Source organism: Zalophus californianus, chromosome 6, assembly GCF_009762305.2.
Source record: "Zalophus californianus isolate mZalCal1 chromosome 6, mZalCal1.pri.v2, whole genome shotgun sequence".
NCBI classification, from domain to species: Eukaryota; Metazoa; Chordata; class Mammalia; order Carnivora; family Otariidae; genus Zalophus; species Zalophus californianus.
In genome coordinates, this window is record NC_045600.1 from 15,377,491 (window position 1) to 15,521,669 (window position 144,179).

Genomic DNA, 144,179 nt, shown 5'->3' on the forward strand with positions numbered 1-144,179 from the left:
AAGAAGAGAATTATTTTCTATTTTCTACTGAAATACTAGCACCAATAGATTAGTACAAGTCTTCTAGCCATAATAACAGATCTAATTAAAGAAAATAATTTGTGAATAATCATCTCTGTAAATTGAATAGAAAGTGACCACATGTTTTCTAGAAAACATCACTTGCATATTGTCTGTTAGACTACACAGGCTTCAAATAAACTTGTAAAAATCATCATCTCACATCATGTCCTCACACTTAGTAACAATGTGTTGTTATGTGCCCATAGATTTCTTTTCTATAATGGATAATGTATCGGATTTACTTAGACAGGCTCTAATTTTTCCTGCACTTGATTTGAGAAATAGATGGCTAAAAGGAGCATATATCCTGCTACCACACTCAAAACAATTTCCCAGTTCTTAAGATTCATGAGGCTGAGCTTCGAGGAGTCTATTGTTGATTTCAGGAATCCCCTGTGAACTATTTCAAGGTTGAAATTAATTATCTTTCACCACTCATAATGTGGTAAGGAAGAAAATGTAGATAAGACCAACTGTGAGATTGATATATATGTAGCATGATATGTCTGCATTGTTGCAAAAGTCATGTGTTGTTGAAGCCGGCATCTATCTTGCCAGTCCAGATGCAAGAACCAACCCTACCTAGAGGGGCGCCTGGGTGGCTCAGGGTCCTGGGATGGAGCTCCGCATCAGGTTCCCTGCTTAGTGGGGAGTTTGCTTCTTGCTCTCCCTCTACACTTCCCCCCGCTCGTGCTCTCTCTCTCTTCCTCTCTCTCGCTCACTCTCTCTCTCAAATAAATAAATAAAATCTTAAAGAAAAAGAATGAACCCTAGAGGTTATACCACCTGTGGGCATGGCAGGGCCCGCTAGGCAGCCTGTAGGAATGCAACCCCATTAACTTACAAGTAGTTAATCAGCACTACCTTAAATATATAATTACTAAATTTACCAAATGAAATCTCTAACAGAAGGAATAAAGATGTTTTTCAGAATCTAAGTCTCCTGAGATGGAAAGGACCTTCAGGGGGCCAGATGAAGCAAGATCAGAGCACCTGTTAACAAGACCTCATGGGCCTCCACTCAGTAGTGTCCACCTTTGGGGCCCCTGGGTGGCTCAGTGGGTTAAGCATCTGCCTTCAGTTCAGGTCATGATCTCAGGGTTCTGGGACTGAGTCCCATGTTGGGATCCTTGCTCAGTGGGGAGTCTGCTTCTCTCTCTCCCTCTCCCCCTGCCCACCACTCACACTCTCTCTCTCAAATAATAAATAAGATCTTAAAAAAAAACAAAACAGAGCGCCTGGGTGTCTCAGTTGGTTAAGTGACTGCCTTCGGCTCAGGTCATGATCCCGGAGTCCTGGGATCGAGTCCCACATCGGGCTCCTGGCTGAGCGGGGAGCCTGCTTCTCCCTCTCACTCCCTCCCCTCTCATGCTGTTTCTTTCTCTCTCTCTCTCTATAAATAAATAAATAAATAAATAAATAAATAAATAAAATCTTTAAAAACAAAAACAAAACAAAACAGTGTCCACCTTCTCAGGAGACCTCTGCTAGCATGATCTCATAGGCCTCCACTCAATGATACCCACTTCCTCAAAGACCCCTGCCCCAAATTTTACCCTTCAGAGCCCTCACTTGCCAGCCATTGGGGAGCTCAGGACTCTAGAGTATTAGCTCCCCATTCTTCTGGGTGGTGCCACACTAATAAATACCCTACCTTTCTTCACTGCAAAACTCAGTGACAGTTTTAATTGGCTTGCTGCACATTAGATGGACAAACCCTTGTTTAATTTGGTTATAAAGTATCATATTAAACATTTAAATATCAGAAAAAAAAAGAAGTCAGGTAGTGGTTACTTTGGGGGAGGGGCCGGGTAATGACTGGAAAAGGGCATGAGGGAGACTTCTGAGAATTTGTCATATTCTGGTTTTGCTCTGAGTGTTCATTCCATGAACGTGTTCAGTTTGTAGACATTCATCAAGCTGTACACTTAGGACATGTGCATTTTTCTGCATGTATGTTATATTGCAATTACAAAGTTAGAAAGTAGAATCAAAGGCTCTGTGGGATGAGCTATAAAGAATCTTGACAGCCAACCATCATCTAAATTACCTGCAGATGGAGCATATAGACCTTCTTAAGAACTGATAAGATTTTACTTCTTTTCTCACATATAAAAAGAAATTCATAGAAACCAAAGCAAACAATAAATAATATAAACAATATGAAAATGAATTCGCCAAAAATGAAAGTTTGCCATATGAAAAAACAAATATCCTAGGAACCTGGAAGAAGTAAATACAAATCATCCCTTGAGGAAAGTTCTCTCAACCTAGGCTTCAAAGAATTCTCTCAGAAGGAATGGATGGTTGCCAGAAGGGAGGGGGCACGAGGGTGAGCCAGCTGGGTGAAGCGGAGTGGGAGACACAGGCTTCTAGTTAAGGAATGAATAAGTCACGGGGATAAAAGATACAGCATAGGGAATATAGTTGATGATACTGTAATGGTGTTGTATGGGGACAGGGCAGCTACACTTGCGGTGAGCATAGAATAAGGTATAGAGTTATCGAATCACTATGTTGTCCACTGGAAACTAATGGAACATCGTGTGTCAACTATATCTCAATAGAAAATATTAAATAAAAAAAAAATCCTCACAGAGTTCTAACAAATATGAGTTCATTAAAACACACACACACACACACACACACACACACACACACAAATTAACCACTGTAAGATTCATCAAAAAATGAGGAAGATGAGTAGCAGATCCACAAGAGCTTTAGAATAAAATTAATAGATATACAACACAAAACAAGTATGTTTAATAAGAAATAAAGGAGGGGCGCCTGGGTGGCTCAGTTGATCAAGCGTCTGCCTTGGGCTCAGGTCATCATCCCAGGGTCCTGGGATCGAGCCCTGCTCAGCGGGGAGCCTGCTTCTCCCTCTGCCTCTGATCCTCCCCCACCCCTCTCGTACTCTCTCTCTCCCTCAAATAAATACATAAAATCTTTTTTTAAAAATAAGAAATAAAGGAAGGAATTTAAACTCATTGAAGAGAAAACTAGCATACTGCAAGATAGATCTAAGGAAATCATACAAAATTATCAGGGTGTTAAAGAGATGGGAAAAAAAACAAAGAGCCATGGAGGATAAAGCGAAAAGGTCCGCATATGTTTAATTAGAGTTCCATAAGAGACAGAAGAGAGAAAATAGGGAATGTTTGCAAAGATAATGACTGACAGCTGTCTAGCATAGATGATGAAGGACATGGAATCCTCAGATTTATGAAACCCAGCAAATCCCAAATAGGATTAAAAACAAAGATGGAAATCTACATTCACTTAGACACACTGCAATGAATCTGCTGATCCAAGACTAAGAAAAAAAAGGGCCAGAGAGAAAAAATGGAGTACCTACAAAGAATGAACTGTAGAGTGACAAAGGACTTCACAGAAGTAATAACAGAGACCAAGAGACAGTGGGTTGATATTTCCAAATGGCTATGAAAATTTATGTCATCCTATAATTATATACCCAATGGAATTAAATGTCAAAACCAAAGCAAAATTAAGGACAGTTTAAGATAAACTACCACTGAGAAAACTGACCCCCCAAATCCTCATAAAAGGGACCTCTAAAGGATAAAAGTGAAGGTAGAAAATGACACTAGAAAAAAGTCTGAGATGCACAAAGGGTTGAATAAGCTACGGAGGATGGAACTCTGCTCCGATGGCTACACAGGGTCCCACCTATCACTAGGCTCACGTGTCTGGGAAGAACACAATTCAACCATGAAAATATCCTTCCTTGGGACCAGGACTGAGAGGTCAAGGCAGGGGTCGGGGGTGGGGCGGCAGTGGGTGCCCCTTCCTCCTCTATTCATCTTAATAAGTATGCATCTTTTCTTTTAAGGAAGAAAAAAGGATGGATAAAAGGGAAACATAATTTTAGGAGGATTTATAAAGTTCTCAATGGAATGAATTTCTTTCTCTGTAAAAACATTTCCCGCCTTGACTAAAACCATCACAAGATCAAATAGTTTGATGAAGCAGATACAGAGTGTCCTCTCTTGGATAACAGAAGCAGTGGTAATGAGGCTGTCGTTATGCGTGTGGCTCTGGAGCCTTTTTGAAAGACTCTCACAGCCTTTGGGGGGTTTGTGACCCTGGTGCTTCTTCTCTAAGTTTCAGTCTTCACAGGTAAATTTAACACTCACTTTAGAGAGTTATCGTGACAACAAAGTGAGAACACACATAATGTTCACGGCACATGGGAGGCCTTCACTATGTATTGGATGAGAGTACTGTTCTAATGACACACTGCTAGTCTGCAGGTATCCTTTGATATCCCCTACATGTCCTGAGAGGAGATCACATTTGGTCATCTACCCAGAACATAGTGGAGACCCCAGGGGCACTCAGAGTGTAATTTGTACAGCAACATCTCACATATGATACCAAGCTCTGCAGATAATAGTTGTTGAATTAATTTGTGTGAATCTGAGATTTTTTTTGCTTTTGAGATTTTAATGGAATACACAGTTCTTATTATTCATACCTCTTTTCAGATATCATTTTTACTACTTTAACAAAATTTTGACAAAATTGTTTTTAGAACCAGTGTTGAGAAATTTGGATAAGTTTCTAATTTTGACTTGAATTTTTACCAAATGCCAAAAGAAGATAATCCCCAGTGTATTAAAATATATCTATTATTAACCAGGTCCTCGAATAGTACAAATCATTGATGACAATGTTTTCCTAGAGGTTATAGGAAACATTTACTTCCCTTCATTGATCGGTTTAATAGCTGCTTATTAAGACTACTATGTGCCAGATACTGATAGCCACTTTTTAAGTAAGAATTATGACTTAATACTTATTAATACTGGAAATCCTATTTCCAAATTTCACATTACTTCTGATGACATAAAAAGTATCATGAGACCATCGTACCAACCAGGAAATGGCACAGGATGACTTTACAGTTGGGAGCTGGTAGATTTCTTCACAAAAAATTCAGTTTGCCAATATGAGGTTTCCTGAAAAGGGAACGGAGCATAAAAATTCCTCTTTTGCATATCGGTAGTTTTACCTAACTCTTTCTAAATATCATTTTTGACATCCTTTTACCACTGCTCAGAGAAGAGGAAACCATGTGTCAGTCTCATTTCTTTCTCTCTTACAAAGTTCTGCTTCATTGCATTCATATAGCCTAAACTCGATAAAAGGTTGTGAACATTACTGACAATCATGCCAAAGTATGTCATCTACATAAAAATCTTATTTTATTGTTTAATCATACACTTACCCATGTTTCTTGGGGGTGACGATCTTGTCCACTGCGGAGCTGGATAAATCTGCTTGCACCGAGATGAGAAACTAACCCTAGTGAGGGGACGGGAAATTGCACTCATGTTTCATCACAAAACAATGAGGAAGTGACCTCTTAATGAGGATTTACATTATCCAAATTTGAACAAAAGAAGTCTCCTAAATGTTTTAAAAGATGTTTTTGTTTATTTGTTACTGTAGTATAATTGTTATGATTCACTTTCCTCTTTGCATCTTAATCACAATGTATACTGATATTATATGTGTTTATTTAATAGAATATGTACTAGAATTTCATGTAATCACTCGCTCACTCATTCATTTATTCTGTCTATACATATATCTATTATACTCTTAAGGCATTGTTCAGGGATTGATGCAGGATCTGGCTATGGTGCACAAGGACCTCATCACCCGTTGAAAGAAAGACATGTTCAGTCACAACCATAATACAAGGGCAAAAATGGATAAGTACTCAAAGAGACGTCCAAAAAAAGAAAGAAAGAAAGAAGAAAAAAAGAAAGGATGAATCACTGGATGTATGACGTGGGAGCAGATGGTCTACATGGATTCAGCTGGATGAACTTCCTGGGAAGAATGGATGTTGGGTGTGTAATGAGCATGTTTCCTTGCCTAATGGTGGCAACATTGTGAAGCCTGCCTGCTTGCCTGCCTGCCTTGCCTGCCTCCCTCCCTCCTTCCCTCGCTTCTTCCCTCGCTCCTTCCCTCCCTCCTTCCTTCCTTCCTTCCTTCCTTCCTTCCTTCCTTCCTTCCTTCCTTCCTTCCTTCCTTCCTTCCTTTCTTTCTTTCTTTCTTTCTTTCTTTCTTTCTTTCTTTCTTTCTTTCTTTCTTTCTTTCTTTCTTTTTTTCTTTCTTTCTCTCTTTCTTCTTTCTTTCTTTCTCTCTCTCTCTCTCTCTCTCTCTCTCTCTCTCTCTCTCTTTCTTTCTTCTTTCCTTCCTTCTTTCTCTCTTTCTCTCTGGACCAACAGGACTAGCTACAGAGTATTTCTTTGTAGACCATTTTCTCCTTTCATTACTCTCTCAGAATAGAGAGCAGGGATTGCTAAAAACCATGCTACAACCTAGTTGACCTAACTGGCTTAGGCAAATCAATTCTTTGAAACTTGAAAATTTATTTGAGAAAGACAGAATTGTTTTAATGAAAACTCATTTAGTACTTTAACATGCGGACAGTTGCTGCCAAATCTACAAATGGTTTAATATAAGGTGAAATTAACTCCCAGAACTTTTGAGATATAAAAAAGTCAGAGACGTCACATTTGAACCTGGCCCTTGTAAACTTTTATTACAAAGGAAGGGGAAACATTATAAGGACAGGATTAATGTGGGGTGGATAAATTTGACTTAAATTTAAAAACTGTAATCAGGACAATCTGAGTCTGTTTTTGTGAACAGACATCAGAGGATGTTGCTGGTATGGTTTCTTGTTTTTTTTTTAATTTCCACACAGAAGCAGAAAAGATGGTCTTGTGATAGAACCAAGACTTTTAATCTTAGAGTTATTCAGGACATAACAGGAATATAACAGATTTTCTCTACTTCCTTTGTGGGTTTCTCAAGAAGAATAACAAAAGTAACTCACATTTATAAAGTACATGAGAGTTTGCAAAGTAATTTAGCATACAGTAACTTAAAAACTTAGAATACTTCATATTTTTATTGAAATAATGAAAATTTAAGTATAATGTGGAAAATTAATAATAAAGCCCTTAAGACTTTACAAAACTGAAAGTAATGATATCATTTTCCTTGTGACTCTAATCTAAAATTCTCATTTTTCCTTGGTTTTACACATCCACTTATCTGTGGCTTCTGGGCGTTGCTATTTCATGACTCTCACAATCTCTTATTTTGCCTAAATAGACTAGATTTCTGCTCTTAGGGGAAAGGTATATTCATATTTACATCAAAATATTTGTGTCTTTTGCTCTTCAGGAAAAAGAAAGGATATAGTTACAAGATAGAAGAAACACAATCAAACTTTCACTTCTGATTAAATAGGAGAAAACCTGTGTAGTCACCTATACTAAAACTTGGCCAATTCTATACAGTAAGACATTTAACAACCTATAGTAAATTTTTTAAAAAAGATTTTATTTATTTATTGGAGAAAGAGAGAGAACGAGTGTGTGGGGGGAGGGGCAGAGGGAGAGGGAGAAGCAGATCCCCGCTGAGCAGGGACCTCCTGAGATCCCAGGACCACGGGATCATGCCCCAAACCCAAGGCAGACGCTTAACCGACTGAGCCACCCAGGCGCTCCAGTAAGTTTGCTTCTCTTGTAGTCCAGAATATATGGCAATACTGTATTTTCAACCACAGGGCTACCTACCAAACAGTTGGAAATTTCAGGGCATTGAGTCTCTGTGACATTTTTAACAGCTCCACGGTGAGAAAGAGCCACTTAGCAGTTATTCAGAAGACTACCTGAAGGGGCTGGTGTTGCTAATGTGCTGGCTGTTTGCTCTTCTGAGGCCAGCAGTAGCCAGCAGCAGGGCACTTGGTCCCCCCATGGAGGAAAGGGGAAGAGAATGTGGTTCTGCCTGGTTCCACTTCTCCATGAGGCAGGCAGTGCAAGAGCCTAATCTGCCGATGAATGATCCTCTGTGAGGCTACAGGGCCTGTTCGGTGCAGTTTCACGAGCAGCTAGCAGACATGGCAGGGGATGTTCTGAAACACTGACCTGTTTCCTTTTCCCACCCCCACCCAATGCAATTAGCTATTTTGCGTGTCTTGCATCAGAAGAGGAATTCTTGGCAGAAAAGTGGATGGGTAGATGGGAGGGAGAAGACAATGCTAGGGTTTGAGATTCAAAAAATTTCTGTGGCATAGGAGAGTGGAAATTACTGAAGCACAGTCTGCTAGGGAGAGTACCTGTAGAGACAAAGCAGAGCTTCCCTCCCCCAAGAGCAGAAAAAGGGTTTTCCTGCCTGGTGGGGGTGGGACTCAGGGTTGCAAGAGAGGAAGTTATGAGAGCTCAGATGTGGCATCTGAGACGGGGACTTGGCATCCTGACTGCTTGCACCCCACTGCCCAGCAAGCCCTGCGGTGAGGTGGGGAGGCAGTTACTCCAGATGAGGCGTCTGATCTGGGGAGGAGGGTGGACCTGTGGCTCAGGTCCAGGGTGAAGTCTAGGCGGTAAGACTCAAGGGTGTGTGTGGGAGAGGCCAGAGACAGCCTCAGCAAGATGCCCCGTGCCCCTAGCACAGGGGGAGTAGAATCATTTCTGGAAGGTCACAGAGGGCACACAGAAGCGATGGAAGGCCTCAGCCTGTGTCACGGTGCTGCCAGTGGCCCAGCATGTCACACGAGCTGCCTTGTAGCTGTCGATGAGGAACAAGTTGGGTGAGTCCTCTAGGGGCTAACTACTGAAGACCAGATGGGAATGAGGGCATCTCAGGAGAGGCCAGCATTGATAGAAGGTCACCTTGAGATCCAAGGGTTGAGCTACAATCCTCTAGCATTGACAACATGAAAACTCCCTGGATCTTCCCCCCCCATTTTATTTATGTATTTATTTTGAAATATTTTTACCTCTTGCCCCTAGATTATGCATTTACGTTTTATTTTTTTCAAGTTTATTTTATTTTTTAGTAATTTCTACACCCAACATGGGTCTTAAATTCACAACCCTGAGATGAAGAATCCCACATGCTCTTCCAACTGAGCCAGCCAGGTACCTGGCTATTTTCATTTTCTTTTATTTATTTTTCTTTTCTTTTTTTAAAAATTTAAATTCAATTAGCCAACATATAGTACATCATTAGTTTCAGATGTAGAGTTCAATAGTTCATCAGTTGGATCTAATACCCAGTGCTCATCACATCACATGTCCTCCTTAATGCCCATCACCCAGTTGCCCCATTCCCCCACCCACCACCCCTCCAGCAGCCCTCAGTTTGTTTCCTATGGTTAAGAGTCTCTCGTGGTTTGTCTCCCCCTTTGATGACTTCCCATTCAGTTTTCCATCTGTTACCCTATGATCCTCTGCACTGCTTCTTATAGTCCACATATGAGTGAAACCATATGATAATTGTTTTTCTCTGATTGACTTGTTTCACTCAGCATAATACCCTCCAGTTTCATCCGTGTCATTGTAAATGGTAACTATTCATCCTTTCTGAGGGCTGAGTAATATTCCATTGTATATATAAACCACATCTTCTTTATCCATTCGTGTGTTGATAGACGCCTGAGCTCTTTCCACAGTTTGGCTATTGTGGACGTTGCTGCTATAAACATTGGGGTGCAGGTGCCCCTTCGGATCCCTACATTTGTATCTTTGAAAACTCCTTGGATCTTAGCTGGCATTGTGGGCTGAATTATACCCCTCCACCCCTCTGCCAAAACTCATAGGCTGAAGTCGTAACCCTTAGTACCTCAGAACTGGACTGTATTTGGAGATGGGGCCTTTATTTATTTATTTATTTCTTAAATATTTTATTTATTTATTTGACAGAGAGAGAGAGACAGCGAGAGAGGAAACACAAGCAGGAGCTTGTGGGAGGAGAGGAAAAAGGAGGCCTCCCGCTGAGCAGGGAGCCCAATGAGGGGCTCGATCCCAGGACCCCGGGATCATGACCTGAGTCGAAGGCAGACGCCTAACGACTGAGCCACTCAGGCGCCCTGAGATGGGGCCTTTAAAGAGGCGATTAAGTTAAAATGAAGTGCCCTAATCCAACATGACCAGTGTCCTTATCAGAAGAGGAGATTTGGACACACAGAGACACCAGGGATACATGGGCACTCGGGAAAGACCACGTGAAGAGAAGCTGGTCACCCGTGACCCACAGAGAGAAGCCTCTGAAGAAGCTCAACCTGTCAACACTTTGATCTTAGACTACACAGCCTCCAGAACTGTGAGAAAATGAATTTCTGTTGTTTAAGCCACCAGTCTGGGGTACTTTGTTGTGGCAGCCCTAGCAGGCTAATGCAGGCAGAACCCAGAGGAAGGTGAGGTTGGACCCCGAATGAACTGCGATTAAGTTTCCACCAGCTTGGCGATGAGAGATTCAAACACCATTTTAGCTGGGTTACAGAAAGATAAAGAATGTTCTATTTCTTGCATCTGTGGTTCTGGCCTGAGACTGGAATCATTTACATCCATGATTCTCCAGGTGTGGGTCTCCAATTAGCAGCATCGATGTCACGTGACTCATGTCATGTTTGAGAGCTACAGTTACCCATCCCTCCCCAGGCGTAGGGTGTCAGAAGCTCAGGTGGGAGTCCGGCGATGTGTGTGTTCTAACAAACGCTCTGAGTAGTTCTGATGCTCCCAAGTTTGAGAACAACTGGTGTCGGGGATGGGTGCTTGGGTAAGAGACGGTGAGGGGGAGAACAGAACTCCTGAAAAGAGAGGAGTGAGGAAACCCCCTTTTTTTGAATTCTTGCCTTTGGTTGCTTTTCCCACTGTCCCTTCATCAGTGATTCAATTCCATTTTGCACCATTTTACCATTAGTTTATTTGGCTCCAGATTTTTCAAAAACTTGAGCTAATAACAGCCTGTCATTTCAGACTTGTAAATGCTTTTGACTTCAACGTCAAGTCAGATCACCTTAAGTATAGTAACAGTTAAAAAGGAGATATGTTATCAAACTAGACTAGAGGTTTTAATATGCTAGATACCTTTTTAGAAGATCTAATATGTATTGCTTGATGTCTGTAAATTACATAAATAACTTTTAATGGCCTTTATTATGTCCACGAATGTTAAGAAGGATATTAACTCCAAATTGTTTCCTCTGATGTACTGTAGGTGTACAGACTGCTGATTAACAACTTTTAAAGTCAGGATAATAAATGGACATCTTTGTCATCCATGTGGAAGTATCTGTTCTGTTGGGTGTGCGTATGGTAAGGATAGCCAACTAACAGTTTAAGATTTAAGATCCAAGAAGTATTTCACGAATCCAGGTTTAACCAAGGCAAGTATATTATGATAACTGAGGAGTTTCAGTGCAAAGGATAGGGCAGAGAAGTACAGATGATTGGCAAAAAATTGGGTCAGCGGGGGCAGAGGGGCTAGGGACAGACAGGAGAGAGGGTATAGAGCCAGCTTGACTCGTGTGGGCTCTGTGGTATCAGGACTGGTGAAGACAGGTTCTGTTACCCACAGCTGTGGCTAATAAAAAAATCCATAGAATGGGCAGAGCAGAGATTATAGTGAAAATCCAAGAATGATAGAAATACCTGCAATTTTAGGGGCATCTGTTTGGTGCAGTTGATTAAGCGTCTGACTCTTGGTTTTGGCTCAGGTTGTAATCTCAGGGTTGTGAGATCGAGCCCTGCATGGAGCTCCATGCTCAGCACGGTGTCTGCTTAAGATTCTCTCTTCTTCTGCCCCTCCTCACCCCATGCTTGCTCTAAAATAAAAAAATAAATCTTTTAAAAAAAGAAATATCCACAATTTTATAGAAAATAATGTTAGTCTTTATTCTCCCTGGTGCTTTTTTAGAGGATGCTAAAATATCTTTGCAAATGTGCAATAATTGAGCTAATTACTTATGGTGGTTTATAATACTAACTTCTTTAAATTAATTCACCAAATATTAGTTACTGCAATATTTAATACTGTGTTGTATGAGTGGTTCCCTGAAATGTGTCATGAATATGTGTAGCGATTTTAAAATATGTTCACACATTCCTTGGCACTCTTCCTTTGAAGAGGTAAAGCCTTATTTCCCACCCCTTGAGTGTGGGCTAGACTTGGCAACTCCTAGTGAATAGAATAAAGCAGAAGTGATGGTGTGCTATTTTGGAGGCTAGGTCAGAAAGATCCTGTGACTTCCTCCTCACTCTCTCTCTTTGGTCTGAGGGAAGCCAGCTGCTGTGCCATGAGGAAAGGTCCATATGGTGAGTCTCTGAGTGCGCCATCTTGGAAGTGGATCGTCAAGACTTCAGATGATTACTGTTCCTTCTAACATCATTACTGTGACCCCATGACAAATCCTGAGCTAGAACCAGCCAACTAAAGTGCTCCTGAATTCCTGACTCACAGAAACTGAGAGACACTAAATATTTGTTGTTTTAAGCTACTGATTTTCAGATAATTTGTTACACAGCAACAGGTAACTAATTCAGTATAGATAGTGTTGAGTCCATCTGAATGTTGTGACATGGAGAATGGGTGCCAGTAGTCCAATGTAGGAGGAAATTATGAAATCAGGATCAATTCAGGCAAGTGTCAATATTCAAGAAATTTTCTCTTTTTACAACCTGAATACTCTGTTAACTCTCTGGGTTTATGACATGTTTTAAGTCATTTGAAACAGAAGTTTCTAATAATCATGGTTACTTATTGATGATTAAAAAAATTGTATGTTAAAAAAAGAAATTTCGATTCCGTGGTTTGGGCATGCAAGAAGTGTAGATGGTAGGTGTTTTAGTCAGTTCAGGCTGCTGTGACAAAATACCATATACTAGGAGGCTTAAACTGATTTTTTCATAGCTCAGGAGGCTGGGAGTCCAAGAGCAAGATGTCTGCTATTCAGTTTCTGGTAGGGGCTCTTTTTCTGTTTTGTAGACAACTGCCTTCTTGCTCTGTCTTTACCAGGTGGGGTGGGAATAGAAGGGTGGGGGGAGAGAGAGAGAGAGAGAGAGAGAGAGAGAGAGAGAGAGAGAGAGGGCTTGTGTGCATGCAAGTGCACTGGCATGAGCACTCTAGTGTCTCTTCTTTTTTTAATTTTTTATTGTTATGTTAATCACCATACATTACATCATTAGTTTTTGATGTCGTGTTCCATGATTCATTGTTTGTGCATAACACCCAGTGCTCCACGCAGAACGTGCCCTCTTTAATACCCATCACCAGGCTAACCCATCCCCCACCCCCCTTCCCTCCAGAACCCTCAGTTTGTTTTTCAGAGTCCATCGTCTCTCATGGTTGGTCTCCCCCTCCGATCCCCCCCCTTCATTCTTCCCCTCCTGCTATCTTCTTCTTCCTCTTTTTTTTTCTTAACATATATTGCACTATTTGTTTCAGAGGTACAGATCTGTGATTCAACAGTCTTGCACAATTCACAGCACTCACCATAGCACATACCCTCCCCAATGTCTATGACCCAACCACTCCATCCCTCCCACCCCCCACCACTCCAGCCATCCTCAGTTTGTTTCCTGAGATTAAGAATTCCTCATATCAGTGAGGTCATGTGATACATGTCTTTCTCTGATTGACTTATTTCACTCAGCATAACACCCTCCAGTTCCATCCACATCGTTGCAAATGGCAAGATCTCATTCCTTTTGATGGCTGCGTAATATTCCATTGTGTATATATACCACATCTTCTTTATCCATTCATCTGTCGATGGACATCTTGGCTCTTTCCACAGTTTGGCTATTGTGGACATTGCTGCTATAAACATTGGGGTGCACATAGCCCTTCGGATCCCTACATTTGTATCTTTGTGGTAAATACCCAGTAGTGCAATTGCTGGATCGTATGGTAGCTCTATTTTCAACTGTTTGAGGAACCTCCATACTGTTTTCCAGAGTGGTTGCACCAACTTGCGTTCCCACCAAAAGTGTAGGAGGGTTCCCCTTTCTCCACATCCCCGCCAACATCTGTTGTTTCCTGACTTGTTAATTTTAGCCATTCTGTCTAGTGTCTCTTCTTATTAGGACACTAATCTTATTGTATCAGGGCTCTACTCTTATGATCACATTTAACCTTAATTACCTCTTGATAGGCCCTATCTCTAACTAAAGTCACCACGGGCGCCTGGGGCTTCAACATATGAATTTTGGGGGAAACAATTCAGTCCATAGTATTAGGCAATAAAGTCTGAGATGGGAGTGGGAAAGCATGTTGTTGTCCAAATTCTCCTTTCCTGATGTTGGGGAGTGGGGCAGTAAGGAGTAGTGTTTGGAACTCAAACAGCATTTGAGGCTTCTGTGGGGCTTCCATTATCCAAAACTGTTGGTGTCAAAATCAATTAAGCAAAATGGGGAGCCAAGGCTGCTGAAGTAGCCTCTAAGTTGAGGTGGAAGGCCAAAGAACACTATTGACAGCTGGAGTATGGAGCCAGGGATCTAAAATTTAGGGAGCAAGATCAGAGAGCAGGAAGACAGAACGAATGCTGCAGGTAGATCATGCAAATAGGCATGAGTACAAATGATGGGCTTATGTTTGCTGCAGGCTGGTGCATGGGAGGACTGGCTGGCACTATGGTCTGTTTCTACCCACACTGAACATTTCTGATACCAAATACGTGTGATTTCCCCTTATACCAACAAACAATTGTCCAACACTCCAGACACCAGCTACATGTCCTACAATGTAATTCGATTTTGTTACTAATTTCCTGGAGCTAGAATTAGATCCCACAAGTTAAGGGTTCAGTTCCACAAGACCACCCCCACTTCAGATGCCAGTAAAAGTCCTGGGCCTCCACTACTTCTGACCAACCAGCAATAAATGGGGGTTCTTACAATCCCTTCCTCAGATTTGATAATTGCCTGGAATGGCTCCCCAAACTCAGGAAAGCATTTTACTCACATTTATCAGTTTCTTATGAGGGATATTTATATAAAAGATTATGTAAGGATTTTTCAATGGGTACAGATGAATGGCCAGATGAAAAGGTACCTAGGGGAAGTCTAGAAGTGTCCTGAGCTCAGGAGATTTTGTCCTGTGGAATTGGGCACTCCACTTTCCCAGTATGTGGTTGTATTTACTAACCCAGAAGTTCTCCAAACCTCATAGTTTATGTTTTTTTTTTAATGGAGATTTCATTACATAGGTATAATGATTAAATAAATCATTGGCCAATTGGTGATTAACTCAATCTCCATCCCCTCTCCCCTTCCAGGAGGTCAGGAAGTTGGACTAAAAGTTCCTTCCTCCTGCTATCCAAATGTGATCTCTTGAAGATTCTGTGGCTAATGCATTTTAACAGCATCTTAAACACATGGGCTGAATCCCCCAGGATGGAGTTTGGGCAGCGGGTTAAAGAGGTACTATTTTGAACCTTCAGATTAAGTATTCTTTCAGCAAATCTTTCCACAAATATTTATCAACAATTATTAGGTGTCTATTATGAACAAACACAGTCTGTGCCATAGCATAACACTCTGTTGCTGTAATAGAAATTATAATGAATCACACATAGAGCTTAACCTTTGTCCAACCTTAGAGTCTTATAAAGAAGATGCATGAGAGATTAGAGGCAGGGATGTTTGCTTTAAACAGATAAATCAAGGGAAACAAAGAGGTAGCATTCAGATGTATCTTTAAAAACAAGACTTTAGACATTTAGATATGGAAGAAAAGATATTTCCAAACCACAACAGCATGAGGTAAATCATACAAAAGAGCACCTGTCAGGTGTGTCCTGGGAAGAGCAAGTGATCACTTTTAACACAGTCTATAAGAAGAAAGGGGGAACTATTTTTTCCTCCTTCCAGTCTTATGTGACTTTTTGTGCACAGTTGTGAATTCTCAAAACATACAGTTTTCCTTTGGATACCAAAGTATACATTTATGTTTTATGAAGAAAATTCTAAATTCTCCTAATGACTTTGGTTGTAAGTTTATTGATCAGAGATCAACCATATACTCGATAGGGTGTTATTGTTGAGCAATGGGGTGATACTTACCCATGGTTAGAGGCAGTATGGGCTGAATTGTGTCCCCCTCAAATTCATGTATTGAAGCCCCAACACCCAGTGCCTCAGAATGTGACTGTATTTGCAGACAGGGCCTTTAAAGAGGTGATTAAGTTACAATAAAAGTGTTAGCATGGGCCCTCGTCCAATCTGACTGGTATCCTTATAAGAAGAGATTTGGGCCCATAAAGAGACACCATTGACTTGCAAGCACAGAAGAAAGATCATGTGAGGATACAGAGAGATGTAGCCACCTGCATCCCAAGGAGAGAAGCCTCAGAAGAAACCAAATCTCCTGTCACCTTGATCTTGAACCTGAGAACTGTGAGAAAGTAAATTTCTGTTGTTTAAACCACCGTTTTGTTGTATTTTGTTATGGTGGCTCTAGCAGAGTGGATATTCTTCAGCCTCATCGTTAGCCACAGAGGTAGACATTTACTGAGTGTGCCTAGCCCAGGACCCAGCATCCACTAGATCTGGTCTGTCCAATACAGGAGCTGCTGACCACATGTGGCTGTTGTGCACTTGAAATGTAGCTAATACAAACCGAGATGTGCTGTACATGCAAAATACACTCTAGGTTTTTGAAGACTTAGTATGAAAAAAGAACACAAAATATTTTATTAATATATTTTATATTGATTACATATTGGGTCATACATGGGTATTTGGGAATAAATAAAACACACCATTAAAACTGATCTCATCTGCTTTTTAAAAAAATGTGTACTAGAAAATTTCAAATTACACATATGCTTTGCCTTATATTTGTTGGACAGCATTGCACTAGATGTTTAAAAAAATCTTTTGAGTGGTGGAAACCTCTTGCACTCTCATTTTTTTCATGCTTAGGATTTGGGATTAGGTGGATTCTAAAATTCTTCCCCTGGCAGCAGTGAAGAAAAAGGTATTGACAATCCAAAGAAGAACAGACATATCAAGGGTGAAACATAGGAGGAGAGCAAAACTTCCTGGAGTTCTCTTATTTGAGCAAATTCACACAGTCACAATGACCAAGGGAAGGACGAGAGGTGGCAACGATAGTGTTTTTTTTTTTTTTTTTAAGATTTTATTTATTCATCTGAGAGACAGAATGAGATAGAGTACATGAGACGGGGGAGTGGGAGAGGGAGAAGCAGACTCTCGCCAAGCAGGGAGCCAGACGCAGGACTCGATCCCGGGACTCCAGGATCATGACCTGAGCCGAAGGCAGCCGCCCAACCAGGCGCCCCGGCAAAGACGGTGTTTTAAAGCCGGGGAAGGGGGGTGGGGGTGCAGGGGGGCGATGGGGAATGCAGACACAGAGGCTGAGAATTCTTTTGGATGATTGCCGTTACTCTGGATCGCAACCTGGTATACTGGTCATGGTTCTTTGCTGAGGGCAACAGCGCCACCTGTGGCTAACTTGGGAAGAAAACGAATGACTTAGAAATCAGGATAGGGCGCAGAATTGCTGCTGAAGCTGTGGAACCAGGCTTGTGAAACGGGCCAGAACCAGAGGACCAGAAAGACAGTCCAGGTCACCCTGCCTGAGCCATAGGTTAGGATGGCACTTCTGACCCTGCTATTGCAGGCGCTCGGGACTCCTCTGATGGAGCCTCTGTACCTGCTCCTCCTCTGGACTCTGACATGGCTCCAGGGTGCTTTCTTGGCTGTCCATACATCTAGTTACCCTTACACGATCAAAGTCTCAGGTTCAAGGAACTGGCTGAGGGAGGCTGGTCGCTGCCAGAGCCCTCGCTGCTGGAGGCAGGAAGAGGTATAATCTGATTCCTTTATTCCTGAAGGACTGGAATCCGCCTTCTACCAAGACTCGCCCTGGGGAATCAGCCACACGGGGCATGGGTTTGAATGACTGTAGATAACAAAAACGGAAAACAATTTCAGATTAGTATGAAGACAGGAACAGTCTTTACCACCCAGAATTGTCTTAGTTTTGTGGAGAGTGGTAAAGTAGGCTGGGACTTCAGGGCTGATTCTAACTGCCGTACCACATTGTTCTCTGCTATAGCAGTTTTTATCTGAGTTCTACTTAAGAAAATGTTTAGTAAGCAATATATAATTTATTCCATTATGTGGGTTCTGTCCTCTGAACTATTGTTATTGTCTTTATATAAAGTCCTGAATTAAAAGAATTCCTACACATATTTTAGAAGTTACTGAACAGAATGACATTATTAATAATTGCAATCAAGCCATGTACGTCAAAGTAAAAAAAAAATCAGATAAATAGCAGATGTTACAGGATAGTTCATGAAAAGAATATATTTTATATTCTTTTATGGCCCAGGAGATTCTACTTTAAGAAATGTTTCTACTTTCTTTTGTAAATAATCCATTTTCCTTATCCCTTATATTCAGTGATTTGTTATTATTTAAAAAAATATTTAAAGGTTTTATTTATTTGAGAGAGTGTGCACTTGAGCACACAAGTCGGGGGGAGGGGCAGAGGAAGAGGGAGAAGCAGACTTCCCGTTGAGCAGGGAGCCTGACCCCAATGGGGCTCCATAGATCCTAGGACCCTGAGATCATGACCTGAGCTGGAGGCAGATGCTTAACTGACTGTCCCATATTCAGTGATTTTTTTAAAATTAAACTTATTTTTTTGTATTGAGGTATTAAATCATATTTAGACCCCCAAGTTACACAGGAATTTATCCATGTTTTGTATTGGAAAATGTAAGGTTTCATATTTTACATTTAGAGCTCTATCCATTTGCAGTTTACGTGTGAAGCATAGATCTAAAATTTGATCTTTTTCCAAATACTTATCCAGATGTCTCCGTATGTTTTAAAAGTTCCATACTCACCCCAGTAATTTGAGACACCATTTTCACAGTGATTTTTTTTTTTTTTTTTTTTTTTAAGTTCAAGTCAACTAATACGTATTGAGTACCTACTGTGGTTTGGACACTGCATTTAGGAAGTACAAAGAGGATAAAGACTTGGCCTCTGCCCTTGAATCTGAGGGCTGGATTCAGATTTCTAAAAGTAGAGCCATTTTCTAGAGACAACAGACTAAAATCAGACTTTATTAGTAATTTTTCATTAAAAGGCAAGATCTCTCATCTTAAGAGACCAACTGATTTTAATCACACTTTTCACTTTGGAAAAATGAGAAATTTGTGGTGGCTGAAGTGCAGTCGTGATACTCCAAAACACTGTTCCTTTAAGACAAAGACGGTCTTTACTTTTAAATCTCATCTGAAATTTGAGAACTGAGAGGCACTCATTTTCTTGTTTATCTCATGCCCCAAACCACAGGAGCAAGGGAAGCTGAACACATGATTGTCTGATAACTGCTATTTTCATTTATCTCACCTCTTGAGCAAATCTGACTCCTGTGTCCAGCCATCCATGGATCTCTCTTCCTCCTTATATTTAATTGCCTTTTTATTAGAAACTTTTCTAATGGTTTCCTGAACATAGATTAGAAATTTGAAACAAGAGATATTTTCTGTGTAAGGAATTACTTTGGTATATGAACTAATAAGAACTAGTAATATGTCCTAGGGATAACACTTTTTCTGTTAAATACTCTGTGTTTCCTCTTCTACAGAGACCACAAAGTATACAAATATTTGTGGGGTGCCTTTCAAATACTGGTGCAATGGTGTGTTACAGGATGATGTACGCTGGGTACTGGTTTCAACTTCTCAATTAATTTCTTGTGTATGGTATTTTCTTCTATTTTCACCCTGGTTTTCCTTCTAGTTGCATTATTATGCATATGTTATATACACATCACAGATACAAAAATCTCAGAATTGGTAGGGAGCTTAGCATTCCTTTATCATCTATGGCTTGCATCCACTGGTGCTCAAATTCTGGCTTAAAATATTGTATTAGAACGGATAGATCAGAGTGAGTTCTGGGAAGGTAAATCTATGGAACCTGCATAGTTCCTGACTTGTATCATAGAATGGTGGTGGTAAAGAAGGTAGAGTTCAGACATGTGCTGTACTGGAAAAAGAAGAAATGGAAGAAAAAGTGGCCCATATATAGGGATATAACTTATCATCCAAGACAGAACCATTTTGAGGGTGAAAGGGGCACTATTAATAATTATACTAGAACAATAGACATAAGCTGGGATTGTTCTTGGTAAACCAAAATAGATCTACAGTAATTTAAGAGGAGAAAAAGCAAGCGTAGCTATTGTTCATTAAGAACGAAGGGATAGCAGAAGGGCCTGACAACTTGGTTTTTGGGACTGCACAGATACTTTTCTTCCTAGTATGATTGTGATCCTGAAACTTAAGTCTAGGTCTGTAGTTATGGGGCAAAACAATCTGACTCCAGATAGGGCCCTGAAGATAAAGACTTGTGTGTCCTATATAGCCTTTCGGTCTTCTCTTTGACATTTTGGGGTCTCTAGGGCTTGTGAAGACACTGAAAACCAATTCCATGGGTCTACAAAGGGAGATTTTGGGATCAGAAATGCTTTCTCGGCAGCCACACTCTCTTCAGTTTTCTCTGATACCAAGAAAATCAGAAATCTCAGATTGACGCTGAATGTGGCAAAATCCCATGACATAACTTCCCTACCAGTTTAGGGTTATCTGCCTGGAACCACGTCAACCGGCAACGTAGGGTAGTTGATGAAGCTGAAAGCTAAATACACATAGCGGTTACCAGAATGGAGAACCTTGACAGTTAACGTTTGCCAAGTGTGTAATGCGTTCAGCTCAGATTTACTGAGGGCCTATTACCCTGTATTTCATTTAATCACATGTCCCCCGTGGCTGCTCTTGTTTCATCGTACACAAAAGGAAACTCAGGCTCAGAAAACTAAGTGGCTCAACTAGGGCCACACCTGAACTGGGACCTAGTTACGGGCTGCAAGTTGGGTATTTTTTCTTGCTTTGCCACAGACCCACAGGTGGCAGATGCGCCCTCAGACGGTGAGTTCCCTAGGCGGCCTTGGACATCCCCTGCGCTAACGTGTTCCAGCAGATGAGGCCGGAAGAGAAGCAGTGAACTGAGTACACTTGAAGGCCCCATCCCAACAAGGTCACGACCAGAAAAGGCTCGCTGGGCTACTCCACAACACTACTGCGGCTGCGTAGGCGACCTGTGGCCCTCACTCAAGATGGCGGCTTCGGCGTCAGCGGCCTTCTGCCCTTCCCCATCATGGCGGCGGCCGGACCCGCCTCCCTGGGCGCGGGAGTCATGTGACCCACACAATGGCCGAGCGCCTACTCCAGGCTTCCCGGCAACGCCGAGTGAAAGCCATGACGGCCGCCGCAGGTTCGGCGGGCCGCGCCGCGGTGTCCCTACTGCTGTGCGCGCTGCTGGTACCCGGCGGCGCGTACGTGCTGGACGACTCCGACGGGCTGGGCCGGGAGTTCGATGGCATCGGCGCTGTCAGCGGCGGCGGGGTAAGCAGCGGGTGGTGGGATGCGCGGGCGTGGCCAGGGGGGCGCCCCACAAGCCCCCGCGGCGCAGCCCAGCGTTTCGACTCATTCCAGTCCCCGCCCGGCTCTCGGCGGGCGCTCCTGGGCCAGAGGTCTGGGCTCCTACAGGGTTGGAAGCGGCTCTTGCTCGTTTAGATGAACATATAGAGGCAATTAGTTTCAAAAAAAGAGGATGCGGAGGTCCACCGAGTAAGTGACAGGTGTAGATAGTGACGAGGCTGGGGCTGGTACTCTCATCCCGGGCGACGAAGCCTGGGCTCTCTTTGCCGCAGAGAGGGCATTCCTGAGGGTCGCTCCAGAAATGGTCAGGGAGCCGGGGAGCATATCTCTTCCCAAGGGGATGCCCCATTGAGGGTCGGGGAGTCGGAAGCCCTGGACCACAAGTGTAGGGTGCGATTGGCTATAACTTCAGAGGGGCCAGTGCACAATACGTTTTGTTTGGAGGCGCGACAGGTGCCTCAAGGCCTCTGTAGGGAGGTAAGAGGTCAGTCTGGGACTTTTTTGTTTGTTTGTTTTTAATGGCATGCTATGCTAGTATTAACTGGTAGTCTAGGTTGTTTACTCTTGGGGGGCTGTGTTTCTTGGGAGTCATCAAGGCCCAAGGTGGGGTAAGTGGCCCACCGGAAAGGTCAGTGCCTCTGTAACTCTTTGGTGGCCATTTTTGTGTACAGGGAGGGGGAAACATTGGATCAACATCCAAGGTGGTTCGCCACCTTTAGGGTGTGTAAGAATCACCTGGTATGCTTGTTTAAATGCACTCCCCATTTTGACTGTAGTTCTGGATTGGGGCCTGAGAATCTGCATTTTACCAAGTACACCAATTGATTCTCATAGTGAGTAGTGAGAAACCTTTTTCTTTTAAGTAAACTTAATTTTAGAATAGTTTTAGATATACAGAAGAGTTTCCAAGAGAATACAGAGTTCTCATACACCCTGCAGCCATTTTTCAGTTATCAGCATCCTACATTGGTATGGTACATTTGTCACAATCAGTATTGATAACTTATGAAAATCCATACTTCATATTTCCTTAGTAGTTAGTTACCTAATGCCCATTTTCTGTTCCAGGATCCCATCCAGAATACTAACTGCATTTAACTGGCATGCCTTAGTCCTCTCTTGGCTGTGACAGTTGGGATGAATGAGTTCATTTTCCTGGACATTCCTTAAGATTTACGTGAAGGGAGACAGGAGGGCCATTCCAGCTTTGTGTAAAATTGTGTGGGCACAGCTGGTAATTGTCTGAATTTCCTGATCATGCTGACATGTGGCCTCTAGACCTGGGAGTTTGGTTTAGTAGCATGATTCTTCTTGGCTCTAACAAAATTTACTTGCTTCTGTCACATGCCCTCTGTAACCTTTTTCCTGTCTTTGTGTTATCCCCTTCCATTTCACCCCAAATCACAACTAGAGTTAATTTTATTTGATGTTAAGGCCTAACTCTTCAATGGGTTGTTTGTTGGGTTGAGTCAGATGGAGCTTGTATATTTAGATGCATTTCAGAACTAGCTTGACTGCTTGCTTGCTGAATGGATGTTTTGTGCTGATCTCAGCCTACTGATAGCCGGTGTTGTGGCTGGACTGGCCCTTATGGTTCTTGTTATGGTTGTAAGATGTTCTCAGCAATAACCATCAAGAAACTTAAAAAAAAAAAAGGTTTATTATTCACAGATCCTGGCAAGCACATGGCACACTTGGGACCACACAGTAAGGTTGTGGGGGGCCGGGGGAGAAGAGGGGAAAAGAGAGGGAGAGCACTGGAGCTTGAGTGTTCTGTCCTGCTTTTATTGAGGGCTCACTCATTGGTGAATTTAAAACTTAAGAGGGGGAATTTAAAGTGCAGGAAGAGAAAAATCAAGCAGCCTCTGTGGCCAGTTACTGAAATCAACCAAGGTCTTTAAAACAAAGAAGGCTGGAGTCCCAGCTGGGGGAGCCTGGCTCTTTATCTAGATCAGCAGTGTGATTCTTTGAAACAGCCATCTTTGAAGTGGATACCTCTTTGAAGAGGATACCCTCAGGCACTTGCATTACAAAAAAGAAAAAAAACTGTCACGGTTTATACTACAGTCCACCTTGATACTGAGGCATCAGTCAGTGGTGACCCTGGATACCTGCTAGGTTAAAAGTCAGGGATAGGGCATGTTGTAACCCAGAAAATACACATCTAAGTAGGATTATATAGCACTTCTATAATAATTATACAGACAGTAGTCTGCAGTCTAGTCCGTAGCCATTGTCCCAAGCTTAAAGGGACATGAAACCAGGTCAGTGATCCTAGGACTCAGGAATATGTTCAAAGATTTGGGTAATATTGTGAAATACTTAAACATCTTTGGCCATCTCATGATGTAGGTCTGATCAAATAGGCTTTTTTTTTTTTTAAAGATTTTATTTATTTATTTGACAGAGAGAGACACTGTGAGAGAGGGAACACAAGCAGAGGGAGGGGAAGAAGGAGAAGCTGGCTTCCTGCGGAGCAGGGAGCCTGATGCGGGGCTCAGTCCTAGGACCCTGGGCTCATGACCTGAGCTGAAGGCAGACGCTTAATGACTGAGCCACCCAGGCTTTTCTAAGTGTGCTTTGCCGGATTTTTTTTTCATAAGGAATCTCAGATTGGACTCTAAAAGTCTCTCAGGGCTGGGCAGTCAAGCCAAGGACTTGCCTTCATACTTCACCTATAATACCTATAGACTTGAGTGAATGCCTCTCTTCTCAAGGTCCCCCAAATATCCTGATATTTTTGGGCTTCACAATACGTGGTTTCCATTATTCACCTGGTAAGGCTGCTGGGAACACTTAAAGGCTTAAAAATAGCCATGTTAAATACCTATGGGAGTTCATTACCATGCAATTGGCAAGGAACTTTGGTTATTTCTGTGACATATAACATTCTAAGATAATAAGTAGAATTATAAGTGACAGCATCATATCAGGACATAGCAGATGTCTAGGAATTTCATATGATTTCTGGAACATTTATATCAGTCAAACATATCCATACAAATTTAATCTAAAGAGTGTTTCTCATTACTTATTTGACAATGCTTTCCATGTAGTTTAACATATCAAATAAGCCTAATTAGTTTAACATCTCTCTTTTAATAAGGAGAAAGAACAAATCATTTGAGATGTTCCAGGGACCCTGTGGAAAATCCCAAAGTTAGTTCAAGGTTTAAAAAGGCTTCATTTAGAATTTGATTCTGGAAAATTTGTCAGAAATATCAAAAGGTTTTGAAACCCTTGATTACACTGGATCATAGATTGCTCTGAAATACTAGTTATCCATTTAAAAAACTTTCACCAAAATTACAATTAAAGACTTCATAGGCAAATACAGAAAGCTACATAGTTTATTAAAAAAAAAAAAAACACAAAAACTTTAGCTCTTTAAATAGAGAAGACTTGTTTTCTTAAGTAATCAAAGACATGATAAAAGACAACTTGAGATACTGGAAGTTATTTTGATAAAATACAGAATTTTTATTTCCTAGGCAGATTACTTAAAAGGTAAATGAAAACCTTGCACAGTCTTATCAAGAACAGACCAGTAATCCAAGAAAACTATCCTTTTAGCAGCTGAAATAAAATTAAGCTTTAGTTTTCAGAAGTACACTATTAAAGCTTATTTTAAAAATATAATAAATTATTTCATTTTTAGCCAGCTTGTCTACACAAGATAAAATTCTCACTCCCTCTCTTTCTTTCTTTCTTTCTTTCTTTCTTTCTTTCTTTCTTTCTTTCTTTCTTTCTTTCTTTCTTTCTTTCTCGTACTTTCTATATCCATTTAGTTTGTCTACTTTAGGACAAAATTACTTTCATTTGCCTTAACAAAAATGCATATCCATACCTTCTACCATAGCTAAACTACATCCTACTTTCCTTGCCTAGGTTGTTTCTCTTATTTCTTGTACTTTTAATTACATATATTGTTAGAATTCTTGACTCTTAGAAACCTTAATTTCTAGTGAAAACTAGTGAGTAAGCAGTTGTGAGCTGTTTACTAGCACTCTGTATATTGGCAAATTTATGAATACATTTCATAATTTCTAGAGGCATATGCCTTTTTTAATTAATTAATTAATTAATTTTTATTATGTTATGTTAGTCACCATACAGTACCTCATTGGTTTTTGATGTAGTGTTCCATGATTCATTGTTTGTGTATAACACCCAGTGCTCCATGCAATACGTGCATAGTAAGTTTTTCAATATAGCACAGGACATGTTTACCAACAGATCCAGACATCTTTAGCTTCTCTGTTACAGGAAACCAAAAGTAGATAAACCTGTGTTCAGTAATGTTTCAATATTTAATATTTAGCAATGATCTATATATTTAATGAATTTCCATCATTGAACTTGGCAAAACCCTAAGGTTTCAAGTTACCAAAAAGATTTGGGTAGCGTTTTAAGTACATATACCATAAAACATAATTATTGTTGAAAAGTGGATGCCTTGGCAATCAAAGCTTAAGTCAGACATTTGCATTACAAAAAGAAAAAACCAATCACTGTGGCTTACACTAGAATGGATGACCTGGTCTTTAGCTGATCTCTCCAACTTTGTGTGGGGGGATAGGGGGGTGTTGGAGTGGGGAGAGACAAACCTTTTGCTTAACCCAACTTATTCTTCTTGATTTTTATGTTTTTATTTTCTGATGTTGCAACCTTCCTCACAGGTGCTGGAGCATATTTCAGAGTAACCTGGACTAATGGGTCAATGTGTGTGTTTTTTACTACAGTCATTCTTCTTTTCATTTTTGTGGTTTAGGCCTACAATAGCCAGTATTTCATTAAATGAGGACCCATCTGTCCTAGTATCTTTACTTGTGGCATTAAATCCAGTTTTTGAACTTGCTGAAAAATGGAAGTCTTCGTTATTTATATTTATTAACTCAGTTTAAGATTATTAAAATGAGAAGAATATTGCATAACTCAGAGTAGGATACTCTATACGATAGTGTCCCTGTGTATAGTGCGTTTCTCATCTTAGAAGCTTAATATTAATCAAAGGAAAATGGTTGCAACACTACATTTGCACATCACTGTAGATTTCTATGTGGGGTCCCTGGTATGTAGCACAGTTTATGGCAGTAGCATTTGGAATGTTCTCACTTGGTCTTCCAATCTGATAGGGAAGGCAGTATGGGGCAGTAGTTAAGAATGTGGGTTTAAGAGCAGATTGTCAGGGGTCCATTCTGGGCCTTGCCATTCCTTGTACAGCCATGGACAGGTTACTTAACCTCCCAGTGTCTCAGTTTCTTTTCTGGGGAGACCTTGAAACCTGGAGGGAGCATCATGAGGATAGATGTAAAGTGCCTAGGATGGCATCTGGCACATGATTATTTTGGTTGATATCATCCTGTTTCATTGATTAGGAAGGAGGAAGTTACATGAAAAATGTATTTGGGTATAAAATATCTGCCATTTATTGATAACTTACTGTGTGTCAGCTCTTGTGCTAAGGCTTCTTCCTGGGCTGGTTGGAAACAGCCCCAGGCCTTTTTCAAGGAGTGTGACTGTAATTTGTTATTCCTTGATGGTGCATTTCAACATTTGGCTGTACTACTCTGAACTATTGCCATTGACTAATGCTTTTGTACTGAGAATGACATAGGCTTGCAATAGCATAGTGATGTGGTGTGTTTGCTTAAAGTTGGCACTTTCTGTATTAAGGATAGGATTGCATAGACGCAAAGTAACCCCCAAACAGCCAAACACGCTGTTCTAATGACATAATTCAGGGTCAAAAGAATTGTTTCCCTTTGATCAAGAATGGGTTATTGTGTATATACAGTGTTCATTCACTTAAGGAGTGCCTACTTTAATATTTGAGCCTCCGCCAGTCTGTAAGCTCTTTGGGAACAGTGACTGTGTTTCTAAAAACAATTTGTATAATGCCTGTCATTTATTGAGAGCTTACTGTGTGCCAGCTACTGCGCTGTGTCCTTTACATACATCTTATTTTGGCCTTAGAACAGCTGAAGGAGTTCTAAGGAGTAAGATAGCCTACTTTACAACAGATTGCCCTTGGTCACATAGCTTGTAAATGATGCAATCAGGCTGTAGGCTCCTTCTGACTCAAAGCCTCCTATATTATGTTGCCTGTGCCAGTGCAACAAACAATACCATAAAAGATATTAAATGTTTACTAAATAAGAATAAATGGGGATATGAACTTGAGTAAGACAGTCCCTGTCCTCAAGGAACTCAGAGGTGAGACAGAGAAAGAAGTATGGCAGTGAGGAGGGTGCAGGGTTAGAAGAGTTACAGTAGAGATGTAGACCCGAAGCCAGAGGAATCCACAGGACTACATCAAACTACTACTACCTACATCAAACCAGTGGGCGGAGAGGAAGGGGTCCTTCGCTAAAGAGGGTGCATTGAACTTGGCCAAATGAGGGTGTGGAATGCATTCCAGACAGAAGAAAGAAAAAGTAGTTAGATATATCAAGATAGAAGGCTCGAGAGTGGTACTGGGTAAAGTGTCAGAGTTAGGATCCAAATAGTTAAAGAGATTTGGGTATAAAACTGAGGATTTGAACTTTGTCCTGAAAGCTCTTGGCAGAGGGGAGGTCTTGGCAGGTTTAAACAGAGTACTTTCATGGTTGTGTTTTGGGAAGATTAATGTGGCAAGTAGTGTGGAGGATAGAATCTATTCTAACAATTGAGGGGGGCCTGGATGAAGGAAGTAGGGTTGAAGTGAGGGGATGGATTTGAGAGATACTAAGGAGGTCTTGGTGACTAAAGATGGATGGGAATTGGTGAAAGGGTAACCCTAAATTTATGGTTTAGGCAGATGTCCTTTACTAAGATAACAAGTAAAGGAGAAAGAACAGACTTAGGAAAAAGTGCCACGTTTGATTGGGGATGCGTTGAACTTGAAGGGATGAGAGGGTAGCTCCATGGGTCTGTGTCTCGGTGGCAGGGCCTGGGAAGGTTGTGGGTGTGAGGGAGATAGATGTAAGGGTGCCCCTAGAACGTCAGTGGAAGCATAAATGAGAGTATGAAACAGAACACTGAGCCCCATAAAAGTCAAGTATCTTGCCCTTGGTGTCAGTTTTTTGAGCCTAAGGCCTGTCTGGCTTCCAAGCCCAGGGGCGTGCCACTGTTTCATGTTAAAACCTATTTCTTGTATTCCCCTTGTGTATATTGCTCCCCAGAAGATACATTATTGGTCCACGCTTGGTTTTGTGATTTCTTTGTTGAAGCAGTTATTGGCCATGGGTTAGTTGTGATCAAGTGTTGGTCTCTGCACCCTCCACCTCTCTCTTTCCATGCATTCTGACGCCAATCTTGTGTGAGGTCTCCTTAGTACAGTTTGGCCTGGGGATCATTGTATGGTCATGCCTAATAGTAACAGCACTTATAAATCTCTAGTAAAGAAGCGGGGGAGTAGTGCTTCCTTTCAGCATTGCTGCTTGTAATAATTTCTTGCAAGACGTTGAAGGAGAAAATTACCTGATATTTATCCTTTCCATCCTGGCCTCCCAATGTTGTAGTTGACAAACGGTCTTAAGATAGAGAACATAAGCTCATTTCTTCTAATAACCACTCTCTGAGTTAAGGTCCTCAAGACAAGTCTGTTATCATGCTGTTCATCAATAGACTTTGTTAGCTTACCTCCCAGCCAACCCTCATCTCAGTAGAAGAGAAAACTGCTGTGGCTTACAACCTGAGTTTTAGCTATTGGATAAACAACAGCCCTATTTGCTCAAAGATGGGTAAAATATAGGCAGGTAAACAAATAACCTGGGAAATGACTTTCCACCACTCAGTGTTTGCCCTGGCTGAACATGGGCCTGCTGGGTGGTGTGCATCAGCACTATGAAAACATGTTCATGATTGGATTTGATTTATTCATACTTTTGAACTTTTTTTTTTTTTTTAGGCAACCTCCCGACTTCTAGTAAATTATCCAGAGCCCTATCGTTCTCAAATATTGGATTATCTCTTTAAGGTAATGAGAAAATAATTACTTAATGGCATCTGTGGTATTTTTGAAGCTATGGTGAATTTTAGCGGTAGAATTGATCACCTTCACAATTTTAGCTTTAAAAAAGAATGGCAAATTACTTTTGGAATAAGTTGCTATTTATTTGAAATTGGTTTTCTCATCTGTAATTGTCTTAATGTGCTTTGCCCTTCATGCCGTGAATCACAGTGTTAATACTCCTACTTCCTTCCCCAGCCAAACTTCGGTGCCTCTTTGCATATTCTAAAAGTCGAAATAGGTGGTGATGGGCAGACAACAGGTAGGAGATTTGGGAAATGGGATTGATTTCCTTCAACGTTTTAATCTATACTTAAACTTAGGGGCTGTGAATCAGAATATAAATGATACCAACATTTTTGATGTTGATTATTGCTTATAGATTATATCTTATTGTTCCTTTTTTATTCTATTAAAAATATATCAAAATACTCATTTTTTCTCATAAAAATAGCATTTGGACTTTAGATTGCTTATAAAGTTGGATTAATCAGTAGTAAACAAACCCACAGTTTTTTTAGAAAAACTATATTCACTAAGAGCATAGAGACAGTTTGAAATTTTTATTGAGAAGTTCAAAAAAGAAAACTCTTAATGTGGAAAACATGTAAAATGTTATAATGTTATTAGCTTTAAATAAAATAGTGTGGCAAACATATAAGTCATCAGCATTTTAGAGGTACAGCTTTTTTCTCTTTTAAAAACAAAATTATTTTTAACCATTAAATTTTCAATCTTCATTATCACCCTTTTGATTGGCTTTGTGTAGTCCATGTAGTCAATTAATGTACAGGAAGAAGAAAATTCTCTCAGTGATGATGCAGCTTATTATTTACAGGCCAGCTTCCATTATAGTGAACTTTATAGTATCGTCTGTATGCGCGTGTTCCTGTTGGTGACTTGGGAGTAATTTTTGTTAAAGAGATATGTCTGTGTGGTCATATTAGTGTTTAATATTGAAAGAAAAAAGAATGAAAATCAAAAACAAAAGAAACCTGTGTAACACAAACTTCCTCCAAGCTACCATAATAGGACATGTATTTTATTGTCCACTCCTTTTATACAGAATTGGTAATGGTTGGCCATCTCCATTTGCTGAAGTGAAATTAGAGGTAGAGATACAGAAATGGGTAATTCTTGTGAATCTGATGTTTATCTTTAAGAAGAAAAGGGCAAGGCCCCTCTCCTTGTGAGGCCCCTCTTAACATGGGCAGATGTTTGTGAAATGTGGTAGCATATGAGGACTGATATCAGCTACCAACCTTGTCACACCATGGAGGTTAGGATAGAATTTTCTTATAGAGCGGTATGCAGATATATACTCTTTCCTTTTTTCTCTCCAAGCTCTGTTGTCTTGGTGTAACAGGGGCATGTTATAGGCTCAAGGCCTGGGGTATGAGAATGGGGCTTAGGAGCCCGGAGATTCACATCTAGGATTGAGAAGCCAGAAGTTGAGGTGATCTGAACTCATGTGTTGAATGTGGTGATTTGAAAACCCCAGAAAGACCAGACCAAAGCCTGGGAGAATGTAGTCCTAGGACTTTTCAATTACGTGACTTGATAACACCTCTCAATGCTGCTTATAATAGAAAGATGTGGTTTTGTTTTTCAAGACCTTTATGATAGTTAGAGTAATGAAAAAACATGAAATAATACGCTTTGATCATCCATCCTCAAGTTATATAAGATCATTCTTATTTGTCCCACATCAGGATTGGAACCAGAAAATGTCTTCTCTGAAATGTGTATATGTATAGGGGAGAGTGACCCTATGAAACACCATTAATGGGTGGTTTCCTTTCTCTTTTGCTCTCTCCCATGCAGATGGTACCGAACCCTCCCACATGCACTATGCATTAGATGAGAATTATTTCCGAGGATATGAGTGGTGGTTAATGAAGGAAGCTAAGAAGCGGAACCCTAATATTATACTCATGGGTAAGAAGTGAAGTTTGCCATGCTTTTGCAGTCTGTTTAACTTTCAAATTCTGAATTCTGTATGTGGAGTCACTATTAATACTGAAGTACTAATAATGTTAATACTACCATTATCCTACTAGCAGCAAAGCATGTGACAGGTTTGATCCTTTCTTTGCCCTTAGGTATTATTTCTGCTCTTTATATGTAATGCCTCTGGAGTGAGGCATTACTCTTCCCATTTTACAGAAGCAGTAGAGGCTTAGGTTATGCCACTGACTTAAGGCCAGGTATTTAGTAGATGGTAAAATCAGATATAGAACCTAATTCCATTCTGGTTGTTTTTGTGATTGCCAAACTCTTATCTTCAACAAAATTTGCAAGAGATTCCAGAAATGTTTGGAGCAGTAAAAAAAAAAAAAAAAGCATCATTGACTTCAGCTCATACTCACCCATTGGGCTGCTTTCAAGGTCAGTTCTCATTTAAATGTAGAAAATCTGGCACGCTGAACCATGTTCTAACAAAGACTTACACATGCTGGGCCTTTAGAATGTATTTGGCATTTCATCGTTCTAAAATGTTCCAGTATTTTAATGTCACATTTCTTATGGGATACACACTGAGGCATTCCTCCTGAGCTTAGAAAAATAAGCGTTTTGTTCTTTTGTTCATTTTGATTTTTTTCAGTGGTGAACTAGATTGGTGATATATATTAACAGTTGAGGAACTTAACTGTTGAGCTTATTTTGATGTATTAATAACAGAATTAGGATTTAGAATTGTAATTAGTGCTTCTCTACTATTCTCATTTTCTTACTTGAAAACAATAATTAAGGTGCTGGAAGGATGTGGGTTATTTGATCTAAATCATACCACAAAGAAATATTTTCCTCTTGAGTCGTTGGCATTTATACTGATATGATGACAAACTAGTTTTGCTGAATTTGATTATCTGACTAATTAGTATTTTAAGGAGCCTTAAGTTTTAAGAAGTTGTCCTAGTGAATGAGGAATTTGTATTATACTTAACCTGTAGGAATGATTAGGCATAAGCCTTTCAGAATTCTTTGATTTGACTTCAGAGGAAAGAAATTGAATATTAAATATCCCTATAGCAGGTGGTGGGCATATTGAGTTAAATTGTATGTTCATTTCTTTCTATTGGTTAGTATCTTTGAGGGGGTGTTTTTATTTCTTTTTCTTGAAAGAGCATTTGGAATTATGGAAGCTGATTCTAGGGATCAGTAAGGAGTTGCTGAGTTCATAAACTGGAAGGGATTTTGAGAATTTGTGCACAGTATATAATCTTTAGGAAGATCCGTATTGGCTTTTTGCTTCGCCTGTGTTCTTGTTTTTTTTTGCCTTGTTTCATATGTTGCCAGCATGGGTATACCCACTCTACCTTTACCTTTTCCTTTCTGCAGGCTTGCCGTGGTCGTTCCCTGGATGGCTGGGAAAAGGTTTCAACTGGCCTTATGTGAATCTTCAGCTGACTGCCTATTATGTCATCACCTGGATTGTGGGCGCCAAGCATTATCATGATTTGGATATTGATTATATTGGGGTTAGTAATATATTTAAAACTTGATTAACTTTTGGACATTTATTTGTAATTTCTTAAAGTAATTTGATTCTGTGGCATTTTGTTGACTAACCATTTTGTGTCATGAGACTGATTTGTTCTATTGGCATCTGATAACAAATTAACTACATGTGACCTTTTATTCCTCCTCTTTGCCCATCCAAATTCTAACCCCTTTTGAAAACTATCAAGTGTATAATACCTTCTCTGAACTACCTTTTTTTTTTTTAATTTTGATTTTGGTATCACCCAGCTCACATTCTCCTTCTTAAGAGCTTTCCCTAGTTTCTCTAGTCATGCAAGAATATTATATTTACCAGACAGTTTAATGATTAATTTCATTTTGCTCTATGAATCTTCTGTTGTCCTAAACCAGGGGGTGGCACACTTTTTCTTAGTGTTGTCAGAGAGTAAATATTTTAGGTTTTGTGGGTCAAAAGGCAGTATTAAGGATATTATGTAGGTAATTATATAGCCATTTAAAATGTAACCGTTTAAAACTGCAAAAACCATTTCTGGCTCTCAGGTTGTAAAAAATACAAATGGTGGGTGGGCTGGATTTGGCAGGCTGGCTAAAATCTGCCTACCCTTATCTTAAACTGTTATTTAACACCTTTTAATGATTGAAAAAAATGTAAAGATAATGTCTTTCCAACTGGTCTGTTGGTGGGCCGAAGGCATCGTACCTCACAGAGCCTCACATATACACAGTGGTCTCCATACATGTTTGCTTATTAATATGCCATCTGTCAAAACTGATTTTAAAAGCGTTCATGCAATTGGCAAGCAAGTATTGAGCTCCTACGATGTTGCAGGCACTGTGACTGTTATGTTCTAGGGATACTAAGATGAATAAGCTCTTAAGGAGGTTAGTGAGAGAGATAGAAACTGGGACAGATAAATTGTACTATCACACGAGGAGAGAGGACATGAGGGTGGGCCAAGGGCTGTAGGGAGCCAGAAGCAAGAATATACTTGTGTTTTGTTATCTTTCTCCAAATCATAATTGAAAATTAGTTTGTATTTGAGAACTTTCAAATGTCAGGGTATTTTTAACCTGTAGTGAAACTAAATGTAGGTTTGGATCTAAATAGCATTTTATTATGGTGAAGTCACACTTAGAAAATGTTTCTGGTAAAGAACGGGTAATTCACATCTCTTTTAAACTCACAGGCTGTGGTGAGGAGCTTCTTTGATAAGAAGTACTTTCCTGTATCACAAGAGTAAAATGAATTATAGTGCCTAGACTCTAGGCCATCTCAGTTATTAACAGTTTTCTCAGCTGCAAAATAAATGTCATGGAAATTCTCTTTCAATTCTAAAACCTCATCCTGCCTGATTCTAAACCAATGAGAGCTGTGCGTCTTCCTCTTACCTACCCTCATTAAGAATTTGCCTTTGTAATGTAGCACATCATGTGGGCTAAAAAAAATTACTTCTACAGTGTGCTTATTAATACTTGGCTCTAGGTGTGCGGGTAAGATCTTATAAGAGTTATTACAACACTCCCCATGTCTGCTAGGTCTCCAGGGCCTAATAGAGTCCTGGCACACATTACATTGTCAATGTTTGTTGAGTGATTGAATGGATATTTCAGTTTTAGAAATCCTTGGAATGGGGCGCTTGGGTGGTTCGTCAGTTAAGCGTCCGACTCTTGATTTCAGCTCACGTCGTGATCTCAGGGTCCTGGGACTGAGCCCCATGTCGGGCTCCATGCTCAGCGGGGAGTCTGCTTGAGATTCTCTCCATCCCCCTCTTCCTCTGCTTGCCCTCTCTCTCTTTCTCTAAAATAAAAATAAAATAAAAAAAAAATCACTGGAATAAGTGACTAAAAATACCCACCAAATATTGAAGGTTTTGAAAGATAATATTTTAATTTTAAAAAGTTATGTTGTCTTCTAAATATCTTTAAATTCAAGAACAGGACATTTCATAAAGTAAGAAACATTGCTTTTTAGATGATATGAAGGATGATGAGAACAGTGGCATCTTAATGGGAATGTCTACTTTCTGACCTTTAACTTTCAATTCAGAGTGTTTGACTTTCTGTTTTGCAGATTTGGAACGAGAGGTCATTTGACATCAATTATATCAAGGTCTGTATGACTTGAAAATCTTTTTATCTTAAAGTTTTTAGTAAGTGATTCCCTTATGGTTCCATGGAAATTAGTAGTAAGAACACTGTTTTTTACAGTACAGATATTTGTTTGCTAGTTGTGACATAAAATTCAAGCAAAAGCTTAATCATATTTAAATTCCTGATTAAAGCATAGGTAATTCCTTGTGAACCACAAATTTCCTTTGTCTGAAGACTTGTGTCGAATTTCCCTATTTTGAAATTCATTATTTGTGGAATTATGATAATTATAAAAACAACTGCATCACGTTAGGCTTTTAGGACTTAAAGAAATGTAGCTTTTTTTTTTTCGTTGTCAGCTGAGAAAAGGAGGCAAACCTAAAAAAGAACAAAGACCTTTATTTGGGGTGTCATAATTGCAACTCAGGGAACACAGATTCTGGAGTAACAAAAAAGTGTCCTGCTCTGGTGGGGAGGGCAAGGAGTTTTTATGACAAAGAAGGAAGAGGTAATTCCATGATGTAGATAAGAGAAAAGAAAACACTGCTAATTTGGGGCTGACGGGTTGAGCCATTTCTGAAAACTCTTTCATTGATTATTTTATTGGTGCTATCACAAACAAAATTGTCCCTGGAATGTTTTAATTAAATTTACTATCCTCATATGGTCTGAATGCCAGTTGTTCTGTTGAAATATTATGAGCAATTGCTTGTAAAACTTGCCACTTCTGGCCCAGGTTAAGAGTTCATCTGTTGGAAAGGAAAATGGAGCTTGGAAATGGAGTCTCTTCTGGCCAGAAATTTTATACAGTTCCACATCTTAAATCAAAATTTCTCATATATAGTCTCACTGTTATTTTCTTTGGAATGCCTATTACATTGGAATGTTCTATATGTTTTTTTTTTAATTTAATTTTATTATGTTATGTTAATTACCATACATCACATCATTAGTTTTTGATGTAGTGTTCCATGATTCATTGTTTGTGTATAACACCCAGTGCTCCATTCAGTACGTGCCCTCTTTAATACCCATCACCAGGCTAACCCATCCTCCACCCCCCTCCCCTCAGTTTGTTTCTCAGAGTCCATAGTCTCTCATGGTTCGTCTCCCCCTCCAATCTCCCCCCCTTCATTTTTCCCTTCCTACTATCTTCTTCTTTTTTTAACATGTAATATATTATTTGTTTCAGAGGTACAGGTCTGTGATTCAACAGTCTTACACAATTTACAGCGCTCACCATAGCACATACCCTCCCCAATGTCTATCACCCAGCCACCCCATCCCTCCCACCCCCCACCACTCCGGCAACCCTCAGTTTGTTTCCTGAGATTAAGAATTCCTCATATCAGTGAGGTCATATGATACATGTCTTTCTCTGATTGACTTATTTCACTTAGCATTAGCAAATAGGTAGCAACTAACATTTGCCAAGTGTGTTTTTTGGGGTTGCTTTTCCTAGTTACTTATCTCCATTTCATTCTTACTTACTCCCTTATTAGGTAATTACTATTATTGCTGTTTTTCAGGAAAGGAAAAACTGAGAATAATAACTCCTCTGTCACTGGGAAACTCATGGCAGGTTAACTTTTCAGGTGGAGGTAGTCTCTGGTTTACTTTCCAGTTCTATTTGTCTTGTGTTTCCTCCAAAAAACATAGTTTTGTGTTAGATTTTGTGTTTCAGTTTTTAAAAAAATTTAAGTGTCTTATGTTTTTAAGCAGGTAATATCCACTAAATTTCTTTCATTTATTTATTCATTTATTCTATCAGCAAGCATTGGCTCAACACTGGGGGGTGTCAGGCATTCCATGCATGCTTAGAAGACAAGGACACAAAATACTGTTGCTGCCCAAAAGGAGTTCACATTTGAGAGCTATAGAGTCCCGGATGGACAATGAAAATATCAGTCATAATTTCTCTAGCAGAATAATGCCCATGCAGGATGGTCAGAAGGTATAGAGTTGACATGACACTTCTGTCTGGGTGGATTAGGGAATGCTATTAGAGAAGGTGACGTGTGGTTGGAATCTTCAAGGTGGGGTGGATAGGAACTCCCCTGGTTGCTAGGGCAGGGGCAGGACACTGCCAAGAAGTGATGATTGAGAGTAAAGGGATTTGGGGGAAGAGCAAGGGTGAAAGAGTAGACAAGTGGGGACTCTGAGCCTCGCGTAGGCCTCTGTGATCGCTAGGGGACCGGCACACTTTAATCTGTAGCTGTGGGGTTTGATGGGGTGACTTGCAGCCAGGTCTGTGTAAGTCAGGGTCATCTCCAGGCTGCAGGCATTATCAGTGAAGTGGTGAGAACGTGGTGGAGGGGGCGTTGTGGGGCTGTGGGAGGTGGAGCGGTGGAGCTAGTATAAGATGGAAGCATAGGGTTGTTCATGGAAAGTTGTGGCTTCTGTGAGCACAGGGCTGATGAACGCAGCAAGAGCCTAGAATGGAAGCCAGGTTCGTGCATGTGTTCTGTGTGACCCTGCAGTTGGTGGTGGCTTCATGACAGGGTCCCAATAATGAAGGTGGGGAACATTTTTATCCACCCAGATTTGACGTTTCACAGCTTACGTTTTTCCTTTTGATTATTCATGTGCCTCTCTAGTTGTGCTCATTTCATTTGAAGGAAGCATTGGAAACATTAGACTCAGGTTTCCTTTTTCTTTTAAACTAATGATCTGCAGCTATGGTGGTGGTTTATTTAATTTTTTTTTTACTATTGTGAGTCTGTTGTTGATTCCATTAAGGTCAGAGGGAGAATCCCTCTAAAGCATTTTTACCTCTTGTTTTTTTTTTTTTCTTTTTACATTCCCATGAAGTAGGTTATCTTAATGATAATGCTTTATGTTTTCCATAGGAGACACGTTTCTATTGAGAAATAATATTAATACTATTTTCCAGGATGCTGATTTTCGAAGATACTTCTGCTATTGTGGTTGTAATTCAACAGCTGAAAACTTATTTGTAAACTTTCCTGCATTCTGTTTATCTCTCCAAAAGGTGTTAAGAAGAATGCTGAACTATCAAGGTCTCAATCAAGTGAAAATCATAGCGAGTGACAATCTCTGGGAGCCCATTTCTGCTTCTATGTTGCTCGACTCTGAGCTCTTGGAGGTGATTGATGTTATAGGGTAAGGAAGGTTTTGCTTTGAAAGCTTAACAGTTTCTGATTGCTAGCTTTCAAAACCTGACTGTACCTTTGTTTTTGCTTTTCCTTCCGACTTGATTACGTTTTCAGAGGCAGCTTTCTTGTATTTACTTAACTAAAGCACGTGTAACTGATGTTTCATTCCTTTCTCTTTGAAATGTATGTGCAGTTGACCCTTGAATAGCACAGGTATGGACAGAGCCAGTCCACTCATGTGTGGAATTTTTATGATACTTTAAATGTATTTTCTCTTCCTTGTGATTTTCTTAATAACATTTTCTTTTCTTTAGCTTCCTTTATTATAAGAATACAGTATATAATACGTAGAACACATACAAAATATGTGTTAATGAACTGTTTATGTTATTGGTCTTCTGGTCAACAGGCTATTAGTAGTTAAGTTTTTGGGGAGTCCAAGCTTATATTCGGATTTTCAGATGCACATGGTTGGGGGGTGGTTTGCACGTTGTTCAAGGTTCAGCTGTACTTTGGGATCTTTCTATGACAATGAAATGTATTGGTACTTTTCAAAAACTGTGTTAATGTTTGGAGTAATGAAACATGGCTTTGTTTCAATTAAGGGACAGAGTAGTATTTAAATTTTAGAAATTACAAGAGGCAGACTTCCTGTGGTTGGGAGTTCTTCCATGAATGAACACTTATGTAAATGGCACGGCTGATCACTGACCATGGCTCTTGTCATGTTTCCTTAGCAGCCTGGCTTTGACCCTGCTCTTCAGTCCAGCTCTGCCAGTGAGCCCTCTGGGCCTTGGCCTTCCTGAGTTCCAGTAATTTTTTTTTCTGTCTTTTTAAATTTTTTCCAGTTTTATTGAGAAATAATTGATATCCATCACGGAATAAGTTTAAGGTATATGGCATGATGATTTGATTTACATATATGTGAGATATTTACCATGATTAGTTAACATCCACCATCTCCGATAGATACAGTCAGAAGGAAAAATAATTTCTCCTTACGATGAGAGCTCTTAGGATCTACTTTCTTAACAACTTTACTATGTATCACACAGAGTTAATTATAGTCATCGTGATGTACATTACATCCCTAGTACTTATTTATCTTATAACTGGAATTTTGTGCCTTTTGACCACCTTCCTCCAATTCCCCCTTCTTCTACCCCTCACTTAGCAGTATTTTTTAAAGTGAATTTGAAGTTCGTCTATTGTGATAACATATACAAACATTTGAAAAATAGAATACACATATATGTGGAATGTGTTCTTTATTCAGTGTGAAGACTACTTGATCTACATGTACCTTCTTCTTTTAAATGAAGCATCTTGAATATACGCAAAGTAGGCAGAATAATATCATGACTCTCCCTGTCCCTGTCACTCAGCCTCGATAACTATGACCCCATGGCCAGTTCTCCATCCACATACTTGTCCATTCTGTTACCCGAAACTGGGTTCGACTCTTGGTGCATGTGGAGCCAAAAGACACAACGAAGCCAAAGAATAAGAAAAGGAAGGGTTTTACTTGCAACAAGTAAAGGAGAACAACGGGAATGTTTCCCAAAGCAGGGTCTCCTCGAACAACGAACTGGGGAAATTTTAGGCGAAGGGGCTTGCGCAGTGGGGCATTCAGCATGGAACAGGGGCAGAAATCATCTTAAAGTGACAGAGTCCAAGTCATGAGGTTCAGCATCATCAGTTCCTGGTATCTGAGTGCTCAAAACGGTTCAGATCCTGCAAAGATAGCTCAAGAAGTACGTCAGGTCAGTCTTTATTTTTGAACCGGTACTGGAACATTTACCTCTGATTTATTGTCCCTGATATTATTAGGTTATCTCCTGGCTTGATCGTGGCTGTTTGTGCTTACATTTTTTGGTTCCCTTAAAATTGTCATCTACTGGGATCTATTGTTCTGCAATTTCAACATATCTCAGGAAGTTCTGCAAGAAATGTGCTTTGGGCAAGTTAGTGCCAGTCAGGCAGAGATGGTAAGATGGCTGGGGGCCCAAGATGACTTTTCTCATGTCAGGAAAGCTTGTCTTTTCTTTCTTTTTCCGGGGACCCCTAGCTCTTTCTGCTGATAGTTTCTCTTCCTCCTTCCACATTATTCTGAGGCAGATTCCATACATGACATTATTTCTTCCATAAAAATTTTACCATGCATCTTTAAAGATAAGAATTCTTTTTCTTTTTATCGTAAATAATACCATTACTACATCTAAAAATGTAAATATTATTAAATATTTGTTACTGTTATTTTATAGTTTTTTTTTTTAAATATTTTATTTATTTATTTGAGAGAGAGAGAGAGTGAGAGAGAGAGAGAGAGCATGAGAGGAGAGGGTCAGAGGGAGAAGCAGACCCCCCGCTGAGCAGGGAGCCCGATGCGGGACTCGATCCTGGGACCCCAGGATCATGACCTGAGCCGAAGGCAGTCGCTTAACCAACTGAGCCACCCAGGTGCCCCTATTTTATAGTTTTAATTGAATCTGGATCCAATTGAAATCCATACATTGTGATTGATTGATATTTAAGTCTCTTCTGATTCCTGCCCCATCTTTTTTTTTTTTTTAAGATTTTATTTATTTATTTGATAGATTGAGAGAGTACGAGCAGGGGGGAGCAGCAGGCAGAGGGAGAGGGAGAAGCACAGGGAGCCCGATGTGGGGCTCAATCCCAGGACCCTGGGATCATGACCTGAGCTGAAGGTAGACCCTTAACCAACTGAGGCACCCAGGTGCCCTGCTGCCCCATCTTTTTATTCCCTTTTATTTGTCAAAGAAACTGGATTGTTTGTCCTGTAAAGTGTCTCACAGTCTGGGGTTTTATAGTTTCATCCTTGCAGTTTGGTTTAACCTGCCCATCTTTCCTGTTTCTTGTTGGAAGTTGACAGAGGCATGATTAGGTTAGATTTAGGCTTATTTATTTATTTATTTTTGGCAAGAAAAGTAAGATGTATTTAAATACTTCATACATTGAAATTAGAATATAATTTTTTGCCTTTATTGTTAAAACTTTCATAAATAGCTCAAGTCTTGAGGGAACACAAAGTTGTATTGATTTTGAATATATTTGGCCAGGAAAAAATATTTAAATGAAGGTGTGGGTTTTGCTGTGTCTTCATGAAGAAGTTGGATATTAATTCATTGTATCTTTATTGATGTGGGCATCTAATGCTGCAAATACTCCTCTGAGCACTGCTTTAGCTCTTTTATTTTCTCATTTCATCACACTGTGGTTATTTAATGCCGGATGTATTTAAAAATTTTTCAAAAACTTTACCAGGAGTTTCTTTTTGTCTTATTATATTAGGATATATTTTTCTATCAGGATATAAGGGTTGAGTGTGTATTATCTACCTCAGTGATTGCATTGTTTAGGTATTCTGTATCCTAATTATTTTGTTCACTTGACCTATCTAGGGTTACCCAGAGTGTTAGTTTCCTCTCACTAGTGGGTTTCAGTTTCATGCAGTTTATGCTTTCGAAAGTTGCTCTGTGTTATGTGGCGGGTATTAACGTCTTATCTTCTTATCTTTGTAACTGTTGAAATTAGAAAATGTCATTCTCTGGGGTGTCTTGCTGGTTCAGGAGGAAGAACATGTAACTCTTGATCTTGGGGTCATGAGTTTGAGCCCCACGTTGGGTGTAGAGATGACAAAAATCCCCGAAAAAAAAGAAAGAAAATGTTATTCATTGCCTCATTATGCTTCTTGGTATGAATTTTGCTTTGCCTGTGACTAAGAAAGAGATCTCTGCTTTCTTTTCATTTATAATTGCCTGAACTATCTTTGCCCATACTTTCATTCTTTACCTCCTGAGATCATTTCGTTTTATGTGTGTTCCTTGCATAAAGCAGATTTAGATACTGCTTTTTTTGCTGCTCTAAAAATCTTCAGATTTTAATGCTTGGTTTAAACTCATTTATACTTAATGATATAATTGAAACCATATATACTTAATGATATAATGATATACTCTATTCTATATTGTCTTGTTATTTAATTATTTACACTATGTATATACTAATGCAAAATCTTGCTATGTGATTTGTTTTCTTTGCTCTTTTTGAAGGAGGTATCTTTTTTGTTATTTAGCAAGGTTTAATTTTTGGTTCTATTGATTGCATTTATACTGATACCTTTATACCAGTGGTTCTCAGCTGGAGATAATGTGCCTCCCAGGGAACATTTGGTAATGCCTGAAAATATTTGCGATTGGTACTGGCATGATGAGTGGAGGCCAGAGATGTTTCTAAATATCCTTCCAAGCACAGGATAACTTCCCCACAACAAAGAATTATCTGGCCAAAATGTCAATAGTGTTGAAGTTGAGAAAACGTTTATACTAATACTCTTAGTTCCTTTTCTATTTAGTTATTATGTATTGGTTTACTATAAGCAATGCAAAACTTATTTCATTACTTCCTCTTTCTCTCCTTCTCATGCTCCTACAATGGAATTTAAGTTACTGAAATTTCTTAATCTTTGTACTCTTACATGAGCTTAAGCTTCTCCTGTCTTGATTTGTCAGCTGCAAGCTGTAACCTTTAACTCCCAGAGAGTTGGCAGACTTTGTTTACATTTCATTTTCTTTCCTCCTCCTCCTATTTTGTGTCTGCTATATTAGTTATACATTATCAGAACATGTAACATTTGGGCGCCTGGGTGGCTCAGTTGGTTAAGCATCTGCCTTCAGCTACCGTCCTGGGATCAAGTCCCACATTGGGTTCCATGCTCAGCGGGGAGTCTGCTTCTCTGTCTCTCCCCTGGCTTGTGCATTCTCTCTCTCTCTCTCAAATAAACAAAATCTTAAAAAAAAAAAAAAAAGAACATGTAACATTTATGTACTAAATTACTCTTTCTTTTAGTCTAGTTCTACCATTAAGTATATGCAATGTTCACCTTCAAGTCTTTCTCTCCTTGACTCACACTTTCTTAATCCTTGAATGTCATAAAATTTACTCCATTGGTTACTTACATAAAATGTTGTAATTGAGAACTCTGATGCTAGACTTCTTTTCTTTGTTGTTTCCCCACCCTCTTGGACCTCTCACTTACCCTAACGCAGAAGAAGCTGCTGGTGGTCTACCAAAACGTATCCTATTCTTCCTGGGCCCAATGCAAGACTCTCAGCGTTCTTTGCAGTTAAGATATGACAATATGGGGCGCCTGGGTGGCTCAGTTGGTTAAGCATCTGCCATCGGCTCAGGTCATGGTCCCAGGGTCCTGGGATCGAGTCCCACATCGGGCTCCCTGCTCGGCGGGAAGCCTGCTTCTCCCTTTCCCTCTGTCTGCCACTTCTCCCTGCTTGTGCTTTCTCTGTCTCTGTCATTAAATAAAATCTTTAAAAAAAAAAGATATGACAATATGATTAAGTTTCTGGTGATGAAGTGAGAGCACAATTGATAAGTAACACCTGAGGGTTTATACTCTAGGATATTGGGTACATTCTCTTCTACCCCTTTTCCTTCCTACTGGCTGGAATCTGAGGCAACCATTTGACCAAGGAGAAGATATAAGCTCTGCTTCCACCAACCTTGACTCTCAACTTAGGATGATTAAATGGAAGAAACATAAACTCTTTTTTTTTTTAATTTATTTGACAGAGAGAGAGACACACAGCGAGAGAAGGAACACAAGCAGGGGCAGAGGGAGAGGGAGAAGCAGGCTTCCCGCCGAGCAGGGAGCCTGATGCGGGCCTTGATCCCAGGACCCTGGGATCATGACCCTAGCCGAAGGCAGACGCTTAACGACTGAGCCACCCAGGTGTCCCATAAACTCTTTTTCTTTAAGCCACTATATTCTTTGTAGTCTGAGGCCTCTAAACAGTATTTCCTATTTTTTGTGTAAACATTTTATTTTGCTCCTGGAATTCCTTATTTTTGCAGAATGGAAATAATAAAAAAAGCCTCATATTAGTCAATGAAACTGTCTCCAAGAATAGCAAATATCCTTTTGTAGATATGCTTATCTTATATTCCCGTATAAGGAATTAGTTCTGTTTCCATGGTGGGATAATTGAAACTATAACCTGGCTTCTTGGATCACTGAACTATGTCAGACATCTCCATCTCTGGCTTCCACGTGTTAGGATATCATTTAAGTTGTTTTAAATTGTTTTCGTAGACCAAAACAGAATGTGGTTTAAGCAAGATAGATGCTTATTTCTTGAGTAAAAGTACAAAACAGTATACAAGAGGATCGAGCAACTCTGTTCTACGAGGTGCTCTTCGGTCTTGTGGTTCTGCCATTCTCGAGTGTATTAGCCTTGGTTAGACTTATTTTTTTTCTTCCTTATAAATGACTTGGCACAATTCTTGTATATCCAAAGAATATTTTTCCTTAACTTTAAAGTCTAATAGTTATATACTATTTAACATTTTCAGGTGTATATTATATGCCTTTTCAGTATCTGTATTTAAATGTTTTCTTATTTCAATAAGATTTATTTAAATTTTAATTTAAGTCATTATCCTGCTCCATTACTTTGGTTTTCTTTCTAGAAGACCCAGTTGTGCATTTTGGATCTTGTTTGCATATTGCCTTTGTTCTCTATTTCTCTCAAACCATTGCTATTATTTCTGTTTGATTCTCTATACTTTTATCCTTGCTAGCCTCTATTTTCCTTATTGTGTTTTCCACAGTATCTATTCTATCTTGTGTTTCTTTTTCCTGTCTTCATTTCTAAAATGTATTTTTTATAATAATTCTGTAATTCTATCATTTTAGTTTCCTATACCTCTGTTGTCTAATAATCTCATCTCCTTAAAATTTTTTTAACGAAGTATAACATACATACATACACATACCAACATGCATACATAAAAGTATGTAAATCATAAGAATATGGCATAATGAATTGTCACAAAGTGGACATACCTTCATCACCACCACACAGGTCAGGAAATAGAAAATTATCAGTATCTGAGCAGCTGTTCCCTTGGAAATCTTTCCAATCATTTGCCCCTCCTCTGGTCCCAAAGGCAACTACTAATGTTAGCCCTAACATCATAGACTAATTTTGCCTGTTTAAAAACTTTATTTAGAGGGCATGTGATGTGATGAGCACTGGGTGTTATATGCAACTGATGAACTACTGAACTCTACATCTGAAACAAATGATGTACTATATGTTGGCTAATTGATTTTAAATAAAAAAAACTTTATTTAAATGGCATCTTAGAGGGGCACCTGGGTGTCTCAGTCAGTTGAGCATGTGCCTTCGACTCAGGTCATGATCGCAGGGTCCTGGGATGGAGCCGTGCATCAGGCTCCCTGCTTAGCGGGGAGTCTGCTTCTCTTTCTCCCTCTGCCTCTCCCCCTGGCTTGTGCTCTCTCTTGCTCACTCTCCCTCTCTCAAATAAATAAATAAAATCTTAAAAAAAAATAAATGATATCCTAGAGTATCTATTAATTTGGTCAAAATCATTTTTTTAATAATTTTTTATTGTTATGTTAATCACCCTACATTACATCATTAGTTTTTGATGTAGTGTTCCATGATTCATTGTTTGCGCATAACACCCAGTGCTCCACGCAGAATGTGCCCTCTTTAATACCCATCACCAGGCTAACCCATCCCCCCATCCTCCTCCCCTCCAGAACCCTCAGTTTGTTTTTCAGAGTCCATCGTCTCTCATGGTTGGTCTCCCCCTCCGATTTTCCACCCTTCATTCTTCCCCTCCTGCTATCTTCTTCTTTTTTTTTTTTTCTTAACATATATTGCATTATTTGTTTCAGAGGTACAGATCTGTGATTCAACAGTCTTGCACAATTCACAGCACTGACCATAGCACATACCCTCCCCAATGTCTATCACCCAGCCACCCCATCCCTCCCACCTCCCCACCACTCCAGACATCCTCAGTTTGTTTCCTGAGATTAAGAATTCCTCATATCAGTGAGGTCATATGAGACATGTCTTTCTCTGATTGACTTATTTCACTCAGCATAACACCCTCCAGTTCCATCCACGTCGTTGCAAATGGCAAGATCTCATTCCTTTTGATGGCTGCATAATATTCCATTGTGTATATATACCACAGCTTCTTTATCCATTCATCTGTCGATGGATATCTTGGCTCTTTCCACAGTTTGGCTGTTGTGGACATTGCTGCTATAAACATTGGGGTGCACGTACCCCTTCGGATCCCTACATTTGTATCTTTGTGGTAAATACCCAGTAGTGCAATTTCTGGATCGTATGGTAGCTCTATTTTCAACTGTTTGAGGAACCTCCATACTGTTTTCCAGAGTGGTTGCACCAGCTTGCATTCCCACCAACAGTGTAGGAGGGTTCCCCTTTCTCCACATCCCCGCCAACATCTGTCATTTCCTGACTTGTTAATTCTAGCCATTCTGACTGGTGTGAGGTGGTATCTCATGGAGGTTTTGATTTGGATTTCCCTGATGCCAAGCGATGTTGAGCACTTTTTCATGTGTCTGTTGGCCATTTGGATGTCTTCTTTGGAAAAATGTCTGTTCATGTCTTCTGCCCATTTCTTGATTGGATTATTTGTTCTTTGGGTGTTGAGTTTGATAAGTTCTTTATAGATTTTTGGATACTAGCCCTTTATCTGATATGTCCTTTGCAAATATTTTCTCCCATTCTGTCGGTTGTCTTTTGGTTTTGTGGACTGTTTCTTTTGCTGTGCAAAAGCTTTTTATCTTGATGAAATCCCAAGAGTTCATTTTTGCCCTGGCTTCCCTTGCCTTTGGCGATGTTTCTAGGAAGAAGTTGCTGTGGCTGAGGTCGAAGAGGTTGCTGCCTGTGTTCTCCTTTAGGATTTTGATGGACTCCTGTCTCATGTTGCGGTCTTTCAACCATTTTGAGTCTATTTTTGTGTGTGGTGTAAGGACATGGTCCAGTTTCATTCTTCTGCATGTGGCTGTCCAGGTTTCCCAACATCATTTGTTGAAGAGACTGTCTTTTTTCCATTGGACATTCTTTCCTGCTTTGTCAAAGATGAGTTGACCATAGAGTTGAGGGTCCATTTCTGGGCTCTCTATTCTGTTCCATTGATCTATGTGTCTGTTTTTGTGCCAGTACCATACTGTCTTGATGATTACAGCTTCGTAATAGAGCTGGAAGTCCGGAATTGTGATGCTGCCAGCTTTGCTTTTCTTTTTCAATATTCCTCTGGCTATTTGGGGTCTCTTCTGGTTCCATACAAATTTTAGGATTATTTGTTCCATTTCTTTGAAAAAAGGTGGATGGTATTTTGATGGGGATTGCATTGAATGTGTAGATTGCTCTAGGTAGCACTGACATCTTCACAATGTTTGTTCTTCCAATCCATGAGCATGGAACGTTTTTCCATTTCTTTGTATCTTCTTCAATTTCTTTCATGAGTATTTTACAGTTTTCTGAGTACAGATCCTTTGCCTCTTTCGTTGAATTTATTCCTAGGTATCTTATGGTTTTGGGTGCAATTGTAAATGGGATCGACTCCTTGATTTGTCTCTCTTCTGTCTTGTTGTTGGTGTATAGGAATGCCACTGATTTCTGTGCATTGATTTTATATCCTGCTACTTTACTGAATTCCTGTATGAGTTCTAGCAGTTTTGGGGTGGAGTCTTTTGGGTTTTCCACATACAGTATCATATCATCTGCAAAGAGTGAGAGTTTGACTTCCTCTTTGCCGATTTGGATGCCTTTGATTTCTTTTTGTTGTCTGATTGCTGTGGCTAGGACTTCTAATACTATGTTGAATAGCAGTGGTGAGAGTGGACATCCCTGCCGCGTTCCTGACCTTAGGGGAAAAGCTCTCAGCTTTTCCCCATTGAGAATGATATTCGCTGTAGGTTTTTCATAGATGGCTTTTATGATATTGAGGTATGTACCCTCTATCCCTATACTCTGAAGAGTTTTGATCAAGAAAGGATGCTGTACTTTGTCAAATGCTTTTTCTGCATCTATTGAGAGGATCATATGATTCTTGTTCTTTCTTTTGTTAATGTATTGTATCACGTTGATTGATTTGCGGATGTTGAACCAGCCTTGCAGTCCAGGGATAAATCCCACTTGGTCATGGTGAATAATCCTTTTAATGTACTGTTGGATCCTATTGGCTAGTATTTTGGTGACAATTTTTGCATTACAGACCAATATCCTTGGTCTGTAATTCTCCTTTTGATGGGGTCTTTGTCTGGTTTTGGGATCAAGGTAATGCTGGCCTCATAAAATGAGTTTGGAAGTTTTCCTTCCATTTCTATTTTTTGGAACAGTTTCAGGAGAATAGGTATTAATTCTTCTTTAAATGTCTGATAGAATTCCCCTGGGAAGCCATCTGGCCCTGGGCTTTTGTTTGTTGGGAGATTTTTGATGACTGCTTCAATTTCCTTAGTGGTTATTGGTCTGTTCAGGTTTTCTATTTCTTCCTGGTTCAATTTTGGTAGTTGATACATCTCTAGGAATGCACTCATTTCTTCCAGGTTATCTAATTTGCTGGCATAGTGTTGCTCATAATATGTTCTTATAATTGTCTGTATTTCTTTGGTGTTGGTTGTGATCTCTCCTCTTTCATTCATGATTTTGTTGATTTGGGTCATTTCTCTTTTCTTTTTGATAAGTCTGGCCAGGGGTTTCTCAATCTTGTTAATTCTTTCAAAGAACCAGCTCCTAGTTTCGTTGATCTGTTCTACTGTTCTTTTGGTTTCTAGTTCATTGATTTCTGCTCTGATCTTTATTATTTCTCTTCTCCTGCTGGCTTTAGGCTTTATTTGCTGTTCTTTCTCCAGCTCCTTTAGGTGTAGGGTTAGGTTGTGTATTTGAGACCTTTCTTGTTTCTTGAGAAAGGCTTGTATTGCTATATACTTTCCCCTCAGGACTGCCTTTGCTGTATCCCAAAGATTTTGAACAGTTGTGTTTTCATTTTCATTGGTTTCCATGAATTTTTTAAATTCTTTAACTTCCTGCTTGACCCATTCATTCTTTAGTAGGATGCTCTTTAGCCTCCATGTATTTGAGTTCTTTCCGACTTTCCTCTTGTGATTGAGTTCTAGTTTCAAAGCATTGTGGTCTGAAAACATGCAGGAAATAATCCCAATCTTTTAGTACCGGTTGAAACCTGATTTGTGACCTAGGATGTGATCGATTCTGGAGAATGTTCCATGGGCACTAGAGAAGAATGTGTATTCTGTTGCTTTGGGATGGAATGTTCTGAATATGCCTGTGAAGTCCATTTGGTCCAGTGTGTCATTTAAAGTCTTTATTTCCTTGTTGATCTTTTGCTTAGATGATCTGTCCATTTCAGTCAGGGGGGTGTTAAAGTCCCCCACTATTATTGTATTGTTGTCAATGTGTTTCTTTGCTTTTGTTATTAATTGCCTTATATAATTGGCTGCTTCCACGTTAGGGGCATAGATATTTACAATTGTTAGATCTTCTTGTTGGATAGACCCTTTAAGTAGGATATAGTGTCCTTCTTCATCTCTTATTACAGTCTTTGTTTTAAAATCTAATTTGTCTGATATAAGGATTACCACCCCAGCTTTCTTTTGGTGTCCATTAGCATGGTAAATGGTTTTCCACCCCCTCACTTTCAATCTGGGGGTGTCTTTGGGTCTAAAATGAGTCTCTTGCAGACAGCATATTGATGGGTCTTGTTTTTTAATCCAATCTGATAGCCTGTGTCTTTTGTTTGGGGCATTGAGCCCATTTACATTCAGGGTAACTATTGAAAGTATGAATTTAGTGCCATTGTATTGCCTGTAAGGTGACTGTTACTGTATATTGTCTGTGTTCCTTTCTGATCTATGCTGCTTTTAGGCTCTCTTTTTGCTTAGAGGACCTCTTCCAATATTTCTTGTAGGGCTGGTTTCGTGTTTGCAAATTCCTTTAGTTTTTGTTTGTCCTGGAAGCTTTTTATCTCTCCTTCTATTTTCAATGATAGCCTAGCTGGATATAGTATTCTTGGCTGCATATTTTTCTCGTTTAGTACTCTGAAGATATCATGCCAGTCCCTGCCAGGTCTCTGTGGATAGGTCTGTTGCCAATCTAATGTTTCTACCATTGTAGGTTACATATCTCTTCTCCCGAGCTGCTTTCAGAATTTTCTCTTTGCCTCTGAGACTCATAAGTTTTACTATTAGATGTCGGGGTGTTGACCTATTTTTATTGATTTTGAGAGGGGTTCTCTGTGCCTCCTGGATTTTGATGCCTGTTTCCTTCCCCACATTAGGGAAGTTCTCTGCTATTATTTGCTCCAATATACCTTCTGCCCCTCTCTCTCTTTCTTCTTCTTCTGGGATTCCAATTATTCTAATGTTGTTTCGTCTTATCGTATTGCTTATCTCTCGAATTCTGCCCTCGTGATCCTGTAGTTGTTTATCTCTCTTTTTCTCAGCCTCTTTATTTTCCATCATTTGGTCTTCTATATCGCTGATTCTCTCTTCTGCCTCATTTATCCTAGCAGTTAGTGCCCCCATTTTTGATTGCACCTCTAATAGCCTTTTTGATTTCGACTTGGTTAGATTTTAGTTCTTTTATTTCTCCAGAAAGGGTTTCTCTAATAACTTCCACACTTTTTTGAAGCCCAGCTAGTATTTTTAAAGTCATGATTCTGAACTCTAGGTCTGACATCGTACTAATGTCTATATTGAGTAGGTCCCTGGCAGACGGTACTACCTCTTGTTCTTTTTGCTGAGGTGATTTTTTTCGTTTTGTCATTTTGTCCAGAGGAGAACAGATGAATGAGAGAACAGAATGCTAACAGGTTAATAACGTCTCCAGCAAATATACTCTATACAAATCAGAAAAGACCTGAAACCAGGGGACAAGAAAGGGAAAGAAAGAAGAGAAAAAAAAAAAAGAAAAAGAAAAAGATAAAAACAAACAAAAACAGAACAAAACAAAAAAAAAAACCAGAATATGATCAAATATGATCAGGCTAGTGCGTAGATCAGTGCCACACACTAGCTTTTGGGCATATTTTGGTCTGTTAGAAGAAAGTACCTGCTAAAATTTTAAAGGAAGAAAGCCTTATATATGTATAAGATAAGGGTTGATACAATGAAGGGATGGCAGATGACTCTAAAGATGAAAATTATAAAAGATTTTATAAAAGGAATTGATAAGATAAGAAGTTGTTTTTAAAAAGAAAGAAGAAGATTTAAAAAGAAAAAGAAAAAAGAAAGGGAGAGAATGTGATCAGACAGGAGAATAGAACAAAGCCATACACTAGTGACTTAGGGTATATTTTGATCTGTTAGAAGAAATTGTATCTCAAAATTTTAAAGAGAGAACAACTTATATATATATATATATGCCAAAAATAAGGGTAACTACTATGAAGGGATAAAAATATGACTCTAAAAATGAAAAATAAAAAATGTTTTTTTTTAAAAAGGGATTGATAAGATGTTGATTGAAAAAGGGAAAAAGAAAAATTCAAAAAAAAAGTTAAAAAAATTAACTTTGAAAAACTAATGAATTATGGTAAAAAAGCCATGAATTCTATGTGCAGTATTCCCCTAGCGCTGGAGTTCTCCCATTCTCCTTGATCGGTAAACTTGGTCTTGGCTTGTGGGCTGTTCGTGCTGATCTTCTGGGGGAGGGGCCTGTTGCCGTGCTTCCCAAATGTCTTTGCCGGAGGCGGAATTGCCCCACCCTTGTCGGTCGGGGCTAAGCAAGCTGCTCGGGTTTGCTCTCAGGAGCTTTTGTTCCCTGCAAGCTCTCCGTACAGCTTTGGAGGACCAGGGTGAAAATGGTGGCCTCCCAATCTCTGCCCGGAGGAGCTGAGAACTCAGGGCCTCGCTCCTCAGTGTGCCCCCAGAGAAAAGCAGTCACTCCCGTCTCCCCGGTCTCCGGCCGCACTCCGTGCTCACCGGGCCTGTGATCGAGTGTTTCTGTGTCTGGCCCCCGACCCCGTGTGGAGTCTCCAAACCCAGCAGATCTCTGCGGTGCGCTCCCGCGCCGCTCCTCCCAGGGGAAGAAGGGGAGTCTCCCCGGCTCTGCCGCTTGTTGGGTCCCTGCTGGAGGAGCAGTGGTCCGACTGGGCCGTGGATCACAGTTTATGGCAACCCCAAGCTGAGAGCCTGCGCCTCGGCTCCGTCTCTGCAGCCGGCTTACCCGCTCCGATACCTGGGACCTCTGCCCTCTGCCGCACTCAGGCACCCCCGGTCTTTCTGTGACCCCGAGTGTCCTGAGACCACACTGTCCCGCGAGGGTTCCATCCCCTGCTTAGCCACTGGAGCGACGTCCCTCCGCGGAGCCGACTTCTAAAAGGTCCGATTTTGTGCTCCGCGGCTCTATCATTTGCCAGATGTGGCCGACGGAGGCCCCCTCCCCCGCCGTCTCTCCTCCCGAATATCGCCTCAGATTCACTTCTCTGCACGTCCCACCTTCCAGAAAGTGGTCGCTTTTCTGTTCAGAGTGTTGTTACTCTTCTTATCTTCGATCTCCTGTTGAGTTCGTAGGTGTTTAGAATGGTTTGATCCTTATTCAGTTGAATTCCTGAGACCAGACAAAATCCAGGTCTCCTACTCCTCCGCCATCTTGCTCTGCCCCCCTCAACATCATATTTTTGAGGTTAACTCATATTGCCAGGTATAGACATAGTTCATTTTAATTCCTGTTTTGCATTCAGTTGTAGGAATAAGTCACAATTTATCCATCTGTTCTTTGTTAATGGTCATGTGGATTGTTTCCAAATTCAGGTTATTGTGGTATATTGAGATTTTGTTCAGGAGTTCTTCATTTCTCTGGCTGCCCCCTCCATAGGAAGCATAGATCTCCCTGCCCCCGTCATGTTGTACTTGGCCTGCACTGTGGAAGCTCTTGTTTTGCAGTCATAGTGCCTTCTGGGGTCTGCTCCTTCTGGGCCCCATTCTCCTTACTGCCTGAATGTTGTCTCTCCCTCCCCCTGAGTGTTCCTGCCTTAATCAATGTGGATTCTCGTCAAGCAGCTTATCTCATAGTGAGGCTCTACCATTCCAGATAGGATTGTTGACTACCTATATCTGAAATTGTGAAGAGTTTAAACCTGTATTGTCCAATATGGTAGCCACTAGCCACAGTTAGCTAGGGGACACTTGAAATGTGGCTAGTCTGAATTTAGGTGTGTTGTAAGTGTAAAGTAGACACTGGATTTTAAAGGTTTGATATTTAAAAAATGTAAAATGTTATTTTTTTTATGTTAACTACATGTTGAATGATAGTATTTTGGATACACTGGGTTAAGCAAAGTATATCAGGAAAATTTCCCTTTTGCTTTGTTTAAATGCAGCTACTACAAAATTAAAAATTATACATGTACTGCTCACCTCGTATTTCTGTTGGTTTAAACTGTCAACAGTATTGTGTTTGGATCTCTTAGTTATCTGTAACTTAAAAGAGATACTTTTTCAAATTATAAAAATAATTTATGACTATAGAAAATTTGGAAAACGTAGAAACCTTGTAAAGATAGAACTTACTCAGAATCCTAACATCCGGAGATATTAGTAACACAATAGCGTATTACTTTCCAGGCTTTTACTTTTTTTTTTTTTCACGATTGATTTATTTGTTTTAGAGAAAGAGCATGGCAGGGCGGGGCAGAGGGAAAGGGAGAGAGAGTCTCCAGCTGACTCTGAGCTGAGTGCAGAGCCCCTTGTGGGGCTCGATCCCACGACCCTGAGATCGAGATCACAACCTGAGCTGAAACCAAGAGTTGCTGCTTAACTGACTGTGCCACTCAGGTGCCCCCAGGCTTTTACTTTTTTCTACAAGTATATTTTGACCAGAGATACACCAAGCATACATTTGGCTGAGTAACAATGGGATGAGTCTTAATATTAGTATGTGGCTGAATATCATGATCATAGAATGAAGTTCTGGGATATTTTAGATTCATTCTTATGAAACTAAATTGTAAAGATTTGTTAAAATTGTTGCAAAGATTAGTAACAGACTTCACATGTTGGGCACTGTAGTGCCAGAATAATAATTTCTTAACCCTGTTAGGTGCTAGCTTGCTCTTGAGGTCTCTGTAAGTGTAGTGTATGTTTACACTACTGAATCAGATGCCTGTTTTCAGCAGAGTTCAGTGATGCTGCCACATCTTGCTGGTACCTGATTTTTCTCAAATACTTCTTTTTATGTCCTCTATTGTCTGTTTCATGTTCTTTTCTTCCTCATGAAATCCTGAAATGCCAAACTGATGCTGTGCCCTAATTCATCTTCATGAGGTAAAATGAATTCCCAAATAGGACTTTTTCTTGAAAGATTCATGACCTAAATGGAATTAAATAACTACAAACCAAAAGAGGTCTTCATTTTTTAAGCATAATGAATACTGCGACAACAAACTGGAAAGGTTAGAATTATGATATAATCCAGTCCCCATTATTCTCATATTGTTATTAAATTTTCTGTAAATAATTGTTGTCCTAGAAAGTAGACACTCATGTCCCTAAAGTTACTTAGCTAACGTGCTCTCTTGTTCTTGTGTTAACTGTCCATCTATTTTCTGTTTCACATTTGAAATTTCTTAATTGTTTTTATTCAGTAATCAGTAACTTCCAAAATCATCATTAAGGCAGTATTTTACTCAGAATAATAAATATACATTTATACTTTGACTGACTTTTCTTAAATAATGGAATAAGGGAGGGGTTCTCAACCTCTGTACTTTTGATATTTTCACTGGCTAATTCTTTGTGGTGAGGACCTGCCCAGTGCATTGTAGGATGACAGTAGCAAGTCCTGCTTGGCCCTGCCTTCTCCACCAGGCAGAATCACCAGGGTTAAGAACCACCACTGCTTTGGGATGATAATTTGTAGTTTACCCAAGGAAGTTTCTTCTTTTTATTCAAGAAATAACTCTCTGGGTTTTTGTTGTTGTTGACTTTTTGTTTTTGCCTGGGGATAAGTACCCAGCTGTCTTTCTCTCTCTCTACTCAGGGGTAGGTATATAATAGACTCATTAGTCTTATTTTTGGCTTCCTTCATACTCCTTTCTTCTGTTCTGGGCTCTCAACTTCCTCTGCGAAGTCTGAATACTCTCTCCATCTCATTCATCTCCTGGAGTGTTCTAGGCTGTGGCCTCCTCTGCTATCTCTGTCTGTCAACGTGCTTCCATCCATTTTATGGTTTCTAGAAACAAATCTCCCATCCACTGGTGATCTTCCTTCCTATTCTGCGTGTGGGTATAGGCTTACAACATTTTATGGGCATCCTTAGACACAAGAGTGGGAAGCAGAAGCTTCTAGTTGGTGTGGCATCTACCCACAAGCTGCCCATTGTTTTAAAATAGAAAACACTGGTGAAGACATGTGTTTTTGTTCGCTCAACAAATAGAAATAAGTGGCGTGTTCTGCCTTTTCCCATTTCCACCCTTTCTGTTCTAGAGCTCATTATCCTGGGACCCACATAGTAAAGGATGCGAAGCTGACTAAGAAGAAGCTTTGGTCCTCTGAAGATTTTAGCACTGTAAATAGTGATGTGGGTGCAGGTTGCTTGGGCCGCATATTGAATCAGAATTATATCAACGGCTGCATGACTGCGTAAGTTATTGAAAACCTTTAAAGGTTTTTATTTCGAAAAATTTCAAAAACACAATAAGAAAAAAGTACAGTTGGCTTCCATATTCTCTGTCTAGATTTGATGATTGTAAACATTTTGCCTTATTAATAGCTTCATCTGTACCTACATCCACACCTAAGCTTATCTATTTTTTTATATTTGAATATCATCTATATTGAATAAAGTCAGGCTTATTGAGATATAATTTATTTATAGTAAAATTTATGCAGTTCTGTGATTTTTGATAAGTTAGGTATACCTTTTAATGAACAGTTATAAATTATAGATGTCATAATACTTCACCCCTAAATATTTTAGCATGTGTTTCCAAAACAAAGGATATTCTCCTACATGAGCTACTCAGGCGCCCCAGAACACAATTCTTTTTATTTCTCAGGGAAGCATTTCTTAAATGCTTTGAGAAGCTTTAACTGTAATTAGATTCAAATTTGCTTTCTAAAACAATATAAATAGAACAAAAGTAAGCCAATACTTATTTTTATGATGTTAATGTGAGCTGATATATTCTTTTTATAGCCTTTGTTCTTTTTCTTTTCTTTTTAAAAGAAAAGATGCTTATCATGGAGAGTTTGGTTCTAGTAACTTAATTTGGTGTTAAGAGTAAGGCATGCTCATGACAGAGAATTTAGTAACTGCATATAAGTACAAAGAAGGATACAAGATCACCCATATTTTTGCCAGCTAGAGGTAACCATCCTTAAATATGTTGGTGTATGTCCTCCCATTTATATTTATATGTATAAAATTTTAATGTAGAGTTAAGATCATACTATATAATGTTTAGTAAATAAGCTGCTTTTCACTTAACAGGGAATTATGAACTTTTTTTCCATATTTAAGCATGCTTCTGTTTCATAATTTTTAATGCTTATGTATATTCTGTTATGTAGAATATGGTTTCCCAAACTTGCCTTGTCTCAAGAAGCACCTGAGACAGTTGTTATATCGATTCCTAGATCTGCTGAATCATAATCTCTCCAGAAGACTTTGGAGACTCTGTTGGTGTCGTCAGTACCCCAGCTGACTCTGATGCCCCACAAGTTTGGGAAGCATTGATGTAGAAAATATACCTCATTGAATGTTCTTCTCTTCCAGAAATTGAAGTTGTTTCTATTTTAAGTTAACAGCTTTGTACACATTGAAGTGATCAGTTGTATACAGATATCTTTGTACACATCTGTAATTATTTCCTTAGGGTATATTCTTAGAAGGGGAATAAATATCTGGGTCAGAGGTATATAGATTTTTTTTAAAAGATTTTATTTATTTATCTGACAGAGAGAGAGAGAGAGGGAATGCAAGCAGGGAGAAGCAGGCAGAGGTATATAGATTTTAAAGACTTTTGTGTATATAACAAAATGCTCGTCAGGTAGTTTTTGGTTTGTACGTTGATCACTTAGCCAGAGAATATACTGTGCATCTTGTAATTCAGGGGTAAAATCATGGGAACTCTTAACGTTTTCACTGGTAGTAGGGATTTTTGAAAGTTGGACCTATTATTTCTACTTTGTGTTGACAGAATTAGAAGGCTTTGATTTCCTAAGAAAGTCATTTTATGATGAGTGAGGACTTGGTAAGAAAAAGTGAAATTCTGTGGGTAAGCCCTGGGTTTTTTATTGTTGTTATTGTTTTTTTGTTTTGTTTTGTTTTTTGTTTTTAACATTTTTATTTGTTTTTTAAGATTTTATTTATTTGTCAGAGAGAGAGAGAGAGAGAGCACAAGCAGAGGGAGCGTCAGGCAGAGGGAGAAGCAGGCTCCCTGCTGAGCAAGGAGCCCAATGCGGCACTTGATCCCAGGACCCTGGGATCATGACCTGAGCCGAAGGCAGACGCTTAACCAACTGAGCCATCTAGGCATCCCTGTTACTTTTTTTGAGCTGTGAGAAACCCAGCAGTACCAGGGGCTAGAGCTTCCCTTTTCCCCTTGGATTTTCCTGAAAATCACAGAGTCACTGTTTCAGGGTTCAGTACCAGCTGTAGAATTCTGAAAGAATGGGCCAAAATGCAGACCAGCAAGCTGACCCACTAGTCCTTGCAGATGAGACAGAATCATCGCAGTTTTAGACCCCAAACCTTGTTCTAGACACTTTACAGGCATTAGTACAGTGACTCCTCACGGCAATCACGTGAACTAGGTACAGTTACTATCCTCATTTTACAGATGAGGAAACTGAGGTCCAGAGAGGTTAAGTGGTGGAATCATGATTTGAACCCAGGCAGTCTGACTCTAAGAGTTCTCAATTGTAAAACTTTGCAGCAGCTCAGAGTCAAGTTCATAAAACTATGTCATGAAACTGGGATGTTAAGAAGGCCAGCTGTTGAAGGGAAAGCAGGTATGGATAAAGCCTTTATTTGTATTTGACTCATATCTGTGACATGTCTGGTACTGGTAGGGCATGATTCATCTTCTGGCTATCCCACCGTTCAGCAAAAATTATATACCCCATATACATTTGTGTTTTTTAATTCTGCAATTCACCATTAAAAATAACTAGATGGATCCAGCGCTGGAGTTTTCAAATGTGAATGAACTTAGGTGACTTATATTTTCTTGTTTTGGGTGGTCATTTTTTGGTCCATCACATATATTTATATAAATTCTAATAAAGTTTTTTTTTTTTACTACAGTCTTCTAGACATTTACATTTTGATCACAAGCTCTTTTGGCATTTATCTTTTATCAAACCAACCTTTTAGCACAATTGCTTGGAATTTGGTGGCTAGTTACTATGAACAGTTGCCTTACGGACGATGTGGATTGATGACTGCTCAGGAGCCATGGAGTGGGCACTATGTAGTAGAGTCTCCTATCTGGGTATCAGGTATGGTTCAGATTCCATCTCTCATGCCTCAGATTTCTCTCTAGAAGAAAAAGCAGAAAACAGAAGGGATTACACAAATGTGTGTGTGTGTGTGTGCATGTGCATGTTGTGCATGTCGTGTGTAAGTTCTAAGTTTGTGTCTCTGTTGTAAGCAAGATTTGCCATACTGTTGTATAAGAGCCTTTTGGTTTACTAGACTACTTTTTGTATTCCATTCTTGGTTATCCTAAGACCAGGCTCTTAGAAAAGAAAAGGAAAGGGAGGAGAGAGAAGGGAAAAGGATTATCATCTGGTGATGGAAACAAATACATGAAGTAGTTGATAAATGTATAATTATAAATTATAATTGCTAATAAAATGATGTATTTGTAAAGATTTATTACAATTCAAGAGTATCTAAAGTCTTAAAACTAGTCTTGGAGACATTTTATTGTTTTATATTAGTATAGTTATGTTGATGAGAATAGAGTGCTAACAAAATCAAATGAATTATTAAATGAATAAGTAAATGTAAAAGCTATGTGAGATATTGTGGCTTTATACTGTTGAGTATTGTTACAGATAATTTTAAGAAAAATGGAAAATCATGACTGTCACGCATATAAAAATGAACATATGTTAAAGATTTTATGCTACTTGTGATAAGTGGGAACCAGGCAGATGAGTCAATTCAAAGGAAAAGTCAAAACAGTATATGTTTATTTAGAATAAAAGAATTTGAGATAAATTGCAAATGGAGACAGGTTGGGTTTCCCATAGCATGGAAGAGAGGAAATCAATTAAGTCCTTACCAGATAGGAGATAATTTACACATCCATCAGTTACCTATAATTTACAGAGTTTCAAAATAGTTTAAAGACAATCAAGAGGGCTGTAGGAACAAAATTTTTGTTACACTGTCAGTTATTAGTCACAAGGGACATTGAGATCATGCGGAGATGACACTGTACCACTTTTTCATGAATAATGTAACCATACTAAAAATAAATATAATTTAAACAGAATAAAAATCCTATTGTCAAATAATATTCAAGTTCTTTCTATAATTTTTTGGTAAAAAATTAAACACGATCATTTTGTTTTAACATAATAATTACAGTCTTTTTTAAAAAAATCCATTTCTTCAAAGGCAGGATGCTTTCCTAGGAAAATTCTGAATTTGAGGTGAAGTTTTCATTTTAAACCTTTATTTTGGGAATTTTATTTTTTATTTGATGTGTTTTTCTCAGAGAGATTTGTAGTCAGGATGTTAGTCATGAAATTATGACATTATTCTAAACTCTAAATTGTACTTTCAAAAATATATTTGTATGTCCTCATTGGTTAACCACTTAAATGTTTTAATCATTGGTCCCGTGTTATCTAGGTCAACTACTCTTCTAATATTGTTGCTGTGTTTTGGTGGTAGGATGGGGACATGGAATATTGCTCAGTACATTTTCAGGGCCAGCTTTGGAGGTACCCAATAAACATATATTCTGTAAATAAAACTTGTTCGAAACCATAAAGCTTAATTTTTGAAATGCAGTATTAACTATTTTTTAGTCTTATTTTTTGCAGTTATATTAGGATGGGTTAAATAGAGAGGAGCAAAGGTTCAGAAGAGATAACTTTATCTTACTCTTGGGGAAAAAAAACCCTTAATACTCTTGAATTAATAGTGTGGTTCATTTATTTTTAGCAGTAATTCTAACTATAGTTATTCTTACTACAATTGTACCATTTAACTGAAATAATTATTCAAAAGTTGAAACACAAGGTTGGCAAGTATTTTCCTCTAAAATAGAAAATAGCTTGTTAGGTTTGATCAGACTCAAGCCAGTAGACAGCTTTATTTTTTAATTTTTTAAAGAAACCCTTCCATCACTATTTTATCGGATCTTTCTCTGCTTTTCTATAGCTCATACCACTCAGTTTACTCAACCAGGTTGGTATTACCTGAAGACAGTTGGTCACTTAGAGAAAGGAGGAAGCTACGTGGCTCTGACTGATGGCCTAGGTAACCTCACCATCATCATTGAAACTATGGTAATTCTTTGTTATTTTTTATGGAATTAACTCATTCTCTTAGTATTGGAAAAACAGTAGAAAACACAACTGAACACTTCCTTTTAAAAAAAACCCCAGCTTTACCAAAGTATAATTGACATATACAACATGTAGGGGAGGAAGAAACTTCTTCCTATACTTTCTTAGGTTCAGAAGCTGAGGCCCCAAAATTAAACTGACAAAGAATCCCAGATTCACAGGAGAAAAGAAAAGTTTATTTATAGTGTAAGCAACATGCATACATGTGGGAGATGCCCAGTGATGAGTAACTCTGAGGGGTGGTTACAGTTTGGTTTTATATGCCTAGAGTAGTAAGTAATGGAGAAAGGGGAGAAGGGCACTTAATGGAACATAAATGATTTTTTGGGAAGATAAATGGGTTTTCAGGAGAACAAACAGGAATGATAGTGACACTGTGTGTCTATACTAGAGAGTGGTCTTTCCCTCTCCTTCAGGGCTATAAAAGCCCTCTGTAGAAGGGATTTGGGGTAGGTTTTATTCCCATTTCTCCTTTCTGGGAGTAAATCCATTCTAAAGAGTAGATCCATTTGTGGCAGTCTTATTTTCCAGAACTTGCTGCTCTGAGTAAGCTAAGGAAACTCAGAGAAGACTTTTTCTTGGCATCTTTTGAATCTCAAATACCTTCAACTTTTTTTTTTTTTTAAGATTTTATTTATTTATTTGAGAGAGAGAGAGTGAGAGAGCCCAAGAGGGGGTAGGGTCAGAGGGAGAAGCAGACTCCCTGCTGAGCAGGGAGCCCGATGCGGGACTCGATCCCGGGACTCCAGGATCATGACCTGAGCCAAAAGCAGTCGCTTAACCAACTGAGCCACCCAGGCGCCCTCAAATACCTTCAACTTTAAATAATCTTTATACCAAAGTAGCCTATTTTTTTGGTGGCATGTTCTGATCCCCTTCAAACACATACTTAAAGTGCACAATTTTACAACTTTTAATAGGTAAATTCTCAATAAACCATTTTCACAATCAAGATAGTGAATGTATCTATGAGCCCCCAAAAGAACACTCATGTCCCTTGTTAAATATTCCCTCTGCCTACTCCTTCTCATATCCTGCAAGTTCCCTGATCATTATTTTTTGTCACTATGGATTAGAGTCTTGTATCCATGGAATCAGTATGGAATCATAACAATATGTACTGTTTTTTGTCTTGCTGCTTTCACTCTGGGTAATTATTTTGAGATTCCTCCATGTTGTGATATACCTACTGCTAAGTTGTATTCCATTGTAAGGACATACCATAGTTTGTTTATCTATGCACTTGTTGGTGGATGTTTGGCTTGCTTCTACTTTCTGGCTGTTACACATAAAGCTATGAACATTTGTGCACAGGTTTTATATAGGTATATATTTCTTTTCTCTTTGGTAAATACATAGGAATGGAATGGCTGGGTAATATGATATGCTTCTGTTTAGCTTTTTAGGAAGCTGCCAAACTGTTGTCCAAAGTGGCTGTGCTGTTTTAAATTTCCATCAGCAGCATAATTGGAGTTCCAGTTTTTCTTTATCATTATGAACACTTGCTGTGATCAGTTATAAAAAATTTTAGCTCTTAGTATGTATGATATAGTACTTTATTTTGGTTTTAGTTTGCATTTCCCTAATGACTGATGATGTTGAGCTTTTCATGTGCTTGGGCTTCATGTATCTTCTTTGGGGAAGTGTGTGTTAAGTCTTTTGCCTATTTTTTGTTGGCTTTTTCTTATTGTTGGATTTTGAGAGTTCTTTACATATTACATATTCTGGGTCCAAGTCCTTTACAGATATGTGCTTTGTAAAGATAATTTCCCAGTCTGTAGCTTTTCATTTTGTTAAAATGTGTCTTTGGAGGAGCAGGAGTTTTTAATTTTTATGAAGTCCAGTTTATTCATTTGTACTTTCATGGAACATGCTCTTGCTATGGTATCTTAAGAAGTTTTTGCCTGTGGGTATCCATCTGTTCTAGCATCATTTGCTGGAAAGTCTATTTTTCCCATTGCATTGCCTTTGCACTTTTGTAGAAAATCAGTTATCCATGTATATGTAGGATTATTCCTGGACTCTATTCTGTTTCTTTGACCTATTTATGTATCTTTACACCAATACTATGATTACTGTGTGCATGTGTTTATATAACAATTCCTAGAAATAGGTAGTGTTAGCCCTTCAAGTTTGTTCTTTTTCAAAGTTGTTTTGGCTCTTCTAGGTCACTTGTAGTTCCATGTAAATTTTAGAATCAGTTCGTCAGTTTCACCCCCAAAAAGAAAAGCCTGCTCAGATTTTGATTGGGATTGCCTTGCATCTGTAGATCAATTTAAGGAGAATTAATATTTGAACAACATCAAGTCTTCAGCCCTTTAACAAGACATATCCTCAGATTTATTTAGGTTTTAATTTTTCTGAATAGTATTTTATAGTTTTCAGTGTACAGGTATTTCATATCTTTTACCAAATTTTGGCTAAGTATTTCACATTTTCAATTTTATTGTAAATACTAGTTTTTAAAATTTTAATTCAAGTAGTACCTAGTATATAGTAATACAGTATAGATTTTTGTATGAAGATTTTGTTTTCTGCAACATCACGAAACTCACCTATAGTTCCAGTAGCTTTTTTTGCGGATTCCACTGGATTTTCTTTGTAAATGATTGGCAAATAGAAATAATTTTACATCCTCCCGACCAACAATTGTTATTGCCTGTACCTTTGTTATAGCCATTTTGGAGGCGTGAAGTGGGATCTTATTTCAGTTTTGATTTGCATTTTCCTAGTGACTGAGGGTGTTGGGCATCCTTCATGTGTATATTGGCCGTCTGGATTTCTTTGGAGAAATGACCCTATAGACCCTGTGCCCATTTTTAAATTGAGGTGTTTGTCTTTTTATTATTGAAATATAAGAGTTCTTCACATATTCTAGATAAAAGTCCCTTGTCAGATATAGGACTTTTCTCCCATTCTGTGGGTTGTTTTCCACTTCCTTTTTTATTTATTTTTTTTAAAGATTTTTATTTTTTTTTGACAGAGGGAGACACAGCGAGAGAGGGAACACAAGCAGGGGAGTGGGAGAGGGAGAAGCAGACTACCCACTTAGCAGGGAGCCTGATGCAGGGCTCGATCCCAGGACCCTGAGATCATGACCCAAGCCGAAGGCAGACGCTTAATGATTGAGCCACCCAGGTGCCCCTCCACTTCCTTTTTTAAAATTTAAACTTTACTTAAAAAAATTATGGTATAGTTGACATACAATATTGTATTAGTTGTTTTTCCCTTTTTAATGATGCCCTTTCATGTACAAAAAGTTCTAAATTTTGATGAAGTCGAATATATATATTTTTCTGTGTGTTTTTGTGTCATAATTAAGAGATTATGCTTAATCCAAGGTCATGAAATTTATACCTAAGCTTTCTTCTAAGAGTTTTATAGTTTTAGTTCTCACATTTAGGCCTTTGATCCATTTTATTTTTTTAATAGAGGGTTAGATATGTATCCAACTTCATCATTTACAGGCGGATATCATCTAATTGTTCCTGCACCATTTGTTGACTGTTCAGTCCTTATTGAATTGTCTTGGCTGCCTTGTTGAAAATCAATTGGCAATAAATGTGAGGGTTTTTTCTGGACTCTCAGTTCTTGCCTTGACCTATAGATCTATCCTTATGGGAGCATTATGCTGTCTTAATTACTATAGCTCTATAATATGTTTTGAAGTTAAGAAGCATGAGTCCTCCAACTTTGTTAGTTTTCAACACTGTGTGGCTCTTAGGGGTCTCTTGCATTTCCATAGAAATTTTAGGATCAGTTTGTCAATTTCTGCAATGAAGCCAGTTTGGATTTTGACAGAGATTACATTTAATCTGTAGATCATTTGGGTAGTATTGCCATTATAACAATATCAAATTTTCCAGTGCGTGAACACGGATATCTTTTCATGTATTTACATTTTTACTTGTTTTAAAGGTGTTTATAGTTTGCAGGGTATAATTCATGCACTTCTTTTTGTTAGTTATTATTTCTGAGTATTATTTTGGTATAACTGTAAGTGAATTGTGTTCTTAATATCATTTTCAGATTTTTCATTGCCAGTGTATAGAAATACAATTGATTTTTACATATTGATCTTGTATCGCACAAGTTTTCTGTACTTATTTCTTAGTTCTAATAGTTTTTTAATTGCTTCTTAGAGGATTTTCTATATACAAGATTATGTCATCTGCAAATAGAGATAGTTTGCTTCTTTCTTTTCAATCTAGGTACCTTTCATTTTTTTCCTTAATTGTCATTTAGTAATATTGAATAGAAATCATGAGAATGTACATTCTTATCCTGTACCTGATCTTAGGGGAAACACTTCCAGTCTTAAGTGTAATGTTAGCTGTGGTTTTTTGGTAAATATTTTTTACAAGGTTAAAGAACTTCTATTCCTAGTTTGTGGAGTGCTTTTATTATAAAAGGGTATTGGATTTTATCAAATCCTTTCTGGATCTATTGAGGTGATCATGTGGTTTTTGTTTTTTATTTTATTGATATGGTGTATTACACTGATGGAATTTTGTCTGCTAAACTATCTTTAATTTCTGGGATAAATTCCACTTCATCATCATGTATAATCTTCCTGTTTGTTGCTGGATTTGATTTGCTAGTATTTTGTTGAGGATTTTGTGTCCAAATTCATAAGAAATACTGGTATGTAGTTTTCTTTTCTTGTAATACCTTTGTTTTTTTATATTTTATTTTATTTTATTTAAATTCAATTAGCCAACATATAGTACGTCATTAGTTTTGATACAGTGTTCAATGATTCATTAGTTGCATATAACACCCAGCGCTCATCACATCACGTGCCCATCACCAATTACCAGTTACCCCATCCCCCTACCCACCTTCCTTTATGCAACCCTCAGTTTGTTTCCCAGAGTCAAGAGTCTCTCATGGTTTGTCTCCCTCTCTGATTTCTTCCCATTCAGTTTTCCCTCCCTTCCCCTATTGTCCTCTGCACTATTACTTGTATTCCACATATGAGTGAAACCATATGATAGTTGTCTTTCTCAGATTTCTCTGACTTAATTCACTCACTCAATAAATAAATAATAAATGAATAAATAAATAAAATAAACTCATAAACTGAGTTGGGAAATGTTCCTTCCTCTTATGTTGTTTAAGATAATTTGTGAAGGGGCACCTGGGTGGCTCAGTCATTAAGCGTCTGCCTTCGGCTCAGGTCATGATCCCAGGGTCCTGGGATTGACCCTTGCATCCGGCTCCTTGCTCTGCGGGAGGCCTGCTTCTCCCTCTCCCTCTCCCCCTGCTTCTGTTCCCTCTCTGGCTGTGTCTCTCTCTGTCAAATAAATAAATGAAATCTTAAAAAAAAAAAAAAGATAATTTGTGAAGGATTGGTATTATTCTTTATTATGTGTGGTAGAATTCATGAGGGAAGCTATCTGATTTTGCAGTTTTCCTGCAAGAAAGTTTTGGTTTACGGACTCAATCTCTTCTTATAGGTCTATTCAGGTTTTATGTTACTTTTTGAGTCAGCTTTGGTAGTTTGTTTTTCAGGGAATTGTCTCTTTTACCTATGTTACCTAATTTGTTTACGTGTGTTTGTATATAGTATTCCCTTACATATTGCCTTTTAACTTCTGTAAGGTTGGTAGAAATGTTCCTCTTTCATTCCTGATTTTAGTAGTTTGTCTTCCCTTTTTTTCTTTTAGAAAACCTAAAGGTTTGTCAATTTTGGTCATCTTTTCAAATAAACAACTTTTGTTGATCTCTGTTTTCTTCTTTATTTTGGTAATTTCCACTTTAATCTTTATTCCCTTCTGTTAACTTTGAGTTTAGTTCGCTCTTTGAAGATTGTAGGTAGAAGAAGGTTATTTTTTGAGGTATTTCTTTCTTAAAATTTTTTATTTAAATTCAATTTAGTTAAATATAGTGTATTATTAGTTTCAGGAGTAGAATTTAGTGATTTATCTGTTGCATATAACACCCAGTGCTCATTACATCAAGTGCCCTCCTAAAATGCCCATCACTCAGTTACCCTATCCCCCTCTCCCTCTGCTTGCCACTTTCCCTGCTTATGCTCTCTGTCAAATAAATAAAATCTTAAAAAAAAGAAACATTATTCCTATATAGCTCTATTCTCTTTACCCCTTTTTGTTGTTATTGTGTTTATCAAACCTCTATCTATTGTAAGCCTAACAAGACCTGTTTTAATTACAGCTTAATATATAATTTTAAGTCTTTTAAAAAATTTGAGAGAATAAAGGAGAGAAATGTATATTTATAACATTTATGTTAATCTTATTTTACCATTTTTGATTGTTTTTATTTATTCCTGTGGATTTGAGTTATTATCTGGTGACATTTCCTTATTCTAATAGTTTTTTCCTCACCTGGCTACTTTGTGCTATTATTGGCAGTTATATCACATTTCTATATTTTATAAGCCTAACAATATGATTATATACATATTATTTTATGCAGTTGCTGTTAAAAATCATTTATGGGAAGGAAGAAGAAATAGGCATTTTTACTGTCTTTTATAATTACATAATTATCTTTGTCTATACTTTTTGTTTGTGGATTTGAATTACTGGGTGTGATCATTTACTTTCAGCTTGAAATTCTTATTTTAATATTTTATGAAAGTTGTGTCTGGTATCAACACATTCTTTCAGTTTTTGTTTATGTGGAAATGTATTTTGCCTTCATTTTGTGAAAGCTAATTTTGCTGGACATAGGATTCTTGATTGACAGTGGGGTTTTTTTTTTTTGAGCATTTTGAATGTGTTACTTTTTGTTGTTTCCGATGATGAATCAACTTTTAATCTTACCGAAGGTCCCTTGTTTCTCTCTTAGTAACACCTCTGATTTAGGAACACAGGGTGATGGGTGGAGGTTAAGGACTCCAGTATTCTCAGTATTCCAAGGAGAACCCATGAATGGGAGCTGGGCAGAGCAAGGGAGCCCTCCACTCCCTTGCTGCTACTTAGCCTTGGACTCAAATATCTGAGGGGGTGGGTGGTGAGAAATGCTGAAATCCTGCTTCTCCCAGTAAGCTACTGTAGCCTTCAGCTGCGAGTTGGGAGGAGGGAGCCTATATTCTTGGCTGCACCTACTTGGCGTGCAGTTTCTTCCGCTTGGCTAAGAAAGCCAGGGGATGGATAGATTGTGGTTTAAATGCCACAAGCTCTTGCTCTTTTTACTGAGTTTTTGTACATTTTCCTGAATAAATGTTTATTTGTTGCATGGCCTTAGGATCATTGCCATTTTTAAAAAAAATTTTATTTATTTATTTATTTATTTATTTATTTATTTATTTGAGACAGAGAGAGAGGATGTTGGGGGAGGAACAGAGGGGTAGGGATAGGGATAGAGAAAGAATCTCAGGCAGACTCTTTGTTGAGCATGGAACCCAGTGTGGGGACTTGATCCAGTTGCCTAACTGACTCAGCCATCAAGGTACCCTAGGTCATTTCCATTTTTTAAAAATATTTTTCACCAGTTTTGAGGGGCACAGCTTCATGGAGCTCCTCACATTTTCATTCTGGAAGTACAACTCTGCTTTAGTTTTTTTAGATGTGGTTTCTTTTGAACATATTTAAATACCCGATTTAATGTCTTTGTCTAGTAAGTCTAATATGTGGCAAGTAATGCCTGAACTTTTTCAGACATGGTTTCTGTTGACTGCTTTTATTCCTGTGTATGGGCCACTCTCCTGTTTTTGTTGTTGTTGTTGTTGGTGGTGGTGGTGGTTTTGTTTTGCAAATCTCATAATTATTTGTTGAAAACTAGACATATTGCATAATGTATTTTGGCAGCTCTGGAGGTCAGATTTCTCCCCTGTCTAGCATTTGTGGTTGTCACTCTTTATTGTTGTTGCTATTTATTTGCTTAGTGACTTTCTTGAACAAATTCTGTACTTTGTCAGCTTTATTATATGTGGCCACTGAAGCCTCTGTTTAGTTACCTTAGTGGCCAGCTCATGACTGTACAGAGGTTTCCTTATGTCTGGAACTGGCAAGTCTCCTGGCCTTGGCCGATGGGCTGTGTCATGGGCTATGTGTCAGTGCTCAAGTAGGCCGTGTGCAACTTGGTAGTAGCTTTACTTCATGTTTGAGCAGAGCTTCAAGGTCGACCTGAATTTCCCAGTACAGCCAGCCGTCAGGCCTATTTGGGTTATCCATGTATTCTTCAGTGAACTTTGGGTTTTTGTGTCTTTTTTTTTTTTTTTTTTAGAGTGGGATCAGCGGGAATGGGACAGAGGGAGAGGGAGAATCCCAAGCAGGTGCTATACCCAGTGTGGAGCCTGATATGGGGCTCAGTCTCACAACCCTAAGATCGTGACCTGCGCTGAAATCAAGAATCAGATGCATAGCTGATTGAGCCACCCGGGTGCCCCTGGGTTTTGTGTCTTTCAAGAATTTTTTCTGTTTCATTCAAGTTGTTCCATTTCTGGACATAAAGTTATTGGTGTTATTCCCTATTATTCCGCTAATATCTATACAATTTGTACTGATGTCACCTTTCTTACTGTTGACAATGGCAAGTTGTGTTTTTCTTTCTATCCTGATTTCCTGATTAGTCTAGCTAGAAGTTTATCAATTTTATTGATCTTCTCAAAGAATCAGCTTGTGGTTTCTTGATTATTCTCTCGTTTTTCTGAGTTTTGTTTAATTGATTTCTTCTTTGATCTTTAATGTTTTCGTTCTGCTTACTTTGGTTTTAAATTAGCTCTTCTTGTCTTCCTCTCTCCAGGTGGAAGCTGAAGTCTCACATCCTTCTTCTCTAATCGGTGTTCAGTGCTATAAACTTGCTCCTAAATACTGCTTTCGTGGCATCCCACAAATCGTACATTGTATTTTTATTTTGATACAACTCAAAATTCTTTCTCATTTCCCTTTTTATTTCTATTTTTTCTTTGAGCCATGGATTATTTAGAAACTTGTTATTTAGTTTCTAAATATTTTGGAATTTTTCTAGAGGTTTTTCTATTATTTATCTCTTAATTATCTTGTGGTCAGAGGACATACATTGTGTGATTTGAATCTTTTTGAATGTATTGAAAGTTCTTTTATGGCTAAGAATATAGTGTTCCTTGGTGAATGTTGCTTGTGCACTTGAAAAGAATGTGCATCTGCTGTTGCTGGGTGAGGTGATCTATAGATGTCAATCCAGGCAAGCTATGTGGTAGCATTGCGCAAATCACCTCTATCCTTGTTGATTTTCTGTCTAATTGTACATCATTTACTGAGGATGAAGTATTGGAATCTCTAACTATAATTGTAATTTTTTTTAGTGTCCATGAAGCCTGGCCCAGAACCTTTTGCTTAAGTGCTCTGGGATCGTTGAATCCCCTGAAGTAGGGATTATGTCTCATAATTCTTTTGATCCCAGTCCATAGTAGTGACTATTCAGTAAAAAATGATGTTGTCAATGTGAGAACTGTTTGTTATATGTACTTACTGACTAGTTGAATATGAAGGTTATATTTAGATGAGATGCCTTTTCAGTGAAAACATACAAGCATTTCCATTTTATTTGATGTGTTTTACTTGGAAAAGAATTATAATATAAAAATTAATCTGTGTGCCACAAAATGACTCTGTAGTTTAGTCATGAATTCAGTTTAATTCAGTCAAAATGCCATTGAACTTTACTTTGACTAGGCAACCACAGTAGACTTTCAATGCAGGTTATATTAGGAAAAAAGTCTTTAAAAATTTGAAATAAACTCTTATTTGTCACCTAATATGTGCCATTTCTGTTAGTCTTGGGGCATTAAATGTTTAATTTTCTTTTCCTAAGGTGGCTTGTATATCATTTGGATAACTTACATGATTTTTTTTTCTCCTAGAGCCATAAACGTTCTAAGTGTATACGGCCGTTTCTGCCTTACTTCAATGTGTCACATCAGTTTGCTACCTTTGTTCTTAAAGGTTCTTTTGTAAGTAAATATGTGGGACTTTTATTTTGGTTTTGATTTGAGAAGTTATATATTTTGTCACAGGCTAGCAGTTTATAAATGAAGTCTTCTATTAGGAGCTATTAAGTATTTGCATATAAATGGATACAGGCACTGGTGTCTTCTAAGTGCTGACTGGTCTTAGTCAAACAGTACAGAAGCCACTAAGAGGCAAAACCGTGTGGCTAAAACTCTCCTGGGCTTTGAAGATCACTTAACAAAAGTCAGTTTGTAACAAAGGTGTTCTTGTTGGTAGAAGAAGCATCAGATATGTAGTCTAGGGAACTTTCAAGCATTTATCTTTTCAGTACTCTGTACAGAAAAACCAACAACATAAAAAGACACCAGATTCTTGCTGTTTCTACCTATTGTTAGTTTTGAACACAGAAAATACAGTGCCTTTTCTGACTAGTAATTTCTACTACTAATTTCTGACTATAGTGCCTTTTCTGATTACTAATTGCATAAAAATTGTTTTTTAATACTAAATACTAGAAAATTCCTAAAATGTGTTTTACACAGGTACAGTAGTGAGTATTTTTGAAACACAGGCACTAAAATCAATCTTTTTAAACATTTGCCAAAAATTTGTGGCATTTATAGGAAATAAAATATTTGAACAATATCTGCCTACTTTCAGAATGTTACTATTTAAGATTTGAGGTGGGTCTTTTGGCAAATAGGAATAGAGTGCACATTATCAATGGTTCATTCTTGCTGGTACTAATTTTGGAAATCCTCAGAGGATATGATGAACCACTCAACTATGCCTTTTTGTGTGTGTTTTCTCTTCAGAGTGAAATACCAGAGCTACAGGTGTGGTATACGAAGCTTGGAAAACCATCTACGAGATTTCTTTTTAAACAACTGGATTCTCTATGGGTAGTTTTAAAATAAATTCCTATATTTTGAGCATTGCAAATAGTAAAAGAGGACAGACATTTGATTAATGAATTAATAGTTTTTAATTCTATAATTGATTTTATGACTGAAGTATAATAGAGCTAAAGTTGTCACCAGCTGTTGTTGTTTTTTTAAAATAGAAATCCTCCTCAAGGCATAATAGAAGTGTGTGTGTTTATAGGTGTGTTTGCTCTTAGCATTTAGTTTGTTGGCTTGCCCTTGCCCTTGGCTGCCGAAGTCAGAAAATTGAGTCTCATCTGAGACTGTCTTTCCCACCCACCCTATCTTTGTATACCCCCCATTGGTCAAGTCCAGAGCATTCTATCACTGACATGTTTTTCTTACACATTCCTTATTCTCCATTCCCACTGCTACTGCTTATTTCAGTTCCTTATTATCTCTCTCCTGGATTTTGGAAACTACTTCCTGTTTTTCCAGCCTCTAATGTGACTCTGTCTGGCCACCCATTACACTGCTACTAGAATGATGTGTCTAAAATGCAGATCTGAGTTTTGTCAATCCATTGCTCAAAGTCCCTCAATGATTTTTCCTGTGAATTCACATCCCTTAGCATAGCACACAACCCTCGTTACCACCTCATGAGGTAAAAGACTACTTTCATATCTCGATGCATGTTCTTCTACTAATGTGGCCTGTCCTCACAGACCAAACTTCTTGTCTTTTTCAGAGCATGGCATGCCACTTTACTCACCTCTGTGACTTTGCACTTGCTTCTTCCTTCTCCTAGAATGCCTTCTCCTCATGTCTTTGTTGTTCTTCAAGATTCAGCTCAGGTGCTGCTTCCTGTGAAGCTTTCCCCACCAGTCCTAGCTCATAGCCACCTAGGAATAGGTGCTTACCTAGTTAAGCATTTTCCCTGCTACACTGGGCACCTTGAGGATTGGGGCCCTGCCTTCTTTAGTTTTTACCCCAGGTCCCTGCTATCATGCTTAGCACATGGTAGTTCCTCAGGAAACGTTTCAAAGAATGTAAATTGGTCCAAGTGAACACATTACTTCACCTAATTGACACAAATCTACCTTTCCTGGAAATTATGAATGTTCTGTGAATCACTAGTCACTATCAGTGATTGAACACCATTTCTGTATTAAATTCTAAAAAAAAGAGCAGTCTGCTTTTTGCACAACAAATTGCTAGAAATAGCACATTAAAATCAATTTTCCCCATAGGGAATATATCATTTGGGGTATTACCTGAGCCAGAATATGGTGCTACATAGATGTGACCAATAATTTATTATTAAAGCAAAGATATGGTATAAGCCCCTTGAATTCAAAGTAGAAAAAAACCTCAAATTTCCTAAAATGGGCATACATCTAATGCCTACATTAATTATGCAAAGGGTTCTAGTGTCTTCAGAGGTCTGCATGAAGCATAGAACAGCTGTGACATAGGGAGTGTTTCTGTAGGGAAGGTCATGCACTGAGCAAAGCACTTTATAAACAGGATGTTGTTTAATCCTTGCAACAGCCCTAGGAGGTATGTATTTTTTTCCCCTCATTTTGTGGCAAAGTGGCTTAAAAAGATTAAGCTGCCAAAAGCATAAATGTGACATAAACCTAACTTGCTAATTGAAATATATATTGAACATGTCAGAAGTAGGACCTTTTTTTTTTTCTTAATAGTAAAAGGTTTTCTGTGATTAACAGCTGAGTCATCAGTGAGATTTTATGGATTTTTCTCCCTTCGTAAAGTCCTAAAAAGTAAATAAGCAGATCTCTTATTTGTGTGTATTGAATATAAACAGGCTCTGAGGAGCTTACAGTGTAATGGCAAAGAATAAATAGACAAATAGAAATTTTGGTGTCATCTAGTCCTCCTTCCCTCCACAGAGGGAAATTCTTTTAAAATCCTATCTACAAAGTATAATTTTATAAGGTCTTCTAAATAAGGAAAAAGACCCCCAAGGCCTTGATTTTGGGTGTGGCCTTCATGAGTGGTTATGAAGTTTTAGCAGAAGTGAGTCTGGCTTTTCTTTCAGTTGATTTTTCAAGAACTTGATTTTGCCCAGATGAGATGAGCCAAAGCACCTGGTCTTGACCTCCGCGTTTTCATTTTCCAGCTTCTTGACAGCAGTGGCACCTTCTCCCTGGAGCTGCAGGAGGACGAGCTCTTCACGCTCACCACTCTCACAACCGGGGGCAAGGGCAGCTACCCGCTGCCTCCGAAGTCCCAGCCCTTCCCACGAATTTATAAAGATGATTTTGATGTTGGTAAGTTTTGTTTGTTTTTACTAAAACTTAGTGTGGTTTCCATTTCCAGCAGTAGTGGGTAGATTTCTACCTGTCACATGGGTGTGTGATAGAACACCTGTAAAGTGTAGCTCTGAACGTCCACGTGATAACTGAGACCTCATTTTGGTATTACCTCAAGGAGACTCTCAGCTTGAGAGCCCTGTATTTTTCAGCTTCGGAAAAAACACAGAAGTCATTGTCGGAATGAAAGCTATTGGTTTTGGTGAAGCTTAAGTTTTGTGACCCTGCCACTGCCCTGTTACCCACATTCACGAAAGCCATTCCTGGTTTCCTCCATGAGTGTGCAGGTCAAGGTCCTTCACTTTCCGCAGGGCTAGTGGACTGCGTGCTGAGGGCAGTTATGCTCCCCTTGGGTGCTTCACCTCATTATGTACCCGGGAATTTTATACTTGCACTCTCCTGGTTTTCTGGGAAGATCTGTCCTAAAGCCATAGAAAAGCTTTTGATTTTAGGTAATGTAGGAAAACTGCTTGAAAAGTTGGAAAGCACCGTCCTTGTCGGTATAGCCCCAGATCACTCAGTAAGTGCCAGAACTTGTTGGCCAGGAGACGTATAGCTTCTGGATCTCACAGACAGGGTCAGATGGCTCTCTTCTTTGCTCCTCAAATCCACTGCTGTAGGAGAGAAGCAGGGAGGGGGACTGCCATTGAGAACACTCTTGAACCTCCTGTCTGCAGGGCTGTTCTTTCCAGCATGGCTGGTTGGAGACTCCTGCTACCCCCTCCCGGTCACCCTCACAGTTGCAGGGTCTCCGCTCCCTTTCCCCAGAAGGGATATCTTGGTCAATTGCAGTACAAGGCCCTTTGGACTGTGTACTGGAGTCCTCTCAGTTATTTGCATAACACAGACAACAGGGACCCTCAGGGGGGGCTCTGTGCTTTGTTTTCTTGCAATTCTCTAAAGTGGCCTCTCAGATGAATCCATGAATTACGCCACCAGGAATGGCTTTGCAATCTGTTGCTCACTTCTGTGTTGGCAAAGGTAATTCCTCTTGTCTTCAGTAAAGGAGTCTGTGTGGGACATGGCCTAGTTAACAAGAGGGAAGTTCCCCCAATACCAGAATTACTCATTCTATGACCTGAAAACTGAAAGGCAATTCTAAGCCTTCAAATCTAAAATACAATGCTTCACTGACTACGGAATAAACTAAAAACTCTAAGTCGGCCCGTAGCCCTCCTTTATGTGGTTCTTAATTTCTCAACTGATGAATATGAAAACACTTAGAAAAGCATGAATGGGTGAAATTAGGTGTAAGACTATGACTAAAATTGCTCTTCTATAGCCTTTGTCATTCTAAGACTGTAATTTAGTTTAGTAAAACTAAAAAAAAAAGATTGATAGATAGCTTAGGCCCAACTGCCTTTGCTTCATTTTAGAAATAGAAGAAAATTTGCAATTTGTAAATTCTGTAGTTGATATAGTGAGCCTTTTCTAATCTTCTGTCAGCTGATGACTGTGACCAGGGATGTAGAACCTCGTTTGGCCCATACTAGAAATAACAGAACTATCTCTTATTGAGCCCTGGCTGGGTGCTGGTTTATGTACACACTTTACATGCATTCTTTTATTTAATTCCCTTGTCCTCATGCCCACTTAGAAAGGAGGGTACTTGAGACTCAGGGTAGTTAAACAACTTGGCCAGGAAGACAGACTGAACTAGAATTTAAACCTTGGGTTTGCCTTTCTCTAAAATTCATGATCTTTCCTCTTATGCAGTTGCATGGATTACATATGTAAAGTCTGTCTGTCAAACTGATCATGTTGGTATTGAATAATAATGATGATACAAAAATCAATCTCTTTTTTAACCTAACTCCTAAACTTCTGCTTGTTATAAGTATCATTTACTTATTTAGGACTTTTCAAAAGTGTTTCAAAATATGCCGTAAAATATCAGAGAGGAGGATTTTATACTAACCAGAGAATTTAATTGTGTTCTGAACAGATTACCCATTTTTTAGTGAAGCTCCGAATTTTGCTGATCAGACTGGCGTCTTTGAATACTTTACGAACATTGAAGACCCTGGAGAGCATCGCTTCACACTACGCCAAGTTCTCAATCAGCGGCCCATTACTTGGGCTGCTGATGCATACAACACCATCAGTATTATAGGAGATTACAAATGGTATATAAAATTGGTGTCCTTAATGTAGATCTAGCTGAAATAACCTTGTAGTATTGTCAGGTACATTCTGAAGTGAAGACTCTTCAGTGGCCTTCCTTGTACAAGAACCTAATGGGTGTGTGGTAATTGTTGAATATCATGGCCACAAGCCAGCACGTGGTTATGCCGCCTCAGTGTCCTTCCCTCAGATTTGCCCCATTTAATAGTGATTGTTGCAGGAACAGATTGCTTTTAATATAGAAATTGAGGACTTTTGGATCCAGTTATAACTTAATATTTATTTATAAACAGGCTTTGTGATTTGTGTGTTGTTTTTGGTGTTGCTGGAGAGTTGATTTATTGATCTGCTGTTGCCACCTGCTGGATCCATTCTAGACTTACACTGTTTTAGCCTTCGTAGAAAATCTATTTACTAGGTGACGGTAGATGGCAATAGTGAAAAGCAAATCAGCTTTTACTTGATGAGTGAATTCAATTCTTTTTCTTCAGGCATTTGTTAAAGAGACAATTTGTATTTATTCTACACTTAAAACGTAATGACCAAACCAAAACTTCCCCTTCCCTATTAAGTCAGTTGTGGGATTCTAATGTACTGACTTATTATACCTGTTTTAGGTGTTTCTTTTCTATTTTTTCTTTTAACTAGTATAATTCTGTGAAACAAAACTCAAGCATTCCATGTTTAGTGATAGTAACTGTTAATGCCAAGTCACCAAGCAGCCATATCTATTACTTGGAAATTGAACCGGACAGGGAAGATAAATCTGAAAAGAGTCTTGACTTATTTATCTGTGGAATGCTGCGCAAAGTCTTTATCCCTTCTCCATTGCCTTTCTCCCTATTAGAAATCCCAAATTCTAGTTCCAAGCTCTGCTGTAAGTCTTGAGAAATTTTCAGTTACCTGGTTTCTGGAACCTGTACAGCACCCTGGAGATTTATTGGGGTACAATGAAGAATGCTTGCCTAATTTAGGATAACTTTGCTGGCTTGTCTTTTTATACAGCAAAAATGCCATTTATCCCACATCTCTGTAGTAGACACTTTACCTGGATTTTCTGATCGTGCCAGTGGGATGTGTGATTTTTTCATTTGCTACCTGTGGTTTTATTATGAGACAGGTGGCTGGGTTTACTTGTCTAAGGGACGGGCCTCATTATTTTGGTTACCAGTTTGGAAGCCAGCCACCATAGAAAACCTTTAACTTTCTGCAACAACTGTTATCCTCCTTGCTCGTGAATACTACAGAAGAGTGGCTCTCCCTGAACCCAAACTCTTATTTCTGGCTAGGACTCTAGAAAAATTGAGAGACTCTTTAATTGTAGTAGAGAGAGGGGATAGAGCACCATTCAAAGAGTAACCAAACGACTTTATAACTTTGAAGATTTTGCATTATTTAAGTAGTAATGATCATCTTTACTGCTGCAGTGGGTAAGGGAGCGGGAGGGGGAAGCGGAGAAAGAGGGAAAGAGTGCCATGGTTTGAATGAGAAAGAATGAGGAAAGAGAAGCGATGCCCTTCAAGAAGGGACTGTTTTCATCCTTCTTAGCCCTGCTTTCATTGTGCAACCCGCTGCTCAGGAATATGCAGTGACTCTCACCAGCAACCCAATCAGATCTACATGCCTGTGCCTGACTTCCAAGACCCTTTCAAATTTGGGCTCTTTCTATTTATTATGTGTTCTTTCCCAACATTTCCTCCTGGATTCGAGGTAGCCACATCTGTTCAGAGATCCCCACATGTGCCATGCTCATTTCTGTTTTCTGGCTGCAATCCCCCCTTACTGTAGGGAAAGGAGGGAGTGAAAACCCGGTCATACTACACACGGGTATGAGCCTCCCGTAACCACCAATGGCAGAGTTATCATCCTCCTCACCTTATGGGTGGGGAAACCAAGGCTTCCGGGTAAGATTTACCCAAGATCCCATACTTGTAAGTTCTAGAACTAGGGCGAGAGGCCAGGACTGTCTGGTGCCGTAGCCCATATTCTTTGGACTATCACCTCACAGTTTAATCATTGTCTCCTTCCTGGGAGGAGGAGAGGGAGGATGAGGGTGGTTTACCAGTAGCACTATTTTAAAGTCGGCTCTCAGTGTGCACATACTGTCATCAGTTCTTAGGATGTGTTTGCAGGGGGACTTCCTCGATCGTCCGTAGATTTAGTTAAGTACCAGCACAGTAATTGGACTATAGAGGGTAGACTTTCCCAAAGCTACTCAAGACTCCCATCTTGTTAGTAAGCTTTGGTTGGGACCTGAGGACAATCACAAAATCACAGAATTACCTTTCAGTGCACACATCCAAACTCTGCATCCTTTTGGTTAAATTTGCTTAACGTACTGGCCAGTTTTTGCGTCCTCGGCACTACCAAGAGATTGTGGCTCTGGAAGATGAGACCACACTTTTATTGTTTCATTCACTGTCTGTGAAATCGCCTGCAAGTTCTGATGTGGGAATCTTTATTCTGGAAAGTGATGTGAAAAAAAGAGGTTAGATCTCCCACTCTGACTCTAAATAGAGTAAGTTTCTGGTGCTGACAGTTTTTACACTTCCGATGAACCAGAACAGAGGGAGGGGATGTATGGAGCAATGTCGATCCCTCATGGTTTCCTGCTGGGGACAGTCTACAGAGAGAAAAGCTCCCTCTACTTGGGAGGAGGTACAAGACAGATTGGGCTTTAGTTAACTTTGCATCTGATTTTCCTGTAAAGTAGCCCAGCTTTGATAAGATGATTCACTGTGGGTTTTCTGGATTGTTGCATGTCTGTTTTAGCTTTTTTTTTTTTCCTTCTTTTTTTATATATATATTTTTCTTTACAAAGTAAAATCTTATTGTGCAAAATTCACTGATAAGAAACTGAGAAATATAAAAGCCACATCATTCTAGGTCTATTTTCCCCCCATTTCCAAAATATATTTCTTGACAGTCTTAGTGATATTTTAGGTAAATTGCTCACTTTATTACTTGGCTTTGTGCAGGCTTTCTTTCCTGTTTGCAGTTAGAGTTTGAGTAGGAGGTATATTATTTTCAGAGGTCATGTAGGTTTGGGGATGGTTGTATCATTGCAGAAGGCATCTAGTAGCATTTATAAGAGAAGCCTGGAGCAGAGCTCACTATTAAAGTTCTAGTAGTTCCTGGTTGGCTGAATTTTCCCCCTCCTTTGATGTACCCCTGTCGATCAGTAATGACAGGCAGGGTTTTACTGTCCCTGTATGGACAGAGATGCTCCATAGGGGAAAATGGCTCTCAGAGTAGGATTCCTGGACCAGGGGCACCAGCATCACCCGGGAATTTGTTAGACAGGCAGATTCAAGAGCCCCATTCCAAACCTACTGAATCAGACACTGTGGGGTGGGGCCAACAGACTGAATTTAATAAGCCCTCCAGGTGATTTCAGTGCTGTTCAAATTTGAAAACCCCTGCTGTAGAGTCAATATAGAGTTGACTCTGTGTTTGCAGAGAAATAATTTGGGATCTTTCTTCTGGAGTTTTTTTTTTTTTTTTCTTCTGGAGTTTTTAAGTCTTGGTAGGGTTAAAGATAAAAATTAGCCCCAAAGTAGCTTATGTTCTCCTAGGGGCCCCTAGCTTTGCCTACACTGCTTCTCTTAGCTGATGGAAATTTAATAAACTTTCTTTGTTCTGAATTGAATGGATCTTTTATGTATTCCTAGGGGAAAAAAAAAGCCTTCTTTTAACATTATATTCTTAGGATGAGAAGTTGTTTTATTATAGAGAGACAGGAAACGTGTTGAGACTTAAAAACAATAAATATTATTTTCCAGTAACATTAAAAGAGGCAATGAAATGACTTAACTTCAGCCACATAAAACTTAAAACTCTCATCAATGAAGATATATATATTTTTTTCATCAGTGAAGATTCTCGAAGCCCATCCCTGCTACAAGCACAGACTTAGCAAATCACATACTCACCTCAGTTAGAAGTCTGGAAGCGTGTGGCTGTGAAGTGACACGTTTGTGCGGCATCCAGAGCAGTACAATTAAGAGCACTAACTAACAGTTTCGTTCTGCAGGTCCAATCTGACTGTAACGTGTGATGTTTACATAGAGACTCCTGAGAAGGGAGGCGTGTTCATTGCCGGAAGAGTAAACAAAGGTGGTATCTTGATTAGAGGCGCCAGAGGAGTTTTCTTCTGGATTTTTGCAAATGGAACCTACAGAGTTACAGGTGATCTAGGTAAGTGACTTCTTCTGTAGCACATGACTCGCTATGAAATATGCCACGGTGAGCTTGTCACTTACTGTGTAATGAGAGAGCTTTACCTCAGGGGGCTTGTACGTCTAACTGGGAAGAGAGTCAACACATGTAAGCAAATACCAAATGATTCAAAATTGGAGAGTTAATTAGAGAGGTAGCTGGTTAAAGGAAATGGTGCAGAGTTTTTTCAGGTAGAGCTGAGCTAGGCTGTCAGGGTAGGATTTGCATAGACTGGGGTGAGGTGGTTGTATAGGGAGAGAATGGCCAGGAAACCCCATAAATAAAAAGCAAGACTACAAGAGTGTGCTAGTGTGCTTATGGAAATACACAGAGAAGGATTGGTCTGCTTTAAATGGAAATATCCTGTTTCCCAATTTAGTTAATAACTTGAAAGCAGCTTGACTTTTTTCCATTCATCTTAAACAGCTCTTGTCTTACGTAGAACAGTATTTTGTTCAGGATAGGTGCTTAGAATATGTCTGGTAGAATTCTAATTCACTTTGATGTTAGTACACCTCGCTGTGTTGAAACAGACCGTATTGGTGCTGCGCCTTCCTGATTCCTCGTCTCTTGACATCCCCCTGCGTTTGTAAAAAACCTTATCCCCTATAGTTTGCTACTCTTTGCCTCTTCCTAAGGTGGAAAGGGCTCCACAAGTGATGAAGAAAGAGTGGGCTATAAGGACACCACCAGAGTAAGATTGCAAAATCATAGCATGACCCATCTAGAATGTTCCTCAGTAATGGTCCAGTCCAGTTGATTTTCCCAAAGGAGAGGTTAATTGAGAGGTTAATTGATTTGCCCAAAGTCTCAAAATGAGTTAGTAGCAGAACTGGAACCAGCAATTTACATCCAGGTCTTTAGCCCCCACTGTTCTTGTGTTTTAAACTGCCCACTCAACATCTTGTTCTGGTTTCTTTCAGGCATTCAAATATAATCTGTCCCCAGATTAACTCACTGTTTTCTCTCATTCTCAGTTCATGCTATTCCCATGTAACCAGTTACGCCCCCTGGAAATCTTACGGTGCCTTTGACCACCACTCCTTGTTCTTTATACCCAGTCTGCTCGAGTATAAAGCTGCCTGAACCGTAGAAGTTAACACATTATACTGTGGTTGGTTTGTAAGTTTATGTCACTGGTTCTCCTGTGAGCTCACATATAATATATGACTCAGAGTAGGATCCCAATACATGCTTGTGGAATGCATGCCTGAATGAAGGATGTTTTGTTTTGAGTCAGTGGTAGATCTGGAAATGCAGATCTTTATTTTATTATTATTATTATTATTCTTTAACGCAGATCTTTATTAAGGCTTACTTTACTACATACAAATGCTGCCTGAGAACCCCGACTGAGCTATGTGATTCTGTAATTTCAATTTTAAAAATATACCACGTTAGGATAATCTTTTTGTGTTGCAGCTGGATGGATCATATATGCTTTAGGACATGTTGACGTTACAGCAAAAACTTGGTATACACTCAGATTAATTATTAAGGTAAGTATTGCTGATCGGAATGCCTGGAGGTAAAATATTCTTGTGCCTTTCTGGCATTTTCTGTTATCAGATGAGAGGGGAAAAGTGTGATAAATACAGTAATGGAAACAGGTAGAGAATCTGCCAGGATACCAGCAAACCAGCAGACCCCAGGGTGATACTGTGTGTCAGGGTAAACCCGTGTGAGAACCACCAGCTGTTGACTTTATCACTCCGCGGTTTTTTAAAATTTTGGTTCTGTTTTTTAAACTCAGGGGTAATTGGTAGTCAATAATTGAGTGATTTTTTTCCAAGTTGGCTGAACCAAGATTATAAATTGGAGCCTATAAATTTATTTTTGGTGGCGAGAGTAACTGTCAGCGGTAAGTACAATTTTTTAGAAGTTGGTTTCCCTGAATACTTTTGTCAAAGAAGATACCAGATTAATTGTAGGATCATGGCATCTAAAAATATTTGTCAAAATCACTGGGCGATCATGAGTTATTGATGGACATGCATCCAAAGGATGCTGTGTAGAAACTTCTGTGTAATGCACTGCTGCTCTCTGGCAATAGGGTTCTTCCTAAGTTGGTTTAGGTTAGAATAGCAATTAAATATGGAAATCAGATAACTTTTTTGAATTGTTCTGTCTTACCCAACCACCCAAAATGACAATACACATTTTTCAGGCGGTAACAATATGTTTTGAGCGTCTGGTTTGGGTGCAGCGTTGTGTATTTAACTCGGCCACACTCGATGGGCCCAGCTTTGTTCCCAGTTCTTCCCTTTCATGGCAAACAGAGGTGGTCTGGGCTGGCTTTACTTGCAGGTGGAGGGGAGGGTCTTTTACGTGCCTCTTGGGGCACACATGTGCTGGTATTTGATTAGGCAGATAATTAGAAATGGAATAGCATTTTGAATTTTGACAGATCCTGCCCTATTGCTAGCCAAGCTGTATCCATTTTATAGCAGTTATAATAATATTTGATACTACCTATTTTTTTAAAAAAGATTTTATTTATTTATTTGGCAGAGAGAGACACAGCGAGAGAGGGAACACAAGCAGGGGGAGTGGTAGAGGGAGAAGCAGGCTTCCCGCCGAGCAGGGAGCCCGATGCGGGGCTTGATCGCAGGACCCTGGGATCATGACCTGAGCCGAAGGCAGACGCTTAACGACTGAGCCACCCAGGCGTCCCTTGATACTACCTATTTTTAAGGATTGTTTTTCAAACTAATTGATATGATTTATATTTCCTTGATAATGAGGGAGCTGGCACCCCTTATGTTTATTGGTTATTTGTGTTTTTCTCTCTTCTCTGAAGTTACCCGTTCATATTCTTTCCTCATTTTCTTATTGTGTTTTCTTTTTCTGATGGATTCATATGAATTTATTACATATTTTGAGTAGTGACCCGTTGTCTGTTACGTATGTCACAGATACTTTCTTCCATCCTGTCATGTGTATTTTAATTTTGCTTATGGTATGTTTCATGAATAGAAGTTTTAAATTTTGGTTCTGTCAAATATTTCACTTTTTTTATTGTTTTTATGTTTTGTTTAAGAAGAACTTCACCTTTCTCAAGGTGAGGAACATTTTTTTTTTCTCTAAACAAAGTTTAGGATTTTTTTTTTTTATTTTTAAATTTTATTCTGTTATGTTAGTCACCATACAATACATCATTGGTTTTTGATGTGATGTTCCACGATCCATTGTTTTTGTATAACACCCAGTGCTCCATGCAGTACGTGCCTTACTTAATACCCATCACCGGGCTAACCCATCCCCCCTCCACCCTCCCTTCTAAAACTCTGTTTGTTTCTCGGAGTCCATAGTCTCTCATGGTTTGTCTCCCGCTCCAATTTCTCCCCCTTCATTTTTCCCTTCCTTCTCCTAATGTCCTCCCTGCTATTCCTCATGTTCCACAAATAAGTGAAACCATATGATAATTGACTTTCTCTGCTTGACCAGTCCCATCCATGTTGATGTAAAAGTTGGGTATTCATCCTTTCTCATGGCTGAGTAATATTCCATTGTATATATGGACCACATCTTCTTTATCCATTCATCTGTTGAAGGGCATCTCGGCTCTTTCCACAGTTTGACTGTAGTGGACATTGCTGCTATGAACATTGGGGTGCATGTGGCCCTTCTTTTCACTACATCTATGTCTTTGGGGTAAATACCCAGGAGTGCAATTGCTGGGTCATAGGGTAGCTCTATTTTTAACTTTTTGAGGAACCTCCACACTGTTTTCCAAAGTGGCTGTACCAACTTGCATTCCCACCAACAGCGTAAGAGGGTTCCCCTTTCTCCACAACCTCTCTAACATTTGTTGTTTCTTTCCCTGTCCATTTTTGCCATTCTAACTGGTGTAAGGTGGTGGTATCTCAATGTGGTTTTGATTTGAATTTCCCTGATGGCTAATGATGATGAACATTTTTTCATGTGTCTGTTAGCCATTTGTATGTCTTCTTCAGAGAAGTGTCTTTTCAGATCTTCTGCCCACTTTTTGACCTGATTATTTGTTTTTTGGGTGTTGAGTTTGAGAAGTTCTTTCTAGATCTTGGATACCAGCCCTTTATCTGTAGTGTCATTTGCAAATATCTTCTCCCATTCTGTGGGTTGCCTCTTTGTTTTGTTGACTGTTTCCTTTGCTGTGCAGAAGCTTTTTATCTTGATGAAGTCCCAAAAGTTCATTTCTGCTTTGGTTCACTAGCTTTTGGAGAAGAAGTTGCTGTGGGTGATGTCAAAGAGGTTACTGCCTATGTTCTCCTCTAGGATTTTGATGGATTCCTGTCTCACGTTGAGGTCTTTCATCCACTTTGAGTTTATCTTTGTGAGTGGTGTTAGAGAATGGTCGAGTTTCATTCTTCTGCATGTGGCTGTCCAATTTTCCCAGCACCATTTATTGAAGAGACTGTCTTTTCTCCATTGCTTGTTTTTTCCTGCTTTGTCAAAGATTGTTTGACCATAGAGTTGAGGGTCCATATCTGGGTTCTCTATTCTGTTCCATTGGTCTACGTGTCTGTTTTTGTGTCAGTACCATGCTGTCTTGGTGATCACAGCTTTGTAATATAGCTTGAAATCAGGCAACATGATGCCCCCAGCTTTGTTTTTCTTTTTCAACATTTCCTTGGTGATTCGGGGTCTTTTATGATTCCATACAAATTTTAGGATTGTTTGTTCCAGCACTTTGAAAAATGTCATTGGAATTTTGATCGGGATGGCATTGAAGGTATAGATTGCTCTGGGTAGCATAGACATTTTAACAATGTTTATTCTTCCAATCCATGAGCATGGAATATTTTTCCATCTTTTTGTGTCTTCTTCAATTTCTTTCATGAGTGTTCTGTAGTTCCTAGAGTATAGATCCTTTACCTCTTTGGTTAGGTTTATTCTGAGATACCTTATGGTTTTTGGTGCTATTGTAAATGGAATCATTTCTCTAATTTCTCTTTCTATAGTTGCGTTGTTAGTGTATAAGAAAGCAACTGATTTCTGTGCATTGATTTTGTGTCCTGCCACATTACTAAATTGCTGTATGAGTTCTAGTAATTTGGGGGTGGAGTCTTTTGGGTTTTCCACATAAAGTATCATGTCGTCTGCGAAAAGAGAGAGTTTGACTTCTTTTTTGCCAATTTGAATACCTTTTATTTCTTTTTGTTGTCTGATTGCTGTTGCTAGGACTTCTAGTACGATGTTGAACAATAGTGGCAAGAGTGGGCATCCTTGACGTGTCCCTGATCTGAAGGGAAAGGCTCTCAGCTTTTCCCCGTTGAGGATATTTGCTGTGGGTTTTTCATAGATGGATTTATGAACTTGGGGAATGTTCCCTCTATCCCTATACTCTGAACAGAGTTTTAATCAGGAAAGGATGTTGTATTTTGTCAAATGCGTTTTCTGCATCAATTGAGAGGACCCTATGGTTCTTCTCCCTCCTCTTATTAACGTGTTCTATCACATTGATTGATTTGCGAATGTTGAACCACGCTTGCATCCTGGGGATAAATCCCACTTGGTCGTGGTGGATGATCCTTTTAATGTATTGTTGGATCCTATTAGCTAGGATTTTGTTGAGGATTTTGGAATCCATATTCATCAGGGATATCGGTCTGAAATTCTCCTTTTTGTTGGGGTCTTTGCCTGGTTTGGGGATTAAGGTAATGCTGGCCTCATAGAATGAGTTTGGAAGTTTTCCTTCTGTTTCTATTTTTTGAAACAGCTTCAGTAGAATAGGTATTATTTCTTCTTTGAATGTTTGGTAGAATTCCCCAGGGAATCCATCAGGCCCTGGACTCTTGTCTTTTGGGAGGTTTTGGATCACTGCTTCAATCTCGTTACTGGTTATTGGCCTATTCAGGTTGTCGATTTCTTCCTGTTTCAGTCTTGGCAGCTTATAGGTTTCCAGGAAGGCCTCCATTCATCCAGATTGCTTAGTTTATTGGCATATAGTTGTTGATAATAATTTCTCATAATTGTTTCTATTTCCTTGGTGTTAGTCGTGATCTCTTCCCTTTCATTCATAATTTTATTAATTTGGGTCCTTTCTCTTTTCTTTTGGATAAGTCTGGCCAGTGGTTTATCGATCTTATTAATTCTTTCAAAGAACCAACTTCTAGTTTTGTTTGATCTGATCTACTGTGTTTCTGGTTTCTAATTCATTGATCTCTGCTTTAATTTTAATTATTTCTCTTCTAATGCATGGCTTAGGCATCGTTTGTTGCTTTTTCTCCAGTTCTTTAAGGTGTAGAGTTAGTTGGTGAATTTGTGATTTTTCTGTTTTTTTTGAGTGAGGCTTGGATGGCTATGTATTTCCCCCTTAGGACTGCCTTTGCAGTATCCCATAGGTTTTGGATCGATGTGTTTTCGTTCTCATTGATTTCCATGAATTGTTTAAGTTCTTCTTTGATTTCCTGGTTGACCCAAACATTATTGAGCAGAGTGGTCTTTAGCTTCCAAGTGTTTGAATTTCTGCCAAATTTTTTCTTGTGATTGAGTTCCAGTTTTAAAGCATTGTGGTCTGAGAATATGCAAGGAATAATCTCAATCTTTTGGTATCGGTTGAGACCTGATTTGTGACCCAGTATGTCGTCTATTCTGGAGAAAGTTCCATGTGTGCCCGAGAAGAATGAGTATTCTGTTGTTTTAGGGTGGAATATTCTGTAAATATCTATGAGGTCCATCTGATCCAGTGTATCATTCAAAGCTGTTTCCTTGTTGATTTTATGCTTAGATGATCTGTCCATTGCTGAGAGTGGAATATTGAGGTCTCCTACAATTAATGTATTGTTATCAATATGACTCTTTATTTTGGTTAACAGTTGGCTTATGTAGATGGCTGCTCCCATGTTGGGGGCATAGATATTTACAATTGTTAGATCTTCTTGTTGGATAGACCCTTTAAGAATGATATAGTATCCTTCTGTGTCTCTAATTACAGACTTTAGTTTAAAATCTAATTTGTCTGATATAAGAATTGCTACCCCAGCTTTCTTTTGAGGTCTGCTGGCATGGAAGATGGATTTCCATCCCTTCACTTTCAGTCTGGATGTATCTTTAGGTTCAAAATGAGTCTCTTGTAGGTAGCATATGGATGGGTCCTGTCTTTTTATCCAATCTGCAACCCTGTGCCGTTTTATGGGAGCATTTAGGCCATTCACGTTGAAAGTGATTATTGAAAAATATGAATTAATTGTCATCATGTTGTCTGTGAAGACGTTGTTTTTATAGATTGTCCCTGTAAATTTCTGTTGTATATCACTCTTGGGGTCTTTCTCCTTTTATAGAACTCCCCTTAATATTTCTTGCAGGGCTGGCTTAGTGGCCACATATTCTTTCAGTTTCTGCTGGTCGTGGAAGCTCTGCATCTCTCCATCCATTCTAAATGAAAGCCTTGCCAGATAAGGTATTCTTGGCTGCATGAATACATATTCAGGTATGAATATGTCTTTCCAGGACTTTCTGGCTTGCCAGGTCTCTGTGGATAGGTCTGACGTTATTCTGATGTTCCTCCCTCTGTACGTAAGTAATCTCTTCCCCTGAACTGCCCTTAAGATGGTTTCCTTGGTTCTAAGATTTGCAAGTTTTACTATTACGTGCCGGGGTGTTGGCCTGTTTTCCTTGATCTTGGGAGGGGTCCTCTCTGCCTCTAGGATGCGAATGTTTGTTTCATTCCCCAGATTAGGGAAGTTCTCAGCTATGATTTGCTCAAATACATCTTCTAGTCCTCTCTCTCTCTCCACTCCCTCCAGGATTCCAATTATTCTGACATTGGAACGCTTCATGGTGTCACTTATTTCTCTGATTCTATTTTCATGGATTATGAGTTGTTTTTCCCTGGCCTCCTCTTGTCCCTTTTTATCTATTATATTGTCTTCCAGGTCGCTTATTCGTTCTTCTGCCTCAGTACCCTAGCTGTTAGATTATCTAGATTGGATTGGATCTCATTGATAGCATTTTTAAGTTCTGCCAATTCAGCTTTCATTTCTGCCCTTAGAGACTCTATGTTGCCATTAATTGATTTCTCCATTCTAGCCATTGTCTTCACAATTGCTACCCTCAATTCCATCTCGGACATCTTGGTTATATCTGCATCCATTTGTAAATCTGCAGCATAAGTCATGATCTCTGAGTCTTTTCTATTTTGGGGGCTCCTCCTCCTAGTCATTCTGTTGATGGGTGTTTGAGGGAATGTATAGAGTCCAAATCATTGACCAGAACCCAAGCAAGATGCACCTGTTTTCTAGGGACCATAGGGCTGCTGGCCTCTCATTCTACCAGCCTGTGTTCTGGGGGGAGGGGCCTGCCATGCTGTTACTCAGGCAACCCTGTTTGGGCGGAGTTGCCCTGCCCCCTGTGGCGGGGGATGGGCTCAGCGGGAATCAGTTTTTGGGGCTTTTGTTCTCTGGAGGCTTTCCCTGTTGGCTTTCTACATCTCTTCTGCGAGTCCCAGCAGAAGAGACCGATTCCAACCCTCTGCCTCCGAGCAGAGAGACCGCAGTCTGTTCTTCATTGAGCTCTCCGGGCCACACTGTCTCCGTTTCTGTCCGTGCTGCTATAAACTGCAGCGGCCTGGGTTTGTGCGCCCCTCCGCAGCGCTCCCAGTCCTGCCTGCAGGTCGGAGCTCGCCTCTGCCCTTTGTGCTTCTAAAACTGCCAGCGGCCTGCAGATCGCGCGCGCCACCCCGCCGCGCCGGGTTTCCGCCCTGGGGGCTGCTCCTTTTCCTGCCGCTACCAGTCTATGAGTCTGTGCCCCGTCCCCAGCGCGAGGCTGTCGCTCACCAGCGGTGTAAGATCCCCACGGCCAGGCACCCTCCCACTGCCGTTTGTCCTCCGATATCTGCCTGCAGAATCACGGCTCCCCGCTTCCTACCTCAAAACCAACTGCCTGCGATATTCTGTTTGTAGAGATCCAGATCTTCTTACATCTCAGGCTGGTTTCGTGGGTGCTCAGAGTGGTCTGGTAGATATCCAGCTCAATTCCGGGGACCAGTTGAAATAGGGTCCCCTACTCCCGGATTTTTTTATGTTAAAGTCTTTTTTTATTTTTATTTTTTTTTTAAGATTTTATTTATTTATTTGACAGAGAGATAGAGAGCACAAGTAGGCAGAGTGGCAGGCAGAGGGAGAGGGAGAAGTAGGCTCTCCGCCGAGCAGGGAGCCCGATGCGGGGCTCGATCCCAGGACCCTGGGATCATGACCTGAGCTGAAGGCAGATGCTTAATCGACTGAGCCACCCAAGCGCCCCTGAAGTCTTTTTTTTTTTAAGATTTTATTTATTTTGGGGGGAGGGGCAGAGGCAGAGGGAGAGAGAGAATCCCAGACTCCCCACTGAGCACGGAGCCCCACATGGGGCTAGATCCCAGCTGAGATCATGACCTAAGCTGAAATCAAGAGTCAGACGCCTAACCGACTGAGCCACCCAGGTGCCCCCATGTTGAAGTCTTTAATACATTTGGAATTTACTTGTGAATCATAAGGGGGAAGAGCCCAGTATAATTTTTTTTAAACAAATGGATAGCCATCATCATTTATTACATAGACTGTCCTTTTGCCTATGATTTAAAGGCCACCTTTTTGATGTAACAAATCATCACATGTGCATAGGTTATTTCGGAACTTTGTTCTTTATATTGCTTTGTCTTTTATCATCCAGCCTCACACTTTAATGTGTGTTGACTTTCCAAAATCTTTGATTACATAGCTTACTCCCTTACTTCCTTCAGGTTCTTTCCTGACCACCTTGTATAAAACAGCCCCCATCTTCCTTTCTGTCCCTCTTCCCTTAGGGAATGAAGTGAGCATTGTTAGCAGTAGGGTTTTTTTTTTTTTTTTTAAAGATTTTATTTATTTATTTGACAGAGACAGAGCGAGAGAGGGAACAGAAGCGGGGGGAGTGGGAGAGGGAGAAGCAGGCTTCCCGCCGAGCAGGGAGCCCGATGCGGGGCTCGACCCCAGGACCCTGGGATCATGACCTGAGCGGAAGGCAGACGCCTAACGACTGAGCCACCCAGGCGCCCCAGCAGTAGGGATGTTTGAACCAGGCAGACCTGTGTGCATACTTCCTTGCTGACACCTGCTAACTTCCTGCAAGTTAGTCACCCCTTTGAGCTTCTGTTTCCTTATCTGTAAAATGGGGATAACTTCTGTAAGGTTGTTTTAGGGTTAAATGTTTTTATTCTTTCATTCAATACATGTCTATTAAGCACCTTGTATGTATACTTGACTAGGTGCTAGGGATGCAGCAGTGAACAAGACACACAAGGTTCCTGCTCTCCTAGAGCCTATATTCTTCTAGGACACAGGTTGGCAAAGTCTTTATTTTAGGCTTTGTGAGCCATCTGGTCTGTGCAACTTTGCTCAACTCTGCTTGTGTCACAAGAAAGGAACTACAGACGGTGGATAAATGAATGTGTGTGGCTGTGATTCCAATAACATTTTATTTGTAAAAATAGGTGGCTGGCCTGTGGGCCATAGATGGCTGCCTCCTGTTCTAAGACAGTAAAAAAACCCATCAGTCAATCAAATTGCGAAGAAAAACATGGGACAATGAGATAAAGTAGCTCCCCTGTCCGGATTCTCTAGGTGGAGAGACCAGGGGAAGGGCTCTTGAAGTTGGTGCTCTTTGAGCTGAGATGTGCCTGGTGGGAGGAGTACTGAGCAGAGGACGCTGCTGGTGACTGGCCTGGTGTGAGGAGCAGCCTGGAGGGCGCTGCCAGCAGGCGGGCGTGGGGAGGGGATGAAGTGCAGGTAGGCTGTGTGGCTGAGTATTGGCTCAGTGTTAATAGTCCCTGTTGGCCACTTTGAGGGCTGCAGAGAACTGCGCACATATATGGCAGTGGGAACGTGAGTTCCCTGAATGTGGAGTTGGACAACTAAGATTCAGGTTCTAGCTCTGCTGGTGAATCTCTGATTTTGACTTTTATTCTCACATCTCCGTATCTCCCTCCATAAGATGAAAGAATGAAATTAAGGCCCATTGCATTGTAATTCTGTGACTTAAAAACAGATTTTATTTTGGTCCTTAGCCTAGTGCTTTGGATCTTTAGCTCTTTACCCTTTGAAATTAGCTACTTTTAAATGTTTAGCTGCAATTGATATGCTGTGAATATATGCTCATATACATGCTATAATAATGATAATAAGAGCTAGTGTTTATTATCCGCTGTATGCTGGGCACTTGGCTCTGCAGGAATGGCAGCTGTCTGAAGAAATTATTTTTATCTTTCTCTGTCAATGACCAGTAAGTCATTTCTGTAGATATTTCCCCTTCTTACCCCCTGATCTCCCCCCACCCCAATCATCAGTTTGACTGATGGTCACTATTTTTCTAACCTAAGGGTGGGCTCTTCATGTAACTTTGAAGTGATATTCTGCACATGGGGACAAAAAGGACTTCAGTAAATGGATGCTCTGGCTCCAGGAGCCACGTCCAAAGAGCTGGTGGCTGTTAGACAACGTGTGTGCACGCAAGTACTTGTAAATTACAAATGTTTGTTTATTTTAGTGGGCTTTTGTCTAAAACTTTATGATGCTATGGAAAGTTTTAACATTTCTGTTGGTTTTACAGCATCTTGGTGGGGTACAAGGAAATCCTGAGGTCTTCCTTGTGCCTTGAAAACTTTTTACATACGTAGATAAGAATTTCCTCTGAGAGAATTTTTCCTGTGTTTCCAACTTTTGCTTAGACTGTGGAATTGTGCTTTGCCATGGTCTGAAGCGAGAAGGGTGTTTGCTCCACTGACTAGAGTGGCCGTACGTATTAAGAAACAGACCTCAGAGAATCATTTTTATACGTCTTCAAGGGGGTGCTTTTATCTTTCCTCCAGGGCCGGTTCTCCTCTGGCATGCTGAACGGCAGGTATGTCTGGACGAATATCCCTGTGAGTTTCCCGAAGAATGGCTGGGCCGCCATTGGAACTCACTCCTTTGAATTTGCACAGTTTGACAACTTTCATGTGGAAGCCACAAGCTAATATTCACGGAGCACCATAGAACCACTCTGGATTTTCTTTCTTTCTGGTTTTGGTTGAGAGCCAGTTCTTTTGATGGATCAATATATGAGCCTCTTGGAGGCTAACAATAGTGAAGAATAAATGGGGAGAGAAATACATGTTTGCTTGATCTTCTGGAAGATATTTTTAGAACTAATGCCCAGGGAAACCAATGAATCTTGAACATGACCTGATATGTCCCCTAAAATTCAAGCTGTGCAGCGGTCCTCTTGTGAGGCATGGTTTGGGTGGTTCACACCTCGAAGCCTTGGCGTTGATGCTGAGGTGGCTTTCTCCATCGCACGCGCAAGGGATCGTGTGGACGGCAGTAACCCAATCATCACAGAGACCGACTGTGTGTCTGAGTGAGCGGATGGCCTGGTCCGGAGGTCACACCACACCGTAGGGAGCTGAAGAACACTGGAAGTGCTGCTTTTTGAAAACCACTTCAACACATTAATCTTAACACTCTAAAGAGTATTTTGTCTTTTCCTTTTTACGATGATGCTTTTGAATTATAGATATGATGAGTGGATGATTGCAAAAATGCCTCACTAATAAACTACCTCTAAAGCTAGTCCTGCAGTAATCAATATGAGCAGATTAATTGGGTTATCTGCAGTTATTAATTCTTTTAAATCTGACCTTTAGTCTTGTAACCCTTAAGACCCTCTGAACATTTCCCCAGGTGGCTGGAAGGAGGAAGAAAATCCCACATAGCCAGTGCTTTCCGTGGGTCTACAGATGAAGCTGGAGCAATTTTCTTGTGTATCATGTCATGGTGCCTCTTGTGGCCTTCTTGTGTGCCGCTGGTCATGGACTAACACAGCTAATGCGTTCTCTTATCTTTGTGCGTGGAAGAAGGGGCACGCTAAGCTTCTGCTAGTTCATAGAATTGGATCATCCTTTAATATTTGGTATGATTAGATGCATTTATTTCATGAAAGTACAAATGTGTTTATATTTGAGTGTGGGGAGCGTATTTCTCATGCAGTATAATTTGTATCTAAGCATTAGTGGACCTCCTAGAAACAACTCCATTGTTTATGTCGATAAAGTAAATTCTGGAATTTTCTAAAATGAAAGTTCAAAACTTCACTGGACTAATACTAGAATTTTGGTATTTGTAATGGTTTAACATAGGCTAAACTGAATGAAGTTTTGTATTTCTATTAAAGACAAAAAGCTCAATATTAGAATACATCAGATTATAGAGAAAAATTTTTAATTAAAACCAAGTCTAAGTGATTTCCACTTCAGGTCTCTACAGATTTTTTAAGTTAGCTTTATTGTGGTATAATTTACATACAATAAAATGTTCCCATTTTAAGTATACAGTTAAATGAGTCTTGATAAGTGGATACACCCACAAAACCAACACCCCAACCAAGCTATGGAACATTTCCATTACCCCAGAAAGTTCTTGTGTTGCACCTGTGCAATAATATCTTCTCACCTGCCCCCATCTCAGATTTCTGTTGCTCCTGATAAGTTTTCATTGTTCTAAAACATTATAGAAGTGGCATCATACACTGTGTACTCTTTTGTGAATGGTTTCTTTCATTCAGCATAATGCTTTTGAGATTTGTCTATGTTGCTATGTATATCAATGGTTTGCTCCTTATTTCAAAGAATATTCCGATTAAACCACAATTTGTCATCCTCTTCCCTCACTTTTTGGAATTACAAATAAATCTGTTACGAACATTTGTGTACAAGTCTTTGTGTGGACATATGTTATTTCTTATTTCTTTTTTTAAAAGATTTATTTATTTTAGAGAGAGCAGGGGAAGGAACAGAGGGAGAGCAAAAGAGAGAATTTCAAGCAGACTCCCCGCTGAGTCTGGAGCCTGACTCAGGGCTCGATCTCACGACCCCAGTATCATGACCTGAACTGAAATCAGGAGTCAGACACTTAACCAACTGCACCACCTAGGTGTCCCTGTTTTCATTTAATACCAAAGAGTGAAACTGCTGGCTCTTTTGGGAAGTGTATGTATAAAGTGTATAACTTCATAAGAAACTGCCAAACTGTTTTCCAAAATGATTGTATGATTTTACAATCCGATCAGAAGTGTTTGAGAGTTCCAGTTGCTCCACATTCTTTTCAATGCTTTATATTATTATTCTTTCTAATTTTAGGTGTGTGGGTGTGTAGTAGGCACATGAGATGTTGAGCATCTTTTCATGGGCTTAGTCATTACTCATGTATTTTGTGAAATGTCTATTCAGATCTTTTGCTCATTTAAAAAATTGGCTTTTCTGTCTTATTGAGTTGTAAGAGCTTTTTATATATTTCAGATTCAGTTTTTAAAGAGATTTTGTTTATTTATTTGAAAGAGAACACATGAGTAAGGGGGAGGGGAGAAGAAGAGGTAAAGAATCCCAAGCATACTCTGTGCTGAGTATGGAGTCCAATGCGGGGCTCGATGTCATGACCCTGAAATCATGACCTGAGCCGATACCAAGAGTCAGAGGCTTAACTTACTGAGCCACCTGGGCACCCCTAGATGAAATTTTTTAAATCAGAGAGATGTTTTATAAATAGTTTTCTCCAAGTCTGTATCTTTTCAAGAATACAAAATTTTAATTTGGAAGCGCATTTCGTATTTTTTTCCTTTTATAAAAGTAAGTTTTTTTTTGGTGTCCTAACAAATCTTTGTCTATCCCAAATTCACAAGGATCTCATTCTTTGTTTTCTTCTAGAAGTGTTATATTTTAGCTTTTATATTCAGGTCTGTGAACCATTTTGCATTACTTTTTGTATATGCTGAGAGGTGAGGTTTGAGGTTCATTTTTTTTTCTTGTATGGATATTCAGTTTTTTTTTTTGAGTGTCATTTGTTGAAAACACCATCCTTTGTCAAAAATCAGTTAGACTATCTATGTGTACATCCAGAAGTAAACACTGTATTTTATTCTATTGACTTAATGTTTATCCTTAGCCAAATACCACACTGTCTTTATTTCTGTAGCTTTATAGTCAATGTTGAACTCAGTTTAAATCCTCTCAACTTGTTCTTCAAAATTGTTTTGGCTAATATAGGTAAACATAAAGTTTCCGTATAAATTTTAGACTCACCTTACATATTCCTGCAAAGAGCTTCTAGAATTTTTATTTGGGATTACATTAAAATTACAGTTCAATTTGGAGAGAAGGGATTTCTTACTTGTATGGACCCTTCAATCCATGAACATGCTCCACCTCCACATTTTTAGGCTTTCCATACTTTTAGCCATTTCTGTAGTTTTCTGTAGAGACCAGGTTTTGCATGTATTTTAAATTTATCATTAAATATTTTATGGTTTTTTTTAATGCTGTTGTACATGGTATTTTTTTAAATTTCCTTTTTCAATTATTTGTTGCACATACATTGAAATATAGTTGCTTTTCTTCTGTTGACCTGTAAATACCACTGCTTCTCCCAGCCTTCCTGGGACAGGTGCATCACTGAGTGTACCAAATACTTCTAGCGGCCACACACCACTAGAGCAAGGAGGAGGCGCATGCTGGGACAAGGATGGCACGTTCCTCTCTCCTGCAAGGCCCCTGCAGTACCTCTATGCTACCTGGCAAAAGAGAAGTTATCACAGTATCACAGAGCAGGTCAAAATAGGGATTGGGGCTGGGAAACCGTAACAGAAGCAGCGCGGTTCCAATTTCTACATTTCTTTTTCTTTTTTTTTTAATTTAATTTTATTATGTTAATCACCATATATTACATCATTAGTTTTTGATGTAGTGTCCAATTTCTACATTTCTTGTGTTAGTTTTGGCCATTTGTGTCTTTCAAGGAATTTGTCCATTTCACATAAATTGCCTAATTTATTGGCATAAACTTTTTTGTAATATTTCCTTATTTTATTGTCTATGTTTCTAATATGGCCAATTTGTGCTTTCTCTCTTTTCATCTTTATTAGTAAGAGTTTTGTCAATTTTATCTTTCAAAGAACCAGCTTTCGGTTTCTTAAATTTTTTTTCCCTATTTCTTTGTTTTTTGTTTCACTGACTGCTGCTCGTACAGCCATTTACTTTGGGTTTCATTTGCTCATTTTCTAGCTTCTTAAGATGTAAGCTTAGATGTTTGGGTTGCGATTTTTTTTTTTAAATATAGACAAACAACACTGCAAAGTTTTGTGTAAAATACCGAGCAGCATCTCACGTATTTTGATATGTCATGATGTCTCTTTTTTATTCAGTTGAAAATGTTTCCTAATATCCTTTTTATTTTTGACATTTATGCTAATTAGAAGTGTTCCATTTACAAATACTTGAGGATTTTCCAGATTTTATTTTGTTGTTGTTATTGATACTTAATTCTGTTGTGATCAAAGGATATACTCTGCTGGATTTCAATGATTTTAAATGTATCTAAGCTTGTTTAGATGGGTTTAGATGATCCAATTTATCTTAGTGTACCCTTCAAAAGAGTACACATTGTGCAGTGATTGGCTGTAATACAAATATTAATTAAGTTATGTTGGCTGATTGTGTTGTTAAAGAATTCTATGTGTTTACTGATATTCTGTCTACTGGTTCTATCAATTACTGAGAGAGGAGCATTGAAGTCTCCAGATACAATTGCGTGTTTTTTCTTTCTCCTTCAGCTTTGACAGCTGGACTCTTCTGGGGCTTTTAGAGCTTTGCTAGGGGCCGTCTGGGTGGCTCAGTCGGTTGGGCGTCTGCCTTCGGCTCAGGTCATGATCCCGGGGTCCTGGAATCGAGTCCCGCATCGGGCTCCCTGCTCATCGGGGAGTCGGCTTCTTCCTCTGCTCCTCCTTCCCCTCCCCCTCCGACTTGTTCTTTCTCTCTCTTCACACAAAAATAAATAAATAAAAATACTTTAGAGCTTTGCTAGGGCACGAGGGTGCTAGAGCACTCCTCCAGGTGTAGTATGGCCCTATTCCCAAGGCAGGGAATTCTCTTGGGGTGAAATGAACACTCTCCACTAGAGTTGTTCCGATCTTGACCATCCCCCAGCCCTGTGAGAATCCTGATAGTTGTGCAGCTAACGGGACCCCGGTAACTGTTCTTTCCGCATGTATCCTTTGCCTAGCTCACGGGGTGTCGAGCTATGAATACACCAAGGGAGCCCTCTGCCAACGTCTGGACCTCTTTTTCTGCAGAGCTTCCTTCTCTCCGGTGCTCTGCATTGTGTGTCTCAGCCTCCTCGAACTCGGATTTTATCTTCACAGCTCCACAAGCCCACGTTCCGTATTTACCCCTGTGTACTGGAATCTAGTAGATGCCTCCAGACAGAAATTGGGGGTCACGGGGTTCATCTCTTTTGGTTCCCTTCTTGCAAGGCTCACAGCCCTGGGCTGCCTGTTGTCTAACTCCCTGAAACAGTTTCTTAGAGAGGAAGGGCCGATCCAGTTCCAGTTGTTATTCTCTCGTGGCTGGAGATGGAGCTCTCAACCCATTCAATTTAATATTTAGTCTTCATGGACCTTTTCCAAAATCCTTTAACACGAATACTTTGAGCCCTATCCCGTTATGACTTTGATGCTGTTTCATGTGGAATCTTGCTCTTCTCAAGCAGCTTGTAGCTCTTGGGGTATGAAGAATGTATCTCATGCTTCTACATTCCCTCTTTCGGGGCTTAGCGAGAACCTGACTTCTGATCAGGTTGATTTGAAAGACTGGATTTATATGTGGTGACAGGTAACCATGAATTGTATTTATTGAAGCAGATCCAGCAGAGCCTCTAGATGAAAGCGCTTTGTAAACTGCCAGACTGACTTCACACACTGTCTTAGTCCTTTCAGGCTGTTGTAACAAAATACCACAGACTGCGTAGCTTATCAACACCGGAAAGTTCTCACTGTGTCCTCACACGGTGGCGGGGGCTGGGGAGCTCTCTGAATCCTCCAAGAGCACTCATCCTAGTCATCTGGGCTCTACCCTCATAACCGAAGCACCTCCAAAGGCCCCACATACATCCCCATTCCATCACAACAAGCATTAGGATTTCAACCTAGAATTTTGGAGACAAACATTCAGAGCACAGCACATACCTCAAAGTGTGGGGAGCACCATGGTGAGAGTATGGGATTTGAGTCCTAAGGTTTGAGTTCAATGCCAGCTCTGCTACTGATTAAACTTGGGCTGAATCATTTAAGCCTTCTAGATGGAAGCTGCAGTGTGTAAAGCACAGATCCTAGGCTGGTCACTAAGACACCTTCCAGCCCTTACTCTCTCATTCTGTAACTCGTAAAGCTGCATTTCTTCGTTTCATTCAAATCTTGCTTACCCGAAGAAGTAACTTTTTTTTTCCCCTAAATCACTAATGTTTGCCACTCACTGTTTCCCAGACTCGAAGATGATCATACAATGCCCTGTATATTTTCATTCTGGCAAAATGACTTCATCAAGGGAAATCATTGTGCAAATGGTATTTTGGTTCATTTTAAAGTAATATGGATAAGCCATATTGCAGATTCCATTCTTAAAGGTATGTGATCTGCATAAAAAGGATTGTCTTTATCACTCTTGCAAAACTATTCATAATATTCTTAAGCTATCACGGTGTCCAAACAAGAGGTAATCAAGAGGCATGATTTAGAAACCACAGTGTTCTGGTTTTTGCTCATAGGTAGATTCTACCTAACACTTGATTTTTCTCTTGTTAATATTTTACTTTCACTTGAAAGAAAGCTTGCTTTTCTTTGTATGTCAGAAGTGTTATAATTTGACCATATTATTCTAAAAATAGCCATTTTTGCTTAATTCAAGCCCATCGCTGACTTGAAACAGTTCTAAAATGTGTTCCCTTTCTCCTCTCCCTCATTCATTTCCCTTTCTTCCATCCTCCCCCCTCTCCTTCTCCACCGCCTTTTCTCCACTGCCCCTTCCTTCACCAATAAAGTAGAACGGGATGCTCCAGAGAATTGATAATTTGTTACTGAACTAGGAAAAAATGCAAACACTCTGAGGGATTGTAGGGGGTTGTTGGACAAGAAATTTGAAATGAATTTGTTCCAACAAGATATTTATAGTTTGCACATTCCTGGGGGCGGAAAACGTTATAAAGCGATTTGAAGATTATACTGAAAAGGCAGTTTATTACTCTCTGCATCTGTTTAACAGATTGCACTGATTAATGTTTTTGAATTGTGTGGTATGTATTTAACACAATGTGGCAAGTGTTTTTAAGCCCACATTAAAGATTTTATGTGCAAGGTGGTACCATGTTGCTTTGGGAATCAGCATGGACTTTGGGAGCTGTGATGTCGCTGCAGTGGATTTACTGCTCTGTTTGATAACAAACAGGCTGTCAGCCACTCAATTGGAAGACCCCACTAGGCACAGACAGATGATACAAGTTCCTTTAATGTAGGCAAATGGCACTAAATCTTAACCGTGTATGGGTGGCTCAGCGTGGGACACACAGGGGTATCCTGCCAGGAGGGGTTGTATAATTTCTGGCCCTGAAGGCTCACAAGATTTCTCACCTGCTTCTGATGGGGATGGGAATTGGTCAGGTTGTTTGCAAATGGGAGGATTCAGAATGTTTCTACCCACCTGCTTCTTCCCAATTGCTCTGCCGGTTATGTGCGTAGCTACTCCCTAGGTGTAACTGATAACAGTCTCAGAACAATTTGAGAATTCAGTGCAGGACTAGGTGAGTTGAAGGTCAATTTCTCAGGTATAGACTCCCCCTGTCTGTCTGGGTCAGAGAGCCTCCAGACCTCTCTTTCCACACACCCACTGTGACAGATTTATATATACTGTTATTATTTTTGCAAATAAAACTACCCAAGACTCTATGAAAATCAATTTTGTGTCAACTTGGATGGGCCATGTACTCAGATATTTGATCAAACATTATTCTAGATGTTTCTGTGAAGGTATTTTTGTGGATGAGATTAACATTTAAGTCTGTAAACTGAGTAAAGAGGATTACCCTCCATAATGTGGGTGGACCATAGCCAGTCAGTTGAAGGCCTCAATTTAAAAAAAAAAAGACTGACCTCCCTGGAAGAAGAAGGAATTCTGCTAGCAGACTGCCTTTGGACTCAAACTGCAACGCTTTCCTGGGTCTCTATCCTGCCAGCCTGCTCGGCAGATTTTGGACTTGTCAAGCCTCTATCATGGTGTGAGCCAATTCCTTAAAATAAGTATCTCTATATGCATATGTCCTACTGGTTCTGCATCTCTGAAGGGCCCTAATACAGATGGTCTTATCCTTGAAGTGGATCTTGGAATTCTTAAATGAAAGTAGATAAAATTTTCTATTTGGGGTACTGCATTACATTTTCTAATAAAAATGTCACTTGGAACATGAGGATTTGGGTCTGTTTTTCATAGGGGAATTGAGGAGAACATGAGAAACCTTCAATAATCACAAACATTTGTGAATGAATGTCGAATTGAAAGCTTACCATTAGTCTAATTGCGATGACATTTTTCACTCTGGCAGGTGTAAAGGATGTAAGAGCCATTAACTTAATCCTCTAAAAAGAGTGCATATGGCATGCTTGCAGGGTTATGGTGATATTTAAGTAAAAAGTTTGTTAAAAAATTGACTTTTGAAAATTTATCTTTTGCATGTTTCAGTAGCATTTTACTCCCACATATTCCTTTTGCTTATTGTTGTTCAGGAGAGGAAAAAAGCACCCGACCCTTCCCTTTTCAGAAGACGTGCTGGAAAGACTAATTTACATGCCATTGACCAGAATTCGGTAAAATTCTACCTGGAGTCACAAGAGAGGCTAGGAAGCAGGTCTTTTCGTTGGACACCTTGAGATCTCAGATGAAATTGGGGTTCAGTTACTAAGAATAAAAGGAAACATGAATGTCAGGGCACAAGTCTCTAATTTTATTAATGTTATTTAAAAGCTCAATCTGGGGGCGCCTGGGTGGCTCAGTCAGTTTAGTTCCGGACTCTTGGTTTCCGATCAGGTCATGATCTCAGGGTTGTGAGATTGAGCCCTGCTTTGGGCTTCGCACTCAGTGGGGAGTCTGCTTAGGATTCTCTCTCTCTCTCTCTCTCTCTCTCTCTCTCTCTCCCCCCTCTGCACCTCCCCCTGCTCTTTCTCTCTCTCTTAAAAAATTAAAAATAAAATCTTTAAAAGCTCAATATGTGGAAGAACATTTTGCCTATCATTCTCAGTACTATTATCTTAAAGCCAGTGGACGGAATCATCATTTTAGGGGAGACCCCCATCCCCACCCCCCCTACACTCATTCTTACTGGAAAATGTTAGCACTGGCAGGGGCCTGAGACATCACCTGCCACAGCTTTGTCGTTTTGCAGAGGAAGACAGTAGAACCCAGCAAAGTGAGTTTGACCTGCGTGAAGCCTGGGAAGGCTTCCTGGATCAGGCAGTGGGCCATCTCAGGCTGGTGTACGCACGCGCCCCTGATCCCTGTCATTGCAAGTTTAATCGAAGTCAGAAAGTTGTCCGGCCCTTCAGTGCTGCATTGTTTCTTTCCATGGAACCCAACTACAAACACCTGCCATTTGGGAATCGCAAGCCTGAGTAAAAGGCTGCAGACGTGTGCTGTACCACACACACTATTTTTTAGCAGTGCAAGGATCATTCCCATTCTCAGCATCTTGAAATAATAACAGCTGGTATCTATTGAGAATTAGTTTGTAAACTCCATGGAAGCAGGGATCAGGTTTGATTTCACGCACCGCTGTGTCCGTGGTGCCTCGCATAGTCCTCGATGCAGAATATAACACAAATCAACAGCGGCTGTGTGGGTGGAGGTCGTGTTTACGAGGCGGCAGGCACTGTGTTAAGTGCTTTGCTCCGGGTATCTTATTGCATCCGTCGCAATCCCATGAGGTAGGCAATACTTGAAACTAAAATTTTTGAAAATGTGCCCAAGGATACAAACATAGGAAGTGTCAGGGCCCACACTAGTCCGTGTGACTCCATCCTGAATTACTAGGGAAGCTGGAGATTTTGGGGTTGCCACTGATTATCACAGAGATGTATAAAACTGTTAGACTAAATATGGGGAATTTTAAAAGCCTGTGTAGCTGACGTGTTACCCAGCACTAAAGATACGTGATTTTAACCTTATAAAAAATGGAAGACTAAGACAGGAAAAGGCTGACCTATGGAACAGCCAAAGATAATTGGGTATATTTCTGGGGATGTGGTGAGGTGGCGTGGAGAATAGTTATTCAGGAAACTTCTACCCTATCTTGTTGGAGATGTCAACAGACTTTCTTCTGAGCCATACATTCCATTTGAAAGTGCCATCCTGTGGTGTAATCACATCTAGAACACGGATGAGAGTCACTGAGATCTAACTCCCAGGAATCTGACGCTCTTTTCCAAAGGAAATGGGGTATTTGTGCAAGAGGAGAGCCATGAGCTACAGGAACCGTCTCTCTGAGGTATCTATGTCTCAGGCACTGCTTCTCCACCTCATTGGGAGAGAATTTTTGTATTTCCGTGTATGAGGTTTATTGTTTTTCCTTTTTGTTTGGCTTGAGGCATTTCTAATGCCAGAAACCTGTGTTAGGTGGTGAATACATGATCCTGTTTCTCAGACCCATCTGGAGAGACTTAAGCCATTGTGTCTGGAACAGAATCCCTCAACAGACCTGTGGCACTGACTTGGTCTAGGGGTCAGGTCTTCGAGTGGTCGATGTGGGTTAGAGGCCACGTGGCTGCACGCCTTCAAAGGTTTTGTTTTTCTCTCCCTCCATATTTCTGGAGCCTGGTTGTTCTCATCCATGGGTGTGCGGTGGAATCATCTGTAGAGGCTGAAGCTACTGATGCCCAGGTTCCACCCCAAAGGATCGGATTTAATTGGGTTTGGAGGAGGGGTCCAACACTGGTCCTTATTTTAGAAGTGCGCAGGTGATCCTGAAGGTGTGGTTGGGGCTGAGTCATTCCTGTGGCCTCCCAAGGCTCCTGCCCTGGCACCCATTGTTTTTTTTTTGCCCTTTCCCCCTTCCTGTGTTCTGACTCATCTAGCATGAGGGCTGCTGATTATATTGGATGGCATTTCCAAGACTGTCAAAGAGTGAGTTTGATTGGGGTAGGGGGAGGGCGGGGGAGGATGCCTTCTACAAAAAGCCTGGAGTGCGGTGTATGTAACAAGGGACTGTTTTTCCTTTTAATTAGAAATTAATCAATGAACCTCAGGAAGGAAAAAATAAAAACCAAACAAGTGTGAACTAGAAGAGTTTTATAGTTTTTCTGTAACCAGTAAATCTGAGTGCAGGTTATCTCCTAACAAATGGAAAAATTAGGCCCAATGAATGCTTTTCTAAGGAAAGACTTTCATAAAATGGACTCAAGAGGAACTGAAAACAAGAGAATGACCAATTATCATGATGGAAATTGAACTTTGCCACAAAACATCAGGTGCAAACAGTTTCCCGTAGATAATTTTAAATTATTGAGGATCGGATGGTTCTTAGGCTTGTTTAAAGTGTTCTAGAGCAGAGAAAAAAGAAGTAAACCTTCTGAATTACCTTCAGGAAGTAAGCACAACATTGGTATAAAGTAATGGGTTGGGATGGTACTTAAAAACAGCTAAGAACCTAATCTTCCTGAAGAACATTGATAAGAAAATTCCAACTAAAGTTTAAGCACATAGAATCCAGCAAGGCAGAAAAGGATAGGACCATAGCCAAGTGAGGTTCATTTTAACAAATCAAAGATGGATCAGTAGTGGAAATCTGCTAACGTAACTCTCTCTTTCGATGGGCAAAGGAGGGGGAAAGGATGTTGATTTCAGTAGAAGTGGCAAGAGCGTTTGATGTAAGTTCATAATGTTCCGGATATACAAAACAGTAAAATGGTAGTAGATCATATTAGGGAAATTTCCATGAGTTATTTTCATTATGCTTAGTGGTAAAATATGTTCAGAACCAGTTTCTAAAGTTAGCAATCAATGCATGGGACGCCCACAGCAATAACCACTCTGATTTAACAGCTATAATGGGAAGTTTAGAGCGCCAAGTGAACAGCGTTTACTATGTTCCAGGCAAGTCATCTCATCCTCCCAAAACCCTGCAGGAAAGATACTATTCTTCCCATTTTTCTGATGAGAAAATAGAAGTACAGAGAAGTCACTTGGCCACAGTCACCCTGCCTGGAAGTGACAGAGCTGAGATTCAAATCTGTGCCCTTCCAGGAAGGAAGTTCTTGGTAACAGGAGACTTGCCTACACGGAGATTGGAAGATAATTTTATAAAGATGGCATTCCCTTTAAGTTTATTAGTGAATGAAGCTATACTCCAATTATAATTGCAATACGCTTTTCTTAACTCAAGAAAACAAAGTTCCTCTGGAGGAATAGGTACTCAAGGATAGCAAGAAAAAAGCCAATCTGTGAAGAAGTATAGTGAGAAAGGAGTTACAGTTGTACTAAGACGATGAGCATGATAATGGCCCGGGAACAGATGAAGGGAGGACGTGGAACAGGAAGCTGGCAAACTAAGGCTAGCAGGCCAAATACAGCCATGCCTGTCCACTTACATCTTATCTACAGTTGCTTTCATGGTTCAATGGCAGAGCTGAACAGTTGCCACAGAGACCCTAGGGCCAAGAGATCCCAAAATGTTTGCTGTCTGTTCTTTTCCAGAAAAAGTTAACCACCCCTTGGCATGGAATAAAGTCTACATTCAAGTGTCTATGGAAAGCATTTAAAAATCAGTGGGACTATTTGATTATGGCCATTGTCTTATTTCTTGTGCCCCCCCATACAAATTGTAAATAGTAAGTAATAATTGTACTGAATGAAAGAAAAGATCATTTTTATTTCCTTGATGTGGGAAGAGGCACCCTCATGCCACTAGAAAGTCAATCTTTATAAAGGGCAGAGTCAGCCCCCGACTTAGCAATCTTACTTCAAGAAGTATCAGCCAAGGGGTGCTTGGGTGGCTCAGTCGGTTAAGCATCTGCCTTCGGCTCAGGTCATGATCTCAGGGTCCTGGGATTGAGTCCCAAGTCGGGCTCCCTGCTCAGCGGGGAGCCTGCTTCTCCTTCTCCCTCTGCCTGCCACTCCCCCTGCTTATGCTCTCTCTCTGTTAGATAAATAAATAAAATCTTAAAAAAAAAAATATCAGCCAAGGAAGGAGATGATCTCATGAAGTTAGCAAGAAGCGTATCCAAGCATCAGAGTGTTGCTATCAAGGTATGGCTCCTAATTGCAAAATATTGCAAACAATCTAAATGCCCATCAGACAGGGACTAAGGACATAAATGATGGTACATTTGCACCATCTCCTTTGAGAAAGAAGGGCCTTGCTCAGGGACAGTATTATGTGCTAAATAAGTCCACGAGCTTTGAAGCTAGAGTGCATGGGTCCGAACCCTGACACTTAGCATTAACTAGCTGTGCGATCTTGGAGTGTAGTCAGTTTGCCATTTGTGAAACAGCTAATAACAGCCAAGCAGGCATAACACATAATAACCTTTGTGGCTGGGGTTTTATGAGAATTAAATGAGTTAATATGATGCCTCCTTTTAGGCTCTCAGTGAATATTCGATGTTATGTTTGTTGCTCAAGATCAAAGACCATGGCATGACATTTTAAGTGATAAATTAAGGTTTGGAAAGATCAAGTACATTACGATCTATTTTATATAAAAAGCAGCCTACGTGTGAGCACACACACATAAAAGATAAAAGCAACCACAGAATTTTCCAGTGTGTTCAAGATATTAACAGAAGTCCTCTTTGAATCGGATTTCAGTGATTTTACTTTATGTGCACGGTCTTATTTGTGTGTGTATATGTATGCGTGTTTATAATGCACCACATAGCAGTTTTCAAAAAGTTATTTAAAAAACCCAGAGGGCCAGGGTTTAAATTCCCTCCTTTTATTATTTTGCCTAAAATAAGACACAGCCCACTCCTGGCAGACAGGGTGCCAGTGTCCCCAAAGAGAAGCAGGGAGTGTCAGCCATGCTTGGAGACACACTGGGCCACAGCAGGGAGCTGGGGTCTCCTCGCAGGAGTCTGGCACCAGCTCACATCACCATGACAACCACAGTGGAAAGTTGAAATAGTACTTTGGAGGGAAGAAAGCACCTTTCTTTATCATTCGGGGCATAAACGTAAGAAGCTTATAATTTTTATATTTTTGACAGCAACCTTCTTTCCTCCATCACCAAAGGCCCAGAGCAAGAATTCCAGTCCTTTGACAGAGGCTCAGACAACTGGTGACTGATCTGGCACGTGAGCTCTTCTCACCAGCGGTCCTCTTTGGCAGATTTTGCCTGTTCTGATGACCTGTGGACTCTGGAGATTATTGTTTAGTAACCATGTTGGAAATGAGGCATCTGAATGAATGGTACTCTCTTTAAGGTAGAATTAGCAAATCTTTGAGTTATTTGGAAGGTGCTTCGCAGCACCTCTGACCCGTGATGGTTTAGCATCAGCCTGGCCCCTCTGCTGGCAGGTGTCCCTACATGTCTAGAGAGATGTCTGTATTGTAGGAGAGTTATAATCACGAGAAATGAGTGGTTTTGAGCCCTAAGCCTGCCTTTTTTGAACTTCCACAAATTGGTTCTAATTCTAGGTCAGAATTAACTCCCCAAAAGTCTAATTCTTGTCCCACTTCAAAGCTCTTCGAGTAGATAGAGGTCACTGTCCTGGACTGCTCTGGGAAGTGGTTATTTATTGTGTCTGGTAGGGTATTTCAGAAACTCGTCGGTTCTAGGGGTGTGATAATAAAGCAACCACTCATCTCTTTACTGTCTTGTTTGAAAAGCTCATGTCATTTCTTCTCATTGCCCCTAACATGTTCCTTTTGATGTAGCTTTGCTTCAAAACTCAGGACAGATGTTATACCTTTGAGAAAGTTTCCTGGTTCTCTGGGGGAGTTGCCTGCATCTGCCACCACTCCTTGCCCCATGGGGAGAGGATTTGCTTTCAGATCTGTTTCCTCCGTTAGACTGACAGCGCTTTAAGACCGTCTCTGGTTCCCAAGTGCTTGTCTTACTCTGGGATGAACTTAGGGTGTGGCTGGTACTGAGGACAGGGAGACCAAACCCCCTGTGTCCGGTGCCCCTTCTGGTACAGCCAAGGCTGGTATTCCCCTCCTGCTCTGTTGTTAGTGAGGGTGTGGTTCAGCTGCTGGTAGATGAGTTGTCCTCTTCCACCAACAGAGGTGTCCCGGAGTTTCGGGAGCTCTAGCCAGGGGAGACGATGACCCTCTCTTGGGCTTCACCCGTCCTTTCAGTGAGACAGTTTTGAATTTTCATGCTCTCACCCAGTTTGGTCTTGACCGGTTAAACTGTAGTAACAGGTTGGGGTCAGGTGTGCAGTGGATCATCTTTCCCTAGAATTGCCTGCAAAGCGCCCCAGCTGAGAGCCAGAGATGTTAAGACCCCCATGTCCAGAGCTCAGAGAACTGCCAGCAGGTGGGGCCCAGCCCCTCTCTGCTGGGCTTCCTGAGAGACACCAGCCAGAGAACTGGCCCCATCCTGCTGGAGGAGGGCTGGGGCCAGGGATAGAGGAAGCCTCTTGGGTGTGTGTGTGTGTGTGTGTGTGTGTGTGTGTGTGTGTGTGTGTGTGTGTGTGTGTGTGTGTGTGTGTGTGTGTGTGTGTGTGTGTGTGTGTGTGTGTGTGTGTGTGTGTGTGCGTGTGCGTGTGCGTGTGCGTGTGCGTGTGTGTGTGCGCGCGCGCGCGCGCGCGCACGTGTGAAAAGAGACTGTTTCCTCTCCTTTTCAACATAAGGGATGGGAGACTCCCACAGCCATGGAGAGTCCTGAACCATCCCTGTTGCCTCTAGCGTGGGAGCTGACAGTCACTGTGTCTGCTCTGCCCAAGCTCTAGGGCTGTTGGCATGTAGAGACAGGGCCCAGAGGGAGAAGACAGGGCTCAGATGCAGCCCAGTGAAGCCACCTGCACGTCTCCTGTGGGCGTGCGAAGGACAGACACGCATCCCGCATGCCCCAGGAGGGCTGGCTGGCTGCCTTATGGGTCTCCCTGCAAAAGAGCTGCCTCCTGGGAGAGGGCCCGTGCGGTCTTCTCTGGGGGTGCTGAGGGAGGTGGGTACAGGATACACCCAGCAGGACTTCCCATGGGAAGGGAACCTGAGGACTGCTCTCCCTCTCGAGACTCCACGAATGTGCTCCTGAGAGCCCATTCTGAAGCCTTATCCCATGAAGGGGACTGATGCCCAGCAAGGTTACACAGGAGAGCAGAGGCTACCAAGAGAAAGGAGCTGACACTTGGTCACAGGTGGCGGCCGGTGGGGACCTGGGCCTCCTTGTGGTCTTCCTGCCCTGACCCCACAGCAGAAGGAGGCCAAACCAGAGGCTAAGAGAGGCTGTGCTGACTGCAGGCCGCAGGTCGGAGTTTGAAGAGTCAAAATGGAGAGCATGTCTTCAAGAACTGGAATTATGTTGTTCTAATAATTGCAAGTGATCAAAAAGGGAGGGAACTGGGCTGAGCTATTACTCAAATCCTCTTCTCTCCAGCAGGAGGAGGCCGCAGAGCGGATCCTTGGGGCAGGGCAGTTACTGGCCAAAAGGAGTATATTCCATGTTTATATCACCAGTGACTGAGTGAGACTGCCAGTGAATCACTGGGCTTCTTCGGGTGTGCTTGTGAACAACCGGTGTTTCCTGTGCTCCCATGGGGCTGCCAGGGGGTTGGGTCACCTTCCCATTTTTAGAAAGTCACCAAGAAGTCACCTGGTCTGGTGCATGAGGTTGTGAAGAGACAGCGGTCTCCTTACCGGAGGTTCTTGGCACAGAGGTTATGTGGAACAGGCCTGAGGGCTTGCAACGGGTGGGGCCCATTTCCTGACCAAAGGAAGGATATTGTTAGGGTTGTTAAGATCAAGTTACCCACGCAGCCAACTGTGAATGAGGCATGTCTCCTAGACCAGAACATTGTAACGGATTGGATGAATTTAGGAGTAGGGGAGGTTGGAAAACCCATTCTTCCTTCCTCCCTCCCTTTTTTCTTTCTTTCCCTCTTCCTCTCTCTCTCTCTCTCTCTATTTCCCTCTTTTGTAGGATTGATAACAAGTGCATAAGTGTTTGTTTAATTTCTGTTGTTGTCTGCCTCTTCCATTAGTTCCCAGGATTTTGAGAATGCAGCCATGTCTGTTATGCTCAGCATTCTGTCTCCATTGCCAGTCCAATGATGGGCACACGGCAGGCACTCAGTCAACATCTAAATGAATGAGTACATGAACATTCATTGGTGGTTGTTAAAATAATGTTCTTTAAATTGCTGGTTTTATTGTAAGCTAAATGTCCTGGTCTTCTGAGGCTGTGATCCAACATAAGATCACGGTTCCTTTTGAAGTATCCACATTGTCATGTTCTGCACTGTCTTGACCATGGGAGTCCCCTCCCTAGGGGAATTCTGGGAGTTGTCTGAGGGACTATCTGTCACCGGTGCTCAGGACAACTGGCCCCAGCACTCTCCCCTGTGATGTGCTCATTCTCCTGCCGCAGCTCCTGGTGACTTTCTCCAGTGGGATGGCTCCCTGGGTTGGTGTCCCTCTCTAGCATCCCCATTCTGGCTTCAGGGGAGCATGGACTGCCCTCTCCCCTTCGCTTTTCCATGTTTGCCTGGGCCAAGCTCTTCCTCTAATTCCCAGGAGCGCACGAGAGACCCAGCGCAGAGAATAACTTAAAACCACTACTGATGTCAGTACGCACAAACTGCCTGGCGCCCAGACCTGTCCTCAGATGGCTCCCCTCAGGGAACCTTCCCTGCCAACCTCCGGGACAGCATCCATGCAGCAGGGGCTGCTCCTCGGGCCGCACTGGGAAGGCCCCAGGCATCTCCCTTCCTCAGGGTCCAGAACAAGCTTTCTTGGCATCTAAGGAGCAAAGGAACCATAGTTGTTTGCCTTCCCCTCATCTAATATCTCTGCTGAAAGACACACCCTATTTGCATGATTAAGTGCAGCGGTCTTGAACATCATTTACTTCACCACACTGTACACAGGACTTTCTCAGGGGCAACAGGGGAGAACCCGCTAATACATACTTTTCTAAACCAAAACATAGTCTTTCTTGAAAGTAAATTCAAGACTGCTCTCTTAGGAGGCAGAAACCTTTTGCAGCACCCAAAAATTTTGGATCTGTTTTCAGTGAGGTCTACCCCCATTATCTTATTGTTACAATTATTGTTTTTTTGTAGGATGACACTCATTTGGAGGTCACATTCTGATCCTTTGTTGGAACCCCGAGATCTGCTTTGCACTTCTATTTGTTTATTATTTATCTAACAAGTATTGATTGAACATTTACAAAGTCCGTGCTTCCATGGATTTTATGTTCTTAGAGCAGGGATCAGCATATTTTTTCTGGCCAGATAGTAAATATTGTAGGCTTTGTGAGCCATTTTAGCACTAAAGCAGCTGTAGACAAGATAATAAGCGAATAGACATGGATCTCTCCGATAGAACTTTATTTACAAAACAGGTGGCTGGTCTGGGTGCTGTCGTTTGCTGACTCCTTTTCTAAGCAATAAAACAGATATATACTATGGCAGTTATGACTAAGTGCTACAAATAAAAATAAGATATTCGGTGAACAGCAGGGGACAGATCGTGTAGGAATTTATGTTGAGTGAGATTGGAAATCCTTGGAAGATTGAGCAGAGAAATGGTCTGACCTGACTCCCAGCTCCTGTAGAGCACATTGCAGAAAGGAGAGACACATGAGGACTGGCTGGGAGGTTCCTGCAACGGTCCAGATGCAAAGGGAGGGCAACTGGTGCCAGGACAGGAGTGATGAGGGAGTCAGAAGTAGTTGCATTCTAGATAGATTTAGAGGGTCTGAGAGAAAAGAAGGTCAAGGGCAGGGCTAAGACTTTAGTCTGAGTAGTTGGAAGAATGGCCTTTCTATCGACTAAGCTGAATAAGAGAAAAGGAGGGACAAGTTTAGGGCAGAAGACGGAGAGTCCTGTGTGGGACATGTTATATTTGAGGTACCTGTCTGACACCCAAGTGAACTTGTTGGGGGGGCGGTTGGATATAGACGTCTGAGATGAGGGGAGGGAAATGGGGTTACAAATTTGAGAGTCACCAGCCTGTGGGTGGTCCTTGCAGGATCAGCGAGGGAATGAGAATTGATGTAGAAGACAGGTCCACGGATTGAGCCCTAGCATGTTCTGGTGCTTGGAGGTCAGGGAGGGGAGAGAGCAGCCTGGGAGACAGCGGGAGTGGGCAGCGTGGCTGGAGAGAGGCAGGGAGAGCAGGCTCAGGCGGAAAGTGTGATGGGCCAGCCGGATGCTACGGGTGGGGCGACAGGGGTGTGGGCTGAGAGCTGCCCTTGATTAGATGCTGGGGCTCAGCGGGAGAGCTCTTCCCTACCTTGCCTTGCTTCTCCCTCAGTGGATCCCTGCTGCTGGGGGAGAACTCCCAGGCCATCACTCTTTCCTGGTCCCTTTATTACCAGACAAGTTGTATTTTCTTGGTGACTTGGCGACTTGGCGGGCAAATTGCACCTCCCAAATTGCCCATAATCCTTGGCTAAGCTGCTCTCTTTGTACTGAAAAAAGAAGCCAGCAGAGGCAGAGAATGATTTCTGGAATGAAGAGGAAAAAAAATTTTGACCAAAATACAGGCACATCGTAAAGGGCCCCTGCCCCCTGTCCTCGTGCCCTGGGGCAGGATGGAACCTTCGTGCCAAGGGAGCATTATCCTCTCAACCAGGTGAAAATGCAGCCGCCCAGAAGGGATGTGGGCAGCGTTCTGCTTTTCCCATGAAGGCAAAAGCCTCAGGAATGGTCTTTCATGCGTGGGCCAGGGTGTGGGTTTCAGGGCAAACACAGGGGGAAAGAAGATGGGCAGAGAGGTGAGAGAATGTCCTGGGGGCCCGAGGAAGAAAGCCCAGTGCAGAACCAGTGGGAACAGAGGGGGCAGGATTTTGTGCCGCATCGTCTTGAGTGTCTTTGACCTAGAACTGGCCCCACGTGTAAGGTCACAGATCCAGGAAATTGGTCCCCTGCTTCCTCTCTCCTTTTTTTGTCACAGCAAAGATGACACCCGGCACTCTGGGCTCGCATCCGCTCATGCCTTTGTTCTATTTTTTTCTACTCTGTTCAATTTGGGTGTTTGGCATGACGGTTGGAGGTTTGAAAGCAACACTCCAGCTGTCCCTTCTATGCCCACTCCTACTGAATTATCTTGAAATCCCTCCTGCTTGGCATGGCTTTCTTTAAGTCCCCGCTAAGCAGAGTCTTGGGCAAGCCTCTGTTTTGACACGGAATCATGCACTTGGCACCTCCCCCAACCGTCTTGTTGGATTATTGAACATCTGTCTTCTAGGCTTCAACTCTTGTGGTTGATGGACGACCAGCTGTCCCTGAATAGACCTGAGAGCCACGGAACCGATGGGGTCTCAGCATGGTTTGGATCCCAAGCCAAGAAATACACAGTTCCGCCCTGTGGCCAAGAAAGTCCTTTCGATTAGCGGGACATCCATAGCAATGGGGTATTTTTAAATTATTTAATGCTTCTTTTTGTTACCAGACTTTATCAAATCCAGAAAACAACCTTTGTGTATTGTCCTGGCTACAGGGTAGCAAGTCATGAAAAAAAAAAAAAACAGGCAGAGGAGACAGAAGTACATATGTAGGTGGTAGAAGAATGCATTATTTTAACATCCGCCACCAGAAATACACCCAGGAAGGGAGTTATTTTAGGAAAGGATCTTGACAAGTCATTTGGGGATGGAAGGGGAGCCCTGAGGGCTTTGAGGAGTTGAGACAACCAAAGGAATTTTGAAAGAGCTTTGCACATGATATTAGGACGTGGGGAGAAGAAGAGAGGAAGTAGTGGGAGAGGGAGCCAGAGGTCTGTGGGATGTCAGTGCCTCTGTTGTATCAGTCAGGGTTCTCCAGAGATGCAGAACCAAGAGAATATGGACATATACATAAATGTATGTGTATGCGTATATCTGTCTGTCTGTCTATCTATCTGTCTACTGACTTACCTACCCACCTACCTATCTATGAAGAGATTTATTATAAGGAACTGACTCAGCAGCCCCATGATGTGCTGATGTGCTGTCTGCAGGCTGGAGACCCAGGAAAGCAGATATTGTTATAGTTCAAAGGCCTGAAAGCCAGAGAGCTGATGGCATAGATTCCAAGTCTGAGAGTTAAAAACTAGGAGCACCAAATGCAGGGGAAGACCAATGTCTCAGCCCAAACAGTCAAGCTGAATTAATTCAACCTTCTTCCACTCTTTGTTGTAGTGAGGCCCTCCCAATGGGGAGGCTAATCTCTGTACTCAGTCCACTGATTCAACCCCCCCCCGCCCCCCATCCACCCAGACACAGCCAAGAATAATGTGTAACTAGAAATCCGAACATCTCCTGGCCCAATTAGGTGGACAGACAAGATTAATCATCCCAGTGCCCCTGTTAGTAAGGAGCTCTAGGAATTTACTGCACAGAGATGATGAACGCTCACTTTGAAGGGGCTGCATTTTAGCAATGCGGACCTCCCAGTTTGCTGAAATTCTTAGTCAAGTGTGTGGTGCACACAAGTGCATGTCTTTCCTAAGTGGTAGGCTTGTGTGTGTGTGTGTGTGTGTGTGTGTGTGTGTGTGTGTGTGTGTGTGTGTGTGTAGTATGTATGTAAGCTTGTGTGTGCCTACGTGAGACAGAGAGACAGAGACAGAGACATTTGTGTAGGTGGAAGGACCTGAGGCTCCAGGGATGGTTGCTGCCATGCAGAACAGGGTTGGATGAGGAGACAATCCAGATATTATCGAATTCAGTGGAAGTCGGACCCTAAGTCAGAGGCGGTAGAAAGGCATGAATAGCCAGGAAACTTTTGGATGACTGAAATTAAATGGGAGCAGGGCCACCCTAGTCTAGATGATAGGGGGTGCGGTGGTGCAGGTGGTGTGCTCCGGATGTGTTCTGGAGGCTCGATGAACTCTTGCTAAAAGAGCAAAGCCCAAGGCTAATAGACTTAAATTCTCACCATCACTGCTCTCTACTCTCAACAGAGCAAAAAATCTGGATTGTGCCTCTACTTTATTCTTCCCTCTGCTTGTCATCCTGCAACAGAATCAATGTGAGTTCACTCCTTGGTGAGTCACAGGTAGAAACCACACCAGGTGAGTTGTCCCACAAAAGAAACTTTATTTGCAGCAAAAAAAGGGGTTATGGGGAATAACTTCTTTGTGTGTGTTCCTTTTGTTCAGGATTAGGATGAATATTTAGATAGGGAAACCTTGTCATCGTGTGTAGAGGCGGGCATAAGGACACGCATGTGCCTTAAGGAAACATGCCTATACATACATTGTATGTAAATGAGGCTTGTGTTCCTGTTTGGGCAGAGATTTTGGCATTATAATGAGGTAAAGGTCACTGTTCGTCACTCTGTGGTTCACTCCATGATCCACCTGTGCAGGTGTGAGTTGGGGGTTAAGTTCAGCCTGGGCTGGGTTGTCTGGGCCAGCTAGAGCTCTTTATCAGGGTAAAGGTGCTTGAAAGGTGTTTTGGATTTCCAGCATGGGATACTATGCCCCATGGGTCTTTTGCCTGAGTTAAGAGATAATCAGAAAAGACGAGCTTAAGGAAAAATGTGGGACAAAGATCAGTGTGTTACAAGCAGGTGGGCAGTAAAGGTCAGTTCCTGAGGTCTAGCTGGTGGCAGTCTACTGATAGCTTTCTATATCCTTTATCAAAGGTACTTCCGTTGCATTTTAGCAGACAACATCGCAAAGGGTGAGGGCATAATTTCTTGCGGTGGCTTGGGATAGAGGGCCTTTCCAATAGGATTTTTGTTCAGGGGCTTAAAGGAATAATTCAGTGAAGGCTTCTTGGTTTGCATAGAATTTCTAGGACACTGGCCACATAAGACGAATGATATTTTCATGCAAGTTTCTGAATGGACAAGTGTTTTCCTGAAGCCTTAAATGGCTTTGCAGACGTGAATTGATCTGTAATATGACAGAGTACTGTCTTTGGCGTGGGTCGGCACTAAGCCCTTCCCTGGTCCTCTGTAGTGGACGGCATCATTACTGTGTGTCAGCTACCGTGTTTGAGTCATCAAACACTCATCAGATAAGAAGTGTATTAGTGAGGAATCAAAGAAATTGTATTTTCAGAGTGGAAAAAGAAAGAGTGCAAATTTTAAATTCACCATGAAGCTGTCACAGCTGTTTAGGATTCAGTAAAAGTCCATTTTAATGAGTATCACAGTTTACCTATTAAGTGCGTTTCAGAGATAGGCAAAGTGAAAAGTGTAATCTGCTTTTTTAGCATTTTCCACTAATATAAATTACCCAAATGAAGTATTTGGGCATGCTTGGCCTGCTACACGAGGCAGAAGACTTTACCAAACTTAATGTTACTAAGACCTCTTACATATTTGGCTCTATCAGGAATGAATCACGCAACGTAAGTGAAAATCCTTCCACAGCATTGGAGGTCAAATAGACCTCCCTCACCTCTGTCTCTTGTTCGTTCTCTGTTCCTGGACAACCACTCCCCTTCTCTGGGCTCCAGGTTCCTTAGGTTTAAACAGACTAGGTTAATTAATCCTCTGAGTATTGTTATTCAGGTTAAATGAGATAGTACATAAAAGAACTTAGGTCAAGAATGCATATACTTAGTACTCCATAAATGATCGCTATTTTTATTATAAGCTTGTAGTATTTAACTCAATGCTATTATTTTTAGTGTCTAAAGTTCTATTTTAACCATTTAAGATAGAGATATTAAATAAATTTTGTGCTTCCTGCCTGTGAGACTCAATTTTATTGTTGTCAGAACACACTATAACAATGGAAAAGAATACATAATAACAATGGACATTTAAAAACTAAAATAATTCACTCATTGTCCTCATATCCTAACAAAATATTGCTTTTCCTATTTTTGGATCCTCTTGCCCATGTATAGGCACATTTTGACATTGTTATAATCCGTGTTCATAGCCTGTTCCACAGTTTGCATTTTCATAAAAGCTACTGTATCTATTTTTTGTATATTCTCTATAATTATAATTTTTGGTAGCCAGATAGCATTCAATTGAGTTGGTGGACCCCAACTTCACAGTCCCTTTTTTTAGTCACTTTGATAGATGAGTATCTTTTGTAAAAGGAGCCCAAGGATTCTAGATGTGGAGACTTGGAGGAGGTGAATTCCTTTGCTTGGGGAGGGGCTTCACAGCTGAGGTGCATGGGGACCCATGATTGGTGCTCCTGCTTCTGGAGAACCAGCAGCAGTGGAGGTGAAGCAGGGCGGGTTCCCCAGGAGAAAACACTGCCCGGCTGGCTGCAGGCCAGGCTGACTCAGTCTGTATGGAGAGAGGCAGGGGGGACCCTGAGGTTGCCTTCTGGATTGGTTGGCTCAGTTGCGCGGCCAAGGGAAGGATGAGGCAAGGTCCCAAGTTCCTTCTAGCAGGCAGAAGAGGGAGTCAGTATGTTGAAGGCAACGTCTGCATGATGTTGTGATTTATAATAAGAAATACATATTTGGTCTTTGTTCTGTTTCTGGCACAGACCTCCTAAAACCCTTGGAATTTTTGAAGGAATGAGAGTGATCAAGGTTTCTTTTGCTATGTTAATGACGTGACTTTTGGAAAGCCCCTGGGTCACCTAAGGAAGGGGGCTGGTTACCAGAAGAACCAAAGATTGGAACTTTCAGTCCCACACCCCCTGCCTCCAGGAACAGGAGAGGGACTGGACGTTGAATAGATTGCCAATGGCCAACAATCTAATCAATCATGTCTATGTAATAAAGCCTCCATAGATCCCAAAAGGACAGGGTTGGGAGAGCTTCTGGGTTGGTGGATATATGGAAATAGGGGGAGGATGTGCCCCGAGAGAGCATGGAAGCTCTGAGTCCTTTCACGCCGTGCCCTATGCATCTTTACATCTGGCTGCTGATTCACATCCTGTAATACTCTTTGCAATAAACGGATAATCTCGTGAGTGAACTGGTTTCCTGAGTTCTGTGAGCTGCTCTAGCAAGTTAATGCAACCCAAGGAAGGGGTCGTGGGTTTGCTGATCTACAGCCAGGTGGTCAGTACAGGTGACAACCTTACAATTGGCATCTAAAGTGGAAAACAGTCTTGTGGGACTAGCCCTTAACCTGTGGGATCTGATGTCATCTCCAGGTAGCTAGTGTCAGAATTGATTTGTAGGACACCTGGCTGGTGTCTGGGAATTGCTTGGGGGTGGAGTGAACACCTCCCTCCCCACCATACACACATTGCAATTGGTACCAGAATTGTACTTTGCTTCTGCTACTTTCTGTGAGCTCATTTAATCTCATAAAGTACTATGGACCCTATAAAGTCAGTTAATATCCCAGTTAAACAGATGGGGAAACTGAGGCCTAGGGAGGGGGTATAAGTCGCTCAGGTCAACAGCTGGAACCTCGTTGGCATGCCCCGCTCGGCAGGACTTCCCTGAGCTGAGAGCAGCAGAACCCTAGGGGGTGTCCCTCTGGGAGTCATGTTAACAGCCTTAGACCAGTGAAGGGCCAATTCTGCCCTACAGTTAAAACCAAAATCTTGCCGTTCCTGCTGGGTAAATTGGGGCACTGCAGAGGAAATGGAGAGAAAATGGCTACAGTGGGGGCTGATTGTATTCTCAAGAGTGTTTCCCTTGAGTGTGGCGCCTCTAAGAACATAGCAACCCCGCGTGTGTGCATGCAAAACAGTTCTACCTTGGGAGGATCTGGACGCTGGACTTCGTGGTGGTTTGTGGTAAGGAACCCATCTTAGCCGACCAAGTCCATTATTTTGATGATTTGATGATGACTATGTGGACTTGCATTGTTGTAGTTCATAGGAGATATTATGAAAATGGATAACTTGATAAAATAAAAAGATAGCCTTTTTTTTCACCTATTACATTGGCAAATACATATATAAATATTTTTTATAAATGCTATTTTATATATAATAGGTAATGTGTAAAACAACATATTGTGTATTTTATGTATTTATAAATATTATGTATGTTTATATATGTTTAAAATATAGTTTTAGGTACAAATATGTGTGTGTAAGGATATTTATTACAGGGTTCTTTATAATAGTGAAACATGAGAAATTACTTAAATGTCCAGTGATAGAAGCATTGGTAAAGAAGTTATGTATACCCGTACTATGGAATTGAAGCCTTAAAAAAAAAACACGCTTGCAAAAAAATGTTTAATGACAGGGGACACTGCTCATGATGTAATATTAAATTTTTGGAGGCAGTATATAAAATAGAATCCACACATTATGTTTCTAGTTTACAAAGACAATAAAAAAGTATTTGTAAAAAAACAACTAGAAATAAATGCATAAAAACATCAAGGTGAAAACAGTGATTATTTCTCAGAGGTCAAAATAGGGGGGCCCTTGTTTTGTTTTTTATACTTTACTGTAAAGTTTACACAGTTTCTTCAAAGAACGTGACATACATGCACACAAAATATTTGTGCGTACGAAGCCACTAGAGAAAAACCACACCGTGTAGATTTTCCCTATTTATCCCAATTTCCAAATTTCGCCCTGTTGTCAGATTATGAAATTTCATTCTGGCTGGGAAATAAGATGCCGTACGGATTTGGGGACGAGAAATTTCTAACGTAGATTTCTAATAAGAGCTGGCGGGTACTCGAGTTGCTGTATAAAGTTAAAGAGTTCGGGTCAGTCAAGTGGACAATGGAGGGCAGCCGAGGTGTGGTGGAGGGATGGCCCTGAGGCTTCAGGTCCGACCCAGCTACCTGGAGGTCTGGCACCAGGATTTTGCCTGGTATAGGAGCTGGATGGGTCTAGGTGCAAGTCTATGTCCAGAGTTACCAATGTGACTTAATCTCGTGAAATCTCAATATAATTGTAAAACGACCACCTTACCGGTCTGTAGTGAAGCGTTAATGATACAGTGTACATAGAAGCAGGAGTGAGGAGTCCGGCCTGTACCAAGGGCGTAAAACCAGTGTCCAGCTCATGATCTTCCCTGGTCTGCATGTTCGGCTGCCAAATCAAGGAATTAGAATAGATCATCTCCAAATTACCCTTTCTCTTTAAAACATCTATGGTGCTTAAATAAGGCTTAGGCAAGGAGAATTTAATATTCCCTTAACTTTTATTCATCCTCCTTTGGTGAAGAGAGAGTTATGGCAGTGCATGCATATACATCAGGGAGCCAACTAGCAGGGTGTGGAATTCAGCAGTGTGAGTAGAGGGGCTTAAAGGAAGCCAGAGTGGGCTGTAGTTCTTAAGGTGATGGATGACAAGGAACGGGGTGGCTGGGTACAGGTGCCTTGATCTCCTGCCCTTTCTCGCAAAGGTGCATATCCAAGGACTCTGTGTTTTGTTTTCTCTAGAGCAGAGGTTCTCAAGCTTTATTGCAAATGCCAGTCACCTGGAGAGCTTTAAGGCCATCCCATGGCCCCAGAAGCACCTCATGCCAGTTAAATCTGCATAGAACCCAGGCGTCAGTATTGTTAAAGCTCCCCAGACGGTTCCAATGTGCACCCAAAGTGAAGATCCATGTGCCTAGTGAATGGAGGGCCCAGAAACAAGTGTGAATCCCACATGTCAACTCTATCCACTGAGTGGATAGAAGCAACGCTCTTCTCTAAGACTTTCCAGATAACAGCGAGGGCCGGACAGCAACTCAGGAGGGTGAATCCGGAGAATTCCTGCCGTTGTCTTAATATGTTTGCAGTCCAGGCAAAGTCCTGGCCCTGCTCCCAGGGTGGTTAAATCACATATGTAGATAGATCTGAAAGAGCTTTTGAGAGAAGAGGTACTTTATTTTTTTAAAAGATTTTATTTATTTGAGACAGTGAGCGAGAGAGAGAGAGAGAGTGCATGAGGAGGGTGGAGGGGCAGAGGGAGAAGGAGAAGCAGATTCCTGGCTGAGCGCAGAGCCTGATGCTGGGCTCGATCCTAGGACACCCCGGGACCACTACAGGAGCCGAAGGCAAATGCCTAAGAGGACGAGCTACCCAGGTGCCCCGAGGCAGGAGGTACTTTAATCATCCTCGAATGCCACTGCTTTTGTTGCCAGGGGGAGAAACTGAGGCTCAGGGATTTGAAATGACTCTTGCAAGCCCCAAGCAAGCCCTGAGGCTGAGAAAGGAGCTCAGCCTCTGCTTTCCCTTCTACTTCCTCTGTCCTCCTTGGTGTGACCTCAGTCGTGCTGTGATGCATGGGAAGTGACTAAAGGGAAATGTCCCTTTCCAAATAGTGTCCTGTCTGTCACGCAACAGTGTTTGTAAATGTCGGGGGACAGTAACAAAAAGAAAAGAAAAAGAAAAAAACAAAAACAAAAACAGAAACCCAGGGAAGTTGTCCCTAGTGTGAGGTCTGGTTTCTCAAGGACACACCATGGAGCTGAACTAAAGGGAGGCTGTCGCCAGACTGACGGTGCTTCTTTCCAGGGGGACACATTTCCTCTTGTGGGAAGCTTCTCATTCGTAAACCAAAGCAGATTAAAAAAAGGTCTATTCCGGTCCGCTGAGTGTGACCGACACATTTGAAAATATCTTTCTACTAAGACAGGGGAAGGGGATAATGTAAGAATACACAGACAAATACACAGGGAAATCTATTCCAAAAATTGGTCCCCTAAAGGAAAATGCGTGTATGACATGGACCTCAGGGCCTCCGTGTCCTTCCCTGACATTTCTAGGTAACAGAAGAGCCTCCGTTCTAAGGTCTGTCCACTAGATGGCAGCATGACCATGGTAAAGTATCCTACTGCCCTGCTTTGGCATAAAAAAGGGATTTAAACTGCACGGAGGTTGGAACTCGGATGATTTTATGGATGGGAATATGCTGTTAAAATATTCTAAATTATATATATCTAATATATAATTCTTACTATTGTGCAAAGTATATTGGCGTTCTCACTATAATTGTTATCATTAATTATATCATGTGTTATTTAAGCAGGTTTAATGTTATGGCTAAACGTCCTTTGGCTACCACCACGTTTGCTTGGCTAATTCCAACTTTTGCTAGGCTAAAACTACATTCTTCAAAGGGCAGTGGATGTTTATTTATCAAATGGCTTTAGTCTATAGCATTAGCCACCCAGCTGTGATCCTGCTCATTACGGCTCTGTCATGACTTTCACTCAGTTGTATGATATAATCCGTTTCTTCTTTTTCTCCCGTGATTTCGTATCAACTAGAACTTGACTTTTGATATTTCGTGGATGTAATCTGTTAAAGCATTGTTTATACTGAGCGCCAGGCTCTGTGTAAGCGGTTGGCGATGCAGAATGAGACTTTCATCGAGGTTACCCACTAGTAGAAGATACCAGGACACAGATATAAGGTACATATGTTAGTACAAAGTAAACTCTCTCTTTTTTTTTTTTTTTTTTACAAGTCCTTTTAAGATTTAGACCTTTATCCTGTGGATCATGGAAAGTTCTTTCGGAAATAGCGGGGTGACCAGGAAAAGTGTTTGGACCTAAGGATATCAGAGGTGGCTTTACAAATTTAAGGATTGTTAGGAGACCGACGGCAGCCGTGTTTGCTGGGGACCAGGGCCGGGCTGCAGCTGTCCCCTATTGTCACCATCTGTCATCTTTAGGACACATCCACACGGCCGAGACAAAGTAGGTTAGAAATATGCAGACAGTCTGGTTAATTTAGTTAGCTAAATAAGTGAATACACACACAGACTGGTCCACAAATAGAACAAGTCATTGTGGGAGGCTATTTAAAGCACTCGAAGGTTGACAAAGAGTGTTCAGATATATCACATGTGAGTTTAACAACCCTAGGCCCTGAAAATGAAACCATCTGCCCCAGCTGCCGTAGTGAGCCAGTGAAGAGAGAATTCAGAAGCAGAATGGTAAAACGTGTCAGGTGCATGTCGGGGTACCCAGTAGGTTACAAATATACTATGGCTACTATTTACTAGAAGCCTGGCCCTTGGTACCCAGGCACGGCAGTCTTAGATCATGCTGTTTCTGGTTCAGTAATTTATGACTTGAGAGCTTCAGATGATTTTGTAAGTTCCAACTTTGATTGTGTGTGTGTGTGTGTGTGTGGGTGGGTGTGTATGTGCATGCATGTGCATGCATCTGATCTTCAAATTCTGCTCCTGGGGTCTTTGTGCATCTGCTTAACCTGTGTTTTAGTAAATGGCGGAAGAAGAGGGCGTGCCTTGTTGATCTGTGGTCACAGGACCAAACGCCCAACCGGCTTTGTTACTGGGCAGGGTGTAAATTAAGCAACAGGTTCTTCCTAAGACGAGATGTGAAATGACTGTACATCGTCTGATTAGCCTGGAAAAGGCTTGCTGTGAGCTGGGCCTGGAAGTGATGCTCATTTATAACCTGGGCAACAGGAGGTCTCTTGGTGCATGGCCATTAAAGAACTCTGACATGTTAAAAGGAAAAACTGTTGCTCATAGCCTTATAAAACGGGCTTTCTGTTTCCAACAACAACAAAAACAAGCAGACAAACAGAAAAAGAAAACTGTGAAAAAGTCAGAATAGCAAAACGCTGGAAAAGTGTGGGTCGGTACGGGGCAAGATGCCAGGATTTCTAGGGCCTGCATTTCCCATAAAGGAACAAATATATTTAGAAAGTGGCAGCACCTTTTGACATTTGCTAAGTGATTTTGATGATTGACTTTTCAATTGGGTTTCTGTAAGTAAGCGAAGGAGGGGTACCAGGGAAAAGCAATTTTCCCAATGGGAGTATAAAATCCTTCAGCCTAATGAAATGTTTTCTCTGGTTTAGAGATAACAACCCACTTTTGGGTTTTATGCCTAATATTGATTCTTTGTGTATTTTTTATAGAAGGCTTGATGAAATTCAGTTAATTGTATTTTATTAGTCTGAGAGATTGTCTTTTTTAATATTGTCCAGTCCTCCTCACTCATGACTCTTCATCCCTTCTCCCTGCTCCCTATCAATAGTTTCATTTTGATGGATGGTTTGTGACAGTTAAAAAAAAAAAAAATCAAACTCTCACTCTACCTTTCTGATCTGCTTCCAGTTTGCAGGATTGCAAAAGCGCTGAAAAAGCCAAGTTCCTTTAAGCGGTAAGAAGCTGGAATATGGTCATTAAATCCTGATGGGTTTTTCATTCTGCATCCCATAATTTTAAGGAGAACCAGTTTCTGAAATGGTTGGATAAATGCAGAAAACATAATAAGGTGGAAGGGAGGTCCCAAGGCAGCTTTTGAATCTGTGGGACACTGAGTTTATTTACAAACACCGAAAGAATTTGTGAATAATCAGGGGCTGCCTCACTCAGCAAAGTGGACCCAGGAAGAGAACATGGCGGGTTGGGGGGGTGTCGAGTGCCTTGGTGGCGGGTGGTGGGGGGCTGCTGTGACTTCCACCTTTTTATGTCTTTGGTGTTTTAGCTACTGAAAGCATTATCTTGAGAAAACAGCTTTGCTATTGGGCAATAAGGTGACTTAGTCCTAGGGATAAAGGGTCTCATCAAAGAATTTGGACAAGAAGAATTAGTAATTAGTGGTTTGTGGAAACTATAATCTTTATTGACTGGGGTGGGCATGGAAAGCAGAATTAAAATTAGAATTGCTTAAAGGACAAAAAGTTCAAATTGATTTAAACCCAAAGAATAATGAAAACGAAAAATAAGAGGCAGCCTGTATTATAGTGCAAATAGTTCTGCCCTAGTGTTTAGGAGACTTAGATTTTCATCCTGGTTTTGTGACTTAGAAGCCATATGTCCTTGAGTAAATCACTTAAATTCTCTGAGCTTCGGTTTTCCTGTCTGTGAGGTGGGGTTTTTGGGGGGCTTATTATGGGCTGGGCGAAGAACATCATGTGTGTTATCTAATTTAACTCTCACGAGAACCTTATGAGCCAGGAACGATTATTATTCTAACACACAGATAAGAAAATGGAGGCACATCGATGGTTGGAAATTTCCCCGAGTCTGCGACAGGGGCAGGATTTGGACACAGACTGTTGAAGGCCAGTGTCTGAAAGCACTAGGTAATTTCTGCTCCCATAGAGCCGCCCCGGAGAAATCCTGGCCTCACTTACAGGATTGTGGTGTGTTCCAGTTAAGTTCATACTGGTGCAAAGTGTTCTATAAAATAAAAACTCACGCCAGTGTCAGGTGGCATTGTTTTCCATTTATTACCCGTAGGCTCCCTAGCGTTAGATGTGGTTGAGCGTGTGGAAGACCAGACTCAAGTGCAATGAGGCTGCTTTGCATCGTGGGCGCACTAATTTCCTAGGGCTTCCAAAACAGAGTACCAGAGGCCGGGTAGCTTAGAGCAATCCGCTTTTATTGTCCCACAGTTCTGGAGGTCAGAGTTTCAAAATCGAGGTTTTGGCAGGGCCATGCTCCCTCTCAAGGCGTGAGGATGTTCCAGGTGTCTCCCCCCAGCTTCTGGAAGCCTCAGACGTTCCTTGGCTTGTAGGTGACCATCTTCCCGTGTCTTCACATCACCGTCTTCCTCTCTGTGTCTGTCTGTGTCCAAGTCTCACCCTTTCTAAGGACCCCAGTCGTACTGGATGAGGGCCCACCCCAATGATAGCATCTTAAATTGATCATCGGTAAAGACCTCATTTCCAATTCAGATCACATTTACAGATACTGGGGATTAAGACTTTTTATTATTACTATTTTTCTGAGGGTGGTGGTGGGGACACATTTTAACCAGCAACAGTGAGAAAGCCCAGGGATGGAGTTTGGAGTCAGGCACACCAGGGTCCAAATCCATCCTCCGTGGTTGATTAATGCAGGTGACTGTGTTAGTGTCCTGTTGTGGCAGAACTGTGACAAATTACATTTAACGGCTTAGAACAATACATACTTACTGTCTCCGAGTTCTAGAGGTCCGACAGCCAAATGAGTAGTGTCCTGAGCTAAAATCCAGGTGTCAGCAGGCCTGTGTGCCTAGTGGAGGTTCCAGGGGAGAATCTGTCTTCTGCCTTTTTCAGCCTCTAGGAGCTGCTTGTATTCCTTAGCTCAGGGCCCCTTCTTCCACCTTCGAAGACAGGAATGTGCTATCTTCAAATCTCTCCTTGAATTTGACCTTGACCTTCTACCTCTCTCTTCCATCTTTCAAGGATCCTTTGATCCCATTGTGATTACAAGGAGCCTTGTGATTACCCCCTGGATAATCTAGTATCCTCTTCCCAGGGCAAGAATCATTCTCAAGGAATTATTCCACCTCCCACAGTGCTTATCCTAAGCTCCCTGTGTAACGCAGGAATCCTCATGGTCTTACATATGTTGTTGAGAAGGTTGAAGGAAGTCATTCTCATGAAGAGCTCAGGCTGGTGTCCCACACACGGCAGCAACTCATGACCTGTTGGCTGCAGACACGCTATGCATGTCATGTTTTAATGGAAAGCTATCTTTTTAAATCCTCTTGAGGGGTTAGGGAAACTTGTGCAAATATTTCTGATGTTTGTGTGAATGCAAAGCAAAGCGTAGGTGTTCTGGGTTCTGAGTAATCAGTAAAGCTATGTGTGCTGCACAGAGGGGGGCTTGAACCTCATTTGTGTTGCCCACATTTCATTCTGTTGGTTCAGTCAAGTGGCAATTGCTACAGATCATGCTTGGGAAGACAGCCAATTTAATTTGGCGATCTTAATACAGTTAAATATTCCATTTTTAGGCACCTTAGTGTCTAAGACATTTTAATGGCCACTGTAACACTTACTCTATCACCTCCCAATCCCCAGCCCCCATTTAAATCATTCTGGAGTGTTTAATGTATCTTATATAAGCAGCCTAAAGCCATACCGATAGAATGGAATAATAAAAATTATTGTTTTTTTATAACTACAATAACAATATAAATAATTGAGGAATACTTTATGGTTTTACAAAAAGCTTTCTCATAGACCATCAAATAAATGACTGATTTGATGGCTTCACCAGCATTCCAGTGTGAGGACAGAGGTTGGAGGAGCCCTGGCCTCAGAATCAGACCGACCCGCTTTTCATTCTCACCATCACCCCTTACAAACTCTGTGATCCCAGCCAAGTCACAGATGCTCTCTGGACCTCAGCTTTCATCATCTGTCAGGTGAAACAAGTATCAAAGTTCCCTCATAGGGGACAGTGAGGAGTCAAGAGAATACCCATAAAGCGCTTGGTACAGTGCTCGGTGCATTTCAGTGATGATCAGCACTGGCTGCCGTTGTAACTCTCATTGCAATAAGATATTAACACCAAGCTCTACCAGTTCCAATTGCAGTTGTGCGTTCAAGTTAATTAAGGCTACAGTCCAAAGTCAGATGCAAAACCATAAGCAAGACTTACAAATGGAGGTGAGCAAGACATGGGTTCTGACTCGCTCCTGACCACCAGCTTGGAAGAAGCTGGAAAGATGGATGTATGGGTGGGGACATGAGAAGGGGGTTGTGCATAGAGTCGTTGGTGGGGTGAGTTGCTCCCATAGGGAGAAGGGTGGGGTGATTCTTCTCAGGTCCAGAGAGAGGGGCTGCAAGGAATTCACCCAGAGAATGTAACATGTGTCTCTGGCAGTTTGGTGGACACGATGGACTGGCACGTGACTCATCTCTAGAACTCAGCGTGAGAGACTGACTGGCTAGTTGCTGACAGAAAGGAGTGAAGGAACAATTGCACTGCCCTGGGGCCAGCTGCACTCCCTGCATTTCTCTAGGCAAAGGAAGTGTGTCTTGTGGAGCAGATGGGGGCTGTGCCTGTGAGTAGTGGGGCTGTCTCAGATCCTGACCAAGATGGCTGCCAGCAGGGGTGAGGTCCATTCCCCCCCACTACCCCAGAGCAAGCAGAGGTCTGAATCTCCAAGTGTTGCTGGAAGGGAGACATTTGCCCAAGTCAATAGAGCTACAGGAAAGAAATGCTCACCTATGGGGTGAGACTCAGGAAAGAGCCCCTGGAGGGAAGCTGAGGGCCTCAAGCTAGGTCACCCTAAGATGAGACACCTTTTCTTCTCTCCTTCCCTTAATTCTGATCCAGAAGGGGTCAGAAACCACGATTAGCACATTTGAGGAGAAGGGATGAATGTGCAAGGTGAGGAAGGAGAAGTCAAACATCATCTTTCCCCAGGCAGGCGGCCAGCCGGCTCAGCCAGCCATGGACACAGAGAGGTTGTGAGTGAGAACATAAAAGTGGAAAGTTTTATTTATTCCTTGGGACCCAAAGATTTGAGTTACCCAACCAAGACTGCTTTGATTACAGTTGACCCTTCAACAACACGGGTTTGAACTGAGTGAGTCTACTTATACAGCGATTTTTTACAGTACAGGAAGTGTATTTTCCTTATGATTTTCTTAACCACATTTTCTTTTCTTTAGCTTACTTTATTGTAAAAATACGGGTTATGGAATATATATAACCTACAAAATATCTGTTAATCGAGTGTTTATGTTATCAGTAAGGCTTCCAGTGGACGGTAGGTTATTAGTAGTTAACGTTTTGGTGAGTCAAAAGTTATATGTGGTTTTTTGACTGGGTGGGGGTCAGCGCCCCTAACCCCTGCATTGTTAAAGGGCCAACGGTACTTTAAAGTGTCTGAGGGATCCTGACACTTTCCCTAAATCTGATACAGGAGCCAGAAAAAGCCAGTCCTATAGAATGAACCAGAAGAGCCACTGAGAGAGAGACCTGGAGCTGCTCCCGGATTGTGTCCCACCAGTTACACTTGTGCAATGTAGTGATTCTGTCATTATTTCTCACAATAACCTCGGGGTGTAAGTCTTAGTGTGAGAAGAGGTAATGTTTCCACAGATGAAGTGATCAAAGCTCAGAAGGGTCAGGGGTGAGTGCAAAATCCCAGATGGAAAGTAAGCGGAGGCAGGCCTTGAGCCCTGGATTCCTGATTCTACTGTTCCATCCTGGTCAGAAATGGCAGCAGAACCAAAGCCCATGGGGACCCTGGAACCTAAAGCAAACTGGCATAAAGTCAGAGATTTCTTGTCAGGAGCCTTGCATCTGGCTTACAACATGGCATCCTTCATCCTGCGTCAATATGTGTTTCAATGAAATCCAGATCAAGTCTATGTTCCTTTCTCTTAGCACGATATCTTTTAGGGTATTTTGGTTGGCATTTGTGGCAAGGTCTTAATGCCTTGCTATCTTTCTTAGAGAAGAATATGTCATAAGTCATTTATTTTCTGCAATAGCTCTATTTTACCACTGTGTGAATGAGGCCATCTTAAATGGAATCATCTAGAGGAGAACCAAAAAGTTACAAATGGAAACTGCTATAGGAGATCACGGGTCAAATTCTGTTCAGGAACCCAAAGACCCCACTGAAGCTCACCCTCAAAGGAATAACTTTTCCCTTTTTATGTGAGAATAAATTGGCTTAACTGAGTGTGGGCATTTTACATGTGCTCAGGACCCTTTCCCAGGGGATATTATGGCGTTGTGACAAGAAGCTCCTTGCCCAGAAATTATGCTTGCTCATGTCTCTGGAGACGGAGAGGGACCACTCCTTAATGCTTTAGAGGAGGTAGGAACGTTCTTGCCTAGGGGAGGAAATACAAGGGCCCTTCCCCGACTCCAGTGTGGCAGTTTCCTGGTCATGCCCACGGGGTGGGCTGTCAGGTACAGACCATGCTATGGGTCACCCCCTGTGTGCAGATAAGCAGTGCCAGCCCTGGGGAGGTGGGGGGGGCCCGGTTGCCCTTCGTTCAACTCACCACCCCCTTGGCCAGGAGCTGGAAGCAGCAACTGGAAGAACTGAGTATTATATCACACTCTCTTGAATAGTAACTAAAGGAAAACAAAACAAACACAAAATCTCTGACCGGCCTCTCCCTCCACGTCCTGCAGCATCCATCTTGCTGAGGTGATATGAGTTGACATGACTAAAGTCTAGGAAACAGCCAGGTAGGGAGTCACCTCTGATGGTGACAGATACTATAATTCTGTCAAGGGCATCTGAAGAAGAGGAGTATGGTTAGCTCAGAAACAAAATCTTAGGGAGGCACGTCAGGTCCATTGGTGGGAGAGGATGTAGGTTTGCTGCCTGTGACCCCAGAGGTAAGATCCATGGAAGGGGGTTGAGGTCACAGGCAAACAGACTCGGGGCTCGACAAAATGAATAATGTGCTAGCTTAGGGCGCCTCATACCTAGAAGTCACTGTGTTCTTTGTGGAACCCCATAAGACAACAGACTGAGCTGTTCTGTCTCACCTCCTCTGGCTACTTCTCCTTGTCTCTCCTCAGAGCTAGTTGATCTGCTACCTGCCAGTCTCTCTAAGGGACTGAGGGTGGGAATGTCCTTCTAATGACATCTTTTGTCGGGGGGTGGGGCAAGTGGATAGAGTTTGCTAGTTTTCTCCCCTCTCAGAGGGGTTACAGAATTTGGAATCAGATGGCTGTTGGTTTCAACTGTGGCTCTGCTGCTCATAACATGGGTGACTTCAGGCCAGTTACTTAACTTCCCCTGCCTCAGTTTCCCCATGTGTAAAATGGGAAGAATAAGAAATCACTGGCAGCCTAGTGTAGTTGTGAGAATTAAACGCTTATCACGGCCTGGCACCTGACCATAGCAGGCACTTATAGACAAATGGGCGCTCTGTATTTGTTTCCAGTTTACAATGCTTAGAAACACTGAGTATAACTAAATGGTACATTCTATTAAACAAAGTAACATTACAAGTCCAAGTACCTAGTGTTTTTATTTATTTATTATTTATTTTTTTTTTAAAGATCTTATTTATTTGACAGAGAGAGAGCGTGAGAGCAGGAACACAAGCAGGGGGAGTGGCAGAGGGAGAAGCAGGCTTCCCGCGGAGCAGGGAGCCCGATGCGGGGCTTGATCCCAGGACCCTGGGATCATGACCTGAGCTGAAGGCAGACGCTCAATGACTTAGCCACCCAGGCGCCCCTACCTAGTGTTTTTTAAAGCGGTGACTTGATCTTAGGCATTGATGATTCTGAGTTTTGCTGTTAATATTAATATTTTTTTCTAGTTCTTTTGCGTGGATCTCTGCTAGCACATGCCAACAGGTAAGTGATAGTAGACCTCATAAGTATAAGAAAGTGAGAGAAAACTTAAATTTTATGTAAATTTTATATATATTTTTATTTGTTCAATTCAATGTAATTATTTAGGGACTCAAACTGGGTTTGAATTCCCATTTGGCTACTTTATTAGTTTATGACTTTGGACAAATGACTTAACCACTTTAAACTTGTTTGCTCACCTGTAGAAAGGGAATTATGGTAAGGGTTAAATATAATGAAAATATACAGAGAAAAGCTTAATGATTGCTATGGTCTGAATGTGTCTCCTCAAAATCTGTATGTTGAAATCCTCATCCCCAAAGGTGATGATTATTAGTCAGTGAGGCTTTTAGGAGGCACTTAAATCATGAGGAGGGAGCCCTTAGGAATGGGATTAGTGCCTTCTAAATGAGGCTCCAGAGAGAATGTTGTCCCCTTCGATCCTGTGAGGACACAGTGAGGAGCCAGCTATGAACCAGAAAGGGGGCCTCAGCAGCAGGCTGCCATGTTGGCACCTCGATCTTCATGCCTCCAGATCTATGAGAAATAAATGTTTTTTGTTTTTTGTTTTTCAAGTGACCCAGTCTGTGGTATTTTGTTACAGCTGCCCAAATGGACTAAGACAATGCTATTATGTTTTCAAACACCGGTAACTATTATTAATATTTTTTCCTGTGATGGATTTATTCATTATTTATGCATAAACTAAGATCATCTCCCCCTCTCAAAATCCTTAACTTATTCACCCCTGCAAAGTCCTTTTAGCCATTTGAAGTAATGCTCATAAGTTCTGAGGATTAGGATGTGGATACCTTGGGGGACATGGCAGAGGGTGATTCTTGTGCTGGCTGGAAGCTTCTTTAGGAGGGACGTGTGGGGACTTAGAATCTGTGATTGTAAATGGGAGACAATCGGGAAGACTGTATGTACCAGGCTAAAATGAGAGCATTTCTCTTTTCCTCTCTGCCCTGTGGTATAATGTTTCATCTCACCTCAGCAAACCTTTTATCTGTAAATGCATTGTCTTGGGGTTATGTTTCATCGAATTTGTACTAATCTGCCGGCCGGTTGAGCTCCTTTCCTACTTTGTTTTTGGGATTCCCCCCTCTTCTGACACATCCCTTTTTTGCACTTGCTTGCCCCAAACTGATATTTATGTGGCACTTTTATATCAGCACTGTTCTAAACACTTTTATATATATTTACTCATTTAATAGAATATTCTATGATAAATATATTCTCATTTTTCAGATTAGGGAACTGAGGCACCAAGAGATGTAACTTGCTCAGAATCTCAAGTGAGTGTTCAGAGCATGTCTGGCTACAGAGCCCACGCTTTAAACCACTATATTCCACTGCCTCTCTGCAAGAAGTCCTCACCAAATAGTCACTATTACTGTTTTCATCGATCCCAGGAAAAAAAAATGTTTTGGAGCCTGCTCGTGTAGTTCTGCTCTGCTTTGTCTCAGAAACAAACCAAACCAAAACAAACAAACAAACAAAAAAACCAGAGACAGAGAGAGAGAGAGAAGTTCCCACTGACTTGATCTCGAAGTCACCCCATCCCATGGGTGAACAACAGGCATGTGGGTGACACCATACGTAAGCAGTTAACATGTTTCGTTGTCTAGCAGTTAAGCTAGTGCCAAGCAGATGTTGATAGAAAGATTTCAGAGAAACATCATAAAATGATGATTAAGCTAAGAAGAATTTGAATGGTAAAAACTTAGAGTCTTAAATCTATAAATTTATGACTACTCTGCATTTGTGTAAAAATTCAGTCTTAAATCTGTAGGCGTGCTGAGGATTTGGAAAGACAGAGAGTGGGTGGAGCGGGGAGGGGAGAGGGTGCCCGTCTCCGCTTTGGCCGACCTCCACTCCGCGCACAGAGGTGATGGAAGAACAAGATGGCAGACCGCATGATGGGTGACAATCCAGGTTCTGGGCCAGACAGTCCGTGTTCAAATTCTGACCCCACCCCTTATTAGCTGTGTAATCCTGACAGTGGTTATTGAACTTTTCTGTGCCTTCCTTTCCTCAGTAGAAAATGAGCATAATAAGTACCTACCTTATAGTGTTTGTTAAGTGCACTAATACCCATAAGACCTTTTGCCTCCCATGTAAATCCTTTATACCTGTTGTTAGTTATTATTGTCCCCTTACCACAAGTAGTAGTCTTGTGAGAATGTCGTGCATTTGGGAAGAGGGAGATGTTTTTCTTTAGATGGAAATAATAAGGGAGTCACTCATTGTCTGAGGGAGAGAAGAGATAATAAACTGTCTTAGCTTGGGCCGCTGTAATGAAACACCGTAAGAGGTGGCTTAACCAACCGACATTTATTTCCCATAGTCTGGAGGCTGGAGGTCGGAGAGCAGGGGGCCAGCGTGGCTGGTTCCTGGTGAGAGCCTTCCTCCTGGCCTGCAGATGATCATCTCACTGTGTCCTCACATGGTGGAGAGAGCGAGGACTCTGGTCTCTCTTCCTCTTCTGATAAGGGCAGTGATCCCATCATAGGGCCCCACCCTCATGACCTCATCTAAACCTGATTCCCTCCCAAAGGTCTCGCCTCCAAATACCATCCCACTGGGGGTTAGGGCTTTACACCTTTTAGGACCACACTAACATTCAGTCCATAATAGTGCATGGAAAAGTTAAGAAGATGGATTCAGATTGTTGAAATGGCCTTGAATAAAGGGTTTCCTAAGAATGGGCTCATTTGTGCCTGGGATTGGGGTGGGATGGAGAAACCTACTCCAGGTGGGTGGTCAGGTGGGCTTCTTTGGCTGGGATCCGAGGGCAGAGATCTGACAGGAGAATTCAGGCCATGGCAGCAGGAAGGCAAAGGCCCTGAGACAGGAAAGAGCAGATGTCCAGGGTGGCTGGAGGAAATGCATGGAGAAGCACAGGGTTGGAGGTGATGTCTGAGCAGTGGGCAGGGCCTGGCAGGTGAATGCAGGGAGGGGGGTTTATTCTAAGTGCAGTGGGAAGCCAATGGAGGATTTTAGCTAAGTGGAGACATGCCTTGATCTGTGTTTCAAACCTGATGCTATTGTGCCAAGCGCTGAAGTTTATGACTCACATTATTACTTTGGATAGACACATTTATTAAGTACTTACTGTATGCCAGGCAGGTGCTGACCACTCTGTACACATGTGTTAGGAGGGAAACTGGAAATGTGAACAGAGGCACCAGGACACTGTAGATATGAAATTCCAAGGTGAGATGCCAGACCATATGCAGATGTTCAAGGGTGCAGGCGTTAGATGGTGTGAAAAATCCCCCTGTAGGGTATAAAAGGGAGAGAGAGTGGGTTTGTGAGGAGGATTTCTTTTTTTTTTTAATTTAAGACTTATTTATTTATTTGTTTGAGAGCGAGAGCGGTGGGAGGGGTGGAGAGAGAGGGAGAGAAAATCCTCCAGCTGACTCTCTGCTGAGAGCAGAGCCTGACACAGGGCTCGATCCCAGGACCCTGAGATCATGACCCGAGCTGAAATCAAGAGTTGGTTGCTTAACTGACTGAGCCACCCAGGCGCTCGGAGGAGGAGGATTTCTTTGAAGGAAGCTGGTGCCAGATCCCTCCCTCCCCCACCCTCCCCTCATGAGGGCTTTCAGTGAGGCTACTTGGAGAGGGGGTTGTCTGGTTGGAATTTGGGGGGCACGTTGAGTCTGGGTCTGATATGGGAGAGTGGGCGGGATGGAGGAGAGGAGAGGTGAGGGGGAAGGAAGCAGGGAAGTAGGTCAAAGGTACATGAATGGGTGGGCCAGAGGTACAGACTGGTCAGGGTCTAGGTCATTTATAATGTTGGGTCTAAGATCATTTAAAAGGAGACTGCCCAAGAGAACAGTGTGGAGGGACTGAGTTCTTCTTGGGGAGGACACTGGCTTAGGGAGAGCAGAAGTTTTGAAGACAAGTCAAATGTGATTATTGTCTAGAACTGGACCTTCCAATTTCTGAAATGAGACCATATTTGAGACGCGATTTGGGGACGTTTTATGATCTCAGGTGCATGTGTTGCGGGCCACACTCCAGACAGTCTTCCACCCAGTGCAAAGACACAACGTCCCCGACTGAAGACATCATAAAGGGAAGTATTGAGTTTTGATTCTAACCTCCGAACCACTCTCTTTCCATCATTACTGGTTATAGATGATATTTTACTGAACCTTCTCTGAGGTGGTAATCTTTTAATCCCCATTGAAAAGGTAAAGAAGTTAAGGCTTGGAGAGTTTCCACTGGTCAGCACGAGGCCACAAAACTAGTCGGGAGATAAACAGGGTTTGAATCCAGCTCTTCTCTTAGCCACTGTGGCATGCTGCTTGAAGAGCAGTAAAGGGCCCTGCCATGGCCAGTCTGACAATGAACTGTTGGAAATAGCTTGCAGGTGGTGGGGTTTGATTTTTTTTTTTTTTTTTTTTAAAGAAAGAAGGATGTTGCCCAATACATCAAGCTGAATTTTCCATCTCTTGGTTGAGGACTTGAAAAGCCCTCCAGAATAAAGCAGGACTTTGGCCCCACGGCTCATGGTATTTTCTCTGGCACGTTCGAAGAAGGCGGAGCTGGGTCTTCAGGGAGATGAGGAACATGGGGGTGCTGCTTTCTTCCCACCTCCCCACGACCCTCTTCCCATGCTTCTCACTGCCAGCTTCAGAACCCGAGAGTTCAGGGCCAGTCCTGTGGGCTGTGACTCTTCCCCAAGGTCTTCATCTTGTGCCCAATTTGCTGAGCTTTGCAGGGCTGGTGGCAGTTTTTAAAACTGCAGAGCCATGCAGGAGAGGTGAGGAATTGTTTTTCAGCAGGGTTCTCAGGTACCCCTGAAACAGCCTGTCAACCTCTCCTTGCTGTTTGCTTACCTTTCTCGGGGAGTGTCCCCAAATCAGCCTCATCTGTGTGTGTCACCAACTCCGGGAGAGCCGTTGTTAAACACCCATTGTTAGGATCACGACTATCAGATAAATAAAACACTGCTGTATATTCAAGCATGGCTCTATGGCATTATATTAAAACAATAAATCAAATATCACAGACTCAGCATTTGAGCCAGCTTTTATTGCATTATTCCATTCTCTCCATTATCCAGCTTTAAAATCCCTCTCCCTGCATTTATGATTTTTGAAACATTACATCAGTCATGTCCCCATGGCACTTTTATCTAATCCCAAACTTTAAGGGGGTAGGTAAGTGTTTAGGACACTGGGCCAGGCTCTGATCATTTTATGAAACCGTTGTTTTATAGAAGAATATTACCTTTATTACCAAATTCTATGGTGCGTTGGGGGGGGACAATCTGGTTACAATTACAAATAGCATTTTTTTAAGAGCTGCAGTAGAAAGCTCAGCCATTTGAAGATGAGATACGGCTTCCTTGATGGGTCATAGCATATTGGTGCAAGATGGTAGAAGGGAGCATGTCAGTGCCTCCGCCTGGTGCATCTCCTTGGGATTTTTATGTTCACTCTTGGAGCAGGTGGTTCCAATGGAAATCCTCGACTCGATTCTGAGCCCCGAAGTGATGTTAGTCATTCATAGCACAATAGTCACCTATATCAAAGAGAGCCTTTATGTACTGGCTAATGCAGTTTGTGAAGTTCACCCCAAATGAACTGGATGCCATTAAACCTTTAGAGTAATGGCTTCTGTCTTACCAGATGGGAGGTCAGTCTCCTGGGGGATGGAGCACGTTCTGCAGCACTGTTCTCCACTTCTCGGGGAAGAGGTGGGTGTCTGTCTCCATCGACCATCAAGCAGCTGCCAATATCCACGTTTGCAGTACTTCAATCCCCATTTCTTTTACGTAACTTGTATCGGAGAGGGAGTGCATCGATAAAAGTGTTTTAAACAGTAACTCAAACCATGTCGGTAGGATACTGTTTAACATTCAAGTGGTCTGTCTTCCATATACCATGAGCCTCTGAGAAGTCAATAAATGTCAAAGAAATGTCAAATTATGTATGTATTTATTGGACCCACAGTGCATTTCTGAGGAAGCTTTGTGGCATTCGGTCATCACATTCTTTGAAGGTATCACACAGAGTAGGTGCCATAAATACATCAAACGGATTTCAGCATCCACCCCTGCACGGTCAATGGCCCAGCATCGGAGTGTGCAAGGCACTTCTCTCTTGGAGGTTTGCTTGGCCAGATGATTCTTTTAGCTCTGAAATCAAAAGGAGGTGGGCAATCATGTCCCCACAATCAGTAAAGGCCCAAGTTTGGGTGTCTTTGATGTTCCTATCCCTTTTGGCAGAAACCTTTTAATGTTGCATGGAAACGAGCTGCCAGGATTTTTTAGCAACTGCCTGGTGGGTGAAGGAAGGTGAGCAGGGAGGTGGGCACAGTGGAAGAAAAGTAGGAAGATCATTGGCATCAGCAGCTGGTATCAGCGGGGCTTTCTAAGACCACTCTGGCCCCTACCTAAAAGGACACGTGCATCTTTGTCTCTGCAACTTGTGCAGAAAGACCCCGAGGGGCCCAGCCTTTCTGAGGCAGCATGGCCTTCAAGGAGGGAGCAGAACTCAGAGGCAGCCAGTTTGGTTATCTGTCGTTCTCCTCTTTATTGAAACCGGAAGCGAATGTGACAAACTTCTTATAAAAAAGGTGCATCAATATGAGAAATAAATTATTTATTTTCTTTTTGCTGTCTCTTCCCGCAGCCATTCTCTCCAACTACCTGAATTCTACTGCCCCAATTTTTCCTTTTCGGATATTGAGAAGCCAACATTTCTGATGTACCTACCATGTGACTGGCACCACATTCAGCCATTCACGCTTACGTTGTCTCTAGCGAGGCCTGCAAAGCATGTGGGGTTATCCCCACTTGACTAGTGATGAGACTATGTAACCTAACCTGCTCAGTGCCAAAGCAAGAGTTTGAACCCAGGTTTTCCTGCCTACCCCCGCTCCCCTGCTCCATTTTGGGTCCCTCACTTCAGGGAAATGCCCAGAAAATGCCTCTTCCCGAATTTTGGGGGCCTTTCTGAACAAAAATAAACATCTGGGCAGTATATTTAAAGCTGTTCAGTTCTGAGGTCCATCCAGATGCAGAATCTTTGCAGAGAGTTTCAAACCACACCCCCTGCTCGCCCAGCAGTTTTTTTTTTTTTTTTTTTTTTAAATAGGAAATGGAATCCCAGTCTCCTTGCCAACACGTTATGGAGAAGATGCGAGGTCAATCATCAATCAGTGCAGTTGAAGGCAAAAAGGATGAAGAATGGAATAAACTGAAATTGAGAAGAGTGTCGCTAACTGTAGTAATTCTGTTATATGTTACCTATTTGAAGCCTTTTAAAAAAAACAGAGTCTTGAACAGAACGATGATTGGTTATCCAGGAAAAGCGTTAAGCACGGTGTTGCCGAGAAGTTAAGGCTGGGCATGTCCTGCATGTAAAACACACTAAAAGATTTCAAATAATTTTTTTTTTACTGTCTCTCTGGTAGTAAAAAGTGGGGGGGACCTGAAACTACATATGGACAAAGTCATGTTTCTAAAAGAACTTTGGAATTTTGGAGAGAAAACTTTTGAAAGGAGACTCCATCAATCTAGTTTTATTGTTAGAATCACCCTTCCCTTCCCCTTTGATAAACTGCCTCATTTGTTCTGTCTCTTTCTTGTCTCTCATGAAACAGTTCTGCACTTGAATCAACCTACACATTGTTCCTCAGTGTGGCCTCCTCGAAGAGGACTCGGTCTGTTACCCAGCAGCTGTTTATTCCTATGCTAGACATTTGCTTATATGTCCTTCTGAAATATTCCTCCCCTCAAGAATTCTATTGACCACACTAAAAGGGGCATCCCTCACTGTGGAAGACAAGGGACATTTTCTGGCTTTTTCTCTGGCATTGCACTAATGGAAAGTTTTGTGTCTTAGGAATAGAAAGTCCAGATGCCCGATGAAATTGTTAGACATAGAAGAATCTTAATAATTTGGGCCTCGCCGATGTAGAGTGTTTTCCAAGTCAGACATATGTTTGAAAGGTTATATTCATCAATATTGAAAACCAGGCTACATGGCATGTGCTTGACCTCCCCTGAGAACACAATTTTGAAAGTCCATTTGACACCTATTTCCATATCAAATATTGATGTGCTGTTTACTCATCATTTAAATCTGATTATTAAAACAAATCCAGAAGGAAATTGACTTGCTAATTTGTAGTGATCTCATTTTTTAAAAGATTTTATTTATTTATTTGAGAGAGAGAAAGAGAGAGCATAAGCAGGGGCAGGAGCAGAGGGAGAGGGAGAGGGAGAAGCAAACTCCCCGCTGAGCAGGGAGCTTGATGTGGGCCTTGATCCCAGGACCTGAGATCATGACCTGGGCCAAAAGCAGACGCTTAACCTACTGAGCCACCTAGGTGTCTCTATAGTGATACCATTTTTGGCTGAAATATATAGTTGTACTTAATAAGCTTGCATTTCTTTGAATATCCAGTAATTCATGACTTTTTCTTGGACAGAGTCAATCTAATTAATGAGATTCTTCTGTATTTCAGTGTTGGCAGCTTTCTTTTCATATATTTAAATTATATTCAAGAATTTTTATTCCTAGACATGAAAACAGATTACACAGGGGTTTTGAAAATATTAACAAATGCCAACTATATTATAGTGTTTAGTAAGGAAAGTTGTAGATGCTTTGAAGCTCGTTTCTTAATCTTGGTTGGTATCACAGGTTCATGATGGTTGATTTTATGAGTGAACTTGGCTGGGCCATGGTGCCTAGATAGCTGGTCAATCATTATTCTAGATACTTTTATGAAGGTATTTTTTGGATGAGATTAACATTTAAACTGGTAAACTTAGAGCAAAGCAGATTATCCTTCATGATGTAGTGGGTCTTGCCCAATCAGTTGCAGACCTTAGGAGATCTCAGGTCTCCCCTGAACAAGAAAGAATTCTGCCAGCAATTGGCCTTTGAACTGAGCTGTAACTCTTCCCTGGGTTTCTAGCTTGCTGGCCTACCCTGTAGATTTCAGACATGCACCTCCACAATTATATGGGCTAATTCTTTAACACAGATCTCAATCCACACCCCCCCCCCCCCATATACATATGTCTATAGATTTAGATATAGATCTTGTTTGTTCTCTGGAGAACCCTGACTAATACAAGAGGCTTCTTAGAATACTAACTGTCTGAGAAAGTACCTAGCACCATGCTTGGCACATTTTAGAACATGATTGTTTAAAGCTTTCTATGTGTGGTGAGTTGGCCAGCTTTTAGTGCGATGAAGAATGACAATTAATGAAGTTTATTTGTCTCTATTTTCTGTTTGATGCTTGTATAGTATTCACAATAGTCATGGTTAGTAAACATATGCAAGAATTTTGGAGAACACCTGAATGAGAGAGGGCAAAGCAATCCAATGGCACAAAACCAGAGAGAAAATAAACTTTTATTTTGTGGCAGGTTTCCACTCAGGAAACTCAGGTTTTAGGCAGTTTCTAAATGTCAGGCTTAAACTAGCACATGTGGGAAGTGGAAGAGTAGAGGCTGTTGAATTTAAATAGAAGATGTTAATTTTTTACATGTTTAAGGGGACTTTGGAGTATTTATACAAGTACAATTGGCCTCCAATGGATAGTTCAGATAATCGGAGGAATGCTGGTTTCTGTGCCATCAACTGATGGAATGTGTAACGTTTATTTCATGAAATGGTATTTTTTCCTTCATAAAGGTGATGCATTAGAAAGTATAGACAATTTGGCAAATATGGAAAGATAGAAAGTAGGGCAGGAATCACTTTTAAAAGGTGATTATTATCAATATTTTGGGGTATTTTCTTTTTTTCCTCGGCCTTTTCTTAGTGTTTGGATTTTACATAGTTGTGTTATGTTATAATATATAAAAAGATTTGTATTCTTTTTTCTGTTTATGTAAAATAAATATTTATTGAAAATTTATGGAAGGTTGGCTACATTATCCAAGGAGAAGAGTTAACCTCCCTGGAAATCAGAGCAAAAGAGTGTAAAAATTTAAAGAGAGAATCTTTTATTACTGTTAGAACATTCTTTCCCGGTTGGTTGGTAGCATCTCTGCTCATTTCTCAGGACGATATAACCACAGTGGTATTTCAAAGGGGAGCAGTTCAGGCTAGTGTCAAGTGTCCCGGTTCCAGAACCAGACAGCCTGGTTCAAATCCCAACTCTGCCACACGCCTGTGGAGTAAAGTTGGGCAAGTTTCCTCATGTGTAAAGTGGAGATTAGAAAACTTCTTCCTGGGATGCCTGGGTGGCTCAGTAGGTTGGGCGACTGCCTTTGGCTTGGGTCATGATCCTGGAGTCCTGGGACTGAATCCTGCACTGGGCTCCCTGCTCGAGGTGGGTGGGGGAGCCTGCTTCTCCCTCTGCCTGCCACTCCCCCTGCTTGTATGTGTGCGTGCTCTCTCTCTGACAAATAAATAATTGAAATCTTAAAAAAAAAGAAAACTTTTTCTCTCACAACATTTTCAAGGATAACATGAAAACATGGGGAAAACACTTCGATCGGTGCTTAGAACATAGTAAGCTCTCAATGATCACTTGTTATTAGATGACAGGAGACTGCTTCTAATTACACCATTAATATAATTTGCAAAGACATAAGCCCCTAGTTAGCGAGTGCAAGGTAACACGTGCGTTACATACATATCTCATTAATTCAACCATTCGTTACAACAGTTCATGAGATAGGCATGGCCATGCCCATTTTGCAGATGAGGCATCTGAGGCTTGGGGAAGTTACTTAGCTTTGCCCAAATCTAACAGCTGGTCAGTGGGAAGACAGGCCACTAATTATTTCGACCTCCTTGTGGTCTTTAAAACAAGGAAAGCACAGGTATCCCCAGTCTCACCTGTGCAGGTGTGGAAGCAGCTATAATTGGAGAAGGAAGCGGAGGGGAAAGGAAAGGGGGGATTTTAAGGAAGTTTGTCATGACCTACAAGTCCTGAGAATTATCATAAAGAATGGGAGTGATTCTGGAGTCCCTTTCAGGGGCTACACTCATTCTTTCAGCCCCACTACTCATACTAGACCATGTGAGTTACAGGTTTATGATCATTGTGTTCAAGATCTTTTTCATTAAAAATATGAAACAACAACCAAAAAGGAGAATGTCTGTTTTCCAGGAGGCATTGCAAAAAAGGAAGACACATTTCCTCCTTCAATTTTCTCTAGAAAATAAGTCATTGTATCTGAGAATGGTAGCAGAGAATTCGAGTCTGTTCCTATGCATGATTATGTCATGTGCAAACAGCTTGTGAAAGGAACACCCAGGGTAATTTATCAAGGAAACTGCTTTTGACTCTATTCTTTTCCCTGGGGTTTATGAAACTTCAGCAGGTGGCATTTTGGTGGTTAGCATGACAAGCTTGTGAAATTGCAACATCTAGCAAGGAGGGGGGCAATTTGATCTGGCTTTCCGCAGATGAAAGAGAAAGGCAAAACGAAACTAACATGTATTGAGCCTTTTGAATGCACTGGGTCTGGGGCTAGGGGCTTTCTCATACATCTAAATTTACATCGACTTTCACACATCCAATTTAATTGTCACAGCGTTCATTTATTAATTCAGCTAATATTTATTGAGTGCCTACCAGCGAGCAGATCCTAGGTAAGGAGCTGGGTTTACGAGGCGAGCAGGTAGAACTAGTGAGCAGGATAGCCACATGGGTCTCTGCCGTGCTGCTGAGCTAGAGGGCGGTGTGAGAAGAAAGAGCAGGTGTCCCTCCCCTGATGGGGTTTGCAACTGAGGACACTGGAGCTGAGGGTTTTTAGAATAGCTGTGCAGGCGAGTAATGAGGCCGGGTTCCTTATGCCTGTGTGACCCCTTCAAGGCCTCTCCTGTACATCATCTCTCAGGGGGTCTCTAAGGAATCCATTTAAAATGCTGTGTTTCTTAACTCTCTTCCTCAAGCTTGTAAGTAGTTTGCCTCGACAGCCCCCATTGCTGAAGGGTGACCATGTCTGTTGTCCTGTGTGCTTTCCTCTGTAGCTCTCTGATCCTCCTTCCCTCCCTTCTAACCTCCTCTTGAGGGCTGGAGACATGGTAATGACAAGTGAAGTAGCATAAATAACCCTAACAATAAAAGAAAGAGCATGTGACCACTGTTCACAGGTTTTCAGCTACTCTTGCCTTCTAGGAAGCTCTCTCAGTGGGAAAGCATGGTTCCTGGGTCTCCTTTCTCAGGCTTTATGGTGGCAGCCATAGTGCTTCTGTGTGGCAAGTCTTTCCTGTTCAATTAAGTGGCGCATGCGCACAATAACAGGCCATAGACAAAGGCTCTGCAAACATTTTTGTAAAGGGCCAGCGAGTTAGTATCTTAGGCTTTGTGGACCTTACTGTTTCTGTCCTGGGCTGCAGTTTGCCAACACCTGCTGGAAAGCATTGTGAATAATATCCCAGACCTCAGAAGCTAGACCTCAAATCTCACTCCTATAAGTTACTAGCTGGCCCCTTAACTCAGCTCCTTTGACTCTCAGTTTCTATATTGGTCTTTATTTTTGTGACTATGCCAAGCCCTTTCTTACTTCAGGCCTCTGTGCTTTGCCCTTAGGGTATCTTCTGTGTGGCCTGCTCTTCCTTCAGAACTTTGGGTTATGGGACGTCCTTTCATTAATCAGACCTTAGCCTGAAGTGTCTGCCTTCTACCTCAGTCACCCCTTATCCTGTTACCTTGCTTTATTTCCCTCATAGCATTTATCAAATCTAAAACTTTCGTATGCATTTACTTGCTTCCTCATTTATGGTCTAGCTCCCTTCTAGAAGAGGCTTTATGAATGAAGCAAGATTTTTTTTTAAACTTTATTTGCCACTGTATTCTGAGGGCCTAGATTGGTGTTCAACATTCTAGTAGATGCTCAATAAATACCGTGAACAAACAAATCTGTAAGATGATTTCTTCATTCTACATCATAGGATTTCTACTTTATAGGATTTTGGTGAGCAGTAAATGAAATGATACATCCACTTGCTACAAAGTAAAGGCTTAAGAAAGGCTAGCCTTTTTTATTAAGATTGTTATGAGTAAAGAGAGATTAGTAAATAATAAAATAATAAAATGAGATCTGCCAAGTTATGCAAGTTATTATAACAGTAAGGTTTTAGTAATCTTAGAATCAGAAAGGAGCATAGAGATTAGTTAGCAAGATGAACCACATTTTTATTTTGTTCATCCTTACTTTTTGCACATAAGGAAACTGGGTTATGGGAGAACTTAAGCAACTTGTTTAATGCACACAAACTTTTGAGAGCATGTGATGAGTAATATCTGTTTATACATCCAACCAACCATCCATCCATCCATCCATCCATCCATCCATCATACATACATAATTAATTTGTATGTTTCGGGGAGGGGCATATTGGTTTTCTTTCACTATGTAAAAATACACCAAATGCACAGTGGCGTAAAGCAATACCCATTTATTATCCCATAGTTTCTTAGGTCAGGAGCCCAGCATGGCTCTACTGGTTCTCAGCTCGGGGTCCCATTCTCAAGGTGTCTCAGGTGGCTGCAATTTCATCTGAGGCTCTGAGGAAGAATAGGCCTCCAAGCACATTGAGGTCACTGGTAGAATTCTGTTCCTTGAGATGTAGCACCGAGGGCCCCTTTACCTGGCTGTGCACGGGGTTGCTCTGTCGTGAGGGCCACTTATGGTTCCTTGTTGGGCACCTTCTCACATACCCTCCCACCTCATCTCAGCTGTCAGTGAGACCCCTCCAGTTGAATCCCCTTCACTCTGTGAATGACTCCCTCTTGCTGCCAGCTGGAGAAAACTCTCTGGCCCACCACTTAATGCTTAGGTTAGGCCTGCTCAGATAATCAACTTTTTGATTAACCAAAGGCAACTGGTTGGTAATCTTAATTACATCTGCAAGAATTCTTTTTGCCATTTAATGTCACAGAGTCACAGGAAGGATCTCACCATATCCATAGGACAAGGACCACGGGGGTCATAGAATTCTGTCTGCCATGAGGGGATAGATATTTTCAGCAGTTCCTCTAACAATGGCAAATACATTTTTGCTTGGCTTTCAGTTCTGATTGTCTCCTGGTTTCCTGGTAGACCCTGAATACTTTGTATGTTTTCTAATAAATCTCTGGAGTAGATAGGTTCAGTGACCATGCCCATATTCCACTCAGAGTCCCTGCTGCAGAGAAGGTCACTGACTGATGGCTTTAGCTCTGAATCCTTCCCTGGCCTCATACAGAGCTTCATTTTCCATGGGCTGCTCCAGCCAATGACTGCTCAGCATAAAGCTATTTTGGCTCATCATTTGAGGACCCCTCTTCAGCCTGGTTGAAACTTTCTAGAACTGCATTGCATTCTGAGATTTTCATTTGAAACCCCCTTCTTCCCTCTCTCCCTCACAGGGCCCAGACCCACACTATGGTCTGATGGCTTTCCCCACCTCCTCCGGGCCACCCTGTTTTCC

General features: G+C 41.0%; 2 protein-coding genes and 1 long non-coding RNA gene across 10 annotated transcripts in view; 2 read left to right on the forward strand and 1 right to left on the reverse strand.

The window, feature by feature from the left end:
* The window catches only part of GPR65 (G protein-coupled receptor 65), a 10,706-nt gene extending 5,308 nt beyond the window's left edge, over positions 1–5,398 (reverse strand). Inside the window, exon 1 of one of the 4 annotated variants that reach the window (XM_027572765.2) lies at positions 5,318–5,398. The gene's annotated coding sequence lies outside the window, so the exon portion shown is untranslated. Of the gene's footprint in view, positions 1–4,962; positions 5,049–5,317 lie in introns of those variants that run through there. The other 3 variants (XM_027572768.2, XM_027572767.2, XM_027572766.2) reach the window with 3 other exon arrangements.
* A 15,756-nt stretch (positions 5,399–21,154) lies between these two features.
* Positions 21,155–93,633, forward strand: GALC (galactosylceramidase). 5 transcript variants are annotated; one of them, XM_027571038.1, is made up of 17 exons: positions 21,155–21,349; positions 29,277–29,345; positions 29,577–29,640; positions 31,203–31,316; positions 32,721–32,860; positions 34,936–34,974; positions 37,948–38,078; positions 55,404–55,559; positions 58,228–58,421; positions 60,322–60,449; positions 70,324–70,413; positions 71,227–71,313; positions 73,418–73,568; positions 75,556–75,736; positions 79,768–79,931; positions 81,375–81,451; positions 91,759–93,633. In XM_027571038.1, the coding sequence occupies exons 1-17, from the start codon at positions 21,155–21,157 to the stop codon at positions 91,903–91,905; spliced, it is 2,127 nt and encodes a 708-aa protein (XP_027426839.1). In that variant the 3' UTR covers positions 91,906–93,633. The 5 variants fall into 5 exon arrangements, with proteins under 5 accessions (XP_027426839.1, XP_027426840.1, XP_027426842.1 ...); XM_027571039.1 differs by having other exon boundaries at positions 58,297–58,421; XM_027571040.1 differs by lacking the exon at positions 21,155–21,349 and adding an exon at positions 21,444–21,574.
* A 28,089-nt stretch (positions 93,634–121,722) lies between these two features.
* On the forward strand, positions 121,723–136,996 carry LOC118357044. Its single transcript, XR_004820120.1, has 3 exons — positions 121,723–121,821; positions 122,818–122,863; positions 136,881–136,996. It is a non-coding gene; the product is annotated as an uncharacterized LOC118357044 (long non-coding RNA).
* Positions 136,997–144,179: the final 7,183 nt, after the last annotated feature.

What these genes read in the sequence shown, in the direction of transcription:
- GALC (XM_027571038.1), top strand. Translation starts at nt 21,155, where the DNA reads ATGGCCGAGCGCCTACTCCAGGCTTCCCGGCAACGCCGAGTGAAAGCC. An exon ending in TAAAGATGATTTTGATGTTG is followed by an intron (nt 73,569 to 75,555) that starts GTAAGTTTTGTT and finishes TGTTCTGAACAG; the next exon opens with ATTACCCATTTTTTAGTGAA. An exon ending in ATTATAGGAGATTACAAATG is followed by an intron (nt 75,737 to 79,767) that starts GTATATAAAATT and finishes TTCGTTCTGCAG; the next exon opens with GTCCAATCTGACTGTAACGT.